The sequence below is a fragment of the Gallinula chloropus genome, assembly GCF_964237585.1.
Source record: "Gallinula chloropus genome assembly, chromosome: Z".
In the NCBI taxonomy this organism is placed as follows: Eukaryota; Metazoa; Chordata; class Aves; order Gruiformes; family Rallidae; genus Gallinula; species Gallinula chloropus.
The window spans coordinates 83,983,386-84,127,564 of NC_140089.1; the positions used below are offsets into that span (position 1 = coordinate 83,983,386).

General features: G+C 40.7%; 1 protein-coding gene across 1 annotated transcript; it reads left to right on the forward strand.

Annotated features, from left to right (window-relative positions):
* Positions 1 to 7,758: 7,758 nt before the first annotated feature.
* On the forward strand, positions 7,759 to 82,989 carry PIK3C3 (phosphatidylinositol 3-kinase catalytic subunit type 3; the record flags this gene model as incomplete). The annotated part of the gene is made up of 25 exons (XM_084278908.1): positions 7,759 to 7,826; positions 9,625 to 9,813; positions 10,320 to 10,463; positions 12,685 to 12,814; positions 20,339 to 20,425; positions 22,324 to 22,419; positions 28,138 to 28,209; positions 29,302 to 29,406; positions 29,899 to 29,991; positions 30,612 to 30,797; positions 32,056 to 32,210; positions 33,486 to 33,573; positions 34,150 to 34,217; positions 36,722 to 36,827; positions 37,618 to 37,734; positions 39,950 to 40,081; positions 42,398 to 42,526; positions 42,840 to 42,909; positions 43,591 to 43,655; positions 46,370 to 46,454; positions 47,562 to 47,636; positions 56,811 to 56,979; positions 62,344 to 62,434; positions 74,558 to 74,683; positions 82,218 to 82,989. The coding sequence occupies 25 exons, from the start codon at positions 7,759 to 7,761 to the stop codon at positions 82,230 to 82,232; spliced, it is 2,661 nt and encodes an 886-aa protein (XP_084135034.1). The 3' UTR covers positions 82,233 to 82,989.
* Positions 82,990 to 144,179: the final 61,190 nt, after the last annotated feature.

A 144,179-nucleotide genomic window follows, 5' to 3' on the forward strand; every position in this document is an offset into this window, starting at 1 on the left:
TTTGAGGAAAGGAAAGCTGTGTAATATTCTTAAACCCCATTTGCACCCATTTTTAAAGGAAGTAAGATGAACACTGTGTTAACCACCTCTCCATTGTGGTTCTGAACACCTGCCCATCATTATGGTATCCAAACTGCAGAAACTCTCTCTGCCATACATCCAGCATGTAAAGTCTTTCTTGGGATATTACTAGAGGGAAAAAGGCAGTTGCCAATTCAGTTTTGTTCCAGTTCATTAGTGACTGAAAGTCATTACCATCTGACAGATGTACTAAGAGTTATGTATCGGTTTTAGTTGTCTCAGTCCGGTTTCTAGTGGACAGATGTCCACATTCAGAAAAGATGAAACAGAGTAAGTCTGACAACAGAGCTACCTTCAGCAACTTTGCCGAAAGCCTTTGCCAAGAGTGTGGGACCTGGCTGAACATCTGAACCGATCAGTCCTCTTGCTTACTGTGGTAGTCCCACTAGCAGAAAACAGATGGTATATGAGGAAGCAATGCCATCCTCTGGAAGATGGTATATACTTCTTAGTAGGATAGAGAGGTTACATACTTCTCTGTGGCTATCAATCGAATATGGGCTGCGAGTGATGACTGCGAGTGATACTTCTGCTGTAGAGCAAGAAAAATAGCTCCATTGCCTCCAAAGAGAACTGTGTCAGCAGCAGAGCTCTCTACTGGTACCACTGTTTTGCCTGTGCTTCACCTCATCAGGCTTCTGGGATCTGACAAACTATCAGACTGAAAAAGAGAAAAGGGATGGGGGATTTCAACAAAAAAGCAAGCAATGAAGAGTGTCAATACCACACTTGATATAGGTTTTCTGGTTAAAAGAACGGCAAAACATCCGTGACTAACTAAATCTAGATTCAGCTAGCCAGTTTCTTATACTTTCCATGGAAGAAAAAAACAAAAAAAACTAACCCCACCCCCGCCCCCACCAAAAGCAAAACAAAACACACACACACACACATAAACACACACACAAACCCAACAAAAAAAACAAACTACCCAACTTTGTGAATGCCTTCCTGCATTGGGTTAAATTGATGTTTCAAGACTAAACATGCAGGTAAATGTCAGGCATTAGATGAATGTGTGGTTGGGCAGTGCTGTAGCAGAAAGCCACAGCTTATCCCACTGCCCCAGGAAGAAAGCAGGCCAGGTGGTGGGGCAGCCAGGATAGCCCCAGCCATTGGCATTGAGCAGCACCGTGGTGATGGGCTGATGCTGGGCTAGGACACCAGCCCAAAAGGTGGGAGTTGGCAGAGTTGTCCACGGCTGGGCCTGGCAGGGCTGTGGTAGAGAAGGAGACTGATAGCTATGGTGTTTCTGGAGAACCCCAAAATGGGGTTCTGGGCCATAATCAAGGAAGACTGGTCATAATTAAGTCCTATTAATCCCTCAGGTACCTCTCAGTTTCAAAAGTTCCCATCCTTCTTCTGTTGGCATTATGAAGGTTAAGGTTTACTTCACAAACCATTTGGAGCACCAGCGATCTTGACACTCTGGTTTGCTTCAGAACTTCTTCCTCTACCACCTATACATAGCTGCCTGTACACCATGTGTGCTCGTTCACTACTGGACTCCCGTCTGGAACTTGCTTATTAGTCTCCTTCAAGAAGAAACCCAAGAAGGGTTGCCAGGACAGTTTACTTATGGCTGTGCCCTGGTTAGACAATATGAGAACACGTGTGCCTGTCGGACACCCAGCACTTGGAGTAATCCTGCTGACAACGTGTTTTCATGCCATGCCTTAGATGCCATGCTTTGAAAAAACCTTCCCACAGGCTGAAAAACAACCCTTACATTGTATCAGGCAATTTCAGCTGGAAAACAGAGAGAAATAATCATGCCTTTTGGTCAAAGGTGTAGTCACTGAAGTGTAGAGAAGGGATGGACCAAATATTATTGCAGTGGGGATACAGACGGACCAGGCCACAGGGGCCAAGTCAAGACAGGGAAGATGCAAACCACATATAGTGATGATTCAGAGGCAAGAGCCTATGGTGGCTGTTTTTAGCAATATATATGTTGTCATGAATGCCAAGTGCCCTGAACGATGCACAGAAGTGGCAGCAGAGAGTAAACGCCCTTATCCAGCTCTGCATCTGCTCCATAGTTAGGCTTTAGCATGTTGCAGCGATTGTAGCAGTGCCGCATGTTGTACAGTCACTGCACCACCACAGACACCTGTCAACTCCAGCAAGATCTGTGCCTATGGTGTAGGCAGTGATTCCCAGACTCATATACTATGTTCATCACCATGTCTTCCAAGTAGGCTAGGATCTTGTCTCTATGGCAGTATTTGAAACCGTACAAATGTAGGGTTACTCATATAAGAAAGTAGTATAAAATGACATTTGATTTAAATGAAATCTCTCCACAGTTTTATTGTCCAAAATATATTTCCTAAACATTTTTCTCCTCTTTTGCCTCTCACAGACTTAATTTACTTATTTAATTAAGACACATTGGAATTGGAGAAAGTTCGGAGATAGACTACTTCAGAAACCTTTTTTAAGGCCAACTTCAGAGGTCTTCTGTATTTTTTTTTCTTTCCCCCCTCCCCCGATAAATAAACAAAATTGCAGAATCAAAGAATAGTAGAGGATGGAAGGGACCTCTGGAGACCATCTAGTCCAACCCTACTGCTAAAGTAGGATCATCCAGAGCAGGCTACACAGAATCATATCCAGGCAGGCTGTGAATCTCTCCGGAGAAAGAGACTCCACAGCCTCTCCGAGCAGCCTGTCCCAGTGCTCTGTCACCCATAGAGTGAAGAAGCTTTTCCTCAAGTTCAGGGGGAATGTCCTGTGTTCCAGTTTGTGCCCACTGACCCTTGTTCGATCACTGAGAACGGTCTGACCTAATTTTCTTGACATCCACCCTTTAGGTATTGATAAGTATTGATTAGATCCCTTCTCAGCCTTTTCTCCAGACTAGACTTCAATAATAAATTAAAAATGCCTTTGCAATGGTAAAATCAATGGTGAGATTTTTTAATTGATACTAACTCTATTAATTGAAAAAAGATCAAATTTTTCCTAACATAAAATAATACTAAACCACGTATACACATATAAATGCACTATACACTGCTTAGCTTTAAAATTGTGAGATTTGTTTTTTAATTTTTTATAGCTTTATGTTTTACTTTTCCTCCACAGCCAAGAAGAGCAATATGTTTGTTTATCTTTGTTATGGAAAGCAGAGCTTTTATGTAAAAAACTGGGCTGGAACCAAACTAACAAACAAACAGAAGCCATCAAAAATTATGAGGCAGGCAACAAATGAATGGCAGATGCCCAGAGCCATAGAAAGTGTAAATGTGATCAAAAAGTGACAAATTAAGATAGAGAAAGCTAGATAAAAGATAACTTTTTTTTTTTGAAGAAAAAAAGTTATTTTAACATCATCTGTGCAATGGAATTTGTTAATTCAATTATGTTTAAATTACATTTTGCACTCATGACACATGCCACCTTGACTGTGCTGGAAAGTAAAGGCTCCAGTTTAGTGGTTTGTAGTTCAGGGTCATGGCCTTCTGTAATTTAATAGTTGTTTTGAAGAAAAAGAAGAAGAAAAGAAAAAAGATCTCCTGATCACAGAATCTGAGACCAAAAAAAAAAAAAAAAGCTTCAGTAACATAGGCCTTCCTTCTTTAAAAAAAGTCATTCTCTCCCACTTCTGCTTCTTCCCCTATTCCAGCTGACTTGCAAGAGGAGAGGACTACCTGAGGATGTGTCCTTCCACATCCTTATTAACATACTGGTTACAAATGATAACTATGTTATTATTTTTTTAATGCACTGTTGTAGATTTGCTAGGCTGGGTTCTGGTGGAGGAGGGGATGGTGGGGTGTCTTCTGCAAGAAGCAGCAAGAAGCTTCCCCCAGGCCCCACAGAGCGAACACCAGCCAGCTCAAGGCTGGAGTCCTTGGTGACTAAGGCCGAGCCCTTCTGAGATGGTCACAGCACCTCTGGAAATCACAGTTAGGATTAAAAAAAAAATGCAAGCAGGTGCTTTTTGCCCCCAGAGAAGGGAGTGAGAAGATGTAAGAAACTGTGCAGGGACCAAGAGCAGGGAAGGGGCAGGGAAGGACATGCCCGAGGTGCAGGGGAGAAAGACGCCCCTGCAGGCCTTGGGAGACATAGAGGAGACGCTGTGACCCCGTTGGAGCAAGCGTCTGCCAGCATTTGAAGTCCCTGGAAAGAGACAGAGAAACAGAAGGAAGAAAGAGAGAGACCCACACCCGAGCAGGTTTGCTGGAGGGGAGAGTGAGGGAAGTTGAGTCACAACCGTGGGGCACCAGGTTGGAGCAGTCTGGGCCTGAGAGACTGAGACATTCTGTGATTTATGACTGCACCCAATAGCAGTGACCCACACTGGGGCAGCTGGGGAAGAGCTGAAGCTCCGTAGGAAAGGATTCACATTGGAGTAGTTTGTGGAGGAATGTCTCCCGTGGGACCCCATGGTGCAGTGGGGGAATGGTGTAACAAATGATCACCTCTGGCTAAGAAGGAAAACAGCTCTTAAGGAACTGACTGAAACCCTCATTCCCCCAGTCCCTGCCCCTCCCCGTGCCACAATGTGGGGGAAGAAGTGGGCGAAATCCTGACTAAAGTGACATCTGCTAAGAAGGGAGGGTGGGGGAAGGTGCTTTAAGATCTGGCTGCACTTTTCATTACCTGACTCTGGTGTCACTGGGTGTGCAGTGTAGTGTAATAAATTAGTTTTCCTTCCTTTACTCCATCTTGAGTCTGTTCTGCCCGTGACGCTGATTGCAGAATGATCTCTCCCTGTCCTTATTTCTACTCCCAAGCCTCTCAATAGACTTTTTTTACCCCTGTCCAGCTGAAAAGGGAAGTGACTGAGCTGCTTTGGGGTCAACTGGCCTTCAGCCAGGCTCAAACCACCACATGTGTGCAGTGCATTCTGGGGGAGACCGCCTTGGCCTTGATGTTTCCTCAGGACTAACACTGTTGTATGTACAGTGAGCTACACCAAAACACTGCTTTTTATATGTCAGTCCAGTAGTGTTCAGTTTTGGTATTTAACGGGGCCTGCAAGCCTTACTAGCCTTCAAAACACAAAGGATTGTTTCAAACAATACTGTTACTTACAGTGTGTCAGCTGTGGGTAATTTTTGATTGCCCGTGTCAGATGTTGAGTAATTCTGCATACATAATTAGCAACAGATAGGAAATTATTTTCTCATGTAAAAAAAAACATACTGTATTCTGTTAGGGATGCATATCAAGATCTTAAAGTAACTTCTGAAAATCAGTAGTTTGTGCTTGTCTCAGTTGTACTCTCAAGTGTCACTTTTGTGTGAAGGGAGTTTAGGCCAGATTTGTTTTCCTTTCAGTATGCTTGGATGTCCTGGGTTTGGCTGAGATAGCTAATTTTCTTTCCAGTAGCTGGTATAGTGCTGTGTTCTGGATTTAGTGTGCGAGTAATGTTGATGACACACTGATGGCGTCAGCAATTGCTAGGTAGTGACAGTGTCTACACCAAGCTAAGAACTTGTCAGCTTAGGGCCAGGAGAGCACAGCCAGGACAGCTGACTTGGACTTGGTCCGGACCGGGACATTCCTGACCACATAAACATAAGGAAAAACTTTTTCACTGTGAGGACATCACAATCCACAAAAAGATAGACTAATTTGGCAGAGGTTAAACCCCCTTGCATTCCAACTAACCTCAGATTGCTGGGGGCTGAAGGTGGCTAAGCTTAACTCCTGAGTGACGTTCAATTAGGTGTTTTATTGTGACCAGGTCTTTGTAGTTCCTGGAAATAGAATTCAGGATCAAAATGGAGTCAAGTCACTTTATTTGGCCCACAACAAACATGCAAGAGAAGGGAGGAAGAAAGAGTGGAAAAGGGAGAGAGAGAGACAGTGAGAGAAAGTACAATAGCTACTACCACAGATCTGTGGCGTCCCGTCAGTCTGATTTCTTCAGGTCTGGCAGGGGAATGTTCCTCCCTTTCATTGTTGGACTTGCTGTTTTATGGTGTTATCTCATTCCACAGTCATAAATCCTTGGCTAGCCACACCTTCCACCTGGACACTTGCCCATTTGCCATCTCCAGAGGGTCCCCGAAAATTCGAGGGAGTCAGAGCCCCCTCAGGAGGGTCTGAGCCCCCTCACACCCTGGACCTGGGCATATGTGCAGAGGACTTGTGCTACATCCTTTGAGATAAGCCAGTTTGAGATAAACAAGATTCCTGACGTGTGGAATTTAGTTTGTTGCATGGCTGTTATGAGGATGAAGTTTTATGAAGATTGAGAAATAGGAAAGAGGGCGTTATGGTTATGGTGTTTGAGAGAGAAGAAAGAGAGGGGGGAGTATGGTAAAGAAAGAGGGGGCAAGTATAGTTCTGTAGGCAATTGTTAAGGCATAACTCTAGTCCCTTAACAGAGGGTGACAGAGCACTGAACAGACTGCACAGAGAGGTTGCGGAGTCTCCTTCTCTGGAGACATTCAGAACCCACCTGGATGAATTCCTGCGTGACCTACTCTAGGTGTTACTGCTTGGGCAGTGGGGGTTGGGCTAGATGATATTCTGAGGTCCCTTCCAACCCCTAAAGTTCTGTGATTCTCAATGATGTTTTACAGTTTTGTTTTGTTTCCTACTGATCACTGATCACCCGCTGCTGTGGACAGTGGAAACTTCAGGAAAAATGTAACAAATGACATAAAACCACTCCCAGATTAAATGTGGTGAGACTCACAATAGAATCACCGCCTTGAATTTGTAATCAACTCACAACATTCATGTCTGGCCCAGCACTGGCTGTGCCCTGTCGTAAGGCAACTGACCCTTCTCGTCAGTGTCCTTCAGTAACAAAGAATCACAGAATCATAGGGGTTGGAAGGGACCTCGAGAGATCATTGAGTCCAGGCCCACCTGCTACAGAAGGTTCTTTAGGATAGGTTGCACATGTAGGCATCCAGATGGGTCTTGAATATCTCCAGAGGAGACTCCACAACCCCCATGGGCAGCCTGTCACAGGGCTCTGTCACCCTCACCATGAAGAAGTTCTTCTGCATATTGGTGTGGAACTTCCTGTGCTCCAACTTGTGGCCATTGCCCCTTGGTCCTGTCCCCACAGACAACGAACTCAGAAATCACTCAGTGCATGACTACCTCTGGAGAAGCGTAAGGTGCACAGTCTGTAAACCTCGTGGGTGTCCAAGTCAGAGAAAGGATTTGGAGATGACAGATTTGGACACAGCATAGAAACTCACAGCCTGAGGGGAAAGTGAAGACATCTAGGTGAATTGTGGGGAAGCCGAGCAGGAGTCAGATCTGGGCTTGTCACCTTCAGACACATCACCCCGGGGGCTGCCAACGCACGGCCCACGCCTTTCTGCCCTCAGGTGACACCCACGGCCGCCGGCCGGCAGCCATCCTGCCATGCCTGTCATGGAAGCCGCCAGTGTGCGTGCCGTACAGCTGGCGGCAGCCATGCCGGTCAGTGGGCCCGCCCACTCGGCTGACTGAGCTCAGCAGCCATCTTCATAAACGGCCATTACAGTATAAGGTGCTGGCATCGCTGCTCCTTCCTCCCTTAAGCGAGATGGCGGCGGCGCATGCGCAGAGTGGGGCGGCGCGTAGGGGCTGAATCGGCGGGCCGGGCGGCGCCTACGTCCTGGGGCTGCCGCCGAGAGCTCGGGGGTTGCTGAGGCAGCAGCGGCGGCGGCGGCAGCAACATCAGCAGCGGCAGCAGCACCAGCACCAGTAGCTATGGGCGAGACTGAAAAACTGTATTATGTGTACAGCTGTGACCTCGATATCAACGTGCAGCTGAAGATGTGAGTGAGGGACGCCGGGGCTTGCAGCGTCCCTTCCGCCCCGCTGCGGGCGGCCGGCGGGAGCGGTGTGGGGAGCGGCCCGGTGCCTGCCGTCTCGAGGAAGGCTGGGCCGCCTGCCCGCTTAGCGGAGCCCCGAAGCCTGGCTTCCCCTGGGGGGAGTCCGGTTACGGGGGTTGCTGGCTCTGCTCTCGCGGTACTTGCGGGAGCTCTTGGATGCCGCCGGCTGCTTCCCTCTGGGCCGCGTCCCTGTCAGCGCCCTCCGCCTCCGAGCAGTGCCGGGGAAGGGGGCGGGTGAGGATCGGTGGCGGCAGCGGGGCCAGGGCGCTGAGCTTTGCTTCAGCCGAGCTACAAACCGGCGTGGCCTTGGGTCCTGCGGCGCTGGACGGTGCTTTGAGGCGGGGATTGATAGTCACCGCTGACGTCCCCGATAACCTCTCCCCTGCGCCTGTCCCAGCTCCCCTCGGTGTTCGTAAAGCGCTATAAGGCGGCGACGCGCTTTCCCCCCGGCTTCTTCTCACGCCCCTTTGAAAGCAAGTTGCTTTTAGTGGGACCTCTTCGGTGTAGGCAGATCCAGGTGTGCCAGGCGTAAGCGTGTTGCTGGCAGGGTGTGTGCCGGCACTCTTCTTGTGGCTTACCACGCACAGAGCTATCTGCTCTTTCAGGTTTTTATTTTTCTTGGTGTTTCCCTGCACCGCAGCAGAGGAATGTTTGCATCCCTCTAGGAGAGCTTTCCCTGACTCCAAAATGTAGTATGCTGCATTAAGGTATATTGCACTTTATTTTATTTTTTTTTTTTTTTTTTTTGGAAAAGTAACTTGGGAAAGCTCAGTTGGGGGCTGTTTAACTTCCAAGTGGAAGATGCTATCAGCTGCAAGATGCACATGTCCCCTTTGCTAATTCATTCTGCCTGACAAAAACACAATTAGAATTATTTTTTTTTTTTTGGTGCTTCAGAGTGTTTGTCATCCTGGAACATCCTATGCAACTTTCATGCAAGAAACTTGTTCATCTACTCTGAAGCGTTCCTGTGGTACTAAGAGATTTTTGTTTGCTGGAATATTAATCTTTCATGTTTTCCACCACAATGCTTTTTTTGTTTTCACAGAACATTCACAATCAGGGCATTTATATGTGCATGTTTTTTTTTTCATTGCGAAATAGCTGAAGCCTGAGAAATTCCATTAATTTTTAACACTGCATTCTGCACACTGTAGCAGGGCTTTAATCAACTTTGATTTGAATAGCCTGCTTAGTTGAGCTTTGATTTGTTGATTTGAAGACTGGCTTTGTATGCAAGTCATATGTTTCACTTTTCATAAAGCTTTAAATAGGACACTTCCCCGCCCCCTCCCCCCCAACGGTATTTGGAGCACATGTATGCTAGTGTTTATTTTTTTAAATAATAGCATCATGTGTCATCTCATTGTTTCTCTGATTAGGGTTGCTTTGTTTGATGCTGTCTGAGAACTTACAGGTTGTACAAGAAGTTCTCAACTGAAATGACAAGTAATTCTTCCCTTCCCTGCTCTTCTCCCTGTGTCTCCTCCCTCCCTCCTCCCACCACCCCACCACCCCACCACCACCCCAAACAGAAGAGCAGTAGGTTCTGTATTGTATTCTGCCTTCCTTACCAGTACTTGAATTTCACTACTGGCTAGTAATGCAAAGTGAGGATAGCCTTAATGTGTGGTAATCTACTTAAAAGATAGAGAAGTAGGATAGAATTTTTACTAGGATAAAATAAATTTTGTTTATTTTTTCTGTTCCCTCTATTTCTCCTGCGTGCCATCTCCCCCAGAGGAAGTTTGGAAGGGAAAAGAGAACAGAAAAGTTACAAAGCACTTTTGGAGGATCCCATGCTGAAGTTCTCAGGACTGTATCAAGAAACTTGCTCTGACTTGTATGTAACTTGTCAGGTTTTTGCAGAAGGGAAGCCTCTTGCTCTTCCAGTCAGAACTTCCTACAAAGCTTTTAGCACCAGATGGAAGTAAGTGACCACCTTTAATTTAATATTCCTTTTAACTGCCTAGGCACCAGGTTATATAAACAAATCTTTGTGGGTTTTAGTTGCATCAGAAAGATTTGTCTTCTGTTGTCTTCTTCAAATAACACGTTTTTTTCGAGTCTCTATGTTAGCGAGTGACAGCACAAAACCAACATTCTTGTGTAATGGGTAAGTAATAAGATTGCTGCTTGTGTGTTTGGGCATGGCTCACTACTTAAATAACGTCTGGGGCCTGGACTAGCACTCTTTCAGAGTGTTTCCCAGGCATGCTGACCTTTGGTACTTAGTCATCAAACAAGAGTTTGGTTTTCTTTATCTAGCCCTTCAATCGTGGTCGTGAGAAGTATTTGAATGGTTAAAGCCCCCAAGAAAACAGTCCATCTGCCCTTAGGAATAAATACACTAAGGAGAATCTGGGTTGTATAAACTAATATGGAGTAACTTAGAATTCTGAAGCTTTATGACTAATAAAAAGTGTTTCTCTGCAGCTGGAACGAATGGCTGAAGCTGCCTGTGAAGTACCCAGACTTGCCTCGCAATGCCCAGGTAGCTCTGACCATCTGGGATGTATATGGACCTGGTAAAGCAGTTCCTGTGGGAGGAACAACAGTCTCGCTCTTTGGGAAATATGGGTATACTCCTTTTTCTTCTATGGTACAGGTTTGAAGCTAGCTTCTGAGTAGTCAGGTAGCAGTTGTTATGAGAGACGTTCTTCTGAATTTTTTAAACCATATGTTAATATATACATGTTCAAAAAAGCCCAGGTACATACATGATTTTTTTTCTTCCTGAGTGTAGCTTCTTACACACTACAGGGCTGTGTAAAAATACCCCACTCTTGTATAACATCAAAATGTAGAGGTTTTTGGTTTTGGTTTTTTTTCTTTTAAGATCTCTAAACTTGCATTTTAAGGTAGCAATGCTCAAATGCTGAAATCACTTTATATTTTTGTAATGCATGGAAGCCATGATTGCTTTAACTGGTGGCAGTAGGGCTGGTAATTCAGTATTGTTTATAAGGAGTAAAGTGTAACTCAGTAAATCAGGAATTCTCAAAACAATCAGTGATGGAGTAGTGGCTGGGTTTGGTCAACTTCTGGATTGCAACAGTAAGATGGGAAGGATTGTGAGTGTGCTGTAAGGTGACAATGTATCAAAAAAGATACTGACTGAGTGTGAAGAGGACTGAAAAAACCCAAAACAACCAAAAACAGTTTAAGGAAAATTATGAGGCATTGGTACCTCTTGAAATTGATTGTTGTCAAATACAGAGTGGGGAGCAGCTGCCCAGGAAAACAAGAGGAAAAGCTTTGGGTCTTAGAGGGAATCTTAATCTTTACATGATTCAACATCATGATGTTCTTGTGAAATGTGCAAACAACATGGGATGTGTGAGCAGTCTAGAAGTACATGCATCAGGGACAGTGTTGTATCCTCCTTCTCCATACGCCTCCACTCAGCCAGGATATGTTCAGTTCTATACAGATGGCTTAAAAGAAGTTGCTCACCACTGGGAGTCTAAGGGAATCCGTATCCTTGAACATCTAGCAAATATGTGTGATGGAGGAGAAGAAAAGACTAGTGGGGCCAAAGAAGAGGCTGTAGGAAAAGTTTTCTAATCTGTAACTTAGGAAAATTGGGAGACAGCCTTTTTTTGGTCTTGTCAGTGGATAAATAAGGCTAAACTGAAATGCAGGGAAAGTTTAGATTAGCATTGTGAAACTGTTGCAGTGACACTTGAACATAGAATGTTACTGTAGAAGGAGATCGTGTCTGTAGTTGAAGACTATGTCTGCTTTGGCAAGAGAGATTGATACTGTTTTAGGGCAGAAGATTGAACTGGATCAATTGGACTGTACCCCAAAGAATTATAGCAATTTTTTAAACCAGTAGAGGGTAGTTCATGGAAAACCAACTTTTAGTCTTTCCAGCATGTGGGATCTGGGAGATGTAGATGGTCAGAAAGCAGCAAATAATTTCAAAGTTTTGCGTTTACTTATAAATGGAACCCCCTGTAATAGTATTCCACAAAGCGATGAGTACATTAATGGTTAGATGGTCCTTCTAATTGGTACTTCACACTTCTACTGTTTGACTCTATAAGCATTCTGCTTTCTTGTATTAGCAGAAGATGCTAGAGTTAAATGATCACCTCTCACTGGCAATACTAAACCAGTTGATTTTGGGCATCTTTCATAGGTGGACCAGCACAATTATGCAAGGGAGGCAGGGTTATGCAGAAAAAAAGTGTGGTCAGATACCCTGCAAGGCTCTGTTCACTGCACAGTTTCAATTACCAAATCAATTTCAAGCACAGATGGAGAAAATGGGTGTGTTCAGGGTTGTGAGGGTTTTTTTTATTTTTAAATTATTTGTCAGCTCAGAAAGGTGCATTTTATCAGTTAACCTTCAAGTGAAACTTTGGTTGGTTTTAGTTGAATTTTTTTCAGACTGGAAGACCTAAAGTCAGTGTTGTAATTTGCAAGTCAAGAAGAATACTTTCTGCTTCATTACAAATAATAAAAATATGAAGGTCAAGCTCTGTCCTCCCTTTTCGTTTGTACCACCCCACTGACTTTGGGAATTACCCATTTTTCTTCCACTTGCCAAATAAGTTATCTCAGACTTAGTAATTTTCTTCTAAATTCCCTGTGCCAATAAAAATGAAGGCTGTAGAGGGCAGGAGGTACAAGGTGCTTTTGCAGCTTAGTTAAATTATGCATGGCAGTACATGTTTAAAGGTTTGGCAAAGGAAGCTACTTCATTTTCTTGCAGCTGTTGCTGTACTTTGATTCTGACAGCTGTATTATTTTAAATTTACTGAAGTGATTCTGCTTTTTTTTCCCCCTGCAGTATGTTCCGTCAGGGAATGCATGATTTGAAAGTCTGGCCCAATGTAGAAGCTGATGGCTCGGAGCCCACCAAAACTCCAGGGAGAACCAGCAGCACAGTCTCTGAAGATCAAATGAGTCGCTTGGCAAAGGTGATGGAATTGCAAGTAACCTTTGAGATGTATGTAAAAAGCTTGCACTTCTACTGGGGTGAAATGAAGGCAGGTTGTAATGATGACAGGCTTCTCGTGTTTTTCTCTCATGTCGAAGCTAACTTCCTATGATTGCTTCACAAGACTTACACAAATGTGTACAACAGATAATACTCATTTGCTTCTGACGTATTTTTTTTAAAGCAGGACATACATTTTAGTGTAAGTAGCATTCTGATGTAACAATTTAGCATCTTGATTCTTTGTAAAGAGTCAAAACGTGAATGTGCCTTGAAGATGTCTGAAGCCAAAATTCCATCAGGTTCTCTAAGAGCAGCTCTTAGCAGTAACTTGCAGAGGACAGTCTAGTTTATTCCAGTAGCTGTCCTATAGATTTAAGGCTCTCTGGTGTTGTGTTCAGGTGTGTGACAAATTCTTTCAAATGTAGAGGTGAGTAGAACTGGAAAAAAAACCCCAACCCTGCAGTTTCATTTGTTTAAGCTGTGAATATGTGTGTATATTAATATTTTCTTCCCTCAGCTTGGTAGTGGAGTGGTTTTTTGCATCTAAACGACTTCTGAAACTAAAACATGTTATTTCATGATCTGTTTTTACTATCTGTTTTTACCTCTCTCTTCAGGTAAGCATGTCCCAAGCTTGCTAAATCACCCAACTCATGTAGTATTCTTTTTTTTCCTTAATCTTGGTCTCCTAGTTTTCACCCTCACCTTTATGCAACTCCTACTGAAAGATAGGGTCAGTGCTATAAATGGGTCCGTTTTCTCCTCTAGAAATTTAACCATGGCAGTTAGCTAACTTTCATTTAAAGTCTCTCATATTAGTCTATTTTATCCTTGATTTTGTAATGGAAGACTCATTAAATCTGCCAGTGGCAATGCCCCATTTCTTGATCACAGTACAATAAATCCCCTGTAGCCTAAAGAAGCTCTCACAGCTAAATACCAAGGCTTGTGTATAGTTGTCATGTCCCACCAGGTGGGCAAAACAGAGAGATTTAAATCTGTCTGCCCTGTGTCAATAGAGTATAACTTTGTTACCTGCTGCAAGGGACAGGTTAAACCTCTTGGCTGGTCTCTTGAAAGAACAACACCAGTGAGATTAGCTTCTGTAATCCCCTGGGCAGTATGCAGGAGTAACAAGTTACCCAGGAGGTCCAAGCAAAGCAATGCTGAAAGCCTCTGAGGAAGAGGAGGGAATTCTTTAACATAGCAACACATTACAGCTAGTAGAAGTTAGCAAAACTGGAAACACTGTTACTGTTGTGTGCAGAGAATAAGGTTAGAAATTTAGAGAGACAGATTTAGAAAGGAAGGAAAAGAGAAAAAAATAAGAAGATATGACCACCCAGGGATCCAGTGTAGATTGTCATGAAGTTGTAGTCCCGGGATGGTGGGTGTGCCAGATGTTCTGAAAATGCATCTTTTATGCTCCCTGTACTCACTCTTCAGGGAGGCCATGAAGGACTTATGCATATTCAGTGTTGGGTTGCAGAGTGTTCTAGAAATGAGTAGGTGGGGAACAGGGATCCCAAGTGGTCATTTGAGACCCACCCACCCACCCACCCCACCAAACTGGGCTGATGGAACAATGACCCTTTTGAGTGGCCTCACACCAGGTTTTAGCAAGAACGCACTCTGCCTCCGCAGGGCCCTGCTTGCCTGTCACTGTTCCTTGTTGGAGAAGGACTGGATCCTGTTTACCAGGGTGGCTACTGGATGGGGGGCTGCCCTTGCAGGAACAGTGTGCAGGTGGTTTATTGAATAAGGACCCCACCTAAGCATAATGTCCAGAGCGGCTGTTTGGACATCAAGTAACAGCCCCTTCCAGCCTTTGGAGGATGGAGGCCCTAGTCCAATGCTCTGCAGGTGCTTTCATAATCAAGCCCTTTGTAGAGACAAGAGCCAGTCCACAAAACAGTACCCTGCCTCTGCAGGTTCTGTTACCTTGCAAGACAGATCATGAGACAAACCACTCATCCCAGTTCCTGTGAAACGGTACTTGGAGCAATACAATAGTTGAGTACATGGTTACACAATATAGGCCTCTAAGAAAGGGTTTTAAAGAGCGTAGGCCTTCCTTTTTGTATTTTGTTATAGAAACGTGACCATATCCTAACAGCGTATTTTTTTCTCCTCTTCAGTCCCTTATCCTCCTTAGCTCAAGAAGTACAGATGAAGTATTTAATATTTGGGACAGTTACAGCCTGTCCTTTTTTACACACAGGAAATGAAGGCAGAAAGCCTCTGAGGAAGAGAAGGGAATTCTCCTTTAACACAGCAATGGGAGTTACAGTTAATGGCTTAATCACTGTCACCACCTCTTCTTCCTAAACATCTATTGCAATGTAGTAATTTCAGAAAGATGAGAGCATTTTCACTGATACTTTGTTGTGTTGATACATAAAAACATTTTACCATCATGTGACAGCGAAGTGAATAGGGCTTCTGGGAAGTGTGTCTATGAGAGCTTTCATTTCCTCAGTGTCGTGGTTTTACCCTGGCTGAGGGCCGAGATCCACGCAGCTGCCTGCTCCTTAAAGGAAAAGAGGGGGGTGGGGAGGTGTGAGGCAGGGGAAGGGAAAAGGAAGGGGCAAATAACAACCCCAAAACCAAGAAATAAAAAGCCCGTAGGTTGGGATAGGGATAGTTTACTAAAATAGCAGAAAGATAAAATATAACAATGCTAACAGGACTTTAGAGCAAAAAATATATGAAACTGTTGATACACAAGGCAGTTTCTCACACACAATTCAGGCCATGTCATCCAGAGCCGTCCCGGAACCCGACTGTCCCCACAAAACCACATGTCCTGGAGCCGCCCCCTCCTCCCATCAGCCCCCCCTTTATACTGAGCATGATGTAATTGGCATGGAATACTCTTTGGCCCGTTTGGGTCACCTGTCCTGGCTTTGTCCCCTCCTTTCTCATGAATAGAGAAATACGAAGAACTGAAAAAGCCCTTGACTGCTTGACCACAACTAAAAACGTCAGGATGTTACCAGCACTGCTTTCATTTTAACATCCAAACACAGCATTCCATCCGCTGCTAGAAAAGAAGTTAACTCCATCCTGACTGAAACCAGGGCACGCATCTGTTTGCACAGCAGATGAGGTTCTTGTGATTAATCATTCCTAAATAGCTATTGTTTGAGTGCAAACAGCTTCAGTTTCGTCTGTGGCTTGCTCATCAGTTGCTGAATGCCTTCTGATGCAACTGTATGCAAGGTTATTTTAAAACAGAGGTAGGAGAAGTAGGATGAATTAAATGCAGGATGATTTTATAGAGAATTTGTATAAAATCAGTGAGCGGCTGCTGGAGAATATATGTCCTTTTACCTTAAAGAATCGATACAACGGCAGGTTTGTCACTTCACATTCAGGCATTATGAGGTTGCGCTTGTACAAAACACCTGAATGTTGCCTGTAAAATTAGTGCTGATAAGAAAGATGGCTGTGCATTCTAGGGGTCATTGTAAATGCAGATTTTTTCCTCTGCTAAGGAATGTTAATGGAAAGTGTGGAATGCCTTAGCATGCTCAAATACTAATGAGTTTAAGATGTTTCTCCCATAAGTGGTGCCGTAATTTATTCTACTTAAAATACTTGAGTTCTTTTTAATCCATGTACTTGCCTGGCTGAATGACACAGCTATCATTCCCTTAGTCTATGGGCCATCCTTCTAAAATGTTTTGAGTTCCTTTAGTCTGTGACTTTGGAGCATGTCCATCCATGCCACCCATGACTATGCAGCCTTAAGGAAAATCTCAGGGTGATAGTCTTAAAACAATTTTTGTAACTGGAAACAGGACCTGAAACGTGTTCAGGAGACATAAGAGGAACATGCTGGCCTGAACATCCCAAGGGTATTAATAATTCTCCAAAGCTGCTACAACCAGCCTGAAGGCAAAAGGAAAGGTGAAAGAGTGGTAGAAAGTATCTCCCCCTGTCTTCCCCATAGATTGGGTTCAAATCGGTTCAAAGAGATGTAGTCCAAGGTAGGGACAGAACAAAAAGACAAATACCCTTTTAAACTCATGACCACTGATGTTATGTCAAAAGATGCTATCACACAGTACAGTTAAATGAGCATATGGACCTCTCTCCCAGAGGTGTCAGTCTCTATGAGGAGTACATAAAGCAAGTTCTGGTTGACATACCACAGCCACATACCCACACACAACACTGTTATGACCAGTAGCTGTTTAAATAATATCGTGAATACTTACAGCAACTCTGTTTCAAATGTACTTGGGTCAAATCTTATAATTATCCCAATTCCTCGTGCCCCATGTTGAGTATGAAAAAGAACTGTCATGGTTTAGCCCCAGCCAGCAGCTGAGTGCCACATGGCTGCTTATTCCCTCCCTCCCCCATTGCCCCTTTTGGGCTGGGGAGGAAAATGGGGGAACAAAGGCAAACCTGGTGTGTTGGGGTAGGGACAGTTTACTGTGGCAGTGAAGGGAGAGGAAAACAACAACAGGACTTGCAGTACTGGAAAAAATGTTGATATACAATGCACTTTCTCACTGAACTGCACAACTCAGACCCTACAGCTCAGACCTGCCCCAAAGCCGGATTGTCCTTCGGCCGTGCCAACCCATTCCCATCCCTTGTATGTATACTGAGCATGATGTCGTCTGCTATGGAATATCCCCTTTGGTTAGTTTAGGTTACCTGTACTGGCTAGGTCCCACCCCAGCTTCTGGTGAAAATTATCCTAGGTGAATCCAGGGCAAATTACATTAATAGTTTTGATGGCTTTTTCCAATCCTTTGGACAATAGATCATTATTTTCCTGCGATCTGGTTCCACAGCCTACGTAATTTCTGGAGATCTCCAGATCTGTTAGGATCTGCACCTGGATATGAAGTTGACGCTTTTCTTAGAGTACATCTTGATGGGATTTGTATTCCCAGGTTGTTCTTGTTAGTTAGAAATTACAATAGGATGCCTGTGCAATAATATATGTGCCCCTACTGATAAGACCTCAGTTTACTGGGGATTTGAGTGAGAAAAAAGGAGCTCCAGGACAAATTCTAATGTAAAAAGGAAGCCTACATAGGATGGAAACAAAGGTAGTTTACTGGGGGGAATACGGAGGAACTGTCTGAGCTGTCAAGCATCAGGTCAGGAAAGCTAAAGCCCTGAAAAAGCTAAGTCTGGCCAGGGTTGTAAATGACAACAGGAAAAGGTTCTGTAAGTATGTCAGTGATAAAACAAGGGAAAATGTGGACCCTTCCCAGAATGAAGTGGGAATGGTTACAGAATCACATAATCACTAGGTTGGAAAATACCTTTAAGATCATCAAGTCCAACCGTTCCTGTCTTATGCTAAACCGTATCTGCAAGTACTTCATCTACCCTTTTTTTAAACACATCCAGGGATGGTGACTCAACAACATCCATGGGCAGCCTGTTCCAGGCCCTGACAACTCTTTCAGGGAAATTTTTTTTCCTCACACCTGATCTGACCCTGTCCTGGCACAGCTTTGTGCCATTTCCCCTCATCCTGTCATCTGTCACATCTGTACACCCTCCTTTCAGGTAATTATATAGGTGGTGATAAGGTCTCCCCTCAGCCTTCTCTCATCAAAGGTAAACAGCCCCAGCTCCCTCAGCCACTCCCTATATGATTTGCCCTCCAGCCCTTTTCCCAGCCTGGTTGCCCTTCTCTGGACTCGTGCGAAGACCTAGATGACCCCTCTTGTAGTGAGGAGCCCAGAACTGGACACAGTACTGGAGGTGCAGCTAATGCCAAGAGGCCACAGTATAGAGGAAGCTGCACTACTCTGTGACTTTTTTGCCTCAGTCTTCATCAGCAAGAGCTGTAGTCACACTGTCCAGGTCACAGAACACATGGGAGAACGAAAGAGTGTCTGCTATAGTTGTACTCAGAGAGTTGTCAACAGCTCAATCGCAGGGTTGGATCACTGGCAGTGTTCAGGGCCGGGTTGGATGGAACTTTGGTTACCCTAGGCTGGTGGGTGGTGTCGCTGCCTGTGGCAGAGGGTTGGAACTAGCTGATTTTTAAGGTCCTTTCCACCCCAAACCATTCTCTGATTGTTTTTGCCCCAGTCAGCAGCTAAGCATTGTGCATCTGTTTTGTCACATGTCCAACAATGGGAAGGGGAAGAGAACTGGAAATGTAAAATTGAGAAAAGTAGTGTGTTGAGATAAAGACAGTTTATCAGGTTAAGCATCCTGCCTGCAGGCAGATGTTAAGCCTTCTCCAGGAAAGCACAGCTACGTCATATGTAATGGTGACTTGAGAAGACAAATGCCATCACGCCAAATGTCCTCTTCTTCCTTCTTCCCTTGGTGTGATGTGATATGGTATAGAATATACCTTTGGTCAGTTAGGGTCACCTGTCCCCTCCCAACTCCTTGTGTACGCCCAGCCTTCTTGCTGCTAGGCTGGTGTGAGAAGCAGAAGAGGCCATGGCTCTGTGTAACACTGTTCAGCAATAACAAAAACATTGCTATGTTAGCAGCACTGTTCTCAGCATTAATGCAAAATGTAGCCCCATACAAACTACTGTGAAGAAAATCAGCTCCATCCCAACCAAAACCAGTATGCTGTGACTTAGAGAATAGTACTACTGGTGCAAACTCTTAACCAGCTTTCTTCACAGTGATAGCTATCTATCTACCTATCTGTCTATCTACCTACCTATTGTGGTGAACTGCCAAAACTGTAGTGTAGGTATTTGACAAACTGCAGCTCCCAACATATAGCAGGTCTTAAGTCTTCTGAGTGCTTTTCTTTGTCGTAACCTCAACTCCAGTTCAGTGTGGAAGATTAAGGCTGCTGTGTATCTTGTGTTCTCCTACACATGTTACTATGTTCTGTTCACACACTATCTTGTACTCTTTATGTATTGCTTGTCCTGTAACTGGTCACTTGGGCAAGAAATGCCAGTTGGTGTGATTGTGTGCTCTGTTCAAATTTAAATGCATGTGGGCTGGTTGGCCACAGAGCAAAGCTTACGAAGTAGTATTTGTGCAACCCTTCTCTTAATAGGTAAAATTTTGAGGGTCTAATCACTAGTAACTTTTGCAGACAAATACTAGTTTCTTTGAAACATGAAATAACTTTATGTCTTTTCATCCCTTTGCATCTCTTTTTACATACTGCAAGAGCTACTAATTTTTTGATGAATGCTTGTGAATTCTTAGGAGCCAAAACCAGGATTCTTGTTCATACTTGCAGTGTCTTCTGCTGAAATTGTTATAAAGCCTTGTGTGTTAGTGCATCCAAACTTACAAGTAGCAGGCTTATATGTTATTTATCTTTTCTTCCACTCCTCTACCGTTAGTCCTTTAAGCAACTAAACTTCCTTGCTATTTTAAAGCAATATGTACAGTGTGTACAGTAAAAGTATTTTTTCCAGTTCCTTTATTTTTTCCCCTAATTTCATGCTAGTGTCTCTGTTAAATTATAACTTTGGCATTCTTTCTTGTGCTCTGAGCAATTCAAATGTTATCATTGTGTTTTTTCATGCAGCTCACTAAGTCTCATCGGCAAGGTCACATGGTGAAAGTGGACTGGCTGGACAGGCTGACCTTTAGAGAAATAGAAATGATCAATGAGGTAAGCTGTTGTATGTCACATTAGTAATTTTTTGGGGGGGGTTCTTGCTTTGCTTGCTTCGGAGACTTTAAGCAGTTACCTCATTTTCATCTGACTGCTAGTGTATATGATAAAGGGAAAAATAATTCTTTAAGCTTCCAAAGTTGATTTTACTTTGGGAATAATGAGAACCACAGAGTCATAGAATGGTTTGAGTTGGAAGGGACATTCTAGGTCATACAACCCCAACCTTCCTGTGATACCCTGGGACATTTTCTACTAGATCAGGTTGCTCAGTCCTCCATCCAACCTGATCTTCAATGTTTCCAGGGATGGGGCATCTGCCAACTCTCTGAGTAACCTGTGCCAGTGTTTCACCACCTTCATTGTAAAACATTTCTTCCTTATATGTACTCTGAATCTACCTTCTTTTAATTTAAACCCATTACACCTTGTCCTGTCACTACGCTTCCTGATAAATAGTCCCTCTTCATCTTTCCTGTAGGCCCCTTTTGGTACTGGAAGGCTGCTATAAGGCTGCTATAATGCTGCTATAAGGTGTCCCAGAGCCTTCTCTTTCTCCTGGCTGAATAAGCCGAACTCTCTCAGCCTGTCTTCATAGCAGAGGTGCTCCAGCCCTCTGATTATCTTTGTGGCTTTCTGTGGACTAGCTCCAACAGCCTCATGTCTTTCTTTTCCTTGGGACCACAGAACTGAACACAGAACTGAGGGTGGGGTCTCACCAGATCAAAGTAGAGAGACAGTACCGTTCCTTGATCTGCTGGTCATGCTGCTTTTGAGGCAACCCAGGATACGGTTGACTTTCTGGGCTGCAAGGACTTAGGTTAAGCTCCTCATCCACTAGAACAGACTTGTCTGTTGTCTTACAAGGTTGCAGCTTCAAAGTGAACTTGAACCCAAAAGATGTAATTTACTATTAATTTGGAATAACATGGAACAAAGGCTGTTGTGTATGACTAACGCTATGATTCAGGTTGTGATGGGTAGCGTTCTGGACGTGTAGGCTGGTCCTGGGTTTTGGACCTGTTCACCTTTATTGATTTAGATTTTGGATGCTGAGGAAAAAAAATTACAAGATTTGACTAAATATTTTTTTAAAAATCTGATATTTAAATATCTGAATGAGGTGTTACCCCTCATTGAGCAAAATCATCCCCACACTGTCAACTGATTACACTCATCTGTGCCTTAAATGCAATCACTTTACCTGTAATGGAAAGTCAATCCAATATTAATGCAAGAAACCTGAGTTACTTGTTAAATAGGATAGGGGATGCTTATTTTCTGTATTAAATGTAGGTTCCTGAAGGTGGTGTAACTTCGTTCTTGTTGCCCACATATATTTTCAAATTCTAAGCACTTTTTCTAGGTAAAGCGTTTCAGAAGTTCATCCATGAGTCAGTCTTGCTCTGAATGTGAGTGAGCTGCAAATCTAATCTTGTAGTCCATGTTTAATTTGTCTCTTCTATGATTCTATCTAAAACAATGATACTTTTCATGTCTTCTGGTTTTTGACTTTGACATATACAAATGAGTTTAATGTTTAAAGAGAAAAAACCCACAAAAAAATCCCAGCTGTCGGCTGGTTATTCTTCATTGCCTTTTTCCAGACCTCCAGTCCACAATTTCAAACCACTAATGAAAACAATGTGATTTTTTTTCTATATCATGTGGATGTTTAGCATGAAGTGGTAATGTGAGGAAGTAAGAATGTCAGGAGGAAGGTGATATGCTCTTAAGTAGTGCTATTAAATGCTTAACTGAATAATTGCTATAACAACTGATAATCTAATTAATCAGTTACAGCACAAAGGAAGTAAAGTAATTGCTGTACTGAGAGTGTTGAAGATTGATGCACTTTTGTGTTTGATACACATCTGTGGTGCTTCTCTTCTCAGAGGGAAAAACGAAGTTCTAATTTTATGTACCTGATGATTGAATTCCGCTGCGTGAAGTGTGATGATAAAGAATATGGAATAGTTTACTACGAAAAGGTATGTGCCTTGCAGGCTTTACAGTCGTCTTTAAAAAGCAACATATGCACCTAAAATGGATAGGTTTTTCTGCTGAGGTGACATACTCTGATGCAGGGTGGCGGCAGACAGCTGTCAGTGGCAACTGTTTATGTACACACAAATCAAATAGTGCAGATGCAACTAGATTGCAGAAAGTCAATCATTTATGTAATACGTTTCAGGATTACAGAGTTTAACAAGTGTGACTGGTTAAGAACTTTTTGATTTACAGTTCCTTCAGTCACACAGCAGTACTTTAGGAGTAGATCTATGTAGAATTATCTCTTACATCAAGAAGACATGCACTATATTGATTCCTAACTTTACAAAAGATAAGTTACTAAAACTGCACAGGAGCTCTGCTGGTGAACATTTTCTCTAAAACGAACAAAGATGTTGTCTTTCATGCTGAAAATATTTTGGATGGGAATTAGTAAAAGACTTTGAATGTCTTGCATCTTTTCTTTCTGTTTACAGAACAGTTCTCCAAAGCGGTGCCCTTTTTGAGTTCAAATTTCATTGAGGGAGGAATTAACAGTGAGCTTAACAGGCATCAGCATGGCTCAGGAAAGCATTATTAGTACTTTTGTGGACCCCTGTATTACAGAAAGACCCACCAAAAAAAGCAAGCCTACCTGTCAGTAGTTATCTGTTAAAAGTTTCAGCATGTTTAGATTTATATGAATTCAGAAAGTTACTCAATAATGCAGTTTTGTGGGAAAGACGGTAAAAAAAAGAGATTGGAGTCCTGTTGAGAACAGTGTCCCTAACTTTAGGCAGCGTCTCTTCTGAGAATTAAAAAAAAACCCCGTAGTTCAGTACAGAAAATGAACAGAATGGACAGTATGTTAAAGGTATTTCTGTTTATGTGACGATATTCCCAGTTGATTTGGCCCTCAGAACTGTGGTCTAACTTAGGATTCTAGAAGAAGTTACTAAGAAAAATACAGTAATAGAGTGTAAAAAATAGGATTCCACATAGTTAAGGATGGAAGGCAATGTCTGGGTGGTTTTTCTGGTGTGTTTTGGGGAGGGAATTTTTGTTGGTGTGTGTGATTGGTGTTTGGGCCAGGGGGCTGTTCTTGGTGGTGGTTTCTGGTTTTGTTTTGTTTGTGTGTTTGTCTCTTTGTTTTAAACTTTTATTATGTGAGGGAGGGGTCCTCGGTTAAACATTACAGGAAAAATTAAAGCTTGTTTAAAATCTCTGAAAAAACAGAGACCAAAGTTGAAAAAGAAAACAAAATGGTGAAACTCTTTATAGGTGTCTAGGTAAAAACTTTCCTAGCTTCCTGCATGAGTGTCCAGGCAGCTCTTCAATATTTCTTTTGGCGAACTGTAGTTGACAGTGGGACCTCTCCCCACCTTTTCAAGTCTTTTTACCTTTAGTATAGCTTGTTTTGTAGTGCTTCTACAGGCTTCTTCTAGAACCAGCTCTTGTTGGAGGATCTTGCTCTTATTGAAAATCTCCTGTGTTACAAATCAGAATCAAACTTACAACGTGTCAGATTTCTCTGTGAAACAAAATAAAGTTATTTACTTCTGTGAAAATAAAGGAAATAATATTCTGGAGAGCATAATGGAATATGACCAAAATCCTGAGACATTTTGTTAACTTTTTTTTTTTTTTTGCATTAGACTGTGCTGTACTTTTCACAGACTGCTGAGCATGGCTACCATGCGGCTCTGTGTCCTCTTGACTCTTTTATTTTTATAGTTGAATGTGACATTCCTAAAAATTACTTCTCTTCCTCACCTCCAGAAAACTACCATTATAGATGAATTATTCCATATTTGCACACATATTTTTTGGTGTCATCATTATGGGTTTATAGATGTGCAAGGTGAGGGAAAGAAGATTCTGACTTCAGGCATGCACCCATTTCTTCTAACAGATGTTAGCCAGTTAAAATGCATGGAACAAAATAACTATGAATAGTCTGCTCTTGAGGAAGCAGAGTAATTGAATGGGTAATAGTACATATGAAAGCTATAACTAACTTCAGTTTGAGGGATTTGTTGTTATTAAGTAGCTTTTCAACAGGTTCTTGACCTTTTTTCTGGCAGCAGCAGGAAACTACATAAATTAGTGCCCGTCTTCACAGTTTTGTCATGCTTCCAATTACAGCGTACAGTATACATATCGGGCATCACCAATCCAGTATATTGAGTCTAATGAAAGTAGGTTCTGTTGTCACCTGCCTGTGACCGATAGTCGAAGTGGAGATTACTTGTCACAGGTTTGTTGATAAATTTGTTTTCAAGTGTTTACAAAGAACTAGCCTGTTAAACAGTGGCTGATAGAATTTGAGGTTCTTTGACTCGACATTCAATTACAATGAAGTGGCAGCTCTTCCCGTGTTCTTTGTTAACTTAATTTTAATACAGTATTGGAGACATGAGGAATAGCAGTCTGCTAGTAATGAGAGCATCGCTTCTGGTTCTCCATTTAGGTAAAAATTCAGTGTGACTTTCCAAGTGCAGATAATGCTAGCATTTATAATTAATGTGTTTTTGTGCAGTTTTCATAGAAGCTTCATTTGAATAAATATATTGAATTGCACTGCTGCATCCAGTTTATTTTTTAAAAAAAGTCTGATTATCAGAGCCGTTTTCATGGCTTGAAAGAAAGAAAAACTTGTATCTACAGCATTGGGTTTCCATTTACTCTTTCTGTGGGAAAAGTTGCATCCCATTGGTGTTACCCGAGATGATGTTCTGACTAAAGAGTAAGATAAATAGAATTTCCTTATTTATTGATGTGAAACTGATTTTCAGGAAAGTACAGAAGTTCTAGTTCAGAAAATACTTTAAATATTTCTCCCTTGTGTAAATGGATGTAAGGTCACACACGCTGACCTTAACGTAATTAAATACCTCTATAACTCTGTAACACAATAGTTTAAAGCACATTAATGCAGCTTAGTCTTGATGTTGCTTTGGTTTTCCAGTAACATTATAGGAAGTCACCTGAGGTTCTGGCTGTGCTAGCAAGTGATGCAACCAAGAGGAACAGGTGTAGAGTGAAGTTATTTCTGAAGGACCAATGTCTGCAGTGCATTCTTACTCGTGGGACTAGGTTTAGTCAGGTCCTGTGGGCTGAATGACTGTGGGCAATTGGAAGATATTAGCTGTTTCTAAAACTTCCATGGTATGAACCAGAGCTCACTAGATGGGGATGATAAGGAGAGACACTTCACAAGTACACTCGAAACCAAACTCAAATCCTAATTCAGAGTTGAGCCTCGGACATTGGTTTGATTTAGTAAGTTTTTATGATCATGGGCACAGTCATGTGATTCTCCCTGAATACGGGAGAGAATTAGAGCTGGATCTTAATCTAGTTGGAAGTCAAATAGCTGACATCCTTCATAGGCAACCAAATGTCATTGTACCTTCTTAAGGATTTCACAAAGCAGTTCTTAAAATGTAACCTGTACCAGGAATGCTTTGGGAAAACTTGGTTTCATTCTAAGCTTTGATTGAAGCATAAAGCTTTGTTCTGAACCACAGAGAACAATGTTTTCCTAGTGCTTGACCTGGGTAACAATGGCTTTTCACTTTGGTTCTTCAGCATAATCTGGCTGCATTAAAGACAAGGAATTTAAAGATCAGTCATAAAAATACTTATTTTGAAATGTCAAAAAAAGACAGTTGTCTGCAATGAGTTTGGAAATCCTTCCTTTAATGCCAGTCTTGTAAAAAGTGCTCAAACTTGTTTTTCAAAATGGTTATCAAAACTTTTACAGTAGTAACTTGAAGGCTTTATTTGTTATAATTTTAGTTTTCTGCATAAGCAGATTTTGGGCAATTGGGCTTTTGTCAGTCTCATGCTAGTAAGTACTGAGTTGGTAATAGCTGTCCCAGGCTTTTGATCCTGGGATAGGTGCTCCGTTTTTACCAGCCTAAAAGCGTAGTCCTGCACCCTACTTTTGCATGTATTTTATCTGAATGTTTCCACTGGGAGAAAGATGTAGTAGTATGGGGGTTACTATACTTATCCACATGGGTTATGAATGCTCTAAGTGCCTTCTTAGGAGTTTGAACGTTTGTTAGTTGCTAGTGAACCTACTCCTGGGTTAAGTTTTTCCTGCAGCACTTTCACGTGAGGGTATAAACAGAGTGGAAACTTGTGTGTGACTAGGATGCTGGTTTTGATTAAAAAGATGACCATTTCACAGAATCACAGAATCACAAGGTTGGAAAAGACCTTTGAAGATCATCAAGTCCAACCATTCCCATCCTATGCTAAACCATATACCTAAGTACCTCATCAACCCTTTTTTGAACACATCCAGGGAAGGTGACTCAACCATATCCCTGGGCAGCCTGTTCCAGGTCCTGACAACTCTTTCAGTAAAAAATTTTTTTCTAATATCCAATCTAAACCTGCCCTGGCACAGCTTTATGCCATTTCCACTTGTTCTACCTGCTGCTACTCGGGTGAAGAGACCATCGCCCACCGCTGTACAACCTCCCGTCAGGTAGTTGTAGGTAGTGATAAGGTGTCCCCTCAGCCTTTCTCTTCTCCAGGCTAAAGCTTCTCTAAGCATTTAGTGGATACAAATCAGTCTTCCATCTCTTGTCATCAGGTGTGTTTATTTTCAGAAGGGTTCCCTCCCCTCTAATAGTTTTAACTAAAAAAAAGACTTTGTAATACTACTATAACATGATAGGAAAGTTCTGTTCGATCAGATGGCAAAGGTTTTAGTACATGGTGGTGCTTGTCTGTCAGTCTGGCTCCTGCTCAGTTCAGTCTACTGTTCAATTGATGCAGTAGCATTTTGTTATTTCAAGTGTTAGTGTTGATGTGTCCAAAAAACTTAATTTGGAGATGAAATTTACTCCAAAGTAAATGAGAACAGACTAAATATAAATATAGTACATATTAAGCTGGTGATGTCTTATTTTTTTACTGTCTTTTTAAGTGAAATACTCTTCCGTCACTTGTATCAGTTAATGCTTAGTTACACTTCTAAGGTAAAAAAACCAAGCAAAACCCAAACAGCAGGGTGTGACTGGAAGAGGGAAATAGGCTTGCTGTTCCTATTGTGGTGTTAGGCTTTGTAATGTTTTCCTTCTGTCTTGTTCAAACCAGAAACTTCTAGCTTATCCCTTACGCATCAGAAGGGTAGAACCCGACAAGTCAACTAGGAGGCTCCTGTCATACGGCTCCAGAGCAGCACAGCATGGACTTCTGGAAGAGACTGCCATGCTCCATGTAGAGCCTGTGATAGATAGGCACACTTGGGCCTTCCTGGATTTGTGTTTCAGGCAGTCTGTATGTTGGCTTTTTATGAGATACCTTCTGCAGTATGGTTGTTACCTCTATGAAATGATTTGGTACTGGCAGAAATACAGACACTGAATCGATACCTCATTCTGCTTCCATGAGGAACAGATGTAATGACAATGGCAAATTTCTCCACTCCCTTGGCTGAGTGCCTGCATGGTAGTGATTTGCCAGGCTGTATCTCCTTGGGTGAACATTCACATGTCTTGCCATGTTGTTTATCATCTGGAAAAAAACTACAAGAAAAAAATAATCCATTTCTTATTTCCTGTTCTCCCCTCTTTAACTATCAAAAGTCATCATGGTGCAGTTGCATCATTCTTTCACTGTTGGATAATTCATAGTACATTAATTTTCTTTTCTAAAACTTGAGATTTTTAATACACTTTTAAATTTTTTTCATTCAGGATGGTGATGAGTCATCTCCAATTTTAACAAGTTCTGAGATTGTTAAAATTCCAGATCCACAGATGTCTATGGTAAGCAATGTTCCATGTAATGCAGTCTGCATTACAGTATTTTTGTTGAAGTTTTCATAAATGGAGGCAACAGTTTGCCTGTGTTGATGTCCGTAATATTCCAGTGGAAAGATGAATTGTACCAGTTGAGAAATATCAGTGGGTTTGACTTTTTTTTTTTAATCTTTTTTCCTGCTGTTAGATTAAAATATAAGAATTGATGTAATGCTTATGTTCATCTCCTCCTTTCCCAATGTGCTTGCTTTTGAGGTTAAGGAAAGCAGAGAAGGGGGATTGTTGGCAAAAGTGGTTAGAGGGTGGAATTATATGTTAAGAGGGATCTGAGGAAAAGGAATTTAGAGGAAGGTGCAGTAACGCTTGGTCACTTCATCTGTTAAAATATTTTCTCCCTGCACTCTCTTGTATGTTGTCTTTCATGTAGACAGTGCCTAAGTACAGTTCTAGAAAAGATTTCCATTATTGTGGATGCCAATTCAGTGGGACTGGTATTGGCAGCTTTGGGAACCTTAATGTAAGTGGGCTTCTACTGGCAACACTGTTTGAGCACTGTGTCTAACACTGCAAGAGCAAGTCTGACAATGCTGAAAACTGCCTTGGCTGCTGAAATCTCGTTGGCACTGTGGCTCCTATTGTGGCTCCTACTGTTGCTAACATGGCATTAACAGTGGGAAAACTTTTTTGGAAAGTTTTTCTTGTGTATGAAGCTTTATACTGCAAACATCCTAAAAATGTTTATAAGTAGCTAGCACGTTTGAGTGCTGTCTAAATCACAGATGTGTTGACTGAAACGCTTGCATTTTGCAGCAATTCACTAAAAGGCAAGATAGGGTTTGTAAATTGTGTGAAGTAAAAAAGCCCCACAAAAACCTACACAAAAAAATTGCAAAATCCCCAGCAAACCTCCACACATTACTGAAGGATTTTCTTCTAAAACAACAAATTTCCAAGAAGACACTGTAGTTTAAGATGTGAATTTTAATTGTCATGCATTATTCAAGATACTGGTGAGTCTTTCCTAGAAGGTTTCATTTCAATAATAATTGTATCTGGAATTTAAATATTTATAAACACTGACTTACTCCCTGCATTTAGGAGAACTTAGTAGAAAGCAAACATCACAAGCTTGCTCGAAGTTTAAGAAGTGGACCTTCTGATCATGATCTGAAGCCTAATGCAGCCACACGAGATCAGCTTAATGTAAGTCAGTCGTATGATGGCTAAATTCAGTTTTATCAGGTAGATTGGTATGAATACAGGGTGACAATTTAAGGAAAATAAAGTTCATTTCAGTTCAAGGACATTGCTAATGAACAAATGTCTTAACGTGTTTTTTACAGGTGCTTAGTTACATGTGTCCAACCCAGGAGCAGAATGTACTTGCTCATTTTTTTGTAAAATAGTTTTTGGGGTTAAAAAGACATACTCTGCACATATCACATATGGTATGTTGGTATTAATGGTAGTCTTAAAGTAAATCTTAGTCTATGCTGCCACTTCTGTCAGCCACATAACTGAGAAGCCATCGCCATGATAGCATGAGGACTTTATGTTGTTGTAAAACTTTTTTTTTTAAATTCTAGCTATTTTTGTGTGTTTTCAGTCTTGTGCTTTGTCACATTGTAGTCTGTTAACTTGTTGATTGTGCCTGTTCATGTTTTTAACCTCACTTTCTGACTATGTATCTAATAGATCATAGTGAGTTACCCACCAACAAAGCAGCTAACTTATGAGGAACAGGATCTAGTCTGGAAATTCAGATATTACCTTACTAATCAGGAGAAGGTAAGTTGAATGATTTAAGAGAACTTAATTCAAGACATGATTCAGCTGGCCAACTTTCTACAGTGTTTTGTCCTTGCAGAGATACAGATCTTCATTGTCTTAGAAACTAGTCAGGCATATTTTAACATTCTCTACATTGTTACTGATGGAAAAATTGGTGACTGTAGTTTTCTCTCTTAATTCATATGAACTAGCTATTTCTACAGACACTGTTAGCTTAACATACCAATGTTATCTATATAAAGAGGAACTTTTTCACCCATTTTAGGCGAAGGTTAGCATTACCAGAATAAGTAGTAGCACACCAAAAGCCCAAAGTAAATTAAATACCTAAATAATCCTACAGCAGTGGGTATTTTTTATGTAGTGGTAATTGTGGCACAGCAGTAATCATTATGTTTAGATTTTACTTAGAAGATAACCCATCTGCCCTTCTTGGGGACATACCACAAAAATCTGGTAGCCAGTATTATCATTTACATCAGTAAGGCTGCTCAGGTCTGTGCTTAGGTAAATACAGCCCGAGTCTACTTTTAACTTAATGTGAAACATTAATTTTTGATATAATTTGTTTAGGATGGCTTTTTACTCATTGAATTGTCCAATTTCTTTCTCTTTAGGCCCTGACAAAATTCTTAAAATGTGTCAACTGGGACCTACCACAGGAGGCAAAGCAAGCACTGGAGCTGCTGGGCAAGTGGAAGCCCATGGATGTGGAAGACTCTCTAGAACTTCTGTCATCTCACTTCACCAACCCAACAGTTCGGCGCTATGCCGTTGCCAGGCTTCAGCAGGCTGATGATGAGGTATTCATGGGTCTGTAGGTACCTGTGAAAGTCAGCTGGTATCAGGACTGTTAGTGTCTCTGAGAACTTGAAAAGTTTGCTACTTTTTAAGGGACTTAAGTGAATAATAGTGATGGAAAGCAACAAGAAATACTCATTGTGATGCTATTTACTACAAGATCTTTATGAAGCAGCCTTCATGTTATTAAGTGGCACTCAGGAATAATTGTCATAGTGTGAAGAGACAGCTATAACTGGTTTTGTCAAACAAGGTAAAACAACTGTATGCTCCCCCTAGAAACCTCTGGCAGATTTTAAATGTTAACCTGGATGGGAGTGCTCTGAAATTAAATAGCCTACTGAAAGATTTCCAACAAATCCACCTAGTCAATTGCAGGAATATATCATCATACTCTTTTTCTAAAAAAAGTGGGTAGGAAAGCATCTGTGAAAATAAAGTGTTGCTAATTGTATACTGATTAGCATATGATGAGCTATGATTTGCAAGCAGAGCCCACTTAATAGATGCAAATATGTTAAATTTTAATTATTTATATATTTTATTTTATTTTGACAGTTAAAAGTACTTGGAATGTATTACCATAACTCTTGAATCCTTGGCAATCAATAGAGTATAAAATAGAAAGCATAAATATATCAGTTTTTTCAAAACAACTTCAATAAACAAGGTCATACTACTTTGACTTTAAACATGTATCTTTTATGACATGTTTGAAGGCAACCAAACAGGGCAAACTGAGTAATATAGGCAACAAATTCATTATAAATAGTAAGTGGATAAAATTCTGTTCTTCGATTTAAATACATCAGATATGTGGGTTTTATTTGGATTCCCAGCTACAGAAGAGAGGAGAGAATCATGATTTCCTGGTACCACGGTCCAGATTTTATGCTTCAATTTTCTTCTTGGGAGCTACATACTGCAAGGTGTATGTTGTGGATGCTGGAAGCAAGTAAGGTAGCTTAACTGAAGAGAACTGTAAAGTAGTAATTGCACTTAAATATTTACTTAATTATACTTACTACCTTTGAGTTACTGAGTTATCCCTTTAAGATTTTTTTATCTTTTGAAAGTCAGCATCCATCCTACAGTTTTTCAATTGTACATTGCTTGCTAGGGAGACCCTAATTTCTATTTCTTTATAGGTCACTAAATCACAGCAAATTTTTTCTGTAAGTTAGAATTTTAAAAACATGTGGAGACTAGGCAGCTTTGACTGACCCCCTCAATTAATTGTTTTTTTCTTTCTTCCATAAGGATTTGCTGATGTACCTGCTGCAGTTAGTCCAGGCACTGAAATATGAAAACTTCGATGACATAAAGAATGGACTGGAACCTAGCAAGAGGGACAGTCAGGGTTCAATGTCAGAAAGCGTGACAGCATCTGGAAGTAACGGTGCAGAAATAGATAGGTAAGAAGCTTAGATTTCCAGCAGAAAAGACAAAATATGTAACACAAAGCTCATAAATTCTTTCTGCTTTTCAAGGACCATTGCATATTTGACATCCTGTTTTATAATCTGAAACAGTGACATTAATTAAAAATATACCACCGAACTTTCAGTGTTTCCTGACTACAGATAGTTTACAGAGCAAATATTCTTAATCTTGAAGTTTTGGGCATTGACTTTACTGTATGAGAGGAGAACATGCAGTAAAGAGCATGCTCTGGAGAGCAGGAAAAACACTGGCATTGCTTCCTTCTGTCTTTGAAAAAGTTACAGTGTATTCAGAGAATGTTTCCTATGAAGCTCTGCTTTACACTTTCATCAAAGAGTATGGATCTAAAAGTCTGATCAGTCTGAAATATAAAGAAATTTCTTCCTGCACCCAAAAAAAAAAAAGCATACAGAGAGTCCTGTGAATGTAAAGGAGCTGGGGGAGCACAGTTTTTGTTCTTGCAGGAATCCAAAAGAGAGGCTGAAATGTCTAATTAATACGTTATTAAGCAAGGTGAAAACAAACTTAGGAAACCAAAGTCTCCTGTGAATATTTAATATGGATTTTCAGTCTCTTTAGAGTTAAGCTTCAGTCTCTAATCACTTATGTCACCAGGGTATACTTTTCATATGATAAGTGTACTTTTTCCATTGATCTTGCCGCTGAGCTGTAGAGTGGGTGCCCTTGGATGTATGGTATGCTTTGAGGCTGCAGTGACACATAGATGTTAGTAGAGCTGTTTGATTACTTCCTTTCAGGTAAATTAACTGTCTTGATAATTTTGCCTTGCCAGCATTGCATTTGTCTACTCTGTTACGTGTAATTGCATTCCAGAGATGAGTGCTTGCAGGTGTTGCGTGTTAGCAATTTCATCTTAAGAACATTTATAAAAAGCTTATCCTGAAAATGTGCATTTGCTAAAAACTCCCATCTCTGTCTTTTATTTTTTATGAAAGGTGAAACAAAACACTAAATTTCATGTAAGTGAATGGCCTTCACAGCCATAAACTGTGTAGCTACCCAGACACAGATTGTTGCTTTTTTCAGGAACCGCAGCTGTCAAAAGTTGCTGGTAGTTTGTTCTGAAACAAGGTCAAGAAACAATCTTCAAAAATACTTCCTTTCCAGTTTTTTTGACTTTATTATACAGAGGAAATGAGATAAATGTGTTGCTGTTTCTATGCATGCATCCTACCCCCCAAGCAAGAACTTTTAATCATGCCAATTACATGCTTTCCTTTATGTAGTTCCCAGATCATGAGTCCTGTTCCACCTGTTTCCTCACCTCCTCTTACTGCTAAGACAAAAGAGTTTGCAGATAATGAAAACTTTGATGTAAGTCAAATGCTTCACTCTGTATTTTTTTGATACTCCAGGCTTTTTAGTGACCCGGTACTGTTTTTGCTTTTGAACAAGATAGATGCTTCTTTTTGATTGAAATATTAAAACCTTAAAAAAGCACCTCAGTGTTGTGTATCCTTTACAGATTGTTTTCATTATGCTAAGATGTAGAACATCTTAAAGAGGTTTAGATCTACTGGATGCAAGACAGGGTAACAAATCCCTTTTGGAGTTGAATCTTATAGCAGAGAGGAACTGCAGAGGAGGGAAATGCAATATATTGTAAATAAAAACTTTACAATAAAGGTTGATTGTTGAACATAATGTACTTTCAGTGGGTTGGTAAATACAGTATTGTAATATCAGACCTTTTTACTTGTAGTGTTGTTGATTTGGAGTAATATTAAAACTAGTATCATTTACATAGTAGGTTGGATTGGATTCATATTTTAGATGGGAATGAATGTATCTCTCAAAACTCCTTGCAATTGTTTGAGGTTTTTCCTTAACTTCTACTCTCTCTCATGAGACCTTTCTAACTTATTTTTACTTTTTTTAAATCCCTTCCAGCAAGACCTTTGCACTTTCTTGATTTCACGAGCATGCAAAAATTCCACGTTGGCAAACTACTTATACTGGTATGTTAGAAAATATTTGTTTATGCTGCATCAATGTCCAATTGAAATCAAAGCTATAATGCCCAGATGAATGCACAGCAAACATGACCTGTCTTGGGAACTTGAGAATCTCAGTTTCTGTCAGGATGATATAGTTGATTTAAAACAATAAGCGTTTGATCATATAATGAGTAAAAGGGTTTTAAACACACAAATGTGCTTTTTTGTTGGAAAAAGGAAGGGATTTGTGGGCATTAAGTACACTGTTAAGTAAAAAGCGTAACTATAGCTTCTAAGTTTGTGGTGGTGGGAAGGAGATGAAGTTCCTCTTCTGCTCTGCTTTTGTTTGGTGCATGTGTATGTTTTGACAGTGTTGGCTAGAATATTAAGGTTATGCACTTAAGTATTAATCAAGTACTTTATGAAGGTTCATAAAGCACTATTTTTTTTTTTTTTTTTTTGTGCTAGCCTAATTACTTTTTAGATTCCACTTGTGGTTGTACTGTGTGCACACAGAAAATGCCATTGCATATGTGTCCTTTCTTAAGGGGGAACTTTAGCAGTGAATAGTTTGTCTAGATAGAGATGACTCAGTTAAGGATCTTGTTTCATTTGGGTGGCTTAATAATGAAATTAGATCCCTAAACTGGTTATCTGCATGGCTTCTGAGTGAGCATTTGCAGATAAAACTATCTCATTTGAAGAAAGCTGAGGTGAGGAGAGGTCTGCACTATGAAATGTGTGTGCACATCTACATATAATGTATATAACTTTGTGCGTATACACAACACATTCTTGTAAATAGACATATATTTTAAAATAGACAACTTAGATGCCTTTTTTTATGGCTAAACTTGAATGATTCTCAATTGTGTGCTTTCTAAATGTATCGATTAATTAAAAACACTAATACGCATTATCTTGTTAATATACTGTGACTATTAGCCACAGATAAGCCATGAATAGAACAGTTTGACATGTGAAGTAAAGTTACTAAACTGTTCTCCTCAAATTCCTACAAGAATCATAACATGAGAGTGACTCCATTTTATAAATGTCTTAAGTTTTATGATTTAATTGCTTTCTTAGTAGCTTAATTTTAAAATATTTAAGTGCATAACTTAACTGCAATTACTTAGGTCCTCTAGTAAGGTCAGTCAGTTCTACTACTTTTGTAGTGGTCAAAGATAATGTTTGTTTTCAGAAAAAGGTGCCATTAAATTTAAATAATTAAAAATAATAACGGTCGGAATTGACATGGGCAGAGTCAAATGCTTCGCCTAGTCAAGTATTCTCCATTAAGACTTATTAAGGCTTATTTCTGTCACATTGCTAGAAACTCTTCACTGACATTTCGGAAACATCTCAGACATTCAGTCTACAGACAGCTCAACCATTACAGAATTCTGAAACTTTTGTCTTTTGACCAAAGTAAAACCCCCAAAACAAACAAAAAACCCCACCTAACCCCCCAAAACCCCAGAAAACTCCCTCAATAGACCAAAAGCCTGGTCAGTTTCGTGTTTATTTCCAAACATCCCAATTTTTCAGTGACAAAATACAAATGTTGCTGCTGCTGTTTGAGCTGATGTTGCCATAAATCCTCTTGACTGCTGATCAATTGGTTGTTTCAACTGTCCAGGCAGAGAATGCACCTAAAATAATCAGTGGAAAAAGTACAATAACCCTTGAAAATCAGACCTTCCTTGTTTTAGCTGTCATCCTCAAGTCCAGGTGTGTTGGTTGACTGTAGAGTCAATTTGGAATCCAAATGCACTGTTTGAAAATCAACTGACATGCTAATTTCTTTGTTTTTTTTTTTTTTTTTTTTTTGTGTGTGTGCGTATTTGTTGCTACTGGTAATACTACAGGAAGTATCTATCAATAGAAAGACCCATGAATATATCTAACTTTTGCTTGTCAGTAATGCAAATAGAAATAAACAAAATCTTTCCAAACACCTGCTTAATATACCAGAGTAAATTTTTGATATAACTGTCCCAAATTGTACAGTTTAAATATTATTTGTAAATCATAATTTTAGAAAAGAAAAATTATTCTGGTATGTAGACTTTGCAGAGCTGCTGTAGGACCAATACCATCTCTTTCACCATTGCTGATGGTAAATTAGGGAACAGGTAGGGTGAGGATTCTTCTTTTTCTTTTTTTTTTCTTTTTAGGTATACTTGAATAGCAAGTTTGCAGCCACTGTGTTACATAGAAGATACTAGCACAGTGGAATGCCTACTCTTCCAACATGTAGTTGGTTAGAGTGCTCATACGATTCAGACCTCTAACGTGTGATGTTTGAGTGATGGCTCTTCACTGAAAGTGAAACATAGCAGAAAATTTGATAGGCTCTCCTGATTCAACTTGAAGTTTGACTATACAATTTTCAACAGTTTGCCTGCTGGTTGATACCTCATTCAAAGATGGATTACTTGTTTTTAGTTCCAGGCCTGTAATACAAGGATGTTCTATTTGCACTAGAGTACAGTGTAATTTGGATTGTTTTTATTCTGTAGGTATGTAATAGTGGAGTGCGAAGACCAAGACACTCAGCAGAGAGACCCAAAGACTCATGAAATGTACTTAAATGTGATGAGAAGATTTAGTCAGGCTTTGCTGAAGGTAATGTCTCTATGAAGGAAATACACAGTGTTCTGGAATAGTCGCTCTTTAAAAAGGCATGGAGAACAGCTTTTCATATTGTATGTATTGAAATGTATTATAAAGTTGGTGGTAAACCAAAGAAACTACTGAAAAAATAAATATCGAGGGATTTTTGCTCTTTTTTTTGCATGTTCCTGTTAGTAACATGATGGTTTAAAATCCTTTGCCTTGTGTAATCAGTCTATTTTAATTGCTATTTCTTTATCGGGAGCAATTAACCTTGCCTTGCAGATAAAGGCAAGAGACCTACCTCTTTTGAACTCCTAGTGTTGTTCTGTTTATCAGCAGCAGAGGGTGCTGGAGCAGCAGGGAAAAAAGGCAAAAGCAATCAAAAGTTGTAAATTACAATATACAGTTTGTAGCAGATGTGCAGTCTCTCCTGATTTCAGTATATATCACATTTTGCATTAATTCCCATTTTAGGGACGTTAAGTAAATCGGACTCTTAAAGCTTTGTAAGAATATTCCCATGTGCTTACACTTAGTAACTTTGGCTACGTGAATAGATTTGCCACGCATGACTGTTCACCACTGATATTACTGATGCAAATAGAAGTGCACTGGTAGGTCAGGTAATTGATTGCCAGCTGCAGTGATTCTGTTTTACAGAAAATACTTTTGATTGATGGGAAATTAATTGTTATTCACTTGCCTCTTAGAAGCCCAAAGTTCCAAGAATAAGAGAATAACTTCTAGATAAAATAATTACTGAACAAAGAACTAATTTTGTTTCTTTTAATTCACTTAGGGTGATAAGTCTGTCAGAGTTATGCGTTCCTTATTGGCAGCCCAGCAGACGTTTGTAGATCGGCTGGTTCATGTAATGAAAGCAGTGCAGCGTGAAAGTGGGAATCGTAAGAAAAAGGTAACTTCTCTTAAGAAAAAAGATTAAAAGCTTATCTCTGGCTGGAGTTGACAATGTTAGCTTTTCACTAGAAATTCCTAGCACTGAGATCCATAACAGATATCTGCCTGTCTTGCAATAATTTTAGAAAACTTTGAACTTACTTAGGAGAGATTTAAACAAGTCAAAGTTCAAAAGTGGTCTGGAAGGTTATAAATGAAAAAGAGGACAGACCTGGAGAAAAGTTGGGGATATTTTGCAAGAGGAAGTTGTGGGAATAATTAAATAGTTGATGATATAACAGTGAAGAAGTTTGGGCGGACATATGAGGGGAGCAGAGATTATTGTGTGAGAATTATGATGGGATAGCTAATGAAATTTGACTAGCAATAAGGTTTCATTTATTCCAAGAGCAACAAAACTATTTCTACATAAAGCATGTGTTTAACAGAACTGTGCATTCTCTGAAAGATGTCTGTTATATCTTGAGGAAAATTATTTCTACCATTGGTGCATCTTAAAAAGCTTTATCCTTCTTAGTTAAAAAATTTCAAATCAATTTGACAGGTAGTCTGATGAAGAGTACTGCCAAAGGAATTTCTATCCTATATTTTCTTTTTTGTCCAACAGACACTAGTATTTTTAACCATGGATGTTTTAATGTAATCATTTTTTTACCTCTTTCTTTAAATCCATTAGGCACATTTGTGTGGGAAAATGGAACATAAAAATGTTGCACAAAATTTTGTGAATGTGCTTTGTATCAGTATTAAACATGTAGTCACCAAAGGGGGGAGGGTCAGTTCATAAACATGTTTTTCCTGCTTATGCAGTACATAGATAGTGTTCTGTCAGATGTGCTTTTATAATTGGCATGATACTTCTGTAAAAGTAAGAAACATGTGTCTTTGATATTTTTTGGATTAAAATCTAGCTAGCAGCAATTAATGAAAAGAAGCATTCCCAACAGTAGTGGGCTACCTTGCTGTGTGTCTGTGTTTATGCCTGTTATGTTCAGTAGGGGTCTTTTATGTATTCGACCCTTTATGTAGGACACCAGGCGTGAAGAACTTGAAAAGTGACTTGTGTTGTATTTCTGGCAACTGCAGATGTAGGAATGTAGAGCAAGCTCTGAAATCAGTTCTGTGCAGCCTGTTCAGTTCATTGGTGGTAGGGAATCTCCTTGAGTTAGGGATTTAAAGGATCAGAGCTAAAGACTTCAATAAAATTTCAGAACACAAAACTTGTATTTGATACTAGTATAAAAGATAATTCTGCTCCTTGTGCAGGCAGTTTAAAAATAAATTTATGTAAGACTCTAATATCCGACACTTAAGAAATTGCTTGACTATGCACTGTGTAGATAAAATACCCACTTTCTTACTCAGATTTACACAAATGGAGATGTTTATTTCACTGGATTCTAAGAGTGAAACCTGTATTCTTTGGAGGAGTAAATAATTTAATAGAAGCATATAATGCATTGGTTTGTTAGGGATCTCAACAATCACCTAGTTCTAACCCTTCTGTCATAGACCGGGACACCTTTCACTAGACCAGGGTGCACAAAGCCCCATCCAACCTAGCCTTGAATGCTGCCAGGGATACAGGGACATCCATAGCTTCTCTGGGCAACCTGTGCCAGGGACTCACCACCCTCACAGTGAAGATTGTTTTCCAAATATCTAATCTAAAACTACCTTCTTTTATTCTCCCAGCCCTGCCTTTGTGTTCTGTGAGAGTAGAGTTCTTGCCGGTGAAGAGAGGCAAAATAGTTACTTAGTACCTCATCCTCCTCCATAACCCTGGGTTATGAGGTCTCCCATTGCATTCAGGAGGGTGCACACATTTTCCCTTGTTCTCCTTTTATCACTGACATACTTTTCCTGCTGTCCTTCATGTCCCTGGACAGATATAGCTCTGTTAGGGCTTTAGCATTCCTGACCTGATGCCTGATGTTCAGTTTCTCTGTTTTCCTCCAAGACTACCCTCCCTTGCTTCTCTCCTCTGTGGGCTTCCTTTTTGAATTTGAGTGTGCCCAGGAGCTCCTTGTTCCATGCAGGCCTTGGGTTGTCTCTTCCTGATTTGTCTTTGTTGAGCTTGGAGGAGTGGGTGTTTGCTGATAATATATTCTCTGTTAAAACACTTTTTAACTCTTCATATGTATCTGGTATGTGTTTTATGATTATTTTCTTTAAAAGTGGTTGAGGTTTTGTGGTTTTTTTTTTCCTTTTAGAATGAGAGGCTTCAAGCATTGTTAGCAGATAATGAAAAGATGAATTTAGCAGATATGGAGCTTATTCCACTTCCTCTGGAACCTCAGGTGAAAATTAAAGGGATAATCCCTGAAAAAGCCACACTCTTCAAGGTAAACGAGATACTCTGAATAGCTGAATTACAAACAGATCTTAAGAGCTTAGAAACATAAATTGGAAAGGTAGATGGGGCTGACATAGCCAAGGCAAAATATGACTATAAGTTGTACTTAAAATGCTAAAACAACTCTTTATTTTCTTTTTAAATTGTTTTGTCAAGTGAATGTGCAAACTTTTTAAAGCAGCTTTTACAAGACTGGTAGAATTTTCCAAGTTTATGGAGTGCCCAAGCTGAAGGCATACCTCCTAGTTCAGAGTTCCTCTGACCTTCAGTTAAAGTGTTCAACAGGAATACCTCTTATGATAAAAATTTTACAAATGAAGTTAGGATTGCTGCATCTCAGCTAGATATATGTGTCTATTCCTTTGCAAAATAAAAATGTTAAATTGGTAGAGACCAGAAGGCAGAAGGTAAGTTTGTCCATTTCATGACACTGCTCGTAGGTAGATACTGTATCCCTATGGAAGTCCTTAAACCAGTCTGTAGCACCTGCTTTTGACCATATGGACATCTCTTAATCTAAATAATAAACACTGTTTGTAGGGCTGAGGTTGTTCTACTTCTTACACCACTCAGAATGTAAGTTACTATCTGTTTCCCGTGATGTAGGACCTCTTTATAAATTTACTTCTAACTTACAGAGGTGACTGTGACTTAATTTTAAGATGACCAAAATGTGCTTTACAAGTCAGGCCCATACCATGTGTTCACCAGTTAAAATTGTACAAGCTTCTGTAACAACCAGTGTTAATCCGTCATCTCTGCTACTTGAGAACTTTATTATTTCTAGTAGCTTCATACTTTGACAGGCTAATTGTTGCCTGTGGTATTATTTGTGTTTACCTAAAAACAGAGATTTAATATTTGTACGTAGTTTTGTGCCATCCCATCTCTTAGTTCCCCAGCAAGGTTTGGCTTGCTTCTTTGTATACAGTTAGTCTCTTTGAAGAGTACACTTTTTCAGTTGCATGCTTTTTCAACTCAGGTTGGCAACCTCATTGGAAAACCTTGTCAGGAAAACAAGGTTTTGTAAATCTGAGTCAAATTTTAGTGTGAATATGTCTTAAGGGGTGGAGTGGGACAAAAAGAATAGTTTCCTATCAAAATAATAGCTTGACTTAATCAGGACAAAGTCATGTCAGATACTCTTCTACATATTGGTGTTCTGTAGCAGTGTAAAAAATTCAGGCCCAAAAATGAGATGTAACTTCTCTCAGAATCAGACGTGGTTTTGATTCTCTTGATTCTGGAATGTTACAGATTTCCATTTGAATTCCCATTCTGTGTCACAGGCTAAAAACCAACAAACCCAAATGTGAAGAATGATTTTTGGTGCTTTTGAACATCACAGCAGCTTTTGTAGGACTATTAGAAGAGTAATGTTTCCTTTATTTTTTGAACTTAATAATTTAAAAATGTTAATTGCATGTGTAAATGTAATGTAGCTGCTCAAATATTAAACTCTGTATCCTTGGGGTTTTTTGTTTGTTTTGTTTGTTTTTTCTTGGTTTTGTTTTTTGCTTTTGAGGGAAATGAGTTGGTCAGTTGCAATAGATGAAATCATTCATGTAGGTAATTGATCCCCTTCACCCTATTTTCTGCAGAGAAATTGCAAACAATTAAATTGTCTTTTTCAAACAACAACGTAAAAAGACATTTTTGCTTTTACTAAATAGCTTAAGGAAGCAATTAATTGTTGAAGATGTCTTGCCCCTAGCGTTTCTTTGATGTTTATCCTATAATTGTGTCTGTCTTTGATCTGGACAGTTTAAATTTGTTCTGTTGTGACCTTTTGCATAGTGCTTCTGTGTTTGCTGAAATTACATCCGTACAAACAAAATCTGAATTGGTCCTTTCCTCTTCTGCTACAGGGGATGAGTGTGTGTGGGAATGTACCCGTCACACTCCTTGCTATACAAGAAAAGACTTAGGGCTGGGTTTTTGTTTGTTTCTTTGTTTTTGTTATTGTTTCTCTAGTTTTGGTTTGTTGTTTTTTTAAAAACAAAAACAAACAAAACAAAACATGCCTTGATCACACTTCCAGTAACTGGAAATGTTAGGCTCTGTTTAGTTCTAAACAGGAACTGCTTTTAGAAGCTTTAAAATTGCTGCTTTTCTGTCAAATTTAAGGAACATGAAAAGAGCTCTGTTCCTCAATGCCACACAGCTGGTATTCAGATGGTACTGTTCTAAAACTTCTTGTAGCTGAATTTGATACGCAAATCTTGTGACCTGATGCATACAGTAGCAACATGTTAACACAAGCATTGCTGTCAACCAGCTTAGTAGAGTAAGTTTCCTTTTCCAGAGTGCCTTAATGCCTGCTCAGTTATTCTTCAAGACAGAAGATGGTGGCAAATATCCTGTAATTTTTAAGCATGGTGATGATTTACGTCAGGATCAACTTATTCTTCAGATTATTTCACTCATGGATAAGGTGAGAACTACTAATCCACATCCTTGTCCTTCTGTCTTCTTGACTTTCCCTGTTGGGAGTAAAACTGTTTAATGTAACTTATATTGTTAATACATTCCAGGGTTCTCAGATCTTAGGTGGCTTTTTTCTTCTCTTTATAGACAGGCAATGACCCTGTGCAGATTTAAATAAGTAAATTGTCAAACAGGCTTTTACTCATTACTAATTTCATTGAAGAGCAGTTGAGATCAGTGTCCAGAACATATTTCTTTTAGAAACAGAAGCCATCTTTCTATTGCATTTATCTTTGCTTTTGTGTGTTCCTTTTTTCTAGCTCTTAAGAAAAGAGAATCTGGATTTGAAGCTGACACCCTATAAAGTGCTGGCAACTAGTACAAAACATGGTATGAATACTTTTATTTCTTGAAAAATAGAGGTTTGGGGGAATCTTCTTCTTCTCTTCATGGACTGTGGTTGCACACACTCGAGGGAGATGTTTTACTTACAGCACTCTGAAAAGGAGCTCAAATGTGTAAGAAAATCTTGTCACAGTGTAAATTATGGAAGTACACATGACTTATAAACAAATACTGAGTGACCACTCTGTTCCATAGGTGACTCAGTTAAGCAGCCTGACCTGTATCTGGGAGTATGTGACAATTAATAGTGTTATCTCTGCTTCTAGCTTGCTGTGTGATCTCAGACAAGTAACATTTAACAATCATGTTCATAGGTCTTCGTATGAAATAGAAAAATAAAAAGACAAAATCAAACTTGGCTGTGTTTTTAGATGCACTCTGGATAAATATTTAGGAATCCATTGATTTATCTTTCTCTTCTCATGAAAACTGTGAAAAACAGAACTTTTGTCAAGCTCATTTGGTATTAATAGCAGGTTGTTTTAGAACTATGGAAGGCAGAATACTGAGATAAAACCTGGTTTTGCCAATGAAAAGCAATCAAATGAAAGTATGTATTAGTGTTGCCCTTAAATAAATGTGTTAGAGAGCAGCATGAAAGTTACTGGTTGGGTTTTTGGGTTAGTTTTGGGTTTTTAACTTGTTTTTTACTGTTTTCTGTCACAGGTTTCATGCAGTTTATTCAGTCAGTACCAGTTGCAGAAGTACTTGCTACTGAGGAGAGTATACAGGTATGTGATGGGGGATTTTTAAGTGATGTTCTATGCAAACATTATAAATTGCAGGATTAAATCTCATGCAAAAGTCGTTTGTGTCACAGCTGATTTTTATATCTGTTGGTAGAAATTGAATGCCAGCTTGAAACTTAAGGGTATTTACAGCAGATACTTTGCTTTAAAAAAATACATGTAAATCACCACATGAGTATCTCATATCCTAAGAGTAATACCATTACAGTAAATAAAGTGTGGTTGAGTTGTGATACTGGAATTCTGGCTTTGCTATGATGATGAATGGAAGATGCATGGTACTTTTCTGCATTGCTTTGTCTTAAAGGTGTTTCTCTTATTTACTCAGTATTTTTGGCTTGACAGCTTGTCAAAGTATGTTATAATGATTTCTAGTTTTGGAGGGGCATTTTTGGTGGAGCAGCTAAGTAATTTGTTCATATAATTTGTCAAGTCTTTTTGCCTGCCATATTGGATGTGTAGGTACTGTGATGTTATTTATTTATGTATTTTTAGGTTAGAGGGGTTTTTTTTGTATTTGTTTCTTTTTAGTAAACTTGATGTGTGGAATTGACTAGGGACATGTAAATGAATACAAGATTCAAGCTAGTTTCAAGCATGGCACCTGAGCTGTGTAGCAGAGATCATTTGTTGGAGATAAATACAGTTAGATAAAAGCATACCACATTGCCATATGAGATATATAGCTAATAAGTACGTTTTTTTAGTGGAAACAGCATGTTTATGTTCGAGTCAATTTGTCACAGTTCCTTTTTTACCTTTCCTGTAGTTATGATACTGAAGTTTGCTTTTGTTCATAGCTCAGTAGTTAGGAGTCAAAGCAAATAGCTCCCAGCTACTATAAACTACATGTATTAAAACTACAGAGATTCAGAAATGCCTACCAACTGTTGTTATCATTTCCTTAACAAATAAGCATATCAAATGCTTGTCATATGTATAAAAATATGGCTAGCATTAATCAGACAGTGATCAGCATGGAGTTGCTGAGGGGTTGGAACTTCCTGTTCGATAAAGAGTGTGATAAACTACATCTACACTTTGAATAACCATGCAGTTTAAAATGCATTTTCTTCGCAGTCCTTTGTAATCTTGGAAATGCGCTGTTCATATTCTAGTCCATTATGTTTTTAATAAAATAATATATTTAGAAATGCTTGTGAAATTGTCATTTTGCATTTACTTACAACATCATACTCCAATCTGAAATAGGTGCCCCACTGTTTTAGTTGCTGTGTTAGAAATAAGGAACAATTCTTCACAGGAAGAATTGCTAATGTAAATAGACAAGATGCCAAAAGAATATGATCTAAGATTACTTCACAGATCAGTGGCAAAATATATTACAGAGCCCCAATTTTCTATTCCAAAGCATGATAAAATAGCTGGGCATTGTAGGCCACAGAAATAACAACTGAATTAACATTTTTAGGTGTTGTGATTCATTTATTCTTTCTGTGCATGTTCATTTTGAGTGTCAAAACTGTTTTGATAAGGGTGTAAATGTATTTCACTCTGAAAAGATTTAAAGAAAGTAATCTAATAGTGCCTGGTAAGGCGGATCTGCAGAGAAAAATAAAAAAATGTTTTGATGTTTCAGTGTTACTTACCCTCTATCAACAGTCTTGAAATTACAGTTCAAGTTTTGGAGGCATTTCTGTTTTACAGTCTGCGGATCTGTTTTTGTATGGTCTGAAGTCTGTTCGGGCTTTATGTTTGAGTTGTGTTTGTTTGTGCTTTGGGCTTTTTTTAGATGCAGTGGTTTTTTTGAGCACTGAAAGTAGATCTCTCTAGTATTCTGTTAGCCAATTAAAAATTTCCCTCCACATTTTGTTCTGGGATTTCATGTAAGAGAGTATTTCTACTCTGTCAGCTTTTTTAACATATCTCAGAAGGACTTGTTCCTCTGTTAGCAGAGAAAATTAAAGCTTTCTCCAGGCCTTAAAACTCTGATACTTGTTACAAAAAAATTGTTTTTCAAGCAAAACTTTATTTAAAAAGAGCCTGTAAGTACCTTCCTGCAGTACCTCCTGTTTTTAAGATTCTCTTTTTTTTATTATGATTTTAGTCACTTACATGTCATCCAGATGCCTATAAGGCTTCTGTTAATGGTGCTTGCGTTGCTTACTGGAAGAAATTCATGCTTAGGCCTAGATTTAATTTAGTTATCTTCAATCTCAGTCAAGAAAAAAAACGTATTTCTTCGGAGTGGAGGGAAGAACTGTTTTATCCCCATCCACATTTGACAGGAAATGTGAAACTTCCATTTGATAACTAAGATGGAGACATTTAATGATGATAAACGTAAGAGTGTGTGTCCCAAACATAATCAAAGTCTGAACTGTTTGACCTATTTCATTTTTTATTGAGCCGGCCTAAACAGTTTCCTGTGTAAGTATTTGCACTCAGTTATCAATTAGTAACTTTTCAATCCCTTGTTAGTTTTCTGAAGCTGTTAGTAAAGAAAATGAAGAAAACTGTTTTTCAGTTTGAACTTTACATCTGTTTCTCTTAAGTATGTGATGACTGAGACAGAAAATGCATAAAGCAATATAAATTTAAAATAGAACATCCTGGCTTTTTGGGGAGTAGTTGCTAGTTTGCCACGTTGATTTTAAACTCTTTTTTCTGTTACTTCTAAAGAACCTGTTTCAAATCATGTGGAATAACTAATTATGTTGATGATTTCCTTCCAGAACTTCTTCAGAAAGCATGCACCTAGTGAGACTGGCCCTCATGGAATAAGTGCAGAGGTGATGGACACGTATGTTAAAAGCTGTGGTAAGTTACAGTCTTACAGTTAGTGACTTCATATCTGAAATTTAAAGGACAGGCTAAGTGAGGTAATAAGGTTAGATGACTGCAGATAGGGCACTATGCATGTACTCAATGTCAGAATTCTGTGTAAAGGATAGTTTTGAGCCTGGCACGTCATACACAATTTCTCTCTTCATCCCTTTTTTTGCTCTCCTTAAAGAATACTAAAAGTTAAATGCTGTTCGCTTTCTGGCAGTAGTCTTACCTCTGCTCTCTCCTCATCATGGGATGCAGCCTTTATATTTCAGGGAGATAAAAAGCATTGATATAATAATAAATCATCTGTATTTTAGGTAGAAAATGTTAATTTGTTTTTAAAACATTGTGGGGGAGTTGAGGATAAGCATACGTTCAACTTCTTGTTCCATTTGCATGCCAAGAAAAAGTGGAACTGTAGTTTTTCAGTAAACTGATGACAACATTAAAAATGTCCTATTTCCTGTCTACTAAATTAAAAGCAACTTCATTCTACAAAATAAGCAATTTAGTTGTTTTTCCATGGTATCTTCTTTCCCCTTCTTTTTCTGGCAAGGCAGTCTTTTAGAACTGCTTCCAACTGGTTAGAGGGTTGAGAGGAAGAATTAAAAGTTTGCATTAGTTCTGACTTAACTCATCCCTGCCTGGCTTATCGCTTAGCATGCAAACGCTGCTGATGTATACTTGCAGATTCACATACATGTCCCTGCTTTTTTACAGCCGTCCCAAAGTTGTTCAAAATTATGCATTAATTTTGCTCAAAATACTTCATCTACTTTTGAATTCTGTTAAACCCAATATTGACTGAATTCAGGCTTTTAGTGTTAGGTCTTTAATTGTGTAGTAAGAAATTAAGAGCTAGCCAGTACTGAGTAATAATATAATAATTACTAAATATTTAATAATAATAAATCAGAGTTATAATTTATTGCTTCAGATGTTCTTCATACTGCCAATACTCTTGATGTACCTTCACCAGCCGCACCCCTGCCCACAGTCTCTATGGTATATTGCTTGTGAACACAGAACTCAGATACTGTCACATGCTCTCCAGGAAGGGTATATACATTGATGTTTACAATTTACTTCTTACAGCTGGCTATTGTGTAATTACATACATCCTTGGAGTTGGAGATAGACATCTGGATAATCTTTTGCTAACAAAAACAGGTAATTCTTTTTAGCAATATAATTTATAACATCAGTTGTTTAATTTCTCATTTGTTGGTACTGTTTTGCTTCTGTTCCCTTTTCAGTATGACCTACTCAGTATTGCAGATAAGAATGTATATTTTTAAATGTAATGTTATATTGCTTCATCTAAGGCAGTAATTGGTACAGTTAGTCAAAGTTTAGGTTTAAACTATTAGTAGTATGAATTGGCAGTTTAGGAATAAGAAAGCGAGTACGTTAATTGATCTCTAAACACATTAGTAGGCAAGGTAGAATGTGCATCTGATATGTGTTTGGATAAAATCATAATTACCTTTTTTTCAGATCTTTAAAAAAATACGTGTAAAGTGACTCCAGCTCCAGGTATCCTGATTGTTCTTTATTTTTACTGAAGTGTAACATTCCTATTTAGTAGCTTTTTTAAAATACACTATCAGAAGGCAAATTTAAGATCAACTAACTGGATACCAGTTGTATCTTAATAGTTATCAAATAATTCTGCTTGTTTTAATATTTTCTATTGCAAATACAGTAGATTTTTAGTATTATCAATAGTCATATGGAATTAGTATGACTTCACTGAGATGTCCATGTGAATTCTTGCCTCAAATTTAACATTCCTTTAAACAAAGTGGTTCTGTGAGTTTCCGAGGTCTGGATGCTTTTCCAAGAAATGTACCTTTGTCGCAGAAGTGGGAATGTCACATGAGACCTGTCAGAGCAGGATTCAGTTCAGCATTTTCTGTTTGCTGTGCGTGTTGTGTTGATAAAACCAGACCACTGTACTGCAAAAATGGAAGTGTTCTATCACTGGCCTAACTGAGATTGCTGGACCATTCAGCTCCAGTTGAGATTATATGTACTATTTTTGAACGTTGTCTAAAAAAATGAAGAAGGGATTTTGTTAGTGTCCTGCTGATTACAAGATGGGGAAAATAATAGAAGTTACTGTTTAATCAAGTACATCCTTTACTTTGGAACAAACCCTATCTGTCTCCAAAGTTAAAAGTAACAGGTATGCGTTTAGATTCTCCCTAGGTGTTTTAACATTTTGATGTTATTTTTTGTTGTTGTCTGTATGGTTCAGTTAACAAGCCAGGCAGAGTCTGTAATTCTAGTGATTCTAAATAAACATAACATTTCTCTACTAGAGGAAATTAGAGATTTGAAAATTGAGCTACTTCATCTATTACAATCAGTGCCTTGGGGTGGAGGGAAATGTAAGTGTTTTAATTGAAAATGAGTTCCACAAACTTTTAACAAACAAAAATATTCCTTGTAGGGGAACACTTTTTGAAGTTGTTTTTTATTTATTTGTTGTTGGTTTGCTTTGTTTTTTCTTGCTTGCTTTTGAACTACAGCTTCCTGTAGGAGTTCTAATCCCTTGAACAGTTTTAGTACAGACTGATGAAGAGTTAGGAGCTGTGATTAATTTTTTATTTTAAAGTGAAATGTTTATTGAATGAGAAACCTAAATAAAAAATGTTATTTAGGGAAAAGGCACATCCACATCGAACTTGTTAGTTTACAGATAACGCTGAGGCATATATTACTTTGAATCATTATACTCTGTATGAATGAGTGAAAAATTAACAATTTGGCTTTGATTAGGTTAAAAGGTCTTGCTCTGAGTGTATGAAGGTACAACCAGTGCAAGCACATTTTTACCTTTCTGCTTGGAATTGAACAAAAGGGCATTTAAAAATCTGTCTTGAGAGGTCTCTGTCATTTGTCTGAGGTGATGAGTATAAATCTTTCCACAGCAGGCACTGCTGGCATGCTCAGGGTAGCAATATTTCACTGTTCCGATTTGGAGTAAAGAGTGTGTTAGCTGTGTTAAAAGTAACAGGGCAATAGCTGTTTGGCTTAGTGGAAGAATTCAAGCAGTACAGCAGAGGGCAGTGCACATCCACAGTACCTTCTGAGTCTCAAATGGTTTTCTTCTGCTACCTGTGATCTGCCACACACAGAGAGGGCCTTTTTCAGGAGGAAATGCCTAAGTTCCAAACACAACAAAGGCTTATTTCTTGCTACTGAGAATCCCTTAGACTTAATCTGCTTCTCCAGAATCTATACATACCTTTCTTCAAAGTTAAATGACCATATATGCATTCTTTCTTGATGATATTTAATGAACTTTTCTAGTACGGTGAAAAACGCTGTGTGTCTGAATATCTGTAGGTCTGTGGGTTCTCAGACTTACCTTTGATTTTTATGGTAATATATATCTTGTTACCTTTTTCAGCTCTATGCATTACTTGGGTGGAAGAATTATTACATCATATAATTTAAATATTAAGGAATAGTTACTGAAGTTCCTAAAAACAAATTGTTTCCCACTCAGTGTTAGAAATATGTATTTTTTTTTGTGCCATAGGATGAGAATGTCTGTTATCTGGATGAGCTGATTGCTGCTGTCTTTCATGACTCTTTTATGCCTCATTCTACAAAAGCTGCACCTTTTTTTAAGAACTCTTAAACAAGGAGTCTAGATTTTCAGATATTTGGATGCTGTGTCATTATGCTTCAAGGGCAGCTGTAGAAGTTTGGGAAATATACAGGAAATCATTAGCTAAAACATCCTCATCTATCAGTAATGTTACAAGAATACTTGTATCAGTTTCAGTAATATGCCTCTTGCTTGTAACTCAAATGTCACATTATAGAGTCAGCATTGTATTGCAGGAGCATCTATTTTTTGTGAGAAATTTCAACTTTCTACCTCTAGAGATGAAATCTTTTATGTATGTATTAATTTCTTGTTTCCACATCTACAACAGCAGATACTACTATGGCTTTTAAATAGCAAGACTTGTAGCTGAATACCCAGCTTTAAGTAACATCAGTGCCTTGTTGTAGGATTACTGAGTGATTTCTAGATTAATGACAGGATTTGACTGACCAGCTAATGTACCCTTTGTTGCCTTAGAAGCAAGAGGTGTGTGGTTGTGAAGTTGAATTACAGTACACCAGATGTAGCATGTTCAGTTAGCTTTCCTATAATATGCTTTATGCTAGTGTATTTCAAGTTGTGCCTTCCCTTGATAATATTTTTTTCTGGGTTTGTTCCACTTTTTTTGTCTGTGGAGTTGGGATCTAGCTACCAGTGTAACATCCAGATGCAGAAGTCTTCATGTTTGCTTAGCCTTTTAAAGTCTTAAGCCTTTAAAAATACAGTCATCATTAGAGCTTTGATTGTAGTTCAGCTTTGACAGACAAGTAAAGTCTCCAGGTATCTTGAGATACCTGGAGGTGTCTCAAGATACCTGAATTACTTCAGCTTGCTTTATAGGCAGGCAAAGGTTTCACAAAGATCCTGTCATTTTTGCAGGCCATGTGTCTGTATTTTAGTGTACCCTGAGACATTCAGATGGTATTCTTGAGTAGCACTGCATGTGTGTGTTTCTTGAGTAACTAGTTCTCACCTAGCTTAATCTTTCAGTAACCTGTAGAGTCCTACATGTAAAATCAAGTTCCCAGTATAGCTTCCCAAAATGCAGGCACTTTGATCTGAACTCTATGCCTGAAATTGGTCTGTAGCAGTGAAGGGAATTGTTACATGGACAAAATTAATACCTGAGAACAGATCAAAGAGTGAGGGCTCAGAACTTAAGAACCTCATTTACTTTTAGCATCCTCTGTAGGTAGGTGAAGGAACTGGGCTGTCTTCTCATTTAATGATTAGAGGCGGGGCCATAGTCTATATTCAGTGTACCGTACACCAATTAAAATCTAGTTTATTCTTCACCCTCAGTTAGACATGGTTGCCAGGTAAGACAACTAACATCTGAACAGTTCCATATGTGAGATGTCATTGTGGTTCTTTACTTTCATTGCTTTTCAGTTAACACCTGCTTTTTAATAGATGGTCTTAGGATGACAAAAATGGAAAAACTGTTGGATTCAAGCTCTCCTTCTGTATTAATGTTTAAATAAGTACATTGATAAATACATTTCTTAATCTTGCTGTCTACTGTAGTATGTAGAATTCAGTGGAGTTTTTAAATATGTTTTTAGATGTTAGCTGTCTTGATAGAGGAACATCCTTAAACCAAATAAACCCACAGAATTAAAACAAAGTGTCTAGATTGTTCTGTGCAACTCCCAATTTCTGTCACGCCTGCCAAAAAGCATATAAACATTTAGCTGTTGGTCTCCTAAAACATTTTCTTTTTTATGTGTCTTGAAGAATATTTCTCATTTAACTGTACATACCTGACTTTTTTTTTTTTCCCCTTACAATAAGCTGCATGGAGTGTGTATTGAGAATGGGCAGTTTGAGGTGTGTGTGAGGGAGAAATTACAATGCTTAGAAACAAGCTGAACCCTTATCCGTTGTAGGGATGACAGTGATAAATTTTACCTCCAGCTGTTGCTGCATACTGAGTTTAAAATCCATATTCTGAGTAAGTCCTTAACAATTCATACCAGTTTCTTCCATTTTTTGCAGTCTTAGAAAAGTTACACAAGTAGCTCATGAAAATTACAACAATAAATTAAGCATTCTGATTTTTTCACCATGGCAGTGCTCTGTTAGCAAATGAGGGGTTTTGATGGTAAGATCAGAATTTGTGAGAAAGACAGGTAATTAAACCATCCACACACTTTCATCAGTGGAATTTTTGTCCTATTGCCTCAAATTTAAAGCAGGAATTCAGTTAAAATTGTCACTAACACCTCTTTCTATATGAAACAGGTTGTAATAGGCAGTTGCAGTTTACAGAAAATACATTGAAATTCAGAGCTTGGGTTTTTTTGTATTTTGGCTGTTGGGTTTTGTTTGCCCTCTCCCCAAAAGTTGGAACAAACAGTTCAGAATTATTTCTAAGGTTAAAGACATTCACCACCAGACTTTATTTATTTTAGTAATTGCATATAGTTTGCTTAGCCTTCCAAATTTTGTTTAAGGACTTCAGAGGACTGTGCAGGTTTTCAGTTGCTTTTCCTAACACTCCTCTGGTGAAATAAAACAAGTTCTGTGCTGCTGAATGGGAACTTTCTCCTCTTAAATTCTAGGCAGTAGCAGTAAAAGTGATGGAGAAATCAACCTCTCTGGCTGCAGTCAGATGTTACTGGCTATTACGAGCACCAGATACCTATTTTTAGTCGCCTTAAGTCCATATTTAACTTAATCAAATATCACTTTATTCTTAAGGCTGAAAGGGACTCGATGGACTTTCAAGTCCCTCATACTCTTGACTTTTGGCAGGGAAAATCTCCATGTTTGATGCCATTTCCAACTCTCCAGGGGTCTGTCCTCTTTATTTCATGTGTTAGAAAACCTGGTGTTCAGTAGGAAAATGTAGTCAACCTCATATAATTACAAAAAAAAAACCCAAAAAGCAGCCTTAAAAGTACGTAACAGTATCAGCTTTTAGGTTTTTAACTAAATACTTTTGTGTGTGCATGCTGCATTATAACATCTTCCTGGAAACATCATCAAGTCACTAAATGCCTTGTGTCTGGCTTTTTTTTTTTTACAGTAGAATAGCTTAAATAAGGAGTGAACTGTGATGATTAGGGCACTGCTTTTTGAGGTGAGAGACTCTATTTGAAGTCTTCACTGCAAAGATATTTCCTGTTTCCTGAAAGAGTGCCAATGTCATCTTTTAGACTTTGAGGAGTGAGCCACTTTCAACATCGGAAACGCTTGTCCAGAACTCTGTATCTTGAAGTTTGTGGGTGCCTGATCCTAGCCTTGAAACATGGCAGGAAGTTCATTCATACTTCTCTGTTGTCTCAAGATGTGTCCTGAATTATGATATTTCTTTTTTTTCTCTCCTCAGATGCTAAATTATCCCGTTTTTATAGGGAACTCAAATTTCTACATAGGTGTCTAAAGGTATAGGAGACTAAATATTAGAAATTCAAGGCCTTTATATCTAGTCTTGGAGGATGAAATATGTTTCACCTCTTAAGTAATTTTTCTTTTAGTTTAAAACATGACTCAGGCAAAAAAAAGCCCCTCAGCATATGATTTAGCGGTCATTCAGCTACACTAATAAACCAAGAAGAGAAATCCTGTTTGGTCATTAATTTATAAACATGTCTAACCCTGAGGAGGAGGACTTGGGAGTTTTTATTGATGTAAAGCTCAGTGAGCTGTCAATGCATGCTTGCAGCCCAAGAAGTCAACTGTTCCCTGAGCTGCATCAAAACTAGCATGACCAGTAGGTCATTGGAGGAAATTCTGCCCCTCTGCTCTGCTGTGTTGAGACCCCACCTGCAGTGCTGTGTCCAGTTCTGGGGCCCCCAGGACAGGAATGACATGAAGCTGTTGGAGTGAGTCCAGAAGAGGCCACAAAGATGATGAGGGGCTGCTATGGAAATAGGTTGAGAGTGTTTGGTTTGTTCAGCCTAGAAAAGAGAAGACTCCGGCAAGACCTTATAGCAGCCTTCCAGTATCTAAATGGCTTTAAACTAAGAGGGTAGATTTTGACACAGAGGCTGTGGCTGCCCCTGGATCCCTGGCAGTGTTCAAGGCCAGGTTGGATGGGGCTTTGGGCAGTGTGGCCTATTGGAGAGTGTCCCTGCCCATGGCAGGAGGGTTGGGCTAGGTGATCTTTGAGGTCCCTCCAATCCAGGCCATCCTATGATTTTATGATTCTGATATTTAAGTTCCTTTTAAGGTGTAAGAAATCTGAAGAAAATTGATTAGAAGTTGAGGTTAAAAAGATGATGGTGTAAGAGATCAAAGTGCATGTGTTACGGCACTGAAACATACAAAAAATGTTTGCCTTCCTTATATTGAAGGAAAGAAACTTATTTTATGAAACATGGAAGTTAACAGCCTTAGAAAAAGTAGTTTTACACAAACTTCACAAGAAGTCTAATTTACTGGGAGGATAGATGATAATTGTGTATAAGTACCATTCTATGAGTATAAATTATTAGTCACAGTGAAGGTGATGGAGCACTCGAACAAGTTGCCCAGAGCAATTGGGGAGTCTCCTTCCTTGGAGGTACATGGAAACCTTTGTATTAAATTATAAAGAGAATTTCATTTGTCCAAAGCGAGCTTGTTCTTCATTTGTTCCAATTCTAGTTAAGTCCTCAAGGAGAACATAAGCCAGGTTTCTCTGTTGAAAGCTCAAAAACTGCAGTACTCCCTCAGGCTGGCTGATGGGTCTTTACTGGTGTAGCAGCTTCAGGCAAGCACCAAGCCTTCTGTTCGTGTAATGGAATATGGTATGCTGGCTGAATTGATCTTGGCAGAGCTGCGGGAGTGAAAATGAGTCAAGTCTATGTTTCATGCATGGATTTCAAAAATATTAAATATATTTAATGTATTTAAATTAAAGCCGTTGAGAGATTTTGAGTCAGACTAAAAATCTGCTGAGTTTTGAAGTGTTGCTGGGGAAACTGTAATGTTAATGCAGGATGGCCTCATCTTATACTTTATACTTCATTCTCAAAAACTAGTAAGTAAATGCTTTGATGCCTAATTAATTTATGGGGACATATATCAGACAGCTATTAAAATAGTTGAATTGTTTACATGCATCTTTTTTTATGAATTGTTATTACTTATTACCTCATGTTCCCTGTCTCCAGAGCAAATTAAAAAACAAAACAAAACAAAAAAAAAAATTAAAAAAACCCTACTACTACAAAACTTAAAAATGTTGTCTCTTAACTCCAAGGAGACAGGTTTGAATAACTGAACAAAAAACAGAACATGCAAACTTTTTAATTAAACATTTTTTGTAACATAGTGTTGTGGAGTTGTGCATATATCAAAGTACCGACTTGTGGCGTATGGAAGACACGGACTAGAGTGGGGGCAAGCTTTATTACACACACTACTGCTTAACTACTTTACTCTAAAGGGAGGCTCTGCTTGTTCCCCCAGTGATCACTTGACTTAGGTCTCTAAATAGAACAAAACTAAACACTTCACTTCTCACAGGCTGGTGTTCAAGTTCCCTTCGCTCCCAGATTCATGCATATTTTGCAGTTCCAGATTCTCACTCAACACACACTCCCATGTTCTTTGTTTAACCCTTACTTCTTGGCACATCACCTGGACCAGTCTTGCATATGTTTCCATTCTCTACACCTACTTCAAAACCTTAGTGTACAGAAATTAACTCCAACATTCTTTCCTTTAGCAGCTTGAAAAAACTATTGAAGGAAGGCAGGTGCTGTTTTTTTGATTGCTATTTTCTTTTTAGGGGCTTTTTTAAACCAAAATCTGATGTAATGGTTGTGGCATTTATCAGTTAATAAATCCTTTGAGGGCTTATTAAGCATCCTTGTGATCTTCCTTAGAAACTTCACAGTGATGAAATCACTCCCTTGGGTTGAAGAAGGTCTCAAGCAGCCTTAACTGATTACAGAACATTAATAGTGAAATGGTCAAAGAGGGGTGACTAATTAAAAAATACTGTATCAGTGTTGAAGTGATGTTACTCTTATATCTTCATACTGAAAAAGACAGACTTCAGCATATTTAAAATACGATTTCAGACATGGAAGTGTAGTAGTGGCATTTCTTCAATGAATTTGTGCATGAATTTCAAAAATGCTAAATACATTTAATATATTTTAATTAAAACCATTGAGATATTTTGATTCAGACTAAAAATTAATAAATTTATTACATTTCAACCTTACTCAAATATTTCTTAAAGCGTTACAAACCAGCCTTGAAAGCTAGTATTTTCGGCCTTTAAAAGGTCGTCTTTGGGATCATGAGTCTTATTTTCCCTTTAGTAATCTTAATGTGCAACTAAATAACATATATTTAATGCCACAGCAACCAAATGGGATACTAAAAGAATTAAATGTGTGGATTGCTAGCAAATTCTAAAGAACATACAAAGAATTTGTAGTATCTGTTCCATAGCTGAGCGTTTAATATCTACTGACCATTGTGAAAACACTCCATATGGTTAAGAAAAGAGAAGACAGAAAACCTCATTCTGTTTGTTAGTACTCCTAATGAATTTGGAAATAGCTTTGCTGTTTTAAACCCATTATTTCAAACTGGCAGCTGAAGATATAAAATACATAGTTATAAGCCTTACAGAAAGCAGTGCATTGTGTTTTTGAGAGCTGCTTAGCCTCTTCTAGAGACTGGACTCTAAAGATTTTATTTTTCCAAGTTTTGCATCAAGATTTGATGCTGTATGAAGTAGAAGTTAACATTTGCCTTTCCTTCTTCTGCAGGTAAACTATTTCACATTGACTTTGGCTATATTTTGGGTCGCGACCCAAAGCCTCTACCTCCCCCAATGAAGCTGAATAAGGAGATGGTGGAAGGTATGGGAGGCACGCAGAGTGAACAGTACCAGGAGTTCCGTAAGCAGTGCTACACAGCCTTTCTCCACCTCCGCAGGTAACAATACTGTTTTCATGCTAAAATTTATTAGAGCCACCATAAAGCAAGAGAGGAGTAAATAAATTAGAGAAGTATTTCTGTAGAAAATTGAAAACTTGTTTGATGTCTGAACATAGACACAAGAGTTTGTACACAACAAAGGAATAAGAACATCACAGCATTGGTGTAATATGGCACTTGAATGTAATCGTCCTCCAAGCTTAGGGTCCCCAGTTTTGGTTCTTTAATAAGCTAAGTAGCTTTTCTCATAACTCCTTTGGGATATTAACTCATATCTTGCCTTTTGGATATGTCTTTGCCCTTAAGCAAGTTTTTCCTCTCGTTAGTTACTGTGATCAGTTAACTGTCCTTTTAACTCATAAGTCTTTACTCATTTGCTGCTTTATCCTCCTCTAGTTTAGATTAGTGATGACGAACTTCTTTGGCTGAAGATGACATAGATGAGCTTAGTTGGGTTCAAGTCCTGCAGGACAAAAATTGTCACGACAAGCAGCTAATGAAGTGCGTTGGCAATTTCTGTAGATACCCACAAGTATGACAGCTAAAATCTCTTTAGGCTGTATTTACCTACAAACCAGTAGCTCTCTCCTTTAGAGCTGGAATCAGCCTTATTCTTTTTGCTGTGACTATATCTCTTAGCGTTAACCTTCTCAGCCAGGTAGCTCAGCTTTGTTTTGTCTGACCAGAATGCAGGTAAGCACTCCTGAGTTGTCTAGTGGTTGATTTAGTACACCTTCCATGGACATGAAAGAATTTTGCTTTGATATCAAGATCACACAGTGTAAATCTCCAAACATGTGGAAAGAAATTAATAGGAAAACCATATGTGAAAAGTATGTAGTATGAGAAGTAGGCAATGATTTGAAGTAAAAAATGCTACACATTGTCCTGCCCTTGTTAAAAAGAGAAAGAGGAAGGAGTTGATTTATGAACTGACATTATTAAAGGGTTAAAAGCAGTTCAGCAGCATGAAAAAACAGAGGTGTCTTATCAGCAAACAATTAATGACTTCAGAGGATGATCATGAAGGCTAATATATATTCCATGTTCTAAATTTTGCTTAAAACTCTTTTGTAATACTGCATTTGTTATTTGTGAAAGACTTGAGTTGTTTTTATTGTTTATACTTAGCTGTTTCAGTGTAAAGGTCTGTTGTGTCAGTGAAGGATTATCCATTGCATTAATATATGTAATGGTTTCCTACAAAGATCATCATTAAGTGTGGCATATAGCAGTAATTTGCGTGTAAATCTGAACTGTAAATCAAGATGGTTTCATTTTTAATGTGTGGGGTTGTAGTTGTAATTATAGTCTCTCCAATATTTGTTCAGTTTAATAGGAAAGTATTTTTAAATGGTTCTGGATAAATATCTTCAAGGCTTTCAACAAAGACAGCATAGGATAATATTGCTATTACTGTAACTAATAGTTTAAGCAGATAGATCTAAAAATTACTAAGATTATTTGTTGATTAAAAATAATAATAATTAGAAATGTGATGGCCTAACAGTTCTGTGTGCTGACACATACCTGTTCACAGATACTACTTCTGGCTAAGTAGTGTGAAATCTTAACCTCTGACTGCTAAGAAAAAGCGTAAACTCTTGTTTGCTATCTCTGTCAATCTCTGTTTTGTTCTTTTCTCTTTCTTTCCATGGGCATTAGACAGTTCTACTTACTTCAAGTGCTGTTTCCCAGTGTTTAGGATTACTGGTAGAATAGGTATTGCATAGTGAAAGCAAATAAAAACAATTTAAAAACAGTAAGTGGAAAAATAGTTTTGTTCATTGTTTTAGGTTGGAAGCAATTTGATGTATGATCATTGGCATGTGGGCTTTTTTTGTGGTTTTTTTTCATGTTTGGGCTTTTTGAGGAGTAGGGGAGATGCTCTATTTGAACAACTATAATTGGTCATGTGTGTTCATCAGCAGTGCTGTAATGAAGGAGCAGCCTTTACATTCTGAATGTATTTCAGGGCAAATTGTGACTGGCAGCAGAACTTGCATCCTCATGTGGGCTGTAACAGCCTTTTACACCTTCATTATACACATTGAGCCTATTTAAAGTTGCTCAGGTTGTGTTATCTGTCAGTGTTTTCCTTCCTTCGAGAATTCCCAGTTTACAGAAGAGAATCCAGTATCAATATTTAAAACTTTTTGTTTTTTTTTTTTTTCTCTAGCGTGAAGTTCTAGATTATAAGGATTTCCCCTGTGTTACTCATATGCAAGGTTTGGTTATCGATTTAAGTTGGTAAGCAAGGATTGGGATGTATCAGAGGACAGAAGCCTTAGTTTTGGCTGAGATACTTACTGTGTATGGATGGGAATATCCAGCTGGCTGGACTAGAGTGTTTTTTCCAAGTCTGTTCACAGTAGTATGGTGGACAGAGGAGGTCATACACCTCTGAATGAAAAAAAACCCTAATATAGGCAATGAGTAGAAAGCTGTTGTGGCTGTTGAGAGCTGCCCATTCTTTCAAAAGGTGGTAGCTGGGCAACGCTAGTTCTAGGTAGTCTCCTAAAAAGCTGGGGGTAGAGGGTCAAGAGGGAAGAGCAAAAGTGAAATTGGTTGGGATCAGGCCAGTTTTGCTGGAGTCTGGACTGTGAGGATTTTTTGAGTTAGACCGGGTAAGCAGGGCTTTCATTTGTGACCACACAAAACTCTATACTCTCCTGTCCCATCTTCGTAGTGTAAGCTTGTGGCTTTGAATTTGATAAAAGTGTTGCACTGTCAACAGCCCACGTGTTCAGTTGGTTTAGGACATCCATATGCAAAAGTGTCATGGAATAGTGAAAAAAACTTCATAAAGGAGTGCTTAGGAACAAACATGTATTTGATGAGATACTAAGCACTTAAACACAAAAGTTGCTGTTTTCAGAAAAGATGGCAGCAAGAATTTGAACTTTTGTCTGATGTGGGTTTTTTCTTGCTGTATGTAGCCCGTTCTGTGTAAGAACAGTTATTTTGTTGGATTCCTTAAATTTTTACAGAATGCCCTTGGTTTTAGCAGCTGATGGTCAAACAGTATTGACTGCCAATGTAGATGAGAGTTCATCTATTTTGTAAATTAATTTTTTACTGAGCTTTGAGGACAGCAAAGAATGTATTCATTTAAGAAATATTTAGGGTCAAGTTTAGGTGCTTAATATAAGCTCCTTAAACCCAGAAAAACCCAGCTCCTACTTAGTTCTGTCTGTGGATGGAAGTCAGCCATTCCTTTGTGATGTAGGCAATCACACATGTTATTTGCCTGACAAAAGTGTTTGTTGTTTACTGGTGAGATGCCTAACTGGAGTGTTTCAGTGAAGTGTCTGGTGCTGGGATGGATTTGGGCTGTCAGTTGGGCAGACAGTTTGTGAACATCTTGGCATGTTTGCCGAGGATGTTGCCTATGGGAAGGACGGCAGCCAACTGTCTGCAGTACTGTAGTAGCTTTTTTTTCTTCATTACCTCTTACTGTCTTTTCAAGTCCCAGATTTTTTTAACAGATGTTTCTAAAAATCTAGGAAATGCAATAATGATCCTAGAGTCAGCTAAAAAATCTACTTCAGCCTTCTTTCATCCTTAGACCACCATCAGTTAAAGAAATGTTGTTGTGAGAGTCAGAGGCAAGATCTGCAGAGTATAGCAATCAGCTTTTGCCTAATTTTTGTCTCCTATGACTCCAATACTCCACCTGAAAACAGTTTTTCTTGAGATTTTTTTTTTAAATAATGTTCTTCAGATAATCTTATCCTATTACTTCAAGCACGAAGAACCAAAAGACTTCATTTTGCAGAACAGACCCAGCAATCATGCCTAGACCTTTGAAATGTCTTTTACAAACCTCCACCACTGAAATAACCCCAGTTACCTGTAGTGCTCATCTGTGGGGCTCAAGAGCAAAAGGGACTTTAAGATTCTGGGCTCCTGGGTCAGTCCAAACGGAGAACTAACAATGGAAGCTGCCAGTGACCTAGGAAAACACTTGAGAAGAATATAGCTGTAAGATTTAAGTATGTTTAAAAAGAGATTTGCTTCTTTCAGACAAATTAAAAAAATGTTAAAAACCTGTGCTGTATGTACCTGGCACCAAAGCAACCTAACTGCCAGATTTCTTAGATCTGAAACAAAATGATAGCATAACTTGCTTCATTTCAATCTGCAATGAAAGTAGTTTTGCACATTCTAGCCCCTTGCCTCTACAAGGTGAAGAACAGCTGAAGCAAATTAGACCCCGAAGATTTCAGCTCAGTTTAAGTGTTTGTGTTTATAGAGTATTTAGAAGTATTGGAATGTGTTAGGTGGTGCTGGTTCAAGATAATAATGAAGTGTCAAGAGTTTTTCCTGGAATTGTGCTTTTCTAGAGATACTTTTCTTGTTGAGCAGTATTTATCTTGCAAAATATGTAGCAGTCCTTTTGTGTAGTTAAAAGACTTTGTACTTCTTGCAGTTGTCAGCTTATATATATTCAGCAGCTTGCTAATAAACAAGCTTTGCTTCTAACAATTCATTTTCCATCATAGGTGAAGAGCCTGCTGCTTTTAGGAAAGCACTATTTCAGACTTTAAAAAGTCAGTTATTTACTTTGTCTCTGAAAGGGGACTAGATCTTTTTACAGAGGAAAGGAAGTTCAGTTTATGTTGCACAGCTTGAAAATTGTCCTTTCTAAAAGCAACTTAACAGCTAATTTCCTGCAAGACCAAAATGGTGTTCTTTAAAAGATTTGCAAGTACTTCCCAGCAACGGGTAAAATGGAAAACTATACTCTGCCTTACCTTTTTTAATGGTTACAGATGACATTGTACTTCCTAAGTGTGGCATGCCTACCGATGTTACTGCAGCTTAACTGAGCAACTGCAGACTTTGATTTGGCTAAATCACTTATATTCAGCTTATGGCAAAAGCCTCTGTACCAAGTTGACAAACCATTACTTGTAATTGAGAAGACTTTAGTGGTTTGAATGATAATTTATATAATACTGCTGTATCATTGATAACCTTTTTAATAAAAAAAGTTTTGAATCAACATTCTAGCCCTACTACAGTTAGAAAATGGCACTAAATTTTACAGTAGATGAAATCATAATTTATATTTGATGTTTCTCTGAATAAATGTTCTGAAAACTTCTAGAAAATTTTGAGAAGACCAGAGCAGTCTGTTCGGTTTTGGCAGTTTGATACAGCTCAAGGGTTAAACTTCTGTTGCTATATCAGATATCTTACGTTTTTAACATACATATGTAAAAGTGTTAGGAATGCATCTCCTCTGAAGCATTACCAGTTCACAGTAAGGTAATGATTTTTCATAAATAAAGTTGTCTATAAAATGTCTTTGGTACCATTTACAAAGTCTTTTACCTCGTTTGCTCTTCTGCTTAGGTATTCCAACTTGATCTTGAACTTATTTTCCCTCATGGTGGATGCAAACATTCCAGATATTGCTCTTGAACCTGACAAGACTGTGAAAAAGGTAACTGGGAAAGTTTTTCTTCTCTTTCAGTAGCCTGTCCTCATGTTATAAAATTTTATGTCACTTCTGGTGATTTATTTGTAACTGACCTGAAAGCAACTTCCTGGTGTTCTGTAAGTTTTGAACAATTTCTAGAATCATGGAAGTCAGCAATAGGAAATAATACGTTAGTGATCACTTAGCACATGTGCCCATAAATAAAAATATTATGGTCCATGCAGTAGTGCACACTCCACTCTAGCACTCTGTTCCAAGTGGTATTTTAGCATTCTGGTAAGACCAATGATGTCACCATAGGAAATTTTTGATAAGTGACTATATCATGAAAGATTGTTCTATCTAGTCTATAATCATGGATCATTTTATAAAACCAGTCTGCTGGAGATTTAAAACCAGTAGACTGGTATATCTTCATCACTAAGGAATTTTTGCTTATTGTGAAAACAAACTTTTCTCCCATAATTTTAACATTATCCCTTTGCACCACCTCAAATCATTCAGCTCCATTTGATCTTTCAGCAGTAGTTGATATTAAAAATATGGGATAAATGTTCATCTAGATTTTATTACGCTTAAATTTTAGGCTTTTTATAACCTGATTTAGGGTAAGGGGCTATCTGTTTTCATTCCACAAAAGACTTTGTGGAGCCTGTGTATCGGATGGAAATCAGTTCAGTTTAAATTTTATTCAGGCAATGGATTTTTTTCTAAAGTAGCTTTTTCTTCAATGTTTTCAATAAGCTATGAAACTAAACTTTCAGAACCTTGAATATTTCATCTTCTAATATAATTCTCTTAAAGAAAACAAAATTGTGACACCAAACAAATCTTTCATTTTGCCTGCAAGAAGTTGAGCATTGGTTTCTTGGTTTCAAATTCTTACAAAGTGTACATGGGGCTATTCAGTTTCATTTCCAGGAAGGCTGGGCTAGCCATGGAGTGCTGTACTTTTGTAGTAAAGGTGATGGCCCTACCTCCACTTGTTTTCCTGAGAAGCTGGAAGCTAATTGTTTTCCATATCAATATTTGAACCTCACCTCTGTCCCTAAATGCCCTGCAAAGATTGAATAGGTTACTCATGTAGAACCTGGGAGATAGAGGCTTAAAGGAGAAAACCAAAACAGTTCAATATGTTTATGGGTAAAAAGCTGGACATGACCTAACAATGTGTACTCACAGCCCAGAAGGCCAATCACGTCCTGGGCTACATCAGAAGAATTGTGGCCAGCAGGTTGAGAGAGGTGATTCCACCCCTCTACTCTGTTCTGGTGAGACCCCATCTGGAGTACTGTGTCCAGCTCTGGAGCCCTCAGCACAAGGAAGAGATGGACTTCTTGGAGTGGGTCCAGAGGAGGGTGACAAGGATGGTGAGGAGACTGGAGCATCTCTCCTACAAAGACAGGCTGAGAAAGTTGACCTCGTTCAGCCTGGAGAAGTCTCTGGGGAGACCTTCTAGCAACCTTCCAGTACCTGAAAGGGCACCTACAGGAAAGCTGGGGAAGAACTGCTTGTAAGGATACGTAGTGATGGGACGAGGAACAGTGGTTTTAAACTGGAGCAGTGCAGGTTTAGATTAGACATTAGGAAGAACTTCTTTACTATGAGGGTAGTGAGACAATGGCAGAGGTTGCCCAGAGAGGTGGTGGAGGGCCCATCCCTGGATACATTCAAGGTCAGGCTTGAAGCTCTGAGCAACCTAATCTAGTGAGTTTTCCCTGCTTACTGCAGGAGGGTTGGACTAGATGACCTTTAAAGGTCCCTTCAAACCTAACACATTCTATGATTCTGTTTACGTTTCAATGGAGAGAAACTGGACAAGAGCTATGTATGCCATCTATGTGGATTTCTGTAAGGCCTTAGAAATAGTCACACAGTGATAGGGGTTGGAAGGGACCTCTGGACATACATAGTCTACAACCCCTGCTAAAGCAGGATCATGTTCAGGCGGGTTTTGAGTATCTCCAGAGAAGGAGAGTCCACAGCCTCTCTGGGCAGTCTGTACCAGTGCTCTGTCACACTCAGTGAAGAAGTTATATTGCTGGCTCATGTTCCCCACAATATCCCTCACAACAAATGAGGCTGACAGGAGACCTAATCGCTCACTACAGCTGCCTGAAAGGACAGTGTAGCCATGTGGTTATTTGTCTCTTCAAGTGATGGGACTAAAGGAAAAGTCCAGAGGTTTTGCTGGGGTGGTTTAGATTGGATATTAGGAGAAATTTCTTCACCAAAAGGGCTGTCAGTTACTGGAACAGGATGCCTAGGGAAGTAGTGGAGTCACTATTGCTGGAGGTATTTAAAAGGTATATGTGTGGTACTTGGGTACATGGTTCAGTGGTGGGCTTGGCAGTGCTGGGTTAACAGTTGGTCCTGATGATCTTAAGGGTCTTTTCCAACCTAAGTCACTCTGATTTTAAAAGTATGTTTGCAACACATCTATGATTTTCACCTATATAAAGATGACATTTTTGGTTTTGGCGGCCTATTGGACAAAAAGGAAGAATTTTCAAATTCTTTTTTCTTTGTCAGTTTTTTTTTTTCTGACAGGTAACTTTTGAATTCCTGTTCACTGTTCAAGTTTGGTTCATCTAGTTAAAAAATTTTCCTTTGAATATAGTCCTGGAACTTGTACGAAATGTCATAATGGGATCTCTAAAGAGCAGGTGAACAGAGGACCTTTCCATAAAGCAGTTTTTGACATTATGATGTCAAAATACATACAACTCTGTTCAAAGCTTCTATAACAGTATTTTTTTTTTCTTTAGTTCTCAATTTTTTGTTTTACTTTTGCCTTTAAAAAGGATTGGCAAATCAACCATAAGCAGACCAGGATCAGAATAATCTTAGCCCATTATAGAATGTTAAATAGCTCATGGTTTGCTGGGGTTTTTTTTACAAAATGTGTTAGAAAACTTGTATTGGATACTAAATGCCTATTAGACTGTTTTAAATCAGTTATGAGCTTTGTTAGTACTAATTTAAAAAGGGAACAAGGTGTCTTAACATCTCTTGGGCAGAGTGGCAAGTTTGTTCAGTCATTTAACAAGATAATACTGTACCTTGTAGGAAAATTGAATAAATGCTATCCGCATCTTGATTTTTTTTTTTTTTTCTTTTCTTAAATCCTTAAACAAAAAATCCATATATATTTCAACAGACTCAAATTAGCTAAAGATCAGTTTTGGACTGACCTGTAAAATTAAATTACCTTTGATGTCTGAGGCAAGTCGATACTACTTGTATCACTTTCATGGAAGTGAAATCCCCACAATGGTGAAGATTAAAAAATGTTTCTGTATCTACGAAGGTATCCTGCTTACTAGTACAGGTGTAGGATCAAAGGTAGCGTGTTCCTTGTTGGAGCTGTAGTAATACTCATTCTCTTTGTGTAGACCCCTCGTTTTTGGTTAAGGGGGCTGGTGAGCCAGTGAGGCTCTGTAGTCTCACAGGCATCTGGAGTCCGTTCGCTGAGGTAACAAGATAAAGATAACCTATTGTAATCAGAATACTAGTTTATGATTAAATGGCAAGGAATTGTGCATATTGGAAAAAAAAAAAAGCCCAAAACCAACGTTACTGTATTTAAAGAAAGAAGTGATTACCAAAGAGGGTACTACAGTTACTTTGGCAAACAATTCATATGTCATTGAGATTTTTGGTACTGGAATTTTTCAGTGGGTGCACCTATACTGTTTTTACCAAGTAGGCATGAATTATTCTAAAGATTACTTCTAAAGAAAGATATTTTTTTTCTCTTGAATGGCCACAGTTTTGATTCCTGAGAGCGAAAGCTTTTTGATGTTAGATGGTAGCTCAGGTTCCAATCTAATCTTTAGCTTCACAAAGTGACATAATGCGTCTTCCTCACTTTTCATAGTGAGTTTTATGTCACAGGGAATAGCCTGCTGGTGAAAAATGTGATAAGATGTAAAAACATGCTAGTGAGTAAAGCCACCTTGGAAATATCTTCACTGTTGCCCCTTTCTCAAGTTTCAGAAAGGAATCTACCAAGTGTTTAGAGACAGAATAAAGCTTTAATTTTTATAATCGTACACGTAGTTCTAAATAAAAATAACATTTGCATCTATCATATGATAATGATGGCTAGAGAAAAATAAATTGAACTCAAATAAAGAACACCACTGTCATTTTGTGTGGCTTGATTGCTTGTGCTCTTGTTCCTTCCTGTGGTAATGTGTGTATTATAGCAGGATGCTCTCAAATAAGGCTGAAAAGATAGTCGGAAGTCATCAATCCTTGAACTTTTTGGTGTTTAGATAAATTGGGAAATGTAATAAAATCATAAAAGGAAGTATTACATAGAGCACAACCTCTTTAATGAAGCATTGTATAATATGAATTGTGATTTTTTTAAGAAGAGTTTCAGACTATCATCAAACTTAAAATCTCTCTGAAAGCATACTGTCTGGGTGTCGTTTCTGACCAGTAGTTAGTGCATAAAAATGGAAACAGCAGTTTGTGTCATGTACAGCTTTCTGTAGAAATAAGTATAGATTACACCTGTTTGACATGGTTTATGGCACGGGATGGTTAAGTGGAGCTGGGCATTCTGTCTCTGTCATCTGTGAAGATACTTCCACATAGTTCTTGTTCAAAAAAGAACATGCTACACACAAACTGGGTTTACTTACGAAGGAAAGATGACAATGTGGCTATTTTCTTCCTGTTAGTCTTAAAAGTACCAGAAATTCCCAATGACTTCAAAGCACATACTTAGACCATACCAAAATTTGACAGTATTTGACTGGCTTTGCCTAGCTTTTGTGGTCAGAAAGTCTATCTGTGATGACCTTAATGATGCATTCTCCTATTTAAAATTGGACTGAAAGTGAGTTAATCAGCTTGGCCTGGGGAAAAACCCATCAAACCTCTTAAAGTTTTACATTTATTCTTTGAGAATGCATGGAAAAACATCTTTCAACCAGTTATCCCCACTGTGCATGCCCAGTGTCACTTGATAGATTATCTAGTATCTTCCAATTGCAAGAAAAGCTTGTTTTTGTGGCTCACTTCCTTCACTCCAGCTTTGATCACGGTTTTTCCCCAGAGAAAGTAGTGATTACCCACTAAACAAAATTGTCCCCATCTTCAAATTCTTGGTGTTCTCTTTAAGGGCAAAATGTTTGTCATTTTTTGTCCAATAAGAAGTAGCTGCAGAGCTTGAAATTAGTTGTCTTTTTGATCCTCTAATCTCCTTTTGTCCTCTCCATACTGTTTATAAAGAGAACTGGCCATTTGGTGTGCTTCACTTGGTTCATAATGGTTCATGACACCGTCTCCTAATGCTACCCCTCTGATTAAGGTTTTTCTGTACTGCTTTGGCTGATGAAATGAAATGAAACTGAAATGTAGTGGAAGATTCTTGCTACTCTGCAACTCACTTTCTGAGGCCTCTAAGGTGGCCTTTAAATTTTCCACTCTTTGCTTATTCTTTTCCACTTCTCAGAAAAAGGGCTGGACTGAAACCTCTCTCTGTTGACTTCTCATTGCATAGCTGATAATAAAATAAACATTTTCCCCACACACCTCCCTTTTTCTTCTGCCAGTGCACTTGTGGGTTGTTTTTTTTTTTTTTATTCCCAGTACAGCTGCAACAGTAATTGCTAATTGTTGGGCTTTTTAAAAATTAGTCATTGCTATAAATTTAAGCACTAATGACTAAAATCTAGAGTCAATTATGCAGCCAGTTTTGCGTAAGGAAGAGGTAGACCATCACTCTCACATGTAGCTAATGTATTCAGCATTGTCACCTCCTAACAGAAAAAGCTTTTTATTTTTCTACAGGAAAGCCAGATGGCTTCTATCTGTCCTTCATAGCAAATCTGACCTTTAAATTAGAAAACATCAGGGACCAGTGATTCATTGGCGCACAAAGAACTCGGCAGGCATTAAAGGACAGTGTCCTAATTGACTGAGCTGTGTTTCAGATGCCCATTGATTAAAGAAGGTGCAGCAAAGATGCTGTAACTGTTTCCTTTACAGGCAAGGTTATTGTGAACGTAGATGGCACAAATAACCTGGCTTCCAGCGAGCAGCAGGTAACTGCTGTTGGTGTAAGTAGCACCATTCAGTTTTGATAGTGCCTTTGGGTATACACAGGAAGAGGCTGAATTCAAATGATTCAGCATAGTGAAGAATTTTCTTCCTGTGGAGTGCAACACTGAGTATACCCTGTATGTCTCCAAGTCTGTGCAAACATTGACTAGGCCTCACACACATAAGGAATGAGTGGTATAAATGTTTGGAAGGTAACAAGAAAGGAGAGAAGGCTTTTTTTTTTTTTTTCCTTTTATATTAAAACATAGACTACAATTACTTTTTTCTCCAGGTGTAAAAGCTGAAGCAGAGAAATTATGTGACTTGAGGCACTGAAAGGGTTTTTGAGCAATTTTTTTTGGTCTAAGCTTGAGCTAATTTTGCTGGGTTCTTCATCTGGGCTGTAGTGAAATTCCCTGTGCTCTTTTCCCTTCCTCCATTTTCCCCAGGAGTCAGCCAATGGGGTAATTGCGAGTTGAGTTCACAAGTTTGTGGAAAAGTTAGTGGAAAAGGCTTCTGTTTTGTTGCTTGACGTGCCTTTTCAAGCAATGGATGTCTATCCCTTTTCCCCTGACTGGAAATAAAAGGATTTGTTAAAATGTGTATGTAGGAAACATTTCTGAGATTTATTAATGCAGAGAGGAAATTTACTTTTATAGGAGGAATAAACTCGCTTTTCCTCAGTCAGAGTCTGTTTTCTTGCTGCTTTGGGGTGGCTTATTATTTGATAAAAGTGTCACACTGACATGGAGCTTATTTTGCTAGGCAGAACTTCATCTTTCTGTTCATTTGGGTGATGATGCTGCAGCTGCACACCCATCTTTTCTGTTTATAGAGGGTTGATTTTGCATGTATGTTAATTCATTCCTAAACTAACAAAAAAAGAAAAAAGGAAAAAAGAAAAAAAAGTATGGAATGAACATAAACATCATGACATGAACCAAGTGTGACAACACTCCAGTGGTCCTGTTATTTTATATCAGGCTGTCTTTTGATGATAAGATTTTGGGCAATATGATGAAATTCTGAGCTGGAGCAGTATCATCTTTGCATACTGCAGCAGCTGAAACCCTTATTTTCACGGAAGTTCAATTTAGAGATGTTCACTGGTGTCTTTACCAGCTTCTGTTTAAAAAGAAAGATAAATTACAAAAGCTTGTTTAGAAATTGTGGTTTGTTCAAACGAAAGCCTTGAAAACAAAAGCTATTGTTGGAATAGTCTTTCAAATAAAATTGTTCATGTAAATAGAGCATCTGAGTAGTTTGTGTAGTGAGTTGTTTGTACTGCAAGCAACAGGGAAAGCAAGAAAGTCTTTTGCTGAGAAAGATTAAATGTGATAAGGGTTAGGTCAATATTTTATGCTATTTTCTGCTACAGGTATGTTGGATGCTGACGGCTCATAACAGTTATTGTAAGACAAACCTGTAAAAATAATAATGAAAACCCCACTACATATTATTGTTTACTTTTTTACCTATCAGTTCATTTTTATCTGAGGTTTTAGTAGTAGTCTGGGTGCTTATATCCAATGCATACTATGACCCAGTGAAAAAGGACACAGAAGTTTCACTTAAATTGAAGAAGCTGACTTTGCAGTGATTAATCCCATATTGCAATGATAAAGCTATATAGAAAAATCCAGCAGTGATGCTTAATGTTGCTGGAAGAATAAATACTAGAGCAGCCAGCAGTCTTCAGAATGGCTGGCTTGCAATTAGTCTGAAAACTAAAGGGGATTGAGAGAGGGTTCTCATATGTACATATGATATATTAGCTGAAAATGTACTGATTGTATTACTAACTTCTTCACTAATTATGACAAATATAGCAACAAATGTTCACAGTACAGATTCACATACTGCCCTGAAGTTTATGAAAGTTACCTACAAATGTCCAAAAAGTATCTTAACCTTGAGCCTTAAGTGCCTAATCCATTTTAGGAAACGTTTTAGTGGTGAGAAGATGCTTGGTGTAGTGAGTAAGAAAAATTCCTGAGTTTAAGAGAAGGATAGATATGGCCTGTACTGTAGGTCAGATGTGAGGACCAAGAAAAAATAATCTATATGAATCGGCTCTTCGGCATGAGGGAGAGGAAAGTCTTGTGCTCAAGGAGCAAAAAGCATAAGTGAAAATCTCAGAACTTTGCAGTGAAGTGCATTTATGTGCACTAGCTCTGTTTCAAACATTCTGTGTGATTCAAGGTTTTTTCTGTTCCCGTCATCAGTTCCTCTCCAAGTAATTTGTACATAAATGCTTTTCTCCTTACCCCTATTGCTTCTTATTTATTTTCCCTGAACAGTTCCTTATGTTTTATGGCCTCTTACGCTTTTTATTTTCATTGTCTTTTAAAAAGATCATGATATTGGACAGTAGGTTTCTTATAGACCACACTCCACATTTAACTGGAATATAATAAAGTTTCTAGTCATGTATAGTCATATAGCTGTGAATCCTCTTCTTTTGTGCTTTGTTACTAAAGTATCCGCTCTGCAGAAGGATAGGAAGTGGACAACTCGAAGCCTTAAAGTTTGAGTGTCAGTACCTTCACAAACTCTTGTTCTTTATCCAAACTTTTCATCCTTAAACATTCTAATTCTTTGTGTGTATCAATGTGTGTATGTAGTGCAGGGTTTAAAACTTTTTTTTTTGTAGAAACAGCAAAAGTTTAAACAGATTTATAAGGTATAGTTCTTTAATCTTTGACGAATCTAGTGAGCTAAGCTAGCAAGAATCACTTACATTAAAAGCCAAAGTGAGAACTCTGAGTAAATAATTCAAGTAGGACGGTTTTGATACCTTCATGGTAGACATTTTTCTTAAGTGTGTAGGATGAGTTTCTTCATCAGAATGTGACAACCCTCCCCCAATTACCTTAAAAAAACCCACAAAAAAACCAAAACCCAACCAAAATAACCATGCAGAAATTCTCTCCTCTGCATGAGATGCATCTCCTCTGTAAGAAGCCTTTGGCTTTCAGACTTTATGGTTTACTTTGGAACTCACAGGTTTCAAATAAGAATTACTAATGGTTCTGTTATCGTTACAAGGCCTGTAAGTCAATGTGTGTTAACCTTGTTGAGGCTTTTGCAACTCAAGAGATAATTTGTCATGCTGTGTTTCTTCTCAGCTAGGTTGCAGCACTCATTTTAATTGCAGAGCTGAGAAACTTCCCTGCAAAGTTCTACTTCTTAGCAGCACTTGATTCTGCTGTTAATGGCAATCTGAATTTAAAATCTGACTGTGGGTAAATTTCTTTCCACATGTATCAGTGTGTCATACTGTTCTTGGGAAAGGTGGAAATTGCATTTAAATAGTCATTAACTGTAGAATGAGGTTGCTTCTTAATATCACTTGCTGCAAGACTGTCTGGAAGTTCTTCTATTAACAAATCAGAAGATAGCTGAAGTGCTTGATTACTAGAGTTGTGTGAAAGAGCATTACAGTGACCTTTTTTTCAAATGCAATTAGCAATTTTTTTCTGAATTTTCATTACATCACCTTTGCTACAACGATAAAAAATGCATCTGATAGAAGCCTGTGCCTTTATCTGGGGAGGTATTTAAACTTGTCTGTAATTGTAAGTACATGAATAGTACATTAAATTCAGTTGGATTCTGCGGTGTGCTTCATTAGATGTCACACTTGTAACATGTTTGTGGGAGATAATAAACTTCCTTCTCATCATGTTTGTTAGGAAGATAAGTTTTCTATAATGGTAGCATGAAGAGTCTTCTAAGTCTCTCCCTGGTGTGTCCTGCCTTGAGAGTTTGAACTTCTTTGGCATAACCTTTTCTTTCATGTTGATCAAACTTCTTTTTGAAGGGAAGTTGAGGAAAAACTCAATTTATGCTTACTTCAAAGATACCAGAGCTATAACAGTGTTTTGAGTGAAGCAGCGTTATCTTTCCATACTTGGCAGGATAACAGCTTTTTAGTACAGCACTGAAGAGTACTATTCTGGAATAAATTACCTTTGAAAAGATTGCAGAGTAATAATAAACTGAAATCTCAGAGTATTGTGGTCATGTAAAGAGTGTGGCTGCATATAGAAAGATTACAGAATGGGAATAGAAGGTATTATCATCTCACAAATACAACCTTATTAAGAACATTGTTGAAATAATTTGCCTGGTATTTCTGTCAATGCTTTTAAAAAAAGACTATGGAAAATATTCAGGAAAGGCTTGATTCTGTCTTGCAGTCAGTCTCCTTAGTCGTGTTGAGGAGAAGGTTAACAAGCAACTTGAATCGGTTTATATTTGCCTACACAGGAGAGATTTCTGATGGACAGTTTTTTAATGTAAAAAGCTTTAAGCTCGGTGGTTTGAATGATTGAACAAATTCAGATAGGAAATAAGTTGCAATTGTTAAATAGGGCAATTAATCATTGAAACAATTTACCTAGGATCTGGAGAATTCTGTCCTCCTATGAAAACTCTCTAGAAGAGTTCCTCACAGATAAACTAGATGTTACACAGTTGATGGAAAAATTGATACGATTTTACTTAGCTTGTTATGCAAGAGATGGAAGTAGATGAGGATGATGGTGTCCACAAGAGCCCACATCATTTGAAATTCATGGGAATAAAGCATGTGATTAGATGGAAAGTAATTAGATGCTACAAGTAATGTGAATTTGTTGGGCACTTTTCATCCTGTGATCAGCACTATGTTGCATGGGGGCTAGTAGTTCTAAACTGGGGTTAGGCTTGATTGGAGAGTGCTAGGATCTCAGGCGCTGCAATTCTGAGAGATCATGGACTCACTAGGTGGTCCTAAATAGCACAAATGTTTTTCCACATTGAGCACCCAGTGTGTGCATAGCTACCCATAAAGGTGGTGATTTTTTTTATTTTTTATTTTTTTTTTAATGAAGAATCAGATGTGCAGACCTTACTGCCCAGCCAGCACTTCAGAAAACTTGGATAAAAAATGTTTTGGTGTCTGTAGCCCTTCCTAAGATTCATCCATCAAATTTGAACTCATCCAAAAGCCTTACTACACATCTGTGTCTCAAATATTGTGAGGGGTAAGGCATGTGTGCAGAACTTACTTGGCTCCTTTAAAGCAAAATTACTATTTTTTTCCCCCTAAAGGTTCATTTAAGCTCATGCCAATTCTATGTACAGAGGTTTTTTGAATACTACCAAAGGCATGTCTGTGGTAATGCTGCTTGTGAGATGTTTCCATCTGGAGGGGTGCTGAACAGTTGCCATGGAATTAGTTAGAATTCACAGAAAGCCATCCACTGCACCTCTGTAAATATTCATGGGTCAAGGCTTTGCCAAGGCTGAAATACAAAAGTATAGATGTTGTTGTTGTGTTCTTAATTACAGTTCTTCCCGCTTTTAATTCATACACAAATTGCAAGTTTTAAGCAAAATGTGTAATTGGTACAATAGTTAAATTATGCTGCTATCAAAAATAAAAAACATGTGAAGTGTAGCAGTGTCTCCAGCCAGCTGCCACGGATAGTGGATACAGTCAAAGTCAGCAGCATTCTCACCTGCCATATAGAAATTGGTTGTGACGGGGTTGATTGGTTTGTCCTTTCCCCTGGTTCTGTATTCTTACAGTTTTTGAAAGACAGTGTTATCTGAAAATAAGCTTAATAATAAGGAAGTGTTTCAGAAATGGTTAGGATCATCCAGACTCTGCATATTAAATACCAAGTTGGAAAAGTTGTGTGTTTTTTTTCCTATGTGGCATTTCGTTCTTATTTAGCGAATGCTGAGTGCTTTTTTCTGGTGGCAATTTTACTTCTGTTTAAACTCTTATTTCGAGGTACTTCTCTTGAATTTCTGGCCTCAAGCTTTGAAATGACTGGCTGGGCAGATGAGGTGTAGGGGGTCTGTTTCTAGGCTATTCTAATAAATGTTTTTATGAATTAGTTAATAGGCATTTTACATGATTTCCATTTATCTGCTGTAACTTGGAAGTAAAAGAGAGGCTGTCCACTAAACTTCCATAACTGAGGAGATTATGCCTCTACTGTACAGTTCAGATACAGTAGTGTATGTTTGAACTGTTTCATTTAATTTGTGTCACCTCTGTCCCCATTCCAGGTACAGGATAAGTTTCGTTTGGACCTGTCTGATGAAGAAGCTGTTCATTATATGCAGAGTCTAATTGATGAAAGTGTCCATGCCCTCTTTGCTGCTGTGGTGGAGCAGATACACAAGTTTGCACAGGTGAGACGTCTTCTCAGTCAGTTGTCTCAGTGAAAGCTGAGTAAGGTTGTGAGTGTTCCAGACTTCAACTTCATTTTTTACGATGCTTTAGTTCATTTTCCAACAAATAAAAATTATGTTCCTACTGCCAGGACTGATGAGAAAGTTCTTAGTGGTCCTAGAAAATTCTTCAAATCACTTTATCAAACATGCTAAATAGGATGTAACTGGTTGTAGTACCAAGGGTAAGAACTGCAAATTTGATACCTGAAGTTCTGAGGAAGCATCCAAAACGTCCTTAACTTTTATTCCCAACTAGATGAGTGAAGACAAACATTGTTTCTTTCCTACCTTTACTAGACTTAACCATGCATTCTAGCTAGTTATTTTGATCATTAAGAGAAACAGTAGCTTGCACAGAAGGGCAGAAACTCTCTTCTTAACAGCATCCACATCATCTTCTGTCTTGACACTGGGCCTTGGAACATGTTTTTTAGCAGCTATGTGAGCAGTTGTCCATTGTGTCAGAGGCCTCAGCACAGAGATCCTGATAACAATGTTTTTCAGATTTGAGGCTCTAGATGGTGGCTGAGACCCGCAGCTGTGGCACTGGGGATTGGGCTCCTTGCTTTCTAGAGATAGGCAGTGGAGGAATGTCTCCATCACCAAGTTAAGGAGCTGTGGGAGGAGGTCAGAAAACTGCAGTGTATCCAGGCTGACAGGAAAGAGATGACCTTGCAAGACATTGCAAATAGAAGAACCTGAACATCCATCTGTGCTGAAGGAGAAGAAGGATACATTGTGTTTATTGAGTTAGGGAGTGAAGACTCCCAGGATGGTGACAGCTGGGACCATGAGACTTGCAGTGTCAGGAGAGGTAGCACCTGCAGAGTGCATTCAGGGTGATTGGGAGTAGGCAGCATCGATGTACAAAAGGGAAAGCATGCCTGCCTGTGATCAGATAGCTAGCATAGTGGACTGGTTGATGACTGTGAGTATTGTTTCTCTTGACATTTCTGATGCTGTGACACTGCCTTCCCTAATATCATTGTAGACAGACTAGAAAAATGGACGCTGACATGGACTGGAAACTGGTCAGTGTGCCAGGATCATCAGGCTGTTATCAGTGGCAAAAACTCCCATCTGAAGGATGGTCATTTGTGATGTACTCCAAGGGTTGACACTGAAGCCAAGATGCTTATCTTCATTAGTCACAAGGGATAAGGACAAGGCTGAGGTCTTTAATTCCTTCTTTACCTCAGTCTATAGTAGTAAAGATGGTTATTCCCTGAGTACTCATCCTCAGAATGTGGCTGATAGAGAGGGGAAGAATAGCATAATTCCCATGGTTAAGGAGGAAATGATTAGCGACCTTCTTGGCCAGTTAGACACTAACAAGTCAGTGGGAGCTGATGGAATTCACCCAAGGGTGCTGAAAGAGCTGGCAGATGTGCTTGCCAAACCCCTTTCCATCATCTACCAGAAATCCTGGCAGACTGTGGAAGTTCCACTCGACTGGAGCCTGGCAGATGTTGCACCTATATATAAGAACGGCCGGAAGGAGGATCTGGGGAGCTACAGGCCTGTCAGTCTGACCTCAGTCCCAGGGAAGATCATGGAGAGGGTCATCTTGGGAGCCATCATGCTGCACGTGCGTGATGGCCAGGGGATCAGGCCTAGCCAACATGGGTTTACAAAAGGTAGATCCTGTCAAACTAACCTGATCACCTTCTATGACAAGGTGACCCGCTTAATGGACAAGGGGAAGGCTGTGGATGTGTCTACTTGGACTTCAGTAAAGCCTTGGACATGGTTTCTCACAGCATTCTGAGTGAGAAAGTGGCTGCCACTGGCCTGGACAGGTGGACCCTCAGCTGGGTTACAAACTGGCTGGATGGCTGGGCCCAAAGGGTGGTGGTGAATGGAACCAAATCCAGCTGGAGGCCGGTCACGAGTGGCGTCCCCCAGGGCTCAGTCCTGGGTCCAGTCTTGTTCAACATCTTTATCAATGACCTGGATGAAGGGATTGAATGTTCCCTCAGTAAGTTTGCAGAGGACACTGAACTGGGAGGAAGTGTTGATCTGCCTGAGGGTAGGGAGGCTCTTCAGAGGGATCTGAACAGACTGGACCGATGGGCTGAGACCAACTGGATGAAGTTCAACAAGGCCAATTGTAGAGTGCTGCACATGGGACACAACAACCCCATGGAGTGCTACAGGCTTGGGGGAGGTTGGCTGGAGAGCTGTCAGGAAGAGAAGGACCTGGGGGTGTTAGTTGACTGCAGGCTGAGTATGAGCCAGCAGTGTGCCCGGGCAGCCAAGAAGGCCAATGGCATCTTGGCTTCTATCAAAAACAGTGTGGCCAGTAGGTCTAGGGAGGCAATTGTGCCCCTGTACTGGGCATTGGTGAGGCCACACTTTGAGTACTGTGTCCAGTTCTGGGCTCCCCACCATAAGAAGGACATTGAGGGCTTTGAGCAAGTCCAGAGAAGGGCAACCAGGCTGGTGAAGGGGCTGGAGGGCAAATCATATAAGGAACAGCTGAGGGAGCTGGGGGTGTTCAGCCTGGAGAAGAAAAGGCTGAGGGGAGACCTTATCACCACCTTCAACTACCTGACGGGAGGTTGTGGAGAGGTGGGCGATGGTCTCTTCAGTCAGGTGACAGGTGATAGGACAAGGGGAAATGGCATGAAGCTGTGCCAGGGCAGGGTTAGATTGGATATTAGAAAAAAAAAATTACTGAAAGAGTTGTGAGGGCCTGGAACAGGCTGCCCAGGGAGGTGGTTGAGTCACCTTCCCTGGATGTGTTCAAAAAACGGGTAGATGAGGTACTTAGGGATATGGTTTAGCTTAGGATGGGAATGGTTGGACTCGATGATCTTCAGAGGTGTCTTCCAACTTTGTTATTCTATGATTCTGTGATTAATGACCAGGGTGATGGAACAGAGTGCACCTTCAGCAGGTTCTCAGGCACTGCAAAACTAGGTAGAGTAGCTGACACACTAGCAGTGTGTGCCACCAACAATAGGGACCTTGACAGGCTGGAGAGATGAGCCCACATAACCTTTTAATATTCAAAAAAGGAAGTTAAGTTATGAGAAGAGAAGTCTTGGGGAGAGTTTTATCAATGCATATAAATATCTGATGGAAGGGAGTAAGAAGATTGAGTCAGACTCTTTACAGTAGTGCCTGTGACAGGGTAAGAGACAACAGGCAGAAACAGAAAGGCAGGAAACTTCATCTAAATATAAAGAACTTTATTTTTTTCTTTTACTGTGAGGGTGATCAAACTTTGGGGAAGGTTTCCCAGAGAGGTGACATAGTTTCCAACTGTGGAAATACCAAGTCCAACAGAACAATGTTCAGAGAAACCTGTTGCATTTGATCCTGCTTGAGACTAAATGATCTCCAGAGGTCCCATCCACTCTCATGAATTATCTGATACTTGCTGATGGTCTGGACTGGCAGTAAATTATTGTCTCTGGTAGTTTTATTAGCAAAATTTACCCTTGCTTTAGTATGGAGAATGAAATGTTTAACTTAGTGTCTTACTATAAGCAATAAAATCTTTCATTCTTATGTTGAATGAAGCGGTATTCACAAAAGCATTACTTTGAATTTACAATGGTTTTCCCTTCAAGCCATCTAAGATACTTAGCTTGTGTTTATCAAATATTTAAGACATTACACTGTTTACCTTAAGTATTAGGCCTGCGACAAGAAATGGAGTTGAGAGGAAAAATGAAACCAATCTGAAAAGCCAGTCATTGTCCCAGGTTGTTTTTATTGATTCTTTCTTTAAATGACCAATAAATTCTACTAGAAATTTTTATGGCTGTTCATTTTGCTGAGGCTTTTCCAACTAATCTGTTGTTTCCTGCAAAATTATTTTTTATTTTGAAGATTACGCTGTAGTGCAGGGTAAGCAGCAAAAATGTCATTCCCATCTGTGCATCTATTTAATAAAGGTAGTCTCTTAACATGATATGAAAAAATAAGCATAATTATACAAATATGTTGCAAAATCTGATGTCATTCATTATGGGTTACTTTGATCGTAGGATGCAGGATGGTAATTTCATAAAACAAAGAGTAAATTGCCTAGCATCTACATTTGAGTTTAAAAAAAAAACCCAACAAACCATTATAAAAATTCAAGATGAATTTTAAGTACCTCCAGTATGTGTATAGAGCTTTCTTTTAATCACATACTGACACACTTTTTTTTTTTAATTACCTCATTGGTTTTAGGTGACTGCCAAACTCTCCCAGATATTTGTTACTGCATTTGTGAAGTTATATTAGTCAGTTAGAGTTTACAGGTTTGATTGAGAGGACCTTTTCTTTTTCCATTCAGACTTGTTCCTGCTTGACCTTCCTTCAATGCTTGTAAATGCTTTTAAAATCACAGGACAGATTTGTTCAGGATATGTAAAAGTACCCAGGAATTTGAGCCCCAGGCTTCTCGCTCCCAGCAATGGTGTTCTAGGCAGCAAACAGGCTGATACATATAGCAGCAGGCAACAATGGTGTCTTCAATTTGTATTTTGGAAGTTAAGCAGCAAGCCCACAGTGTGTATTGCACTTTGGGTACCAGACAAGCAGATGTGAGAGCCATTAATGCAGGCCTGATCCATTTGTCTCATTTGAAAATTTTTACCTCTCCAGCTGACCGATGCTGGGGTCCAGTGGGGAGACTTCAGGCTCTCTTTCCTGAGGCCCTGAACTCTCCTCATGTGCTGCTGCAGAGTTTGCTACCTCTGTGCTTTTAGCTTTTCTTTCTACTTTTGAGATCAGGTGCATAAAATGAATCACAGAATCGTAGGGGTTGGAAAGGACCTCCAGAGATCATCGGGTCCAACCCCCCTGCCAAAGCAGGGTGTCTAGGACAGGTCGCACAGGTCGGCGTCCATACGGGTCTTGAATAACTCCAGAGAAGGAGACTCCACACCCCATGGGCAGCCTGTCCCAGGGCTCCCTCACCCTCACCATGAAGAAGTTCTTCTGCTCATTGGTGAGGAACTTCCTATGTTCCAACTTGAAGCCATTGCCCCTTGTCCTGTCTCCACAGACCATTGAAAAGAGGCTGGCCATTTCTCCCTGTGTCCCACACTTGAGATTTTTATAAATATTAATAAGATCCCCTCTTAGCCTTCTTTTCTCTAGGCTGAACAGCCCCAGCTCACTCATCCTCTCCTCATAGGGGTGATGCTGTAGTCCTTTAATCATCTTCGTAGCCCTTTGCTGGACTCTCTCCAGGAGATCCCTGTCTTTTTTGTACCAGGGGGCCCAGAACTGGACACAATACTCCAGGTGGGGCCTGACCAGGGCAGAGTAGAGAGGAGGATCAGCTCCTTTGACCTGCTGGACACACTCCTCTTGATACACCCCAGGAACCCATTGGCTCTCTTATCCAGCAGGGCATACTGCTGGCTCATGGCCAACCTGTCATCTACCAGGACCCCCAGGTCCTTCTCCACTGAGTTCTTCTCCAGCAGGTCATCCCCAGCCTGTGCTGATACAAGCGGTTACTCCTTCCCAGGTGCAAGACCCTATACTTGCTTTCATTAAGCCTGTCCTTGCTAGATGGCAGCACAGTGTTCCTGCATGTCAGCCACTCCTCCCATCTGTGTATCATCAGCATACATGCTGAGGGTGGACACTATTACCTCATCAAGGTCATCGACACCAACACCAGTCCCTGGGCAACACTACTAGTCACGGGTCTAGCAAGAGTGTGATCCTTTAAAAGTCTTTAAGGCATCACTTGTTCAATGTAATGATCAGATTCTTCTGCTAGCTTCAGAGTTCAGATTATTGCCCTCATTCAAGTCTATAAACAATTACACTTGTAGGCTTCCCCTGATAAGAATACTCTATGCTTGTAAGTGTGAGGAGGGTATGAAAAGAGCAGTCACAAATGAATTAGCAGTTGACAGGTCTTAAGAATCTTGAGCTCCATTTATATATATGTTTTTTAAAAATTACAAAAATTCCATCAAAATAAAATGTAATTAATATATTTTTATATTATAAGTATGATAGGGACACTTTTTTAGTGATACTTAGTACTTCATTAGTCAGAATCATTATCTTTTCTTTTTTTATCCAAGGCAGTCTTAAGAATTTGGGGCTGGAGTCTTCAGAGCCTGTAAATTGTTGAACAAGTGAACAATTAATACATCATTGAATTTGCTGTAAAGGGGGCAACCCACACAATAGCCAATTGAAGCTTTCAATGTATTCATGTATAACCCTGCACTGAATTGCCAATGGCCTTGCTCTTACAATATTAATAGCAGCTGTCTTAATAAATATATAAATAAACACTACCACTACAAAAGGTATTAGGATACATGCTTGCACAGCAGACTCTGGCCTAATGCTGTACAGTTTTTCATTTGAAATGCCATTCCAGATGTTTGGGGTTGGGGTATTTCCGTTTATTGACAGGTATTTATTCTCTGACTGCCTCCAAAATAGGCCTACTAGGAATCTGTGCTGTCTACTACAGCAGTTAAGAGCTTTTTAATAAGTTTGGTTATTATAGTAACTGTTGTGTATCAGCATTCTACGTGTCACTCTGTAGTAAGTAAAGCTCTTGGATAAAGCAATCTAGATGTTTAGGCATCAGCTTGGTATTATTCTTTTGTAGCACTATTGTAAATTGAGCTCAGTTCAAAGCTGTTATGAAGCTTTTAGTTTAGTTTCTAATGCATCTCTAATCTATTATCTTATCAGATATTTTACAGACCTTTTTATGTAGTACTTATCTCCTTCTTAATGGTGGTAAAAAACCTTGTTGTCTCAAAAGTAAATAAATTTAACATTTAGAATAAGCTAATGGTGTTGTACAATAGTGCTCAAGAAGAGAAAAAGTGCATACTAATTTTAGTTGATGCTAACGAAGAATAGATAACCATTTCTCCCTGAAGAATCGTTTTTATTGTAGCAGCAATATTTATTTCTGCAGAGGAAGGAAACAATCTCCAGATTGAAGTGACTAATTTCACATTCGATTTCCCTTATCAATTGATAAGTCAGTTGTGTTCTGGACCCATGTTAAGCAGTGATTAAAAAAGTGAAAGCTTGGGAGAATGAGGGGTGTCTCACCTAAGACGTGGGTGTACAGTTTGGAGTTGTGTTGATGGTTCGCTGCCCTCTTTTTAGGAGCACATGCAGGTTAAGCTGTAAGTGCTAACATGGCATTAGGATATCTCCAGGCTGTGGTCCCAGTGCTGCTCCATCCCAGAATGTAGCTGTAACTCTTTTCCCTCAGGACAGGGTTTCTGTTTTTCTCCTGTCGGATGCCCAAATAAAATAGGGAAAACGTACCAGTAGGATTGTGTACAGTAGATGAAACCATTTTTCAAGGGGAAGGTATAGTTGTTTTCCAAGCTGTTTGTTTTCCTGAAGGATTGTGGAAATTGCCTGCCTTTAGGCATTCTACCACTTTTTTAAACCCAGACTTCAATTTACGCATAACCTCTGTTACCTGAGAGTAAACCAGGTTGAATAAATGCTATGTGTTGTTTTTGTTTGCTTGTTCTTTCAGTATTGGAGAAAATAAGCCTACCAGTGACAGAAGGAAGCAAATGCTCAAGAAAAGAGACTTTCTCAAGCCCTTCTGGAGTTCGTCAGTTTCGGAAGGCAAAAGCCTCATGTTTGGTAGCATGGAGGATTTACAGCTCAGGGTGTAGAGAAGCTTTTTGAGTGTCTGTTCTTTGAAGGTTAAAAAACAACTTTTTTTAAATGATTGGTTGTATTATCCTTTAGGCTCAGATACTAAAGGCTTCTCTTTTTAATGAATACATTTGAGCCTCAAAGGCTGAAGTAAGTAACTTCCTCCCAAGCCAAAGATAACTGGAAGAGGCTGGATTTGATGGTAAATTCTTCTACCTGTTAATATATTTTTCTTATTTAAAACTAGAAATCATTGGTGTGCTGCACATGTACTGTACAAAGGAAGGGCAGTGAGGCTACAGTCCCTTGGTGCCAAAAAAACCACAAAATTATGGCAACCTCCCCTCTTCCCTTCCCACCGACTTTGCTCTTTGAGCAGGTTTTAAATATAACTCATATGATCCATTATTTCCCACCTTAGGCAATGTTATCCTTTAGAAAGGACAATCATTTCTCCCCTGCTTCCAGAAATGTTTGTAAGTGCTGATAAGTTAGCCAGCTGTAGGCAGCCAATTAAATCATCACTAACAGGCTCACCAACCGGAATGCCCAGTGAGCAGTTCAGTATTTCACACTTTAACTTGAATGTTTTCTGTACAGTGATTATATATTCTTCATTCTAATAAACTCTTTGTTGTATTAGTCGTGAGGTGTTCTGTTTTGTCTTTCTCATCTCACCTGCTGAGACGTGGCATACGGGAGGATTACCTTCATAACTCCTTTGCTGTTGGCAAGGATTTTCACTCCTCGGTTCGCTTGATGCTGGAATAAGGCCACTCGTAAAATGACTTTTGTGCCACATGTTGAGTTCATAATTAATCTGTTTTGAATGATCAACAATGTAATTAGCTCTTCACAAATGTGTGGAGCTCTTCAAAGGGTGCTCTTACAGTCCTGGTTTGGGTTTTTTTTTAATAATAATTTAAGCTGGGAAGAAATCCCTCCCAATTATAAAGATAAGAAGGACTGATTTGAATCTGATGACTGATACTTCTGAGTCAGTCTTGCTTTGTGCTTCTTTCACTAGCAAACACCAGAAGAGCTTTGATGGAGGAAAATGCACTAGGGCTGTCATGGGCCCTTTGTAATTTAAGCATTTTACCTAAATTTGCTAGTTAAGAACAACATTGGTTCAGGCCCTCTTCCCCTCTATGTGTGAACTAGAGGAACTGCATTGCCTGAGTTACTTAGTCCTTGTGGTAGCTGGCAAAACACAGTGCTACAGAGAAACCACAGTAGTATCTTTTAGCTCTAGTTCACTCCTCTTCAGAGAAGTAATAATTACCATTTCCTGGTGGGCTGTTTTTGGTTTTCCTCTGGCAGAAATACATTACTTTGCTACTGCCTGCATTTCATATGAACTCCTTCCACATACAGTAGTGTGTCGTATCTTCTAAGGATATTTCTGAGAGCATGGACATTTCAGACATTCAGAGACAATTCTGAAAAGAAACCCAAAAAAACCCTAATTTTGAGGTGCATACTATGTGCACACACAACTTTGATTTGTAAGATGTTGCCACGCATTCTGTAAGATGTTGGCTGCATTCTTAACTCCTGTTCACCAGCACTTTGCGTGGTATATATTCTAGTATTTTTCTTAGAGTTTCTTTGAAGAAATCTTCTTCCTTTTCCCCTTGCCCATGACTAATTATGAAGACAAAATTAGTTGTGGGCAATGACATAAGTCACTGCAGTAGCTGAACAGACCAACAAAGGACTTGTGTTATGAACCCAAAAGACGTTGTCAACCTGATCCTCTGTTGAATGGAACTTTTATAAACATGAATTAATACATGGTTGTTTGATATATTTTGTGCTTTAAAATGAATTTAATAGCCTGTTCATACACTGGATTATGCAACAGCCTATTAAAACAATACACTAATTCATAAATGTTAGCATGTTATTTGTATGGAATCTGAGTATGACAGGTAAGGCTTAGCTAGCCCCTGACCTCACTGTAAATCACTGACCACTTTATGAACTATGAACCTCAAGCACAAGGATGGAAAATTTTGCTCGAGTCAGTGGATTATAATCTGAACATCATATTAATCTGTGGTTTTGTTTTTTGAGTGGCCCTGTGTATTTCAGTGTGTCCTGCAAATAATTTTGTAGAACATGTACCAGCTGAGTGCTGAAAAACTGGATATGTTTCTCTCCAACTAGTGATTTTTTTGGGGGGATGAGCTGCATATTCTGTTCCTAGCTCCTGTGAAGCATTACAGCATGAAGAACAGGACAGCAGCAAGACTGCTAGAACATACTTGATGTAAGTAAAACCATTACTTTAAGTATTGTCTTCTGAATACTTTGAAAGTCATTCTTAGAACTCCACACATCAATGGAATTTTTTTTTTGAAATCTTAATACACAAATTCTGACTTTATTTTGTAAATCTAATGGCTCTTAAAGCATTTCAAGCAGCATCGCCTTTTGAAATAAAAGCCAAAGCTATGGGGCAAATAAACTGGTTTACTTTCAGTGAAGTGGTTTCTTCTTTGTATGTTGGTCTGAAGGTTTGACTAGTGGGAGTAAGACTGTTCAATGGGTTATCTGTCACAGTTCGGTATCTCTGTGAGTATACTGTGTATCTGTCTCTTCTGAATCCCTTGAGGAACTGCTACCAATTTTGACTTGAGGAGTAAAAATCGTAAAGGTAAAATTCCTACGTTTTTCACAAATCATATAATCACAGACCAGTTTCAAACATCATCTAGTTCCACTCCCTGCCATGGGCAGGGACATCTTCACTAGACCAGGGTGCTCAAAGCCCCATCCAACCCAGCCCTGAACCCTGCCAGGGATCCAGGGGCAGCCCCAGCTTCTGTGAGCACCCCGTGCCAGAAGCCTCACCACCCGCACGGGGAAGGATTTCTTCCCAAGACCTAATCCGAATCTAACCTCTTTTAGTTTATACCCATTACCCCAAATCCTATTACTACACTTGCTGATAAACAGTCCTCACACTCCATCTTTCCTATACATCCCATTTAGGTATTAGCAGGCTGCTATAAAGTCTCTCTGGACCCTTTTCTTCTCTAGGCTGAATAAGCCCATCAGCCTGTCTTCACAGGAGAGGTGCTCCAGAACTCTGATCATCTTCATGACCTCCTCTGGACTCACTCCAACAGTTCCATATCTTTCTTATACTGCCGACCCCAGAGCTGGACACAGTACTGCAGGTAGGGTCTCACTAGAGAAGAGCAGAGGGGCTGATAATGAACTTTGCATCAACCAACACCCCGAAGTCCTTTTCAGGGCTACTCTCAAACCATTCTCTACCCAGCCTCCAGCTGTGCTTGGGTTTGCTTGGACTGATGCACAGGACCTTGTGCTTGACCTTGTTGAACTTCATGCATTGTGCCCACCTCTCAAGCCTGTGCAGGCCCCCGTGGATGGCATCCTCTGTCACCACACAGCTTGGAGTCCCTGGCAACCTTGCTGAAGGGGCATTCAATCCCACTGTCCATGTCTCTGACAAAGATGTTAAACAGTGCCGGTCCCAGTACTGATCCCTGAGGAAAGCCACTTGTAGATCCCCACTCAGAGGAAGGTCCCCAGGGAGTGTCAGGCAGCAGTTTCACCCTGCACATGCATTTGTGTATAGGTGTATGCAGGGGGTACCAACACACCCGAGATTGCATGCGAGGCTGTGAGCTCCATCATCTGTATTTGAGCATGGTGCAGTCGTTCATGGGAAACTACAGTTGTGTCACAGTAACTTGTCAAAAATCATCCTGTTAAGTCCTGTTCCTCCAGGAAACGTAACAGAGAATAAGAAACAGAACAGTGAAATAAATCATTTTGCCATAGGCTTATTTTACCCAGCAGTTGTATTTTGTATAACTAGAGATAAGAAGTACCACAAAGACAGCTTGTGGGTGCCTTCCTTGCCTTTCAACATCCATCTTGTTTTCAGCCTGATTTTATTTTCTTCCAGAATTTCTGGTCATCATTCTGTTGGGATTGAGGGTGAGAGAAGCAAAATAAATTGTTCCATCACTTACTTGTTTTTATTCTCCCATACCTATACACTGTCATTGGTTCTTTCACACTGCCAGTGCTTCCGGAGCAGAAAGTAGCCAAGTTGTCTTTTGCCAGAACAGTTTGGGAGGGGGAGGAGGAGGGGGAAGGAGAGGAATGGGCTCTTTGCTCTAATATGAAAGTCATATATCCTTTTGGCAAGAAATGTCCCTGTTGTTACAGGCAGTTACCTGGCTTCCTTCTTCCTTTGTGCAATCTAAAATAAAAAGCACTTTTTGCAAGGCCTTGGGGGAATAATGTCTTTGGAAAAGGAAATCTTAACACCCCCTTTCAGAGCGAGGGTAGCAGCAAAGAGAGGTAGTATTGCTGCCCTTTGTAGTCAGCAGGTTTTACTCACAGGCCAGCATCATCAGTGGATGGCAAAATACCGTGGTAGTTATGAAGTATCTGAAGTGTGGACATTTAAGGAGTCGTAAGGGAGTCATCGAAAACAGATTGCAGGTGGATTGTGTTGCAATAGATTTCTGTCACCTCTTCAGCTGATGTGATGACTCTGTAACACTGAAGCTGCTTGAAGTTGAACATGCTGTCCTCATGCCCTACCAAGCATCTATGGTTTAGAAGGGGCTTTGCCAGGGAGGGGAAGAAATTTCCCTTTGGAGGGGAAGAGACATAAACCCCCATTGTTCCCAAGGTATCAAGCAGTTCCCCTGCATGGGTTCAAAGCTGAAATGGCAGAAGCATTGCTTGGAGAGGAAAACATCACTCATCAACACACAGACATTAATCAGTTAAACTGAGGAGGGAGGGGGTAATCCTTCCTAAAGTGGATTAAGTTATACCACAGGGAGGTACTTAAATTCTGAATAAAACCTCTCCACAATTAGATGTTTTGCAAAATTTAACAGAGACACTTTGAATTCCTTCCCTTGACAGAAATCTGTTTGTCCTAATTTTCTCCCCATCCCCCTCATCAGTGGTGAGAGATCAGAAGATGGTGGTTTTACAGACTTACTCTAGGGAGTGGGTTCAATTCATACATAAACTACAGTTCAGGGCAAGTGAAGTGATGTGGAGGGAGGGCTGAGCAAGTGTGGGGACTCTGGGCAACTCTGGGGTCAGTTCTTCAGCTTGCTTCAGCCTGTAGTCCTCACAGTCCTCCTGGCACTTTCCCCATTGTGATGGGTGCTTACACATTAATTGGAATAGGTAATGGGTAAATTGTGCAGATGCACATTCCACAGTGTTGACAGCTTAGTCTGTCCTTGATCTGTAAAACAGGAGAATGTTGTGCACAGTCCTTTCTGCAGCATGTATTTTTTTTTTTCACAGGGAATCAGATTGAAGAGTTAATTGTAACCAAAGGCTTTTCTCTCCCATGTCTGTTTAATATAACATCTCTCACTGATTAGACACTGAAGAACCCATATTGTGAAAGGAAAATGGCTTTTTTTTTCTTAATATATATAATAGGTTTCTTTTCTGGCACAGTCATATAAACAGCTTTCTAGCTGAGAAGATGGGGAGTAATTAGGGAAAATCTCTGCTTTTAACAAACCATTCGCAAACTACTCTTTGAACTTTAGGTGGAATAACAAGCTCTGTGCCTGTATGCAGGTGTAGAGAGGTGCCTGCTTATCTTGCTTCACTGATGGTGTAACACCCTGTGACAAGGGCACTGTGTCCCCAGGACAGGGACAGAGTATTTTTTCTCTGTTAAATACTGGATGGTTTGGGGTTTGGTTTTTTTTCCCATTATCTGGTGATGTCAGCTGTCCTCATTCAGTTCACTCAGCTGCCCCTTACTTTTCTAATGCTCTGTCATCGCCAGCAGACCTAGCAGGGAGAGATCTCTCATGAAAGCACAGCCAGTTTAGCAGCAGTGCCTATTCCCTGAGGTAGGCAGCTTCCATTTCAGCTTAAACTTTAGCTTGCTTTCCCCTTTGGCTGTCCCTGCTGGGAGCCATTCTTGTGTGGATAACTGCTTCACTTCTGACAACTTGGGTCTGATCATGCAGCGACTGGCTCCCTTTTCTGGCCCAGCAGAGGTGAAGGAGAGGTGGCTGATGCTGTCATCATTATCTGATTCATTCACCAACCTCAAGGATGAGGACAGCAGCATGCGTGGCAGGAAGCCCTTTAAGGAGTCATTCAGCTGAGATTTCTGACCAGATTCTACCCAGGCAGCGTGACGCTGGAAGTTAATTCAGTTTCTTTTTCCAAGAGGAAGCGCAGCAACAGAGCCTGGGATAAGAGATGAGGTTGTTTTAAAAATTAAATACATTGTAGAGAGCTGGCTAGCTGTTATGGTTTTGCCCCAGCAGAGAGCCAGGCACCATGCGTGTGCTCTGAGAGGGAGTGGAGGCAGGGAAATTGGGGAAGGGAGGGAAAAGAAAACCAGAAAAAAACAAAACCTCCTGTGTTGGAATAAGGATAGTTTACTGGGACAGCAGAGAGATAGATAAAATAATAGGATTTTATAGCAAAATATATGAAACTGGTGATAACACAAAGCAGTTTCTCACTGAACCGCAGAACTCGGGCCGTACAGCTCAGAGCTGTTCCAAATACGGACTGTCCCCAGAACCATGTGTCCTGGAGCTGAGTGCTCCTCCCTGCACCAACCCCGCTTTGTGCTGAGCATGATGTAACTGGTATGGAATACCCTCCTGGAGCAGTTTGGGTCACCTGTTCTCGCTGTGTCCCCACCCAGCTCCCTGGGTACCCCACACCTTCTCATCAGCAGGGCAACATGAACAACTGAAAAGGCCTCGACTGCTTGGCAACAGCTAAAACATCCCCGTGTTACCAGCACTGCTCCCATCCTGACTCCTAAACATGGCTTTACACCAGCTGCTAGAAAGAAATCAACTCTCTGAAACCAGGACGTTATCACAAGAGCTGTCCTTGTTGAAATGCTGAATGGTGGGGAAGAAATAGTCTGGTCATGTATTTGGAAGGTGTTTTGTTCACACAATTTACTAAAACCCGTGGGTGGTATCTTTTCAAGGATGTTGGACCATATTGCATTTATCTTTTCCAATTTGCAAACAACATGCAAATAACAAGGTGTTGAGCAGCGCCTTCCTTTGCGAAGGAGATGACAGGTCTTCGCTCCCACTCTGCTTCTAACTTGACAGATGCTCCTTTGAAATAATAGCTGAGAGACTCGGTGTGACAGTCCCGGCTGCGGCTTTTGTTGTCCGTTGGCCTTGAAGATTTCTCACTTTTTGAACTCCCATTTTCCCTCCCAGCTCTGTAAACTCAGCGGTGCAGGACACGTTTTTAACTTGTCTCACACAAGAAGTGCCGTAGCTCGGGGCTTCCATTTCAGATGGATCTGAGAGGTGCCATTATAACCTGCCAAAATAGCGGCGTGTTGTGATGGCATTTTGCATTCAGCCTTGGTTTGTTGGCTTGTATTTGCTCCATACGTTGAAGAGTTGAAAGATGCCTGGAGAAATGTACTTGCTGGAACTCCTGTTCCTGTCAAACAGTGTTCTGCCGGTTCTCTGCGTCCTTCTGTCTTAGAAAGCCGCAGTAAAAATAGGGAGAACGAAAGCGTTTCTTTGCTTTCATTAACTGATCCTTAAGCTCAGCACATGCAAAAAGAAAGCTCAACTGCAGTAACAGCAAAATGAGATGATCAGATTTTCAGCTTAAGCAAGCAATAGCCACAAGACACATTGTTGGGCCATTTTGTCAGGGTCCAGGTTTTCTGCACCCGCATCACCCGTCTTAATAGTTACTCGATCCTGATATCATGTCCTGATAAATTATTTTACTCAGTGAAGAGATACATCCAGAAGGAGAGCTGTACGGGTTTTTTTCTAGTTTAGCACCATATGGATAGTAAATGAGCCTGTACAATAACAATTGAGAATTACAAGCTCCAAGGTTTATTTTCTTATTTACAGTTAAAGTTACAGAACAAGCAAGAAGAACCGACGCTTTTAAGACTTGTAGATCAGCATAAATCAGGACACCCACAGTTCAGTCTCCATTATGTGTGTATACAAAAGGCTTGCTTAGCATATGCTTTTCTACTCTCTCATCCTTTTGTTGCCCATGTTAATATCCCTGGTTGTACCTACTAATGCTCCTCCACGGTGGTTTTAGTGTGGAACCTTCTGTGCATCCACAGAGCTGGTTTTCTTTGTTAATCGGGTTCTTCGTACTGAGTGTCAGGGTCACAGCTTGCCATCTTTCAGATGTGGTGTGGGTACTAGGTCAAAGGCAAGCATGGGTGTGGTGGGGGGACTACCAGCTATCCTCATTTTCTGTAGGTGCAGAGTGTTGGCCTTGGACTAGGTTATCTCTGAAGGTGACTACAGTTTACACAGTGCCCTGTGCTGCAATACCAGAACATGAAAAAGGAATGTGGGACCATTTACTGGCACAGAATTGGGGTATAAATCCTACTACTGTAAACCTTCCAGGAGTACACATGTTCCAATACTGTAGTTTAACAGTATCGACAGGATACTCCTCAGGATTCTCTCCTCAGCCCTTGGATAGCTGTTGAATAATCTTTCCCTTCCCGTAGTCCTGCCAGGCAAGCAGGTAAGGATCATCAGCCTTACTTTTATATTGTGATATTTGGATTGCAGATTAGGATTTCTAAAGGAAGTTTGTTTAAGGTAGGTCCCAGATGTAACCAGTATCCTCCTGAACTCTGCCTATTGCTCCAGAAGAGAATGGGTTATCACTATTCCCAGATTGAGGCAGGTTATCCTGCCCCTCTACTCTGCCTCATCTGGAATATTGTGTGCAGTGTTGGGTTCCCCTGTTCAAGAAGGGCAGAGAGCTACTGGGGAGGCTACAAAAAAGGTTATAAAAATGATTAGGGAACTAGAACATCTCTCTTACGGAAAGAGGCTGAGGTACATGGGACTTTTAGCCTAGAGGAAAGGCTGGGAGTGCTCTCATCAGTACTTACAAATACTTGATGGACAGGGTGAAGATGATGGGTTCAGTCTCTTTTCAGGGGTACCCAGTAATGAGAGGCCATGGACATAAGCTTTAATATGGGAAGTTCCACTTAAACATGAAGAGGAAATTCTTTACTATGAGTGTGGCAGAGCACTGGGACAGGCTGCCCAGAGAGGCCGCGGAGCCCTGGCTCCGTCCTCCTGACTCTCGACCTTCACATATTTATAGACATTAATAAGGTCACCCCTCAGTCTCCTCCAGGCTAAAGAGGCCCAGTTCCCTCAGTCTTTCCTCATAAGGAAGGGGTTCCACTCCATCATCTCAGTGATCCTGCGCTGGGCTCTTTCAAGGTGTTTTATCTCCTTGAACTGTCCACAACTGAACACACTATTCCAGGTGGGGTCTCATCAGGACAGAGTAGAGGGGAAAGAGAACCTCTCTCAACCTACTAACCACTTTCAACCAATTGTTAAATCTCATTAAACTTCTCCCTGCCCAGCTCTCCAGCCTGTCTAATTACTCTGTGAAGTTTGGGTAATTTTAAGGAAGTCTGAGGTCATACTAGTAGGTAGAGGCACTAGACCATCTCTTTCTCTAATAGGATGTCACAGGTATTGGCATGCAGACATAATTGTCACATAATTGTTACTCTCTGAGCAGTGGAATCATCAGATGTGGATTAAGTGTGCATCCAGATCACACTTAGCCTTTAATTTGTTTGTGTGGTCACACACTTGTTTTCTGAGAGGAGCCCTAGATACAAGAATGGTCGGTGAAAGGGCAAATCTTGTCATGTGTTTAACCTGTCTGTTACCTGGAAAAGAGAGGTGGTGGATGCCCCATTCCTGGGGGTGTTCAAGGCCAGGTTGGATGGGGTCCTGGGCAACCTTGTGTAGATCCAGGCCTGGAGGTTGGTGGCCCCCGCCTGTGATCCTTGATTCTATGATTCTGTGATCACAGAATCACAGAATTACAAAGTTGGAAAGACCTTTACGATCATCAAGTCCAACCGTTCCTGTCCTGTGCTAAACCACGATCCTGAATGTTTCCAGGGATGGGGCACCATTCCCATGAGCCTGACTTCTGCAGGAGTTCAGAGCTTCACATGCAGTAACGCACTGAGTACAGCCCCATCAGGCCCCACCCAGACACTCTTCCCACATCTAGTTGTCCACAGCTAGAATGATGCAAAGGAGACCTCTGCCTCCCAGAAGCATAGGAAATGCTGGTGTCCCCTAAATTTATTAGTGGGTGATGTTGCAGTAGAGTGTGACAGCTTTCTGGAAGTGCCATCTTCTCAGACACTGGAGCAGAGTCAAATGTATTTCACACAAGGAGGCACATTAACCAAGCTTAAATCACAGAGTAATTACACTGCCCTAGGAAATGAACTAGCTGTTCTGCTATGCCCAGCCTTGGCCTCTAAATCTCCGTGTAGCATACAACTGCTGTGGTAGCTAAGCTCCACTCGTGTTTGCTCTGATCTTTGTTTTTTACCTGCTTCCAGGTTTTTGCCAAGCTTAAAATAACAAATGTGTTCAGGTCCTGGTGGTGGAGAGATGCCAGGTGAAGCATAAACCATTAACTTCTGCAAGGTGGAGATTCACGTGAATCGGGTGAAGCTGAACATAGATTTGTACTGGTGCTGCAGTTTCCAACTGTCTCATGAGGATTTTATTGATTATCCCCCTCCTATTTTGTGTAATTCCATAAAATTCAGTGTAATTGAGGGTGGGAGGAGGCTACTCTTCTTTTTGTTCTTCCCAATCAAAGTAAGAAAGGAGCTTTACTTGAATTTGAAATCATTACAGTGAATTTCTGCTGGCATAATAAAGGACTTGTGCACCAGAGATGTCATCCCAGCTGTTTGCCATTTCATGTGTATGAACGATTTATCCAGTCTCCTTTAAATCCTATATATCTGGCACCAGGAATCCAAGTGGTTCTTATTTCATCTGTTGCATCCATCTGTGTTGTCTTCTCTTGACCTTTTAAATTTGTAAGCTCTTCTGAGCAAGAATTATATCATTATGTTTGCACAGCGATTTCACCATCGGTCTAGAATCTCTGAGCATTCCTATAATACAAATAATTATGGAAGAAACCAGCAATCCAAGTGCAAATGAAAAGCCATATGTAAATAACATAGCAGGATCTTTAGAGTTAAATTAACTGTAAAATGAGAGAGGACACTAGATAGCTGCCTAGAAGGCAGGAGAAGCTCTCTAAAGAAATGTATTCCTTCAACTCACACATTTTCACTTTGGTCAACCTGAAAATATCAGAAGAAAATGAGGGGTTTGTTTTCTAAAGCAAAGTGAGAAGAAATGTTGACTATTGTTAAACCAAACAAGTTGTTCCTCTCACATCTTCTCACTCCTTTCTCTGGCTTCAAAAAGCTGCCAATTGTTGCTTTTTGTGTTTGGTTCTTTTTGTTTGGTTTGCTTTGCTTTGCTTTGCTTTGTGTTTTTTTTTTTTTTGCTTTTTTGCTCTTTCATATAATCACAGACTGGTTGGGGTCGGAAGGAACCTCAAACCTGCCATGGGCAGGGACACTCTCCACCAGTCCAGGGTGCCCAAAGTCCCATTCAACCTGGCCTTAAGCATTGCCAGGGACCCAGAGGCAGCCACAGCAACCTGTGGGCATCTTGTGCCAGGGCCTCCCTAACCTGACAGGGAAAGATTTCCTCTTAATATCTAAATCCTCCCTCATTCAGCTTAAGACCATCACTCCCTGTGCAGTCCCTCCCTGCCCTTGCAACCAGTCCCTCTTCATCTTCCCTATAGCCCCTTCAGGTACTGGAAGGCTGCTCTGAGGTCTCCCTGGAACCTTCTTTTTTTCAGGCTTAACAAGCCCCATTCTCTCAGCCTGTCTTCTTCATAGCAGCGGAACTCCAGCCCTCTAATCAGCTGTGGCTTCAGCCCCAGGTGAGTTTGAAGTCCTTCTCATCCTTTTGGAATGAAGTCCTAAAACAGTCCAAGTTTTACCTTACTCACAGGAGGACATGCCTCTTCTGCCTCTTAAACAGCCATTTCTGATCAAATCCATGGGGTTCTGCATACATTAATCTGCATGTCAGAAGTTGAACAGGACCATATTGGAAACGTGAAGAGGAAGAAACCAAAGCAAAGGTTCACAATAAAGCACTTGTATAGGTCTTGTATAGGAAGATCCAGATACTTCAGCATACTGCATAGCTCCAGGCCTGCAGTCATAGCTCACAGTAGCCAATGTGGCTTTGAAAATCAAGTTACCTAGCTGAAGTAGGTAGTGAGTGGACGTTCTCCTTCCTGCGCTGTTTCTTCAGACCTTGGAGGGTCTCGGTCTAAAATGGTGCCCACAATGTTGATAGAGGCGTCTGAATTCTTCTGCCCTTGCATGGACCAGCTTGTGTGTGCAGAAGGCAGTCCTGCCAGCTGTGCTTCAACACAGCAAAAAGAAAATCACAGGTAGGATCAATACATTTCTTCAGGGTTCCATCTTTACCCATCACTTTCATCCTTCTTTGGTGACTTTTCAATCACTTTCATGCTTCCCCCCCCCATTTTCTGCTTTTGTGCTTTCCCCATAGGAAAATAATTGTAAGGGGGCAAAAATGCTAATGCAAAATAAATTCTCTTTTCAGTTTTTGTTTAAGAAAGCAAAGCAAAACCTGAAGGGAAAATAGGGGGACGCCTTTGAAAGTCATTCTAGTAATAATAGTACCATAAGGAAAAGTTGGCATTATACAACCCCATCTGTTAAAAGGCTTTTTCAGGAAAGAGATCTCAGAGTCCTAATGCACAGTTTTAGGAAAACATCTTTTCATGCTCAGTAGCAGTCAAAGAGCAACTGAACATTAGGATTTGTTAGAAAAGGAATAGAGGACATACAGAAAACATCCTCATGCCATTGTGTGTGCATGTGCATCTGCTCACTGAAAGCATGCAAAGCTACGTATGTCCCTGTGGTGATTTGACCCTGGCTGGAGGCCAGATGCCCACCAAAGCCACTCTATCACTCCCTTTTTCAGCTGGACAGGGGAGAAAATATCTATTGAGAGGCTTAGGAGTCAAGATAAGGACAGGGCGAGATCATTCTGCAATCAGTGTCACAGGCAAAACACACTCAACACAGAATAAAGGAAAGAAAACTCTCTAATTTGTTACACTACACTGCACACCCAGTGACACCAGGGTCAGGTAATGAGAAGTGCAGCCAGATCTTAAAGCACCTCCCCCCACCCCGCCCTTCTTAGCAGATGTCACTTTAGTCAGGATTTTGCTCCCTTTTTCCCCCTATTGTGGCACGGGGAGGGGCAGGGACTGGGGATATGGGGGGTTCAGGCAGTTACTCACAAGTTGTTTTCCTTCTTAGCTGGGGGAGTCCTTCCTCACACCCTTCCCCTGCTGCGCCATGGGGTCCCACCCATGGCAGACAGTCCTCCATGGGCTTCTCCAACATGAGACCTTTCCCATGGGGCTTCAGCTCTTCCCCAGCATGGGTCACTGCTCTGGGTGCAGTCATAAATCACGGAATGTCTCTCAGTCTCTCAGGCCCAGACTGCTCCAGCCTGGTCCTCCCCAGAGTCACAAGCCTCCCCAGCAAACCTCCTCCAGCATTAGTCAGTCTCTCCACAGGCTGCATAACCTGTTAGGAGCTTGTTCCACCGTGGGCTTCCCACAGGGTCACAGCATCCTTCAGCTGTCTCCACCTGCTCTGATGTGGGGTCCTTCAGGGGCTGTGTATAGGATCTCTGCTCCCTCTCGTCACTGATGGGCTGCAGGGGGACAGCCTGCTTCACTATGGCCTTCTCCAGAGGCTGCAGGGGAATCTCATCTCCAGTGCCTGGGGCTTCCCCTCCCACCCCTTCTTCCCTGTCCTTGGTGCCTGCACAGTTTCTTACATCTTCTCACTCCCTTCTCTGGGGGCAAAAAGCTGCTGCTTTGTTTTTCTTTCTCCTCGCTGTGGTTCCCAGAGGCACTGTGACCGTCTCTGAAGGGCTCGGCCTTGGTCAGCAATGACTCTGGCCTTGAGCTGGCTGGAGTTTGCTCTGTGGGGCCTGGGAGAAGCTTCTGGCTTCTGTGTCCCGTTCTGGGCTCCTCAGCACAAGAATGATACAGAATTATTGAAGCAAGTGCAGCAAAGGGCCACAAAGACAGTGAATGAACTGGAACATCTTTCCTCTGAAGAGAGGCTGTGACAGCTGGGGCTGTTCAGGCTGGAGAAGAGAAGGCTCAGGGGTGAACTTTGATCAATGTGCATGAATGAATGGAAAAGAAGGTCTCAGATTCTTCTCAGTAATGACCAGTGATAGGACAAGAGGCAATGGGCACGGATTACAACACAGGAAATTCAGTCTGAGCACAAGAAAAACATTTCCCTTCTTAAATTTATTTGTTTGTTTGTTCATTTAAATATTTATTATTGTGGGGGTGGTCAAAATTGCTAACAGGTTGCCTGGAGCTGCTTTGAAATCTTCTTAAGTGTAGATGCACAAAATCCAGCTGTCCAGAGTCATGGACAACACCTGCTGTAGGTAGCCCTGCTTGAGCATGTCCCAAGAGACCCCTTCTCCCCTGAGGTCTTCTGTGGAAAATCCTGACTAATATGGAGAAAAGGGAACAAGAAAGGTTTGTTTGTTTTGTTGTGGGGTTTTTTTCTTCTCTTTTTTTTAATGAACAGATGGTATCAAAAGGAAATTATCAAGAGAAAGGTTTTAAACAAATAAAAGGAAGTGCTCTTTACAGAGTCCATAATTGAACTATGGAGCTCCTTATTATAGTGTTTTGTGGATGCTAAATAGCAATTAGGTATATGCATGGAAAAAACATTCATCAGGGTCAGTTAAACACAGTATTACCCTTACTTCTTGAATTTCCTGAAACTCTAAGTCATTGGAAGCTGAGAGCATACAACAGAGAAGCAGCAGTGTATTTTTATGCTTCTCCTGGCTCTTCCTTTGACATTTGTTACTGGTAATGGCTGAAGGTATGACATAATACAGCTGGCCTTGTGTATTGGCTGTATGTTTAGGAATACAGTGCATGTTTTGTGAACTGTTTCATTGCAAATATGCATCAAAAGGAGCATGTCCAGCAGGTCAAAGGAGGTGATCCTCCCCCTCTACTCTGCACTGGTCAGGCCCCACCTGGAATATTGTATTCAATTTTGGGCTCCCTAGTATAAAAAGGACAGAGAGAGAGTCCAGTGAAGGGCTACGAAGATGATTAAAGGCCTGGAGCATCTCCCCTGTGAGGATAGGCTGAAAGAATTGGGGCTGTTCAGCCTTGAGAAAAGAAGGTTAAGAGGGACTCTTATTAATGTTTATAAATATCTGAAGTGTGGGACACAGGAGGAAATGGACAGCCTCTTCTCAGTGTCTGTGTGGACAAGGGGCGATAGCTTCAGTTTGGAGCACAGGAAGTTCCGCAACAATATGTGGGAGAACTTTTTCATGGTGAGGGTGAGGGAGCCCTGGGAAAGGCTGCCCAAGTGGGTGTGGAGTCTCCTTCTCTGGAGATATTCCAGACCCATCTGGATGCCTCTCTGCGTGACCTGTCCTAGGGACCCTGCTTTGGCAGGGGGCTTGGACCCAATGATCTCTGGAGGTCCCTTCCAACCCCTATGATTCTGTGATTCTGTGAAATGCTCTGTGAAAAGATCACAGAGAAATGGATGTGTTAGAAAAATTTCTTTGTTCTTCAACAAAGAAATTATTTGTGGATTTGTTGAGCAAGAAAGTTCCGTTCTCAGATCTGCTTTTGATGAGTGCTGTATTTGGAGACTTTTTTTTTTTTAATTGATATTTAATCAATCATGGAAGTTCCATACTGAAAACTATTCAAGCACAAGTGAGAATTTAATATGCTTTTCAAAGACTTGGTGTGATTCTGAGGTATGCAAGTATGAGTACAATTACTTAAATGACTTAGAGTCAAATGGGAATTGGGAAATCTGTTCCTTTTTGCAAAGCACAGGAGTGTAGATATATATTAGGAGAAGAGTTTCCCATTTTAAAAAGAAAATTGCATGGTTCCAGGAAAATCTGGACCATATGCTGAAGAAATGATTCATCATAATTAATTCCTAGGCAAAATAGCAAAGAACTTGGTTTTCACAAGACAGAAAACTGATAATGTCTGTTAGGGGTTAAACTGCTGAAACTGAACCCTGGGGGTTATTTTTTTTTTTGATTGTTACAAATAAAGGAAATCAAAAACAAACCACCATCTTGACTTATAGTGCAGAGAAGGATAAGTCTGGATAAGAGAGTTTTCTTAGCTCCTTTTTGGCTGAAGACCTCTGTCTTCAAACTGAGACGAAAGAACAAATGGAAGTGACAGGATTTTTGTGCAAAGAATCTGTACGGGGTTGAAAATGTTGAAAAATTAGGCAGCATGGGGATTAATTGAAGTCTGGGCAAGAAAGTTCTCTCTTGAAGATGAGAGCAGCTGAAGCTGCCTTTGAACTAATGTCAGTGGGACACTGTGATTAAATACATCTTGTTTTTAAAGCATTGCCAGTTCCCTGTGGAGCGGTGATTACGAACCCGGATCAATTATATGTTGGTATTGGTTTAAGGCTTGTTTTTTTCTTGCTGCTGCATCCATTGGCAAGCCTCTGGAACAAGATGGTAAAAAAGGAAGAGCTTCAGGTTACGTTTTTAACCTGGAAAAGCTCTAAGTTGTCTTTGGGTAGGAAAAACCCTGTGCAATATCACATCTACTTCTTCCTCTGAGTTAATTTAAGATGGTCCAAGCTATTATATATTTTTACTCCCCTTCACACACACCCCTGCCAAATGCATCTGCCCTGAGTGACTACTGACCTGCTGTGCCTTCAAGCTGTCATGAGCTTCATCTGGAGGGCTGAACGCAGCTGTAAATTTCCTAAGTCCCTTTGTCTGTAGTTTGAATTGCTTTGATAATATTATTCCATCATGTGTGATGACGATTAAGGATCATTTAAAGCATCAGGCACAAAAGAAACTTGAAGGAGCAGTGCTGGATGCAGGGAAAGAGGGGGAACCTGAGGGCTTAAAATGTTTTTTAAGCAGCATTTCAATGTCTGTGGTGCTGACACCACCCACTGAATCATCGGGCCTTTGAGAAATCTCTCATTTGCTTTCTTTGACCTTAAATTGTGTCATGAGCACAGTATTACACCTGCTTTTCTAGGCTTAAACACCACCACAACTTAAATCGGGACTCTGAGAGCAGGTGACCCTCTCAGTTTGTGACAGGCTCAATCTGATGGGTTTGCTCTAAGGAAATACAAAGACTTCAGGAAACTCGCACATGATGCAGTCACACCAGCCACGTCTTAGCACTTGTCTGCCACTGGTATAACTTTTCCAGAGGAAAGAGGACCAAAGTCTGTGCCCTTTCTAGGCTGTAGGCTGAAAACCAGCCCTTTCCCCGAGCACCACTTGTTTCCGTAGGCTATTCTTTGATTTCCCTTGCAGAAGTCTCTGCTGGATAGCTAAGAGAAAGTCCGCTGTTACTCCAGGGCCTGGAGCAAGGAGATATCCAGAACCCCCCAGCGTGGTGTGATCCGCCAAGCTGTCGGACGCCTCAGTAATCAGAGCTCACAGAAACCGCTAGCTTTGATGACTGATTGTTATCAGTTACCTTCAGGATATAATCCCTCCTGTGTCCGACTATTCAAATACCTGAAGAGTCAAGAAGAAAAAAACAATCCCCTCTTGCAAACCATTTCCACATCCATAATTCTCAGCCCGTTGGCCGCTAATTATTCACCGCCTGTGAGCTCACGTCGCAGAAAAGGTGCCACAAAGAAGGTTACAGACAGTGTTTATGAACACGAAGAGCTTTGCAAAGCTCCATCTAGTTCAGAGCAGTCCAGTCAAGCCTACGCTCCAGTGAATCGGTCGCCTCTTACACAGTTTAGACAGGCTTTTTCTAGAACAGCATAGAGTGGTTTTGTTCTTCTTCATCCCTCCGTGGAAGGCCTTGCTGTGAAAGAAAACACTGGAGAAGTGGAAATGAGAGCGTTGGGGTTTTCTCCTTTTCCTGGAAGAAGTCAAAATGGTAGAATATTTAGTGTATCTAGTTCAGGTTTGCTTTCAGAACAATGTTTTCAACTGGGGGGAGCTGTCCTGTTCAGTGAATTAACTATAGTATATGGAAATATTACATGCTGCAGGGAAACAGGCAGTGAAACAGGGGTACAGGAGAGCGTGCTCTGGAAGGAATACTTTCTCCCCCGAAGGCTGTAGAGCTCATTCTGCAATTCCACCATAACCACGTGCTGGCTCTCAGTATGTAAAAGAGACCCCTGTCAGAAAGAAATTACTGTCTGCGGACCACAGGGTCTGAGAGACATGAAAAATGATGTGCTGCTTCCGAGGGTAATGATTTACTGGCTCAGTATGGGGGCCAAAGAAAAATGGTTTATTTAAATCTGTTTCTTCCTAAAGGATGAGGAGAGGACACCTGTGCTGTGGCTTAGAATAGCTATTTCAGGTCTTAACTCATTGTGGCTCTCCACATGAGATTTTCTTCAGCAGCAAGACTTGTTTAGGATAGCCTTTTCTTTCCATTGTCCCAAGGGCTCCTTCTGGCCTGTGTGTTACACAGTAAGACCACGTGTCAGGAAATCACCTGAACTGACACAAAGCACAGAAGAAAAACCCCAGGGCTCTTCTGAAGGGAAGAAGTGGGATCACACAAGAATTTAACTCAATGAAGTGAGGAAGGTAGTTGTGGTACTTACAGCGAAAAGGAAGGTATGCCTTGTTAGCATTCAGATGCATGTAAGTCTATTGTTATGCACTGCTTAGAGCCTCCCAAAAACGGTGGAGAAAGTTCGCAGGATCACAGAATCACAAGGTTGGAAAAGACCTTGAAGATCATCGAGTCCAACAGTTCCTGTCCTATACTAAACCACATCTCCAAGTACCTCATCTACCTATCTTTTAAAACCGTCCAGGGATGGTGATTCAACTCCCTCCCTGGACAGCCTGTTCCACGTCATGACAGCTCTTTCAGTGAAGAATTTTTTTCCTAACATCTAATCTGAACCTGCCCTGAAGCAGTTTAAGGCTGTAAATTCCCTACATTACGAAGAACATAGGTATCCACTGAACACTACTGTGGGAGGAAAGGGAGACCACAGAGCTCATCCTTCCCCAGCCCTCAGGAATGTCTCCCCACTTTGGAAGCATGTAGGTATTCCTGGTCACACATCACTTGTTAGAAGTAGTAGGGATTTACCTGCTTTTGCCCCTCAGCAGCCTTTGAGCGGTCACTGTCCATTTTGCCCAGTCCCTGGAGAGAAGCACTGCTGGAGCTCTCCCTGGTCATGTAAACCTCATCAAGTGCAGTGGCACTGTCCTCCCCTCCTCTAAGGACAGCTGAGCCCTCTTTCCAAACAAACCCAGTCCTTTTCCTGTTACCCTGCAGCCTTCTAAGGGCTTCCTGGCAGTGGCTGAAATGCTTTGCAATAATTTTGCTGTGGGCTGAAAGTGTCTGAGAAGATTGGCGCCCATTCAGCTTGGTGCTGTGTCATTTAATTTTAATAATCAGGAAGTCCAGTGGGGCAACTCAAAGGCATAGAGTCCTATAATGAGATGGATTAAACTTCTTGGAAACACGCGGTTTAATAGCTGTTAAAGGCTATCAGGCTTCTTTCTGTGCTTCAGGCATGCCAGGAAAGTTATAGGAGGCTGCTCTGGAGTTTGAATTGGTGAAGCAAAGCTGTTTTCCAGGAGCCATGTACATGTGGAGAAAGGTAGGCAAAATACTGCTGAATCAATTACAAAAGGAGAAAAAAAGGAGTGATCAAAATAGCTCAAAGAGAACTCTTGGATTAAATTCTGACCTCAAGAGGCCATTTTTCAGAAGCAGCCATGCTGCTGCTCTGTTTCTGTTTTGTGGAAGAGACATAGAATCATAGAATCACTTAGGTTGGAAAAGACCCTCAAGGTTATCAAGCCCATCATTAAACCATGTCCCTAAGCACCACACCTACACATCTTTTAAATATCTCCAGGGACGGTGACTCTACCACTTCCCTGGGCAGCCTGTTCCATGCTTGACAATGTTTCCACTGAAGAAATTTCTCCCAAGATCCAATCTAAACCACCCCTGGCAAAACCTGAGGACTTTTCCTCTTGTCCTATCACTTGTTACACGGAAGAAGAGACCGACCCCAACCTGGCTACATCCTCCTCTACAGGTAGCTGCAGAGAGTGATCAGATCTCCCCTAAGCCTCCTTTTTACCAACACCTAAATTGCCCAAGGTGTCTCAGCCACTCGCTGTCAGATTTGTGCTTCAGACCCTTCACCACCCTGTTGCTTGTTTCTGGACATGCTCCAGCACCTCAGTGTCCTTGCAGTGAGGGCCCAAAACTGAACACAGTACTCAAAGTGTGGCCTCAGCAGTGCAGAGTACAGAGGGACAATCAGTGCCCTGGTCTTGCTAGCCACACATTGCTGATACAAGCCAGGATGCTGTTGGGCTTTTTGGCCACCTGGGCACACTGCTGGCTCATGTTCAGTTGGCTTTCAATAAACACACCCAGATCCTGTTCTGCCAGGGAGCTTTCCAGCTACCCTTCCTCAAACCCTGCATGGGGTTGTTGTGACCCAAGTGCAAGACCGAGCACCAAGCCTTGTTGAACCTCTTACAGTTGACCTCAGTACATCGATCCATCCTGTCCAGGTACCTCTCCAGAGCCTTCCTACCCTTAAGCAGATCAACACTGCTACCTAATTTGGTGTCATCTGCAAAATTACTGATCCCTGTGTCTAGATCATTGATATAAGTATTAAGGGTGAGGAAAAGTGGGGAGGATTGAGCAAGTGGGCACATGTTGCTTAGTTGCTGGCTGGGGTTAAATCATGACACCCAATGCTGAGCCCTTACGACTGGCTGCCAAGGGGATGCCACTCCATTCATCTCAAGTCTTTGGGCCCAGCCATCCAAGCAGTTTTTCACCCAGCGAAAAGTCAAGGCACGACCAACCAGTTTCTCCAGGAGAATGCTGTGGGTTGATATGTTTGGGGCTTTTTTTAAAATTTGAGGCGAGAAACAGCCATTGTGGAAGAAAATGGCAACAGCAAAAAAATAATCAACAGCAAACCTGAAATCTTATTCTAGCATTATCATCATCTTCTCCTAAGAACAGTAGAAAAAGATGCATGGGACACTTTACGTGACCTCAATGTTTAGCCACCTATTAAAGAGGTCAGCATTTATAATGAGGTTACAGTGTATACAGTGCTGAATATTGGCGAATCTATTGCTGAGGTCCTGAGGTATATAATTCATGACAATTTCTGCTTTGTCTCATCATAGACAGGGTAGATGGACAGATTGGGGCAAATCTTAAGTGCAATACAGTGATCACCCCATCATTCCTTTGCTTTCTTCTAAGTATGATCCAAGGGGAGATCTCTTGGACACCCAAAATAATGCACAGGGGCAATGTCTTCATTGACAAGTGCTGAAGAACTGGAGAGACAAGTCTGTTACGCAGTAATGGCTCAGCTGTATGTTCTTGTGCTTGCTGAAATGCAAACACTGACAGTGTTGCTTTGTTGTATTTTTTTCTTAAAACTGGGGAGTTCATAAAAAATTCTGGCACAACTTCGTTTAATGGTTCTTGCTCTCACACTACAGCTGTTTTAATCAGCAGTGAGATTAATGAGGTCTCCCTCCTTGATTAAAGATTCATTTCCATGAAACATACATTCATATAATATATTTGACACCTCTCTGGTCCACCAGATATAGCTGAAACTGTTCAAGAGCTTTAGCAGTTAAACTGTGAAGAGTGGATAGATGGACAAAAAGTGATGAGATAAACCTCCCAGCTTCAGCAGAACGTCACTATTCTTAGCTTCAATGTCTGTCAAATAGAATTATACTAACTTCTTCCCTACTAATCCCCAAAATAAAGCCTATTAGGAGCTTGGATTTTATAAAAATTTAATGAACCCAACATGATGACTTGTTGAAAAATGCTATTTCATCATTTAGGGTCCGGGGAGAAAGCTGTCATCTTTGCTAGGGCACATTATCCCTCACTTCTCATCTACACTGAACAAAGTATTTTGTTAAACCTTTTAATGATTGTTAAAGTTAAACTTGAAATGATCAGTGCTGTCTGCAGCATTCCACTATCCTTCAGTGTCCTTTTGAAGAGCACAGAGCAAACTTGGCCAGCAGTTCCATGGATGCAGGTGTAAAATATCTGTGGAGAAGTTTGCACCTTTTCCCCGAACATCCTGGTCTGCAATTTACTGCAAACAACTCGAACTCTCTGAGCCTAGTGAAGTTTTAAAGTCCTGTCATGTGGCTTGAGGAGCCCTTCAACCATATAGCCAGCCCAAGCAGGGCAAAGAGCTAGACTTGTCTGGGATTACGCACAGTTCAATCAAGGTGCAACTGTTATAACAGCTCTACCCAGCTTTGCAATTTTGTCTCTTCAGCATTCCAATAAATTACTATTTCCAAAGCCTCGATGGTTTGTGATTTCTCATCTCTCGCAGAGGACCCATTTTTTTTCAGAGCTTCAACATCTGCAGAGAGCCTGAGTGTCTGTATGTGAGACAAGGAGGCAGAGGAATGATCCCTCCGGCTAAGTCTGGGATACAGTTAAGGGCACAATAATCTCTTTCTCTCTGAGAAGTGATGGAAAAGCTCCATAATGGAGCAGACGTTCCCTGAGCTGTACAGATGTCACATTAACGCCGTACCCAGGTGTGCAATGGGAGCTAATTGAGGCAATCGAGCAAAAGATCGGTGCATGGCAAAAGATGTCAGTCCGGCACGCAGAGCCCAGGTGTTCTGTGGGAACAGATGAGATCAGGGAGTGATGGTGAGACAAGGCTCTGGCAGTGAAGGCAGGAGGCTTGGGAGGGAGGGAAATAAGAGAGAGGCATAATTAAATTATGGAGCTTGGTACGACAAGAAGGGGGAGCGGTGCTGAGAAAAAAGAACCACGGCTTGTAGCTCAGTGCAGGGCCCTGGGGCAATCACTAGGTTTGATGGAAATCCCACAGTGGCATGTGGGGGAGGTCTGTTCCATGCTCAGTGTCCTTGATGCCACCGGTGCTGCCATGGCAGGGGCTCAGCAGCAGCATTTGCAAGTAAGTCCCCTCCAGAAGAGCCTGGGAACCAAGCCTGGAGGGAAGGGAAGCACTGGGGAGGGCCTGCAACACTGGACTGGGCTCAGCAGTCCCTGTCACCCCAGCTGAAACCTTCCATGAGAAGACAAACCGCAGTAGCACTCCTGCCTTTCTGATAGAGGCAGATTTATAAAACAGTCCTTATGCCTCTCTTTGGGGCATAGAAAACAGTCTGAAGGCTGCTCTGAGGTCCTGCTGGAGTAGGGACGTGTGTCCATGGAGGATGTGGAGAGCTGGGCATGCCTAAGTCTGAGCTCTTTCCACCTCCAGTGCCAACCTGACATATGTCAGCAGCAGTCTGTGCCTCTCTTCCTTTCTCCCTTGATTATAAAGGGGGACCAACCCCCCCCAATATAGGTAAGATATTTTGATTTTAGACATGCCACCTTAAGATGAGATACATCCCGACCCAGGAGTAGTATTCATTTACAATCGGGTAAGTTAAGCACCCTGAAAGCTTCAGTGCATCAGGGTACCACTGCTGGAGGATGCTGTAACATCTTCCAGGAGAATCTATCTGTAGTCCATGGGGTTATCACCCCATGGTACCTACCATAATTTCAGCTACTTGCAGGCCAAGTGTCCACTTCATGTGTATTAATCTATTTTACTGCATTTTCTTACTGACGTAACATAACAACGATGTGAAAATGGTGTCAGCTCTGAGTTTCCCATGGAATTTGGCTTGTTTTGCCACCATCTGTCTGTATTACTGGCTTTCAAAACTGTAGGCTGTGAGATAAAGACTGATAGCTTTGTCAAGCCATCTCTCTGGTGTTTAGCTTTTTCCAGGCAAACTGATGAAAACACATGTGTTGAATCCTAGTCATATCTTAGGGGCAGAGAGTAAGCCCTGGAGCAACGAAGTAATAACTATTCTGTAATGCCCCAGAAAAAGCAAATGAAATGTTTTAGACCTCTATGTGCTGGCTCTTTTATTCTTTTCAGCTTCTTCAAAGAAGAAGATTTAAAAAAAAAAATTAAAACCCCCAAAAGTCAAGGGGGAGGGGTGCTTTATTGCCTTGAACAGTGTTTTCTTGTGTGTTTGTTGTTTTTCTTTCTTTTTTTAATGTAGGTCCATAGAGGGTGTGATGGAACCCTCTTATTGAATTGGACATTCAAGTGGTTTCTGACACCTAAATATGAAGAAGTATTGAGTTGCCATCCCTGGAGGTGTTTAAAAAGATGTTGTACTTTGTGACATGGTCTAGTGTTGGACCTAGTAGGCCTGGGTAGATGGTTGGACTGCACAACCTTGAAGGTCTTTTCCAACCGAAAGCAGTCTATGATTCCATGATTCCATGATTCTGAGTTTCTTGGTCCTCTCATTCCATGCAGGTACTGATGATGCTGGACTGACTGCAGACTGTGAAGTGCTCTGGGCTCGGTGTTTTTGCTTTACATTAGACTCAGGCAAAGGTGAGTTTTGTGCTGTTCTGTACACAAGTGGTTTTTAGAAGGTAGGATTACTAATTTGCCGCCTTCTTTGTTGTTCAAGGTAACACAAAATTGTTTCTATTGTTCCCAGCATGTAATAAAATGAAAATTTATCTAATTCCTTGTAATTCTAATGATACAGTGTCTCAGGTCTTCAGGTGACTCCTTGGATTTCTATGGGAAGGGAAGGGGAATGAGGAGAAAAAGGAATGAGGGCAAAGGAAAGGGGAGTGAGGGGAAAGGGAAGGGGAAGTCTTTACTGAAGCAAACTGAAAAAGTGTGTGTAGTTTCATCCCTGCTTGCTGTGCTCTTTGCTTTCTTGATAGGCAAGGGTTTGAGCTGATCTCATCATTAACAGCCAGTTCCCTTTGAAAGGGAAAAAAGATGCTCTGTGACCCCAAGTTGGAAGGGAAGGACCAGCACAGGAATGCTGTAAACCACATGCATTTTTCTGGCACATATGATGGATTCCTTTTTAATACCCCCAGCACTTTGTAATTTGAGCTGCTGCCTGCTATTTATTTTACTTTAATCTGTGTCATTTCTCTCTGTTTTTTATCTTCCTTCCCACTGCCCCTCTTGTTATGTATTTCTAGGCAGGCTCCTATAATATTAGGGGGCCTTTTCACAAAAGGAGGACTTAGTTGTGGGAAGGGAAACGTTTGATAAATTATCCATGTAATTTGTAACTGCCAGGGTACAAAATACAAAGTACTTAAAAAAATAAAATAAAGCTAATGTTTGCGTTTACATTCCATACTGGGAACTTATATTTTAAACTAAAACTAAAGCCTTTATCTAAACTGTCAGTGTTATAGATGGTGTTTTTATATATATATATAAAGATTTGCATAGTTTTTATCAAAGTGATGCACTTAGCTGATTTAACATTCCAGCCTGTTATTTAGGAAGGGGGAAAAGATAATATTTTAAAAGAATATGAATAATGGGTGGCCTTTATTCAGGCCAGTCCATCTATTTGTCTTGCATTAGTTCACTTTGGCCACGGGAACACTTCTGATTGGTTGTTCAGGATACAGTGTCTGTGAGATGGATTCTGGGTCTGGTCTTCCATCTTGGTTTTCAAACTCTCTCTATAAAGGGACTCCTCCCATACTCTTATGGCACCAGAAGTCCTGCACAGAGTGGTGAGTGTTACACAGATAATTTTAGGAATCACCAATTGGAACAGTGAGAGTTGGGTTGTTTTTTTTAAGCCTTACGTTAAGTTTAGGATTGCATCTTCAGATCTCCATGAGATAATCTGTGACTTACTGATCACTGCATGTAGGCTGACAGTGCTCCGCAGGCGATGCATATCTACTGTGGTTCTCCCAAAGAATGAGTCCTTCACAGCCTAACTCAGTCTGTCAGAGCTGCCTTTCTCCATCCCAGTGCTGGATAAGTCATGTGACAACCCAGTTCTGGGAGCAAGCCAACAGAAGCACAATCCATTGCTTTTATAGTGTTGGATTTCTTAGGGCTGAACTCAACTGCTTTACTCAGCAATCTCAGGAACATGAGGGCTGGTGATAGTGGGGCAGCGTGTCTGCTTGTGGCAGCCCCAATTTAGCTTGTCCCGCCATGGAGCAGTACCTCTGACCTGTCTCAGACTGCTGACATGGAACATTTTAGCACTGCAAGTGCCCGTTTCAGCCCCTGGTGTCTGACATGTGGTAGTTTGTGTAACAATCCTAACCAGGGAAATTACATTAAGGGATGTTCAATCCAGTGCACTAAAGCATAATAAAATTGGATAGCAGGAAGTTTAGGTCAAATAAATTCAAATAGAAAAGAATGAATACTGTCAAGGTGTTTAAGCACATTGTAAGCTTACCAAAGAAGGTGGTAAATTCACAGTGGAGCTTTTGCTCCGAGACTCGATGTCTTACTTAACGATAAGCTATAGTTCAGCCACCAGCAAGTTATTGGGCTTGATAGTGTTCAGTTAGGAAGAAAGAAAGAATAATTCCCTCTGTTACGGTGGGTGAAATCCTGTGGCCTGTGTTAAACAGAAGGTCATGCTTGCAGAGGGCTATGATCAATTCACTTTCGAGATCTATGAATCTCTGCTGGTAGGTGTTTTAAGGTTGCCATTTGCTATGTGTTTTACTGAATATGTGAAGGGAAGTCCCAGACCTCCCGTATGTGAAATTGGTTGCAGTTGTATTAATCTCTCAAAAATTTTCTAGCCTTAGAACACATCTACCTCGATACAAACAGTAACAAACTACAATGTCATCTAGGCACTCCTGGGCTGCCAGAGCCCTAGAGTTTCTCTTGTACTATCTGTAGGTTATATCTTATTTCCACAAAGGCAGTGGAAACTGGACACAGAGTCTTTCAAATTTAGGCTTTTGTCTCCCATCACCAGAATGGGCCCTGTAGGCAGCCTCAGTGTTAGGGAACCTGAAACCGATGGGTCCAACTCCTCTAAGGGGAGCAGAGGGAAAAAGAAAAAAACAACCCCCCAAACAAATACAAAACAAAACCCAACCCTCCCATGATCTCTATTGTGAAATCAAAATCTCCACCATCTTCTGTCTCCATTGATGCAGAGGCTGAATATGAAGTTAGAATCAGCATTCAAAAATTCTTCCATCTGCTAAATTAGTCTGCCACAGCAGTCCCCAGGTTTCACAGGTACATGGAAAGAAACACTAACCCATTCTTCATTTTCATTCCCTAGACTATGCCGACAACTTCCTGTGAGCATTAGTGAAGGGTCTTCTAGGCAGTGTATTGCCCACAGAAATGTGACAGAAGTGTTATGGACTCTGGTGACCTTTTCTCCCTGTGTAAAGCCCTCACAGCTGGATTCAGCTTATTAATGTCAGAATTGCTGATTTATTGTTTCAAGTTGAAAATCTTTCTCTCTCAGTTGCAGGAGGAGAGTTTATGATCTCCCCCTGAGCAGAAGCTGAAGGCTGAAAATCACAACACGAGGATTTTGTTTTCTTCTTCAGTATTGCAATTCTTAAACTTGATCTCACTATTTTTGGGGAGGGGAAGGGCAGGCCGGTACTGTTACCCCACCTCTCTCAAATGTTTACACCTCCTGCTATCTACTGCTGCTTTGGGGAAAAGTGAGTTTTACTATTTGTCACAAATATGTGAATCTGGTGCAGTGGAAATTGGGATGTAGTGTGTCAGCTCTGTGCACAGGGGGCTGCAGTTCTAACAGGGGTAAAAATACCCCACAGCTGTCTCTTTCTAAGCATCAAGCGCCTCATCCATTTTCCTTGTTTCCTCTCTTTGATGTTCTTACTGAAATGAATCACTTGACAGTGGCAAAGGCTTGCTACTGGCCTCCCGTGACTTAGCTATCTATCATGGATTTTATTTAATACAATAGTGCAAATCCTTCTTGCATTCAAACCTGTTTTTATGTTTGTTTAGGAAGTTCATGACTTATTATCTCCCTGCCTCTGGGTGTTCACACTGCATGCAGCTTAGGAATAGCTGGTTGTCAGTCCACAGTGGCCATCTGAAGGGCTTGTAGGCATTGGTATTAGACTAAGCTTGTCCTGCTCCTTAATCCCAGGTTGCTGCCTTCCTATCTCCTCCCAGAGATGAAGGAGAATCTCTGTGACAGCTTTGCACAGAGCCTGTGAGACACAAAAGACCACAGCAATTCTGTCATGCAGTGCAGATGTTGGCCTGTTGGTATGTTTGTTAGGCTGTGTTCTCTGAAACAAAACATGTATCACGGACCCAAAACAAGTCTGGAGCATAATTTTCCATGGAAAGACATGGCTGTTTTTCAGGGAAGTGATCAGGGACCAGAGGTGCATAGCAACAGTCTTGAAAGCCAGGAAGAGAGGTGGTGGATGCACTGTCCTTGGAGGTGTTCAAGGCCAGGCTGGATGGGGCCCTGGGCAACCTTGTGTAGATCCAGGCCTGGAGGTTGGTGGCCCTGCCTGTGGCAGGGGGTTGGAGCTCTATCATCCTTGAGATCCCTTCCAACCCAGACCATTCTATGATTCTGTGATTCTATGAATTTAGTCAAAGTGGGTCATTGACTGGAGACACAGGCACACGGTCTTGAGACAGACATCAGACAGGAGCACAAGGAGCCAATTTCACTGGCTTGGACCAGGGATTCATGTGCCAAAGCTGGGTGAGATGAATTGCAACTTGTAGATCTGCCCAGTTTCACACAGTAAGTGCATATCTTGTTGGAGTAACCTGAAGGTCCTTGACAATGAATGACCGATATCGTCATTGTCTCCTTCCCTGACCCACAGAAATCAGTGGGACTTTATTCTGATAACTGAACTAGCGAACAGTAAATGGAGACCATCTGGGGATTTCTCTCAAAACCGTGCTACAGCTCCGAAACAAATCACTGCAGCCACTGTCAAACAAAATTTGGCAATCTTGTTTTCTTTCCTTACAGAAATATAGCAAAGGACCATGTTGCTACCAGAGACAGGCCCAGAAGAAAACACCAGACCAGTGCTCTGTAATGTGCAGTTGTCAGTGCTCCCATTTCAAGACCATAATCTGCTTTCTCCACCCATTAAAACCAGAATGCAAAGAAATCCGTGTGTTTCTTCTCTTCAGCAAATGGCTCCCCAAGACTGTTGCTTGACAGTTTAAATAATAACTGAGCATTATTCCTATGATATTGAGGCACAATTTTTTAAAATTAATTTATTCTTATATTTACGGTATTTAGTATTTTATTATTATAAATGTAAATTACTTTTTTTCCCTGAAAATGTTTAATAGGAAACACATATTAGAACAGATGTAGTGTATCATTAAGGAATCAGTAACTAGGAAAAATAACATTTAAAACACTTGCAAGTTTTTTTACCAAAACATTTCACTAATTTATCTTTAAATAGGGTGAATCTCTTCAGTCAGTTGGCGGGAACAGCAGTTTGGCACCATTTAATTCTTTGTGAGTGCTTTGATGCTGGCTAAGGAGAAAAGACTACTTGGTCAAGGATTTTTGGTAGTTACAACCAGAGATGTGAAGTGATGAAAGATGGAAAGAATGGCATAGCTTTTCGAAAAACAGAGATGATATTTGAAGAGGCAAGTTTCTCACCCTTGATGCAGACCATGTAATTTTGTGTAGATAATTTAGGCTTAGCTAATGAAGACAGACAAATCAGGCTGTAGTCATCCTCCTGTAGTCAGTAAAGACCGGAAAGAAGAGGGGGGTCACTAATGCTGCTTTTGGAGCTCCTTGTCTTTATTTTGTTAATGTTGTAGGGAGTGTATGTTGAACTGGGAAAGAAAACACCCCAGAAGTTGTAACCATATAGAGAGCACATGCTGATAAAAATATGGAAGTTTTTATAAGTGTTTTGAGATCTAAATGTATGAGAATTAGTCATTAGTTTCTGCTACAGAAATTTTATCTAAAAAAAAAAAAACCGGAAAAAAATAGGAATTGCTGAAAAACACTGAAAAAACCAGCTGTGAAAAGAAAGTTGAGCTGGAAATAACATATTGGTCTCACTGGTTAATACTTATTTATTTAATTTAAAAAAACTCACATCTGTTTTATTGGATAAAATATTGGCACCACTCCTTTCTATCAAAGACCTTTCATTTTTCTGGAGCATTTTCTCTTCTGTACTGGGTCTGGTGGATAGAAATGAATAAATCTGTTCTCAAATTTTCTTCCATGGCACAAAACCTTAAAAATTAATACATATTGATGGGAGTACTGGACTATATTGAATATTCTGAGCACCTGAGTGCAGCTACATGTTGTCTCCAAAGAGTGAGTGTTTTGAGTTTGAGCGTCAAGTTTTTGGTAGCAGCGGTGGGCTGGGGGGGGGTGCTGCAGGGTGGCTTCTGCAACAAGCTGCTAAAAGCTTCCACTAGGTCTGACAAAGCCAACACCAGCCAGCTCCAAGATGGACCCATTGCTGATGATGGTGGTTGTGCCTCTAGGATAATAGAATTAAGAGTGAGAAAAAATCACCAAGCAGCAGGGTTCTTGTTTACCATCGGAGAAGGGAGCGAGGAGATACAAGAAGCTCTGTAGACACCAAGGACAGTGAAGAAGGTGAGGGGAGAAGGTGCTCCAGGTGCCAGAGCAGAGATTTGCTGCAGCCCTTGGTGGAGAAGCCCATGGTGAAGCAAGCTGTCCCACTGCAGCCCATGGAAGATGATGGGGAGCAGAGATCCCCTTACAGCCTGTGGAGGACCCCACAGAGGAGCAGGTGGAGACATATGAAGGACACTGTGTCCCCCTGGGAAGACCACACTGGAGCAAGCTCCTGGTGGGACCTGCAGCTTGTGGAAAGAGGACCACACCAGAGCAGGTTTACTGGGGGAACTTGTGATCCTGTGGGGGACCCATGCTGAAGTAGTCTGGGCCTGGAAGTCTGCACCCCATGGAAGCCATGCTTGGTCAGTTGGTGAAAAGCTGAAGCATCCTTAGGAAGGACAAACATTGGAGAAGTTTGTGGAGGACTGTCTCCCATGGGAGGAAGCCCATGCTGGAGCCAGGGCAGAGTGTGAGGAGTCCTCCCCTGATGAGGAAGGAGCAGCAGATACAATGTGTGATGGACTGACCCCCAACCCACATTCCCTGATCCCCTGTGCCACTCAGGGAGGGGAGGAGGGTGAGAATTAGGGCAAGAAGGGAGGGATGGGGGAAGGTGCTCTAAGATTTGGTTTTATTTCTCTTTATCTGACTCTGTTTTGACTGGGTAATAAATCAGATACATTTTATTCCGTGTTGAGTCTGTTTTGTCTGTGACATTAATTGCAGCATGATCTCTTCCTGTCCTTATCTCACAGGCTGAGATATCTTCTGTCCCCCGTGTGACAGGGCAGCTTTGGTGGGCACCTGTCCTCCAGCCTGGATCAACCCACCACACAAAGCAAACAAAGAAACCCCTTATGAAATCTGGTGTTTTGCATAAGGAGAGTGGTTCTCATCTTCTTTCATATTGCCAATATCTGAAACTGGATTCCTTAATATTTCCTCATTTAAAGACTGTATGGGAGTATTGTGAGAGTAGCACAGACAAGGGGTGATGGCCTCAAGTTGGAGCACAGGATGTTCCACACCTGTGGAAGAACTTCTTCACGGTGAGGGTGACAGAGCACTGAGACAGGCTGCCCAGGTGGTTTGTGGAGTCTCCTTCTCTGGAGATATTCACAACCCATCTGGACGCCAACCTCTGTTACCTTTCCTAGGGACCCAGCTTTGGCAGGGGTGTTGGACTTGATGATCTCTGGAGGTCCCTTCCAACCCCTACAATTCTGTGATTCTGAGATTCTGTGAACATCTCAATACTTCCCTAAAAGAAACTTTAACATTTAATGATTTAGTGAGTGAATTCTCCTGCTCTGGAGACTGTTATCCCAAAGCCACAGTTACATACGTTAATTCATCTATTCTGGTTTGAGTCCATAGGGAGAGTCTATGTTATACTGCTAAAACACAGGGTAGTAATTAAAAACCACCACAGCACAGTGTTAATAGTGGTGAGAGTTGAGGAGGGGCTGTTAAAATCACATACAAGAAGCTATTTTTTTTAAAGTCTAAGCCAAGAATCCATTATTGCCTGTTACATTTCTCCCAGGAAAAAACACTAAGAGATTAACAGGGTAACATATATATATTTATTCCTTTACCTGCTGGGTCAACACAATGATGTTACACCACCAATGGGGTCTTACTGGAAGGAAATGGCGTGTCTTGAATTCAAGCAAACCCAAAGACTATCATCTAGTAATATAATCTGCTATCAGCCTCATAATTCGATTCCATTATGTATTGTATTAATGCAGTGATTTGACCATTCCGGGTCTATTGATTTACTGATTTAATTTTAATTGTGACCTCAATTTGACCATCACGTTGTTCGGTCTTTAATTATCCTACTAAAAATGTAGTATATTAGCTCACTAATAGACGCTCTTAAGTGAACATTTGCTTGCTCATCCTTTTAAATAAATCCATTAGAAGTATACAGAATTGTTTTATTCTGTCTGCCTGAAATGTGGGTCACACATTCTGAAGACACAATTAACCTCAAGTGAGAAATTTGCAAGCCACTAAGTTACTGCATTGAAAAGTAAAACCAAGGTCTTTTCACCTTATTATGTAAGACACTATAAAGCCTTCATTTTCTTGCTGGAAAGAGAATTTCGGAGCAGAGATGAAAAGATAGGAAATGAACAGAAATGCTGAAGTTTGGGGTTTTCTTTTTTCCTCCCATTTCCATTCAGGATATCACTCGGGGGATACAGTACCAGCAAGGGCCCATCTGGTGGCACTGTAAGCTGAAGTCTTTATTTCACAAACAGAAGGACACATTTTACCCAAGAAAAAGAGAAGGAAAAGGACAATTCTCACTAATGGAGCTATTCATGTTGCAGTGATCAAGTGACATGGTCAAGCCTCATTTTATGTGCCTGTACCATCACATTCTCTTCACTTGCAATCTCAGGATTTCCACAGGTGGGAGTATCTGAATTTTTTATCCTTTTTCTTTCTTTTTTTTTTTTTTTTTGGTTTTTTTCAGTTACAGGAAATGCAAGAGAATAAAAAAGTGTCCCTTGTTAAGTAAATGCACAAATATGTGGCCATCTATGGATATATGTCAGTGTGCATGTCCACTTTTCTTCTTAGTGCCACAAATTTGGTATCGCTGACCATGATAAACTTATTAACAATCCTAAACAGGAATTCAGAAATTTGAAATGCAGATGTGCTGAACGCAGAGGTGTATGGAGGAAAACTTTTATTAGTTCTTATTTTGTGCCTTAAAAAACATTCAGTATATTCCTACCTGGAACTGCTTGTAAAGACACTCTTAAGCTTTCACGCTTCATGCATTAGTGAAGAGTTAACATATCCCCTTTTCTTGGGTTAAATACATACCTTTAAAGTCATTGATACTACTGAATATGTAATGGCTCGGAGTCAGGGGTGGAGAGATTCAGATGCCTAAACCTAGATGTTCGAGTGCATTTTAGATGCCACAGGATATCTCTGCTGTGCTGCAGATATGCAACAACAAATCTAAGGAACCCCTGTCCCATTGGAGAGTGTACTGGGAGGGAAACCATGTGGGATTATCTCTTCCCAAGTTTTACAAGACCTTTTCAAATGCAGGACACCTCAGTTCTCTGAGGAACAGATGCAAAGGCTGCTCAGATCAGTGTCTACATGTGGCACTGGGGCAGGAGCTCCTTCCACCTTCTCTTGGGTACCTTCTGTCACTTGTCTGTTACTGACTTGGGCATTCTTAGACCTTTGCACGGGCTAATTTGCCCCACTAAAAATATCTTTGGGGAGTGAATAGTGGGTAGTTTTCTGCAATTTTTATTGATTGGTTCAGCACAGGGTCCAGAATCAGCTCAAGGGAGAGTGGGACCTCATGGCTGTGAGAGAGGGACAGGGATGAAGGACGGAGACCTTCTCTTTGGCAGAAGTCCATTACAGCATTTTCCTACACTTGAATAGGCACTTCTTCTGTCTCCCCTTGGAGGGCTTTGGCACTCTCTTGATGAAGCCAGCAGGCTGTTTCCACGACTCAAGCCATCAGCTCTCACTCAGGTTTGAGGTGGGAGGATATTTGGCCCCTCCCTCAATGTGGCATATCCCCCCCCTGCGGAGCTGTGCACCTAACTTTGCAGTGCTGGATGGGTCATGAGGCTTCTGCAGACAGGACTTAGCTGCTACAATGAGAAACATATCCCACGCCTGAAAACACAAGTAGGTACCTTGAGGCACTTCTGAAAGCAACAGCAAACTGAGCAGCTAACTTCAGATGAACAGTTGTGAAAATCTTGCTTATAGCCTCCAGCTTCTGGCTCAGAAAGAGATGTGATAGGAAAGGCCAGGACTGACTTTCCCTTCTTGGATACTACCTCCCTAAAAGACTCCTAGTTAATAGGGTGAGATTTCATTCACGGTTGCTGTGAAAGTTCTGTTGAGTTTAGGTCCCCTTTTTAATCAAGCCATTAACTTTTAAAGAAGCAATAACGAAGAGTACAATGTAACAGCAATAAAAATAATTAGGGTTGGAAATGGGTCTTTGTTGCTTTGCTGCTGTCTGGGAACTTGCAAAGGAAATCTGACATACACTGTTATTGTCATGCTGCATTGATATTCAGACTGATGGCTGCTCAATGAGTCTCTCTCTCTTTTTTCCAGTATAATGTGAGACAAATCTACACAAGATGAGAATACCTACGTGTTCAAAATGCAGACTTTCAACCTGATACAGTAAGAAAGGAAGTTTGTAATTGAAAATTAATTCATACTGGAAAGTGTAGTCAATAGACAATTACTGAGATATAGCTTCTGTTTATTGCTTGAGGAATTTTACACAAGATTTATAACAACTAAAAGCAATTACCTTTACATGTAAAGAACAGTCTAAAAAGATGAAACTTAATTACTGTAGAAGCCTTCAAACATTCTTTATCTCATGTAAATAATCACCAACCAGACAGTAATTACAAAAAAATAGATGTGAAAGTCAGTATGTTATCCACATCAAAAAAGATTACAGAAAAATCCCTGCATTGTCTATGATTCTTATTCTATTAGTTTTACAGATGTGTGGCACTACTGTTTTACTGCAGATACAAGAGGTGAAAATCATATATAATGTCTGTAAAATTGAAGTCAAGTAAGCACAAATTTTTGAAAAATATTTAGGTGAACTGCTGCCTTTTCCATCCTCTGTGCCCACCTTCAGACCCCGCTGATAGTTTCAGAAACATGGGAATTGCATTTTTCATGTAGAGACTTCTTAATGGCAGCAAAGTGGGATTCTCATACCAGGCCCACTCCAGCTCCTTCTGTCTTATCTAGTAGTTGAGTTCATGCTCACTAAAAATATTTCCTTGGGGCAAGTTGTAGTAGGGACAAGATGCCTGATTTGCTAACTTGGGAAGTGAGATACTAAGTACATTTTTAAAAGAACTAAGGTAAAGGATTTGTAAAGACACAAAAGCAAAGCAGCCAGGTGCCTCTGTTAATCACAACACCAAATACAGATGATTCAGAGTATGAAGACCACCTTAGCAGGGCAGGAGACTAAAGCTTTGGCCAAGTTCAGTTAGCACTGAGAACAGAAAGGTGAATTCTCTTTCTTCAGATTCTTGGCTGGTTCATTATCCACACACCCAGAATCAAACCACTGCTGGATTCACCTCTGGGAAGAGTTTTTTTTCATAGGCTTTGTTTCTGGGCATCACTGGGGATTGGGTTCATATTTTTTCAGGGATTATCTTTCAAGATCACCAAGATGATTAAGGGAGGATAACACCTTCCTTATGAGGAAAGGCTGAGGGAGTTGGGCCTCTTTAGCTTGGAGAAGAGGAGACTGAGGGGTGACCTTATTAACGTTTATAAATATGTAAAGGGTGAGTGTCAGAAGGAGAGAGCCAGGCTCTTCTCAGTGATGGCCAGTGATAGGACAAGTGGCAGCAGGTGCAAACTGGTGCAGAGGAAGTTCCATGTGAATATAAGGAGAAACTTTTCACTGTGAGGGTGATGGAGCCCTGGGACAGACTGTCCAGAGAGGCTGTGGAGCCGCCGTCTCTGAAGACATTCAAACCCAGCTGGATGCATTCCTGTGTGATTCAGCCTACGTGATCCTGCTCTGGCAGGGGGATTGGACTAGATGATTTTTCAAGGTCCCTTCCAACTACTGACCTTCTGTGATTCTGTGGATTTACTTTTTTCCTTTTATTTTTTATTGTTGTTAATTTATGGTATGGTACACATACTAGATAGTTCTGCAGCTGATGGGCCACACATATCAGTGTTATCTTTGTGTTTCTTTTTTTCTCTGTGATAAACAATAGTTCATACTCTCAAGAACTGAAATGCTTAACTCTGAGGTGTGAGGTCTGGATAATGTATGGATGACGTGTAGAATATGAAAATTCAGATGGGATAAATTAATGCCTCTTTCTTCTTTGGCCCTTCAAATTCTGTGAAGTTCGATGTGTGTTCTTTGGGTTTTTTTGGTGAGATAGTATTTTTATAATATTTTCCTTTTTATCCCAAAATCAGAGTAGATCATCCAAAAAGAAGGTGTGTAAATTGTTTTCTCTTTCAGATTGTAATAACCCTAATTAAATTTTAGATATGTATTCTGTTTTCTTTTTTCTGATTTTTTTCTTCTTCTTTTTCTTCTTTCTTTATTATACAAATAAGGCCCATATGTGAATAAATGTTTGATGCCCCATGCTTTAAATGATTAAGATCTTCAGTCTGAAACTCTGTGAATACATTGTGGTGATTGCAGGGGAGTTTTGACTCCTTGCTCAGGTTCAGAGAAGAAAAACAATGTGAATTGCAGTACATTTTCACCCCAGAGTGAATGGAAGCTGCAAATTGGTTATGGAGAGAGAAGTAAGTATGTGTGAGTAGAAATTTTCCCCTGATCATCCCTCTGCAAATTACTTTTGAGATTAAAAGAGTAATTAGAAAAAAAAAAAAATCACAGGAAGATTTATTGGTCAGCAAGTGCAGAGCGCTGGGTTCGTGCTGCTTTTGTGAGAGCTGCAGCAATCTTTTGTTTTATTTCAGATGCTGGGCAGGCATTTTTAGCTACTGCATTGGAACAGAAGGTAGAGAGAAGAGTTTTCTGTTAAAGTTATTTGGTCAAACTGGGGAGTGTGCCACCGATGGAGGACCAGCAGTAGGCCTAGTTCCCTTGTGACAGTGGAGAGCTGTCCTGTCATGGTCCGTCTGCTCCTTTTTCATATGTGAGGGGGGAGGAATCAGGACTCAATGGCAGAACAGATTTGGTCCTTTGTGAGCAGCTTTGGCACAAAAGGCAAAATGTATGCGTGGGCTATTATACACAGACCTCCTGGGTGACTTCTCAGCACTTGATTACATTTTAATTATTTTTGTAATGTGAAAGTGAGCCTACTCTCCTGAGAAGAAAGAACTGTTTCCATTAATCTAACAGGTTATAGCAGAGGATCAGCAATTATCTGTGTGCTTTTCATTATGGTATAATTATTAATAATGAGGGGCCTCCAGGAGCCCCATTTTCCATAGCAAATCCCGTTTGATTGAGCAGTTAGATGGTTCATTTTGGTCCAGGTTTGTGAGGTGAACCAAATGTGGTATGAGCTGCATTGGACTGAGCAGAGCCTGGGCTGGTGTCTGTAGCTGAGGTATCCTATATCATGTGTTATCACCCAGAGCACCAGTTCTGGGTGCTGTACAAATAGGTTCAAAGAAAGTTCCTTGCAAAACATAACCCACAACCTGGTCAAGGAGCTCCCCGATCAAGGAGCCAACTTGCCAGCTGTGTCTTGGGCTGGATCAAGAAAAGTGTGGCCCTCAGTTCGAGGGAGGTGATTCTGCCCCTCTACTCTGCTCTGGTGAAACCCCACTGGCAGTACTGCATCGAGCCATGGGGTTCCCAGTACAGGAAAGACATAGAGCTGTTGGAGTGAGTCTAGAGGAGGACCATGAAGATGATCAGGGGGCTGGAGCTCTTCTTCTGTGAAGACAGGCTGAGAGAGTTGGGTTTGTTTAGACTGGAGAAGAGAAGGCTCCAGGAAGATTTAATTGTGTCCTATCCCTACCCAAAGGGATCCTACAGGAAAGTGAGAGAGGGACTGTTCACCAAGGAATACAGTGATAGGACAAGGGGTAATGGCTTCAAACAGAAAGAGAGCAGGGTTTTGTTAGATGTTAGGAAGAAATTCTTTACTCTGAGGGTGGTGAGGCCACAGCACAGGGTACCCAGAGAGACTATGGAAGCCCATCCCTGGAGGCGTTTAAGGCCAGATTGGATGGGGCTTTGGGCAACCTGGTCTAGAGAGGGTCTCCCTGCCCATGGGGCAGGCGTTGGAAGTAAATGATCTTTGAGGTCCTTTCCAACCCAAAGCATTCTATGATTCTGAGATTTATTTCTGTTATTAGCAGGAAAAATGGGTTCTCCAGCAGTTAAAGATACCTTCAACTGAAGGCAAATGGGGATCATTTGGGGGTGTAACATCAGTGCTGTCCTCTTGTCTATAGTTATCTGCAAACCACCAGTCCTGGAGTCAAGTGTGATATGTACTTCTGCACATATTACAACATCATATTTCCAGGGACCATAGTTACCTATGACTTGCCCAGAGTTTATTCAACATTACATTTTCCAAGCCAGAAGTCTACAGCCATGTCTCAGAACAAACTCAGAGAGAACTTTTGTCTGGGTTTTTTTTGTGTTGTGGGTTTTTTGAGGTTTTTTTGGTGGTTATTGTGGTGGGGTTTCTTTTTAACATTTTCTTGTTACACAGACAGAACCTGTTCTTACCACTGTTCTGCTGAAAACCCATAGTTATTCAGCTTTTCTCCATGAGAGGCAGAAGTGTCAGTCGGCAAATAACTGTGGTATCAGAGATTGTACAAGTTGGGTCTGAAAAATACCACATGGGCAAAAGAGATTTTTGGGAACCACATTTCTAACACACACACAAACACACCCCTGCCCCTGATATGGTTAGAGCATGCCCCATGGCTGGCTCTCCCTTTGGTGCTGTCCTTCAGATGGATGATGCCTACTCCTTCCCAGGATGACACCCATTGAGAAGTGATTTTCCCTGCCACGTGGATGAAAATTTAGTTTGTGGGAAAGAAAAGACATATAACCAGGCAACAAGCATACAGAAAAGACTGTGTACTGAACCCTCAGTTTAAGTTTACCAAGCTTTTTCAGAACTTGGTGCTGCAGCCTGCTTATTCTTCCAAGAGTTCTTTCGGTGATTGCTTCTGGACCTAGTAACTTCCCAGCAAAACAGAGAATTTAACAACCATAATTTTATTAAGGGGTTCTGTTTCTATTTCATAGCTTCTGCTAGGAAAAGAGCTTTACAAGATTAGTGTCCCTCTGAGCAATTAAGTAGCAGGGTCCCCTAATCTCTGAAGTCATACTCCAAACAAATGGAGTAGTAGATGTTGCTTCCCTGGGATCATAACACTTATTTATTGCTTTTAATAAGTTTGAGTTTGCTTGGATTTGTCAGGATATCTTTTTGAACTAGTGTCAATGGCAGTAACTCTAATAGTCAGTGGAGCTGATAGGGTGAAATCAGAATTATGAGCAATGTTTTCTTTTTTGTTTTCTTGCATGATGAAGGAAAAAGAGACCCTAGAAAAACTCTGGGGAACTTCAAACCCTGTGGTTTTGTAGCTCTTCCATAAAAACATGTTATAAAGTTTGAGGTTAAAAATCTTCCCTCCCTTTTCCACCCCCAGTAAAGCTGTTCTACAGTGAACTTCCAATTTCCAAAGTATTACAGGAGAGAAAACGAATCACACTGGTCTTCTTTCATTGTTTTGTTTTGGTTTTCACCGCCTGCAACAGAGGTCAGGGTGCAGCTGTGATCAGGAGGGTGGGAAGGACCTGGCAAGGCTGCTCCCCTCTCTCATGAGTTAAGATGGGACAGCCCCAAGATGGACCACAACGTCTTACACTGCCAGTTTATCACACGCTGCTGCGTTTGGTCAGGAGGGGTATATTCTATAATGAGAAGGACAGTCAGTCCAATAATTTCTGGATGTCTAAACAGGAGGGAGCATAGTCTGAGTGATGGAGGGGGCCATGAATACATATTTGGAAATTAATGATCTCCCCTCTGTGTTTTCAAGCAGGCAGAGGGGGCTCCGGCTCTGGGTTTCTTTGCCCCGGGTGGTTGCACCATTATCTGCATCTGGCTTTACTTGGTCGAGATTCTTGATCACCTCACCTGTTTGGGCAGGGAAAACACTCGCGGTTGTTTTGGCTTGGTTGTGTTTGCCTCTCCGAGCCGCTTGATGGCAGTAATTAGCGTAGCAAAATTGCATTGCACCCGTATGTGTTTGCATGTGTTCCTAATACACATAGATAGTGGAAATAATTTCTTAGGCTCAACAATACTCTATTCTCTTCTTCATTGTACTTAACGTGGTGGCTGGCTTTTATACACAACGATTTTCTGTGTATTTTCCTAGATTTCTGTAGCCTTTTAAAAAGCATTCAGCAGCTTGTCAAAACTCTTCACCCAAAGCCAATTCCTCATCAGTCGTCAGGCTCTCTGGATGAAGTCAGGCTATTCTTGAAGAGTGGAAGTAAAGTTTGAAAACATATTTTCATAGCCATCATGATAAATTAGATTCACAATACAGCTTTTTTGATACTTTACGTTTTGTTTGTATGGCACTTGGATAATACTTGAATGTAATGTACATCCTCCCATGCAAAATGTGTTCTCCTGGAAACTGGGTGTGCAGAAATAGACAACCATTATGCACAAGCATAAGCTTCTAAGAATATTTGATAAGGGATAGAAATATCAGGATGTCAGGGAGAGAGGATTTGTCGATGAATAACTACTATAGACCTGGCCTCTCAACCCTGAGTCTCAAGGTAAAGCTGTTCTACACTCCACTTCCTCACCACCACCGCCCCCCGCCCCACCCCAAAATCCTTACAGAAACAAGTCTGTGAACTGGAATTAAAAACTGTACTGGATACTAAAAATCCTGGACTCTGGGAACAAGCTGGCTTAAGGTGTGTTTTAGTTTCCTCCCTCCCCTTGCCACCTCCCACCTTTCCTGAAGATGATAAATCACCCAGCTCCAGTCTCCCCATAGGAGATAATTACCTCATCACCTTTTTTCCCTAGGAACACTTATTTTTGCTTTATAGATACCAGCAACATTTTTCTCTCGCATGATTTAACTAATTACTATATCAAGTTCAACTTGATGCCATTGTTCTCAACCTGAATTTAACACTGACAGTTGCTGCTTCTCTTTCAGACCAAAAGAAGAGCTCACGTGTGAGAAAGCTTCGCTATTTCTCCATCTGCAGAAGATAATACTTTTCCCTAATCCCTCACTGGCCCTTAGAAACACACAAGAGCTCTAGGACTGTTCTTCTGAGGCCCATGTTTCATGCCTGGAGGATTATGGTAACCATTTTAAATGCAATTATTTGATACTGCGATTTCAAATGAATAAATTACCTTTCTCTATTCAAGTCCAGACCAAATCTTGATGAAGGGAACAAAGACCTTTGTTCCAAGGTGGGTCTGTGGGCCCCATGGGGAGTGGTGGGCTCAGGGGCTGTGAGGTTGAACAGTCAAATAGTGCCTGGGGGGGCAGGAGGCAGTAGATGTAACTCACTCCCATTGGAGGATGAGATGGCCTTTTGTATTTGCACAGAGAGTGAACTATGCCCATGCTGCAGATATTCTCTTTCCATGACAGACTTTCCATGTATTATTTGCAATGAGAAAGATATATGGAGCCTTTTTGATTAAATGGTAAACAGAGACCTTCAGAGGCTCAGGTGAAAGAACTGAAGAAGTCCCTGTAAGTGGTACAAATGGGGCACACTGAGTTGGTTACTTCTGAAATACCAAAACAGGATGTGGTGGTTTGACCCTGTCTGGAGGCCAGACACCCACCAAAGCCACTCTATCACTCCCCTTTTCAGCTGGACAAGGGAGAAAATATCTATTGAGAGGCTTAGGAGTCGAGATAAGGACAGGGAGAGATCATTCCACAATCAGCGTCATGGGCAGAACAGACTCAACATGGAATAAAGTAAAGAAAACTCTCCAATTTATTACACACACACACTGAAATCAGAGTAGGATTATAAGAAGTAAAACCAGATCTTAAAGCACTCCCTCTCCCCTACCCCTCCCCCTTCTTCCCATGCTTAACTTTATTCATGATTTCTCTTCCTTCCTACTCCCTAGGCGTTACAGGGGGAGACAAGGATAGGGTTTCAGTCAGTTCCTCATGAGATGTTTTCCTTCTTACCTGGGGGTCAGGGGCATTCCTCACACCCTTCCCCTGCTGCACCATGGTGTCCCACCCATGGGAGACAGTCCTCCATGAACTTCTCCAATGTGAGTCCTTTCTGTTGGGGCTTCAGCTTTTCACCAGCTGCCCCAGTGTGGGTCACTGCTATGGATGCAGTCATGGAATCACAGAATGTCTTGCAGTCTCTCAGGCCCAGACTGCTCCAGCCTGGTCCTCCACGGAGTCACAAGCCCCACCCCAGCAAACCTGCTCTGGTGTGGGTCTCACTCTCTCGGTTTCTCCCCACAGGCTGCAGGTTCTGCCAAGAGCTTGCTCCAATGCAGGTCACAGCATCTCCCATATGTCTCAACCTGCTCCAACGTGGGGTCTTCATAGGCTGCAGGTGGGGTCTCTGCTCTCCATCATCTTCCATGTGTTTTAGGGGGACACCTGCTCCACCAAGGGTTACTCCACAGGATGCAGGGTCATCTTTCTCTCCGGCACCTGGGGCAGCTGCTTGTGGCTTTTTACTCCCAAATGTAATTCCCAGAGGTGCTGTGACCATCGCTGATGGGCTTGGCGTTGGTCAGCAACGACTCCAGCCTTGAGCTGGCTGGTGTTTGCTCTGTGGAGCCTGGAGGAAGCTTCTTGCTTCTTCTTGCAGAAGCCACCCCCACAGCCCCTCTTCCCACCAGCCCCCCACACCTTGCTATGCAAAACCACAACAGCCAATTAGCCCACTGTCTTTCCTGTTAACCTCACTAAATAAATAATCCCCCAAAATATTTCATATAGGACCCTGCTGCTTTGTATCACCTAAAAGGACCTAAACAGAGTGAGCAAAGAGAATTTGCAGACTGAGTAAAGTTTATGATAACATGATTGAAGGGGATTATAGGCATGATTTACTAATAGGATGGATAGGGGGCTGACCAAGGGTGGTGAAAACAAGATCAAGATAAACTGAGAGGTAGAAAGCATGTTGGAGTGAGTCCAGAGAGCTGGACAATCTCTCCTGTGAAGAAAGGCTGAGACAGTTGGGTTTGTTCAGCCTGGAGAAGAAAAGCCCCCTGGGAGACCTTATAGCAGCCGTCCAGTATCTAAAGGGGATACAGGAAAGCTGGAGAGGGACTGGTTACAAGGGCAGGGAGTAGCAGGACATTACCTATGCTAATAGGTATGGCTTTAAATGGAAGGAGGGTAGATTTAGATTAGATATTAGGATTAAATCTTTCCCTGTGAGAATGGTGAGGCACTGGCACAGGCTGCCCAGGAAAGCTTTGACTGCCTCTGGATCCCTAGCAGGGTTCAAGGCCAGGTTGGATGGAGTTTTGGGCAACCTGGTGTAGTGGAGGGTGTCCCAGGGGGTGGAACGAGATGATCTTTGAGGTCTCTTGCAACCTAAATCATTCTGTGATTCTATGAAAAGGGAATAGAAAGGGACAGTCAAGTCAGACAAGTGACTGGCCAGAACCCTTGTTCTATGCTTGTTCTGTCCTTCTCAAATGCTATTTCTGATGTTTTGTATGGGCATGCTTGCAGAGGCTGCGTGTGTGACAGTAGCTGACTAGTCAACAGCTTGATAGAAGGTTGGGTACAGACTCTCTTGCAAGATCATGAGTCTCAGGGGATCAAAGGTTCAAGTGTCAGCAGTTGGCTAGGAATAGGGGACTGCAGCAGCTCAGCTTTCTGGGACTGGGGTGGCAGAAGCTCCTCTGTGTCCCATAAACCAGTGGGTCAGCAACCAACACTCAGTAGTATTTCCCACCATGCTTTATTAAGGAAGAAAAATTACAAAGGAGAAACACTTCTCGAAAAATGATGTATTTCGGGCTGAATGGCTTTATTAACTTTGAGATGGCCTCTCTGAAATGGTGCCACTATGCCCCACCCAGCCTGCAATGGAATTTGCCTCCACATTTGAAGTTTACTGAGAGGTTTATGTGAGGATGTGTGCTATGAATTCCTTCAGGTTTAATGGTGTTTAAAATATAACTGTTCCACTAGCAAGATGCTGTTCAGTGAATTTTATGCTGAGGGTTTCTATTAAATCCCTATAAACAGAAGTATTTGCAATAGTTGTAGTTGTCTTTCATGTCATCAGCTTAAATTCCAGCAAGATTAAAGTGCTGTACAACTGAAGAACTGAACACACACACACACACACACACACACACACACAGACCAAACCAAAAGCATGTGGGTTCATTTAGTTGTCTGTGCAGGGGGCTGGCCCGAGCTCCACAGAAGGGCTTGGGGAATTGATGTAACTTTGGATGCTAGTTGCACAGAACATTTGGCTGTCATGACTAGGCTGTCATGAATAGCAGACACTTAACTCTGGAGAAGCCTCATCTGTGTGGGAACAAAGCTTTTTCTAGTTCCCCAAGGCCTGAAGTTCTTCCTCAGGACCTGCTCAGGAGTGAGTGACATGGTGCATGAGCTGTGTTGGTAGTCATCGCTGGTGTTTCTCCATCAGCACAGCCTGTGATGGTTCTTGTTTGCATCTTTCCTGAATATCTCAGGACACCAGAAAGTATACTGGGCTCATAAAAAGCACTTGGAGAATGGACTTGAATTCATTGATATGACCTAACCTGAACTGGACGTCCTGATGCACCAGAAAAACTGGGTTTCCCAAAATGGTTATTTCAGGATTTGGATGAAATGTTTCCATAATGACACTATATTTCCTGAAATTCAGGAATGGCTATGGGACTTTCTTGGGGGTTTTATTAATATTTCTAAGAAAATGATTCATGACTCTCTAGCAAGGGTGAAGGTTTACAAAACACCTTGTTTGTAATCCCTTTTGGCAATCTTTGGAAAATTAAATGTTTTAGAGGATTCTGACCTGTATTAAAACAAAATGAAATAGACCTGAAGCAGCTGTACCAAAACCAGACAATCTTGATGGGTTTGAGGTTGTTTGTTTTTTTTTTTTTTTTTTTTTGAGATTCTGATTGTGTATTCAGAGTTCTTCAGACTTATTTGTAGATACACAGCTATGATTAATTGTAAATAGTGACATAAGTCATGGTTTTGGTGCCTCCATTCAGACACAAAACCAGACATCTGAAAAATACTAACCAGGAACCAGCTTGTATAAAAACAAGCAATAAGCAGCTCTGGAAAGACATCACTTCTCTCTCTACTGCCATACTATCTTCCCCCTGCTCTGCTTGTTTTTCAACTAGGAAAAGTAAATTGCACTTATTAGGACAGCATCACATACGTACCTCTTAAAAGCCTAAAAATATAGACTACAGGGCAAGATAAAGGGAACAGGAGATTTCAAGGAACTGTGCAATAGGAGGATAGTTTGGAGTAATCGACTGACCATCCTCTCTCACATACCTCACTTGCATGCATACACATAATGTAGAGCATGCACCAGCACAGCAGAGCCAGGCTTTGTTATAAAATCTCTGAATACCCAAATATTCCTTATCCCAGATATTCAATAAGATGTCAGGAGAAGGGCGTATGCCAGGACCCTGTAACACTGTGGAGTCTGCCAGTTTAGATTCTGAGCTGGAAATAGGGAGTGGGTCATATCTCCAGAAAGGAAGAAAGGAAAAGAGACAAGAGAAGGAAAGAGTTTCTAACAGTTTCATCACAGGGAATTTTTCTGCAGCAAATCTGATGCCTGGCTCAGCCCTGAGAGCATGAAGAGGAGATACCAACTGGTCTGCAGACAGATCTGAACATCACGAGTGCCTGTAACTCTGCAGCCTGGTAATGCAGTACTGCCTTTGCCACGGGCAGGCTGTGGGCTTTGTGCAAAGTTCGCACAGCCCCAGGACAGAGTTTGCACAGTCCTAGGGTGGAGGCTTGTCCCACTTGCTCTGTTTGAGCTTTTCTTGACGTGCCTGCAGCTTCGTGTGATTCGGTTTAGTTTCAAGTGTGATTGTTCTGTCTGGTGCTTCTGGTTAAACACCAAAACATATCATTTTCCTTTTGTTTATCTTTGTGCAGTGCCACCATGGTTTTATGACTCTAACATGTTAGGAAATAGAGGTGGGGACACAGGGCCTGTCATTGGATGGGCTGGCACTGGAGACCCCAAGACAATTGTGAAAGAGACACAGATCTGCAGATGGACAAAGATCTGCAAAGACCTTTGAACAATGAAATAATATTTAACATATGGACATGGTAGCATATATAGTAAATTCAGATGTCATGTGGAGCTGCAAATCAATGAAGAAAATGTTGTAAAAGCATGCTAGGAAACATGAAATGACCTCTAGTGAAGCCTAGAGCGAGGAAGATGAAAACTTCTACAACATTATATTTCTCCCCGAAGAGGACTCCAGACTATTACGACTCTCCATAACACTTCACCACCACCACCAACAACGAGAAAACACCAACCTTGGGACCTAAAGCAGCAGGAGAAAGGTGAGTGTAACAGCAGGAAAAAGGACAAAAAACGAAGAAGTATATGCATAAAAATTTTGACTTTATTAGTATTTTTTATTATTGCTATGACAACTATTAAAAAACTTGTTTTCTGTGTAGAATATGATTTCACTTTCTTTAATAGTTAGATCTGGATTAATAATAATAATAAGGTTAAAACTTTACGACTGCAGTTATGCTAACAACAAACTTTTGCCTATATCTATAAGGTGCATTTCTTGTTTGCACATAGCAGTTTGTCATAACATTTCCCTGCCAGCCCCTAATTCTCGTCCCTACATCTACCAAATTTCTGATGCCACTGGGAATGCTGGAGGAAAGAGTATTTGTTGCTGACTGGCAAATATAGATGTGCATCTACATTGCCATCTCACTGAGAAAACACAAGTATTGCCTTCTTGTTATTCTTGAATGCAGCCCTGGATGAATTTGTGTTTCATGTCTGTTTGTCCAGCTTCGCTTTGTCTTTCACTTTGCCTTCCCATTTTTGGCCCTCCTCTTTGCCAGTTTTTCTTATTGAAAATTAAATAACAGGTATTGAGGATCTTTAGACTGAGACACACATCATCATCTCTTTTTAGATGAATTACAGAGAAAAAAAAGCTTGTAATTCAGGACTTCTCAGTTCTCAAAATGCAGGTTTTTGTACTTTGATTGCATTTCAAGCCTTCAGACCTGTGTATCTGCTTGGTTTCCTTTTCAGTGTAGTCAAAGAAGATAAAATGGAAGGTGACCTGTAACCATGGTGTCTCTCCAGCAAGGCAAATTTTTCCTCCACCAGTGATACCCAAGATGTGGTGTGCAGGAAGTGGTTCGTAACCGATCTTCAAAATCATAGTAACTGATGCCACTCCTTGTGTATGTTTTCCAGCTGAAAGTTCCTGTGCTGAGAGAGTGTGGTGTTGCAGGAAAAAATTCAGCCTTAACAGTAATCTACCGATTCAGAAGCTTTGGTAAAACTGCTGCTAACTCGTTGCCTCTCGTGTCCTGTTATGCAATCCCTTCTCTGCTGTATAATTCAGGAAACATTTCAGATGGGCGGTAAGTGCTATTTGAAACTATTGCAAAAAGCAGTTTCCCATTCCATGGGAATTAATCATTTTCCACAAGAAGCCCTAGGTGTATCAAAATTGCATTTTTTTTCCTTTGCAGGTATTCAGGTTGTGCGTGTGTGTTTATGTGTGCTGGCGGTCTTTTTTCTTTTCCTATTTCTTTTCTTATGTGTTATTTGGGGGAGAGTAGAGGAAAGAAAATATCCTACTGTAAATATAATTGATTTGAGAGAAGGTGCAAAATAAAGAAACTTAAAACAAAAGCTAGATTTTTTTCAAAAATTACTTAAATAGTTTGTAAAAATGTTTATTTTCCCCTTTAATTATCTTTAGTTCAAGATAATTTGAGATTAAGTTTATTCTATTTATCCAAAATGGTAAACATGGTGACATACCTGCTGAAAAAATACCCAGACCCCAGGGATCTAATCTGATGGATAATCCGATTAGGTTGGCAAAGCTTTATCTGAAAACTCTGTGCCTTCAGAACATGCAGTGATTTCACCATTACTCAGAGTCTGGACTAATTTCATCCATTTCTTTTTCTTCTGGGAATCTAGCAGTGCCCTTTGTAGCAAGGCTGTTTTCATCTCAGTGGTGTTGCTATATACATACTGGCCTTTGATAATACCATCTTGTTTCCTGGATGGCCTGCATCCATTCAAGGGGAACACTCTGATTAAATTATAGGCTGCGACTGCACATACTCTGCATGGCTATGTCCAAAATCACAGAGTGCTCCCTCCCAGACTGAAACAGACTGTTTTTCAAGTTTACAGGTTGAGGCGGAGTTCTCAGTTGTACAGACTGTTTTTGCAGCTGTCTTTTTGTCAGGAACTAGCTGGTGCCCCACTCTGAGCAGGGGTAAGGAGAGGCAGCGCCTCTGCGATGCTCCCCCTGAAGGTACAGAAGATGTCTGCTGGTGTCTGGGACCCACGTAAAATATGGCATTTCCCTCTTGGAAGGGGAAAAAAAAAAGGAAAAATCAATATATAGAAATTAATGTGCCTTTGTGAAGATTCAAAACAGATGGGGAAAAGGTCAAGGATTCTTTGTTGCTAAGTGCGTTTCTATGACAACTGCAATGTGTATGTTATGAGTGAGCAATCATTTGTTCCAGCTGCTGGATCATTAAAGGGGCAGCATTTCCCGCAGCACTGGGAATGTTATTCATGGCTTATTTACTTTTTCTTTACCCCTCTTTAAACCAAGGTTCAACAGGTAAGACTCAGCGAGTGTGTGAAAGATTCAGTCAATCACAACGGGCTGAGCTATAGGTCTGGATGAGCCTGTACTGAGTGGTGGGTACCTTGGAGGATGCTGGGGGAGCTTAGAAACGAGATTAGGGAAATTAATTTAGATCCAGTCATGCAATTAGATTTGTACACTCATGATGAGATATTCTATGAGCCTAGGATGCTGGACCATGTTGAATGTGTTTCCACAGAAGTCATGGCATAACTTGAGAGGCATGTCGTGTGGGAGCAATAGTATGTACAAAGACTAACGAAACGTTCAGCTATCACCTCAGAAAAATGTATTGACTAAAATCATGGCAGAAAATGACTCCTTCACACACTGAAATAGGAGGACTGAGGTGTCATCATGGGCTTGTTGTCTATAGCTTCAGCTGCATGGGAATCTGGTCCAAGAAGTAGGTATTTTGTTGTTCACGGGAGTCAAATTTCTGAAACCTTGCTGTTCATCTCATTTTACTTTTTCTCCCCTGCCCCCCCCCCCCCCCCCCGCTTTTAGATTAAAAAAAAAAATACACAAACCGCAAAGCAACAACAAAATAGCACAAAAAAAAGGTTGATACAGGGTCAATATCTGTTTCCAGTAACACTAAAGAACATGTTGGCTAATATTTCTGTCCTGTGAATTGTGTGTCTGGAAAAAATGACTGCTTTGGTGTCACTGAGCCTATCAGTCACGTCTGGTAGCACTGGAGTGCAGTACTCCAGCTGACAGACAGAAATGCCTCTCTAACTTTCAGTACAACATCTTATTGGCTTATGGCTTCCTGTGCAATTTCACTAAGTTAATAAGTTTGTTTGTTTTTTTTTTCCCTGCATATATCTGTGTAAAAGAAAACATCAGCTTCCACTTATTGATTAAAAGACAAAGGAAAAACAAACACTTCCAAAGGAAATTCTGTGTCCATTGGGACTGTCTTATTCTCTGGCCTGGCATCCTCTTTTTGATCTTGTCTAGGAATTGAAGTATCTTCCACTGTTTATAGCTTTTTAAGGTTTTGTTTGGAAAAGTCACTATGTAAGCCCATTACTCATAAGAAATGAAATTTAGGGGTGATGGATCCCAGGGAAAAGCTTTGTGCAAGAAGCATTAAGAATCTCTGAACTTGCTTCTTGGTAGATGTAAAAATCCAGTTGCCATCCAAAGACTTCTTGTATCAGGAGAGGTAGAAATTGTCCTATTTCCATGACTTGTTTGGGCCAAGCAGGAGAACTGGGGTTGTGTAGCTGTGAAGTGGAAGTTGCAATGTGTCATGATTCAGCCCCACACGGCAGCTGAGCACCATGTGGATGCTCACTCACTCCTTCCCTCCTCTCTACCACACAGTAGGATGGAGAGAAGATTTGGAAGAAAAAGCTGAAACTCTTGGGTTGGGATAAGGACAGTTTACAGGGATGGCAAGAGAAGAGGAAAATAATTATAGGAGTGCTAATAAAAAAATATACAAAGTGGGAGATCAACAATACAATTTGCTGACTGCTGGAAGCCCAATGCCCAGCCAGTAGTCCCTGAGCAATGACTCCTCCTCCCCCACCAGCTCATCTTCCCCTAGCATGATGTCATATGGTATCATATACCCCTTTGGCTATTTCAGGTCAGCTATCCTGGCAGTGTCCCATCCCAGATTCATGCAAAAATGAATTTTATCCCAGCCAAAAGAGAGGATACAATAAAGCCCGACCTTCAATAGCAGAAAGCCATGTCGTAATGGAGGCTTGTCTAACAATTTGTCTGTCTTCTGAGAAACAGTCTCTCTTCTGTACAGATTTTTTTTTCTTTCCTCACACTTTCTTTGTTGCAGCTGGTGGAAGAAGAACAAAGCAAAGAGGCTGCTCTGCCTTTTGGATCCCGTCCATCTTGCCTCACTTCACCATATGGAGTGCTAATGGACTCTGCTATTCAGATCTTGTTTTGTTCCTTAAGAAACATGGAGAGGGAGTTATTTATTAAATTCAGTTAAGAGTGGCAGGAACAAGGTTTAGCATCCTGGAAACTGAGCATCCTTCTGTGACTTAGCATCTATGTGGTTGACTGTCTCTCTGGAACACTGGGCTCATCTGCCCTTTGCATCACAGCTCGTTAGCCCTCAATTTTAGCTTTTCACAGCCAGCCATAATGCAAATTTTTTTCATGGCACCTCATATAAATTTGCTTGGTGAATTAAGAGTTTGTTCCCCATTTTGTAGCCACAGACTGGTGAATATGACTGATTATGTTAGTGGTTTCATCTTTATGTCTGTGCTGGTAGATCTGGACTCACATCTGCTTCAAACTGAGCACAGACAGGGCAGCTTAACGGCACTTAATACTGGACTGGAATGTTGCAGGGTTTGTTCCTGTGTTGGGTCACTTGCATTTGGAGAATGGGAAATAGGGGATGTGGGAAAAAAGAAGTTTGATGGGAGATGTGTCTGTTGAGAGTGCAGCTGTGGGGAGCTGGAAGCAGTTGTACAAAGGTACAGAGATGGGATGAAAACTGATGCACTGCTATTTTGGTGCATATCAGATTAGCTATCTCAGATCAGCTGCCTGAGAGGAATGACAGGGAGAAGATGGCTGGAGGAAATGAGACTAAAATATCAGCTTTGGAAAGAAATAGTGCAGAATCAAGTGTCCTCCAGACAATGCTGATTTCCAGAGACTTGAAGGTGAAATAAAATCCTGAGACTTGTTATCTGCTGTCAGGAGGCAAAAAAAACAAAAGGGAAAAAAAGAGAAAAGTCTCATTTTCATGTGGGTACATCAAAAAAGATGACAGTTTATGACTTCTGCCAGTTATTCCTCTACCCAAAGTATTTTACATGGTACAGTTCTGTGAAAGAAACAAATCTTACCATTTTGACATTACTGAATTTGATGGTTGGCTTTGTTTAAAAGTCTTGGAAGCGCTTTTAATGTTCCTCTGCTCCTTCTACAAACTCTAATCACACAAAACCTTGATTTGAGTTTGTAAACATTTTAGCCTCACCATAATATCCAAATTCCTCGATAGTAGTGACCTCCTTCACCGTCTTGTAATTTAAGGTAGAGAACAACTAGGCAAAATATCACATTTGTATTGTTCCCGATGTAGCCTAGGTATATTTCAGGTAGGTGGATATGAGTTTGCTTGAGCCACATGCAATGTACCTGTACTCCTGTAGCAGGTGGTAAGCCTAAAACTGTACAAACGTGGAGGACAGGGCAGTAGAAGAAGTCTTCTACGAAGACTTCTTTTTAATGATACAAAAGGCTTTAAAAAATACTAAATTTCATTCTCTTACTGTACACCCCATTACAATCAGTTCAGAAACTGTAGTTGTTGACCAAGATCTGCCGATATTCACATGCACTCCCTCCCCCCATCACTTTTTGATAACAGGGTGGCTCCTGTTGTCAGTCTGACCTGAGCAAACGTGAATTGTAAAATTATTTCCTGACCTGCTGTTCTCAGTTCCATAGATTTTTACAGCCCTGGATTTACCAAGGGATAGAAAAGACGCTCTTGAGCCCTGAGTTATTCTCACTGCTGCCTGGATTCCTCCTCCCTCCCAAGCTGGTCAGAGATTTGTGCTCTCATCTTCTCATGCATCAGTGGTTCTCAGTGTCTTTTGGGTGAATATATGTGTACACTGCACCACATTGCAGATGCAATGTTGCTTGCAGATTAACACATTTGTGAGTCCTTTAGGAGAAAGTTTCTTCAGTGAAACTTATCTTCATCTAAAAGGCTATTAGCTATGAAGAGAGCAGAAAAATGAAACAATAGTGAGAGCAACAATGAACATGTCTGAGAATGGAATTAAGTTTTGTGTTCACAAATGTGAATATTAATAATCATTTGCAAGGAAACATCAGTTATTTTGCAAGGCATATGCTGCAAAATGAAGATTTGCTGTGTTAAAAATAAAAGAGAAGAAAAAATGTGACAAAAACCTACCCCAACAAAAAACTCAAGAAATAATAGTCAAATCTTAGTTTAATTATAGATTACTTATATTCCCTCCCCCACAAAAACCTTGGGGACTCAGATAGATAGAAAGGTCTGATAAGAGTCAAAGCCAAAAGAGCCAAACCAAACCAATCGATGAAGGAGGAACACTCAGCTCTTCCCTGCAAGTTCCCTGGATGGCTCCAGTAGTTTCCAAAACAGTTACAAAAATTAATTAGGACAGAGGATTTACAAGAGCAAGCTGTAGTAACAGCTAATTAATCCTTAAATGAGAATGAACTGGATCACAATTCTAAGGGCTATCCAGAGTGCCATTGCCATTAAGGAGCTGGCTGAGCTCCTGGGGATGTGAGGAGGAACATCAGATCTTTTCCAGACTAACGCCAGGGCAGCTACTGCTCCATCATACTAGGAAGCTGTATCTGCAACACTGAGGGACAATCCTTTCCCTGGAAGAAGTGCCCAGCACTGGGTCCAGGAGTTCTGGAAGCAGTGTCAAGCTCCCAAAGAGTTAGGCAACTCTTCTAGAACCATCCAGAGCAACTTGACTAGGGACTGCACTAACAAGTTGAGAAATTGCAAGTTACAAGCTTGACTAGAAGGTAACCTAAGGCAACACACTCTAGATGTTATAAACACTCGTCTTGTTATTGGTCCTTAATAAGTTTTTGTTTATTTTTTATGAAGAGAAATATCAGAGCTGAAAAGATTTACAATATTTATTTTGCTAATTGCTTAAAAATTTTATTGATACTCAGCTCCAGAGTGTGCCTTTCCTGATTTACTGCATATCATAGTTGTGAAATACTTTTCTTAAATTCAATAACTTCAAAATAGCTCTCTAATGACAGGGTGTTTTCATGGCAATCTGTAATAAAATTCTACTTAATTTAAGGGAATTGATAAGCAAACTCTCTGTATGTTTCCAGTACTTTCCTTGAAGGATTTTCTAATTCTTGTTCAAAACTTGTAGCTTGTTTGTTTATTTTGTTTTGGTTTTAATAACATTTTTTTTTAAGAATCCCAAGTAAAGTTTCTTTGTTTTAGGGCTTCTAGTAGAGAACTGACATGGGCATAAACTCAAAACATCATGTGGAAAAGAATCCATAGTAAAATAAGGATGATATTTCACTCATCAAAATTAAAATCAAACGTGTTTACTTTTGAGGAGCTAGTAATTTTTTCATTAATCCAATTGCTTCTTTTTTCAAGTCATTATGAAAGTTAATAGTGCATTTCTTTGCTAGAATGTACCAGAGGAGTACAGACTACCACAGACACTTTTTAACCATTTAGCCCGAATCTTTCAATTATTTAGAGAGAGTAATTACTTATGAAAGTACTGTAATCATAAACTTTACCTGCCTCTTCTGAGGCTAATGTGAATTTCAGGTCTCTTGGAGAGGTTTTGCTCTGTGTACTGTTTCCTCTGCCTCACAATTATCAGATTGGTTTGCATGGATTCAGCCTCAGTGCGTCTGCAAGTCATTAGGAAAAAGCCCCAGGGCAGTGATGGATCGTGCAGATATTTTTTCTCAGAAGAGTGGAACTTTGCGAATCAAAAATAAAATAATTTAATGCCATGGTGGGCCTCTGGTTTATTTTCCAGGTTGAACCTCTAAGGGATGTAAACATGAAAAGAAGCAGTTTGTGCTGATAGTAGCGCTGATTTCAGTAACGGGCTTTCAAGTGTGCATGGGAGTATTTGCACGGAAGGAAGGAATACATTTGCTACAAATTCAATAACAAAAAACAAGAGGGAAAACATTTTACATAGAAGGACTAAGTGTTTTTCATACTGAATGAGTTGAGAGTTTAAGTACTGAGGGGTAAGGATGTGTCTGTGAAGACCCGAGAAAGTAAATAATGAATAATAAAATGCTCTGATTGGACTGGGATACAGCTGACCGTGAAGGAAGATGGTATTTTTTGTTCAGAAAGGAACCTCAAAAAGCTCAACCACCACATTTGATTCCACAAACTTACAAGACTGCTCATGACTTTAGCTGACTGTGTGTTAAAAACAGTATTCCCTTTAGAGCAAAAAGGAATGGCAGAAATTCCCATTCATGATATTATAACATTGGGCATCCCAGCTATTGATGGAAGAAAATAATGTGAGGAATATAAATATGGATATTGACAAGTCTCAACAGTAAAACAGATTTTGTCTAGAAAATATGACAATCTTGATAATTGTTATTTCTCTGCATTCTGTATATCAGATTATCAGAATATTACAATGGATTTGAAATTGCTAAGGTTACATTCTCATGTTAAGAGTCACCAGGGGAACTGATATCAATGGAAGTAATGATTTTCAATGTTTAAAAAGTCAATAGAATATGGTTCTTTCACTGACAAAGTAAAATATATTTCAGCGGCACCGGTGTTATTAAGCTCACCATCTGACTGTCAGGAGAGCTGGCTCCACATTAACCGCTGTTTAAATACCTTTAATATGTTTAAAGAGACAGCTGATTAACCATCCAGCATCCTCTGACTTCCTGTGTGTGGAATGGGAGCTAATGATTTCTCAAGTGTCAGTGGCTGAAGTCTTACAGGCTTAATGGGATGCACGCTAAGTTATTTTCACCAGACTTGATAAACTCATGGGGAATGGCTGTTGACAGAGATTTGCTGCTGCATCAGGATGGTGCAGGTGGTGGGAGGTAGTCTATGACCACTAGCATGACCAGGAGTTTTTAGCAAGAGGGAGGTGGAATTAAGCTAAGAGAGTGAGAGGAAATTTCACTGAAAAGCATCCTTGGAGTTAAGAGCAGTAGTTGGAGACCTTCAAATGTGAAGGAAACTCTAGGAGAGCGTGGGACAGAAGGTTAAGGGCTTTTAGCAGGTTAAGTAGTAAATGGGGGTTTTGTAGAGAATGCATACTCTTGACCTGATGGACATTTTGATCACTTGACAAGTCCACATGATAACTCATTGCCTCTTTGTATGTATAAAGGCATGTGTGTCCCACGTGCTACACTCAGATTTTGAACATTGTCAACCTTGTCATCTTCTGAAGCATTCTCAGCCTGTGACTGCAGCAAAAAGCAGCTCTAAAATAAATCAAGTATCCTAAGTGAGAAGTGATTTCGCTACATGAAGGAGAACAAAAGTTACCTGTGAGGCTCTCCCTTGTCTCATAAGTCACAGCATGTTTTCCATCTCTCTTCTGTCACTCTCTCGTAATGCTCCAGGGTGAAATCTTGCCCTTTCCGAAGAAAATGGAGGTTTCACTTTGATCCCATTCAGCCAGAGTTTAACCTTTTTTCTCTGTGTTATCTTTTGTCATTTTGGTTTCCTCCTGTCCAGTCCTATCACAACAAAACCATACATTAAATTGTTAAATTCAAGATAAGAAACATAGTTTAGGTATTGCAGTTTCACATTAGGGTTTTGATGCAACAAAGTCCCAGCTGGGATATATGGTCCTTACCAGAGTATAAAATGAAAGAATAATTACGATGGGTGTGGTGTTGGGGGTTAAATGTTCTGAAACAGCCTCATTTAGGACAGGAGCTTTGCAGGTGGGTCTGCAAGGCAAGAGCTATTGGTGTCAAGGAACATGACACTTCCTAACAAAAATTGCATTGGGTGCAAACTGCCTTTTCACTGTACTCAGTGGAAGTATATATGTTTTAAAGAAACTTGTGCTTTGTCCCTAATCATATTACCTTTGAACAATATTACCAGGAAGTCCAAGAATTTAATTTGACTTCTGTTATTTTCTGCATGAGCTTGTGCCATTTCACTTGTAGCAAGGAAAAAAAAAATAAGAAAAAAAGAAAGAGGATTCTAAAATTACAAATCAGAAGAAATATTTCTCTTCCTACTATCCAAATGAATGCCTTTTCACCGGTGGTTTAGTAACCCTTATACAAGGTGATCTGTTATGATGACATCTCTAAGGATACTCGCACGAGTAAAGCTTCCTCATAGCAAACTGAAGCTATGAACTGTGATCTATGTAAATAGCTTGTTGCCAGCACTCACGGCTTTATCTTGGATATCAGTGCTGGGTTATTTTTAAATGCCTCAAGTTCATGGATAATGCAGAGACTTGAGAATCCTGTTTTTCTTTGAAAATCAAGTACAAAAATCAGACAGTCAAAAAGCAAGAGCAATGGCCTGACCCTTACCTAGGACCTCAGAGGAAAGACAGCTGCTGATGCAGGTTTAACTCAAAACCAAGGCACTGGTGAGTTGAGAAGGCTGTTGTGTGCCTTAGTAGATTAAAGGTGCCTGTCAGGGTAGTGTTCTGAAGGATCAGAGTTTTACAATACAACCAATTTCCAATATACTTGGCGTTATTGTGATAACCCATCAAAAAGTCCCATTATACTACAAACACAAAGGATTAAGCTTATGAGTCTTATGCCTTAGGCTTTTTTCAACTCCTGTACCTGGGCATGTTGTTCTTTTTGTTATGATCTTGCAATCTCTTTTTTGTTGCTTTGGTTTTGATTCCCCTCACTCCCCCCAATATTTTAGTTGTGAATATTGTACTACTATTAGAGTTTATTTGGCTGAAACAAACGTGAGCACAGCTTTGGCTTATTTTTTCAATACAGGATATCATTACTGTGTGTTAAGATGTATGCAGGCAAATTGATGTGCCCAGCTTTCTCATTTCTGCTGTGTGCATAAGCTACTAAGAGCAAAAATGCTCCTCTTGTTATTGCTTGCTTTAGGAGGAAACGCAGTCAGCTTCCATTAGCCTATTAAAGCAGATGATAGCTAATTCTGGTGTCTGCAGAACTCTTCAAAGAACAACTTGCAGTTCATTGATGTGCTAATACAAGCAAATAGATAACACCTTCTGTGATTTTAGATACAGCTGGAAGGCACGATTAACCAACTGTGTCCTTTTTAAGTGTCTGGTGCCCCAACCCTGACTTGGAAAAAATAACTTAGGACCTGATTATGCACTGAGTGGAATTCAATAACTGAGGCATTACTAACAAAATGAGATGTTAGGTAAGTGTGAAAATACTATGCCATCTTACTGCTCTTTCCCAATTTTAAGAAATACAATTTAGAAGTATTTTCCTATATTAAACACACAATTTGAATAAGAATTTTGCTTCTCCCCCCATCTCTGGATTCTGTTACTTGTTTGTTGCATTACAGCATTGCAGAGGCAAGGTGATCTTTCTATATACACACAAAAATACAAGCAGTTTGAATTATGGATGTACCTCATTCTGCTGCATGTCGTAGAAACACAGACCTTTGAAAAAAGACAGCACACAAAGACGTCTGCCCTTTGAAATGAAATCTTACCAGCAGCTTCATGTGGTCAGCTGGCAAAAGTGCATCAGAAAAGAGACAATGAGCAAAAAGATGTGTTAAAAGGGAAAGTCACTGATGTGGAAATAAGAAAGGAGTTCCAGCTGTTTGGACACATCTGCTGGGTAAAAGACGACTGGCTGTTAGCCTGAGAAGAGCAGCAGTCACCGCGGCGGAATCAGCTAAGTGATAAACCAGAAAAAAGCACGGATTTGAAGATATGGTATGTCAAAGCACAAAGAGAAGCTCACTATGGAGCCAATAGAATTTGTGAGCCCAATTCATCTGTAGGAAGGGAGAGGAAGTTTTATAACAGTGCTTGGGGCTCTTCTCACCTGACGTTGCACAGGCACATAGTGACAGCCTCACAAAGATTATAGTGTTGAAGTTAAAAAGATGAATCCTCAGAATTTCTGATTGATGGATGAGGAGCTGAAAAACAATGATGACAAATTCCTGTGTTTTATTTGGCTTGGTGATTTTGAATTCAACATGAATGCTCAGATGGTTGGAGCTGCATAAATTTTAGTCATGTTCTGCTTTGGATGGGGAACAAGTTGAAGGAACCTCAGAAAAACATGAAGACCAGCTTTTGCTCTTGCTCTACATCTGCACAGAATGTAGATGCAATGAACCTGAAACAGCTAGCCCTGAGGTATTTGATCCAATCTCAATTTGCTTGAGCTATGCACTCCCCAAAAAGCACAGATATAGACAAAGGAAATAAATCACTTTTCTTTCTATTTTAGACAACACCCTGTTGACTGGGAAACTAGGGGCAGTTTTAACCGGGAAACTAAGTATATTCTTACTTGATTAACTTTAATGAGCCAACTAGCATAAGAGTGAGCTCCAGATTAAAAAACCAATGTATATGTAGATATCAGTACGTAGCTTCTATTATGGTCAGTGGAGCTTTAGAGCTCAATTGTTCACACATAGATATCCAGAGCTACCTCAGGTATCTTCTGTCTGACTTCTAAGTGCTGCTGAAAAATGGTGGAGCCTCCCACAGGTCTCATATGACATCATCCACATGTTTCATGTCACCAGAGGCCTGGGTGCAGGTAACTAAACGCTGACCCCCAATGACTAGTTTGCTGAATAACTCAACATCCACTGACTATGCTAAGCAGGTCTCCATTGACCTGTGCGTGTTTGCATTCAAGTGCCTTAATCTTGAAATGAGTCTCATGCAGATTAATCTTTGAAAAACAATTTGTAGTTTGCAAAGTCATTAGCATCTTAGTGCTAAAGGCAACAGATTTTGAAAAATGGAATGTACTTTTTATTGTTTCATAAACCAAGCTGTATTTAATTACTCATGTGGATTCCAGCCTCTAAGAATCCTTGCTAGTGACATCCTGACAATAATTGTCATCTACAGGGAACCACTGGTGTCTTCTTAATAAATTTGTGGCATAAGGTTACACCCTCACTGTTTCAAAAGCAGCCCAAAGGCCTAATTTGCCAGCTGTCCTCAATGTCTATTGCTACTTGGGTGCTAGTGGTTAACTTTCAGATGACCACCTGGTGCAAGTTGAGGGAAAGCCTTAAATTGGCCTGCTGAGTTGGACTGCTCTCTAGTGTACAGTTATCTGCAACCTAAATGGGGCTTTAGAAACCAAGATCTAGGTTATCAAAGACTGTTAGCTCCTTGTATCCCCGCAGCTGAGGATCTATTCCCATACCAGCTGAAGGAACTAATAGAAAGAAAGGAGATAATTCTGGATGTTGGACCCCTTCTTATTCTTTCCTTTTTAATGCAGAGCAGACCCATAAGTGAACTGTGAGGTAACTAAAGCAGCTCTTACTGTGCATGTTTTCTTTCTGTAGGATATTCACCATCACCGTTAGCCACAAATGAGCGGTTTGTGTCTATAAGAGATGACACAAAGCATAAAGGATTCTCTGTTTAACAATAATTCTGATCAAAATGTTAAAAGCTTGTTCACTGCTGTGTGTCAAACCTTGAAAATAATTGGCATTTATGAAGAGAAGGCCATGCAACAGCGGTTGCCTGGGTGATTTCAGTGTCAAGTATGACCATCTCAGTGGAGTTTAAATACCTTTTCTTTAAAGACAGGTGAATATTTGTCATGTTAGTCCACGGCTCCAATAAGCTCAATCTTTGTTCTTGTCGACTCGTTGCCAAGGCATTCCCAAAGCAAGAGACATTTCTGCTTTGCAATGCTGCGTGTCTGGCGTGCTAACAGCTGTGTCCTCAGGGAGGTGTCACAGGTATCGCAAAGAGAGGAGGAATGCGCAGTGCATCACAAAGTCCTAGAGGCTAGGGAGAAGAGAGAACAGCGAGGTTACCCAGCCCCATTCCTTTATTGTTGGAGGCTTTTTAGCGGGCAATGGGCATGTGAGCAATCCAGCCTTTGAATTGTAACAACTGCGTGCGTGCTGTAAGGCTTGTAACCAATCACAGGGTGTGCTGGGGCGTGTGATTGTATGCACTGAACCAATAGGGGCCGGATGTGTGGGCATGGCGGTGGATCTATCCGGACGTGAGCACATGGCGTGGGACTATATAAGCAGATGAATGGTTTGAATAAAGGGCATTCACCTGGTCACATTGATCCCTGTGTGTTTGTCCAGATCTCCCGCACTGTATTCATGCAAGATTGCTTCCAGTGACATTGTCTCCAATCTAATCGCAAAGGCACGTATATGAGGCCTTCATCTCTTCTCAGAGGGCACCTGTTGCACAGATTAAGCTGTTAGGACATTGAGTGAAGATACAATTTCAGTTTGGAGCGATGTGAAACAAGCAAGGAACAAGCATGCTGCTTCAGCGTGCTGAACTACCTTTGAACTACCTGCACGGGTTGAAGGTCTTGTTTTCTCAGCTGCTGTAACATTTCCACATGCCCTTGGCATGGATCCTGGCAGGATCAGACACTCACAGGAAAGGCGACAACTTGTGTGCCAAGAAATGCTTTCAGATGAAACCAGGCACACCTTGGGTGAGAAAGATGTCCCCATATCATAAGGCTGTGAGCCTGGTGGGTGTCATCCCTCTGAGCACACAGGCTGCCATGAGTAAATGCAGCGCTCTGCAGCACGAGTTGGCCAGGCTGGAAATGTGTCCCCTGTGATGGCCCTGTAACACTCCACCACCCCATCTCCATATGCCAGAGATGTCAGAAGTTCTTCTTTTACATTTTTTCAGAGTCCTTAAGAACTAAGATGCAGGTGGATGTAAACCTATGAATCTGATGCTAAGATGATGCCAAGAATTTAGGTTGACCAGGAACATAGAAAGATCAAATTCAGGCTTCTGTTGGTCGACCAGGAGAGAGGGAAGGATGCAAATGAACTTCTCATGGACTAATTAGTAGAAAATCTATGAGAAAACTCCAAAGAAGAGAGAAAACAAACCAAAAACTGAATTAACACCAACTGCAGAAGTGAAAAAGAGATTAAGGAGGACTAATAGCTGCTATCATTTGTTCAGGAAGGGGTCATTAAAGCAATGGTGAAGAAAAATTCAGTGCAGAGAGAGAACCACATAACATCATAAGACCTCTCTAATACAGAGAAGCTTCAGTGATCTAACATACTGTTTTTGATGAGTTTAAAGGGGATGGAAGTAGACAAAAAGCTAGAGAAGA